The 106,938-nt window shown below is 36.1% G+C and overlaps 2 protein-coding genes and 1 non-coding gene across 7 annotated transcripts; all 3 read left to right on the top strand.

The window, feature by feature from the left end:
- Positions 1 to 11,056: 11,056 nt before the first annotated feature.
- LOC138708841 (facilitated trehalose transporter Tret1-like) lies at positions 11,057 to 57,649 on the top strand. Its single transcript, XM_069839076.1, has 9 exons — positions 11,057 to 11,181; positions 28,457 to 28,550; positions 31,089 to 31,224; positions 34,473 to 34,739; positions 41,676 to 41,794; positions 44,672 to 44,927; positions 48,983 to 49,167; positions 51,417 to 51,688; positions 57,175 to 57,649. The coding sequence occupies exons 1-9, from the start codon at positions 11,177 to 11,179 to the stop codon at positions 57,458 to 57,460; spliced, it is 1,620 nt and encodes a 539-aa protein (XP_069695177.1). The 5' UTR covers positions 11,057 to 11,176; the 3' UTR covers positions 57,461 to 57,649.
- On the top strand, positions 41,962 to 42,170 carry LOC138709669 (small nucleolar RNA U3). Its single transcript, XR_011334991.1, has one exon. It is a non-coding gene; the product is annotated as a small nucleolar RNA U3 (small nucleolar RNA).
- Positions 57,650 to 60,193: 2,544 nt separating the features above from the next.
- LOC138708839 (facilitated trehalose transporter Tret1-like) lies at positions 60,194 to 100,224 on the top strand. 5 transcript variants are annotated; one of them, XM_069839072.1, is made up of 9 exons: positions 60,197 to 60,910; positions 65,343 to 65,446; positions 69,148 to 69,283; positions 76,003 to 76,269; positions 80,773 to 80,891; positions 84,524 to 84,821; positions 90,511 to 90,707; positions 95,914 to 96,194; positions 99,043 to 100,223. In XM_069839072.1, exons 2-9 carry the CDS (start codon positions 65,387 to 65,389, stop codon positions 99,284 to 99,286), a joined length of 1,602 nt encoding a protein of 533 aa, XP_069695173.1. In that variant the 5' UTR covers positions 60,197 to 60,910; positions 65,343 to 65,386; the 3' UTR covers positions 99,287 to 100,223. The 5 variants fall into 5 exon arrangements, with proteins under 5 accessions (XP_069695176.1, XP_069695173.1, XP_069695172.1 ...); XM_069839071.1 differs by having other exon boundaries at positions 60,197 to 60,962; XM_069839073.1 differs by lacking the exon at positions 60,197 to 60,910 and adding an exon at positions 63,072 to 63,582.
- Positions 100,225 to 106,938: the final 6,714 nt, after the last annotated feature.

The raw sequence follows: 106,938 nt of genomic DNA, 5'->3' as shown, positions 1-106,938 counted from the left end.
AACGGTCTTCTTATGTTTACAAATAATAACATCAAAAGAATAAGAAATATCATACGTTTGTATATTATTTTGACATACTATGAAGCTGGAGCCCCGTCTGTTGCTATTGACACAAGCCATTGCAAATTCAACCTCTTCTGTTCTATGGTGCCTTTCAGTGCCTGGAAAAGATCTTCTCCAGTTGTATGTTGTAATTACATCTAGAAGACGTTCAGACACAGTAAAATGTTCATTAACTCTTCGGATGAAAATGGCTAGGTGAGCTTTGTCATTTCTATCTGTGCTTTCGTGCAATGCAAGTGAGTAAGCTACAAGTGACACATAAATCTGATAGTGTAATATAGGCCTAACCCTTAAGCTACGCGGTGTGCCTACTCAAGACTCAAGTTTCGGCCTTGCATAATGACGTCGGCTACAGTTTACCTACTCTATACAAAGAATCGCGCATTTGCGAGAATGGAAGCACAAACTTCCTCGATCAGTTCGTCAGTATTATGTCTGTTCACTGCAGATTCATTCAATGCATAATTAAGCAGTCGAATGTAATCTAGAGTCGTGATGGACTGTAACATTAATACAAATGAATGGTTCAGGAAAAGAACGAGCTTTGTCCACTTTTCTTTTCCTTTTTTTGTTTTTCTTTTTTAAATGAGTTACGCATGTTGTGTATAGTAGGATTCCATGTAGACTAGTTTAATCCTATGACTGAAACACTGTGATAATGTGAACAGTCTAAGTACTATGAAAGATTTTAGATTTAGCATACAAGGAAAGAATATGCTAAAGACAGACTTTAAATTGCTCTCCTAAACAATTTTCTAAAGTGGACAAAGCTAGTTCTTTCCCTGTACCTTCAAATATCTTATAGCCATATAATGCCAAATAATTTTATCTTCAATAGCAGGACCGAATACGCGATGGCTGTCCTGCTATATTTTATATAATGAAAGATAGATGGAAATAATATAAACAAAACTTGGTATTTTAATTTAAGGTTATACTATAGCAAATTTTAAAATAATAAGAGGAAAACTATGCTAAATTGGGTCCACATTTGTTTTGTGTTATAAAGAATGTTAGAGGAAAGAAGTCGAAACATCCCGACAGGTCATGGAAAAAGTTAATACACAGAGAAAAAAAATCCTGTAACTTTTCCTTGCTTGTGCGAATTTCTCAGTATTTCTCAATATATTGAGCTATCATGTTTTGTTTTTTATTTTTTTATAAAAAAATATACTTTTAAGAGCCTGCAAGATTATGCTGTCCGCAAAAAAAGGAACACTAAGTACACTTTTCCATCTGAAAACCAATGAATCAATAGTACCCAGTTCATTTACCTGGAAGACCTCAATTACTGTATCACAAAGATTTCCTTAATTTTCGTACATGCTATTTCAATTACTATTTTTGTTGAATAGTAAGTAAGTAGTATTATTACCGTAATCTGGGGCCACATCTGACACTGTCTTTTACTTTACATTCATAATTAATAGTATTACAACAAGAAAGATAATTTTAAGTTGTAATTATTGTTGTATATTGTTCCTGCATTTCTGCCATTTTTATATTTGCTATTATTCTAACACTGGTTGAGTGGAAGAGAAGGATTTATGGCCTTAACTCTGCCGGTATAAGCAAATAAGTAAATAAATAAGTAAATAAATAAGTAAATAAGTAAATAAGTAAATAATTAAATAAATAATTACATAAATAATTAAATAAATAATTACATAAATAATTAAATAAATAATTAAATAAATAATTAAATAAATAAATAAATAATAAATAAAATAAATAAAATAAATATATATATATATAAATAAATAAATAAATAAATAAATAAATAAATAAATAAATAAATAAATAAATAAATAAATAAATAAATAATGTTTTGTAGTGTTGATAATTCAACAGTGCGTAAAAAATAAAAAGACATTGTCCGAAATCACCCCTCATTCTGGTGTAACTTCACACATAATGAATCTTCAATACGTGTCCCAAACTGATTGCTCCGATTTCATAGCGTAGTTTATTTAATGCTACAGTAACGCAGTAAATACTATTAGACCAAATACCTTACTATAATAATACCGCACAGCTAGCAGTTTTGCGTAAGAACGACGCTGGTGCTGCTACCTACCTACCGGTGTGGAGATACTCGCGAAACAAGCTGTAATCAACTGCAATGTATATTGTTGCTGGGCTAGTTAATAGTTTTATGAATTAGTACTAGTGTTAAAATGTCAGGGTGTATATGTGCTGTTTATAATTGTGACAATTGCAGCATTATAAATTGCTCCAAATCGTACTTTCGATTTCCGACAGTTCATAAAACGTAAGACAACAACATTATTTAGTAGGCCTAATTCCTTCGTCTTTGTGTTGATAGAAAAATACAAATTAGTTTTTTTATTTATACCTAATAAATAAATAGAAGTTAAAATGTATTGCATTTTAAGGTTTTATCAAATTAAGTTTTATTGTTGTCCACATGCCTTTACTAATTATTACAAGCATCAGATTACTATCAATTTTATCTTTGCAGTTGTCAGCAATGCGTATATAAAACATTACTGTAAATTCATTCCTAATATCAGTTTGATTTTGTCTCGGTAAACCAAAGAAAAAATATGTAACAATTAATTACGGAAAGTAATATGAAGTATGCAATATTTCTCATAATATGCAGCTTTGATATAAGATAATAACTTTACATTAAATATTATTCAACATTTCTTAAGTGTTTCATATATAATTCCACTCACGTTTTAAACAATAGTCCGAATCTCGTTATGTTAATATTTGTATATGTGGACGTAATTCCATCCCTCTCCGCTAGATGACAGGTCCGCGATATTTCGCACTCACGCCAATGCTGCTAGTATACAGCTGTCCGGTATTATTATAGTAAGGTATTTGATTAGACTGGATTAATCTTGCACAGGATAGGGACCGCTGGCGGGCTTATGTGAGGGCGGCAATGAACCTTCGGGTTCCTTAAAAGCCATTTGTAAGTAAGTAAGTATTTGATTAGACAGACTATTTAACTTGTAAGATGAATTTGCGATACTGACCAATAACCTTTCAGAACCGCCTTAAAATCAACCAATCGCAGTAATTGTGTTTATTGATAAGATTCTTTGTAAGGAAGTGTTTTATCTGATAAGACGCCACGTGCAATACTGGACATGTAATCCCACTGCTACTCCCTCTACCTCCAGCTCAGTCCATCCACTTCAGTGACAATCACAGAAAAAAAATTGAACAAAATTTAACTTTGAAAATTGCGTTTTCAATAACTGTAGCTTCAAGTAATAAATAAATGCCTGTAAAAATCTTTCATGTTTTTGTTCTGTTATTGTAACATTTCAGCTTATCTTACTTTGAGGTTAAGTATTGTTGTCTGAGTAGTTGGCAATAGTATCTAGTATGCCGTGATAGATAGCAGTTTGTTTTTGACAACGAGATAGAAAGAGAAGACTATAGAGTGGCCATGTTGTCCTGTACAGCGCTCTTTGCGGTGCCACCGCGAAACACGGCAGATCTGAGCTAAGCGCCCACCTTTGTAAAAATTCGTCTGCTTACAATGTTGTTTAACGGAAGTAAGGAGTACAAAAAAACGAAGAAAAAACATGCCTATTGTGTGTGCTGCATATAACTGCAATGTCAAAAGGAAAAAGACAACTGATATATCATATTTCATGTAAATTTTATGAAGTTAAGTCCATAGTTTTGTTAATTAGCAGCATTTTTTTCATGCATAAATGTGTAACAACGCCAGGCATAAACAAAATAAATGGTTCACTGGTAATGTACTTAAACTAAATACGGATAAAACCAATACAATTCCGTTTCAGACCCAGTGAAAAACAAATACAATACAATATTAAAACTGTATTTCGACACCGGCATCCTTTATTTCTGCTCCTTCTGTCCTTACTGCTTATACAAGAAGACGATGAGCTGTAGCTTATAAGAAGTAGGCCTATTTCGAAGACAAACGATTAATCAAATAAATGGTTCACTAGTAATAAAGTTAAACTAAATACGGATAAAACCGCTACAATTCCGTTTCAAACCTAGTAATAGCAATCAAATATTAAAATTGTATTTCGACACTCGCATCCAAAATAACGCAAAACTCTGGGGTAGGTCGTATTGTTGTTAGTATTTTGACTGGAAGGACATGAAAGAACATAATTGAGCACCCACGTGCAATAATGGGGTAAGTATGAATATATTTCGTAACTACTTACCCCATTATTTTACGTGGGTGCTCAATTATGTTCTTGAGCACCCACGTGCAATAATGGGGTAAGTATGAATATATTTCGTAACTACTTACCCCATTATTTTACGTGGGTGCTCAATTATACACTAATAATTATCTGTGGTGCCACAGCCCTTTAAAGGCTCAGACAGACCAGCCGGCTGTTGGCCTCACGTTCACATTTCGATAATAATTATACTTTACTGTAACAAAAAAACTGAAAGGATGTTTTGTCATGTTTCGCCCACGTTACAAGCTTGGAGGTAAAGGTTGTTTACTACATATAGGGCCTACTTTCATTCTATATCTTATGGCATAGTAAATAGTTTTGCAACGTGTAGAGACTGGGAAAACAATTTAATAAAATCATCCGAATCATACTCGTTCATTTTATAGGCAATCTTGCAGGTCGCATTTAAAAGAACCTAGGAATATTAACATTTTCTTCAGTATATTTGCTAGGACTTCTTGTCATACTACATGACAATTTTGCTTAGGTTATTCTTTTAAGCATTCCTTCTAGGAATAGCTCAAGTGTTTTAAATTTAGCGTACATAAGTTTAGATTAAGTTCCTAGCACGTATTTGACGAAATACTAGGTTTTTCCACTTCAGTTTAACTGATTTATGCAAACGAAATTAAGACAGCTGACGATTCTAATGTCAGTTATCACCACGCCCACTTTGTTTTGGGCGCATAAGTTCATTACCGACGGTCGTTCAATTTTCTTCAAACATGGCGGCGCAATGACCACTCTATATCTTTCTCTTTCTAACTCGTTGGTTTTTGAACTTCATTACAAGGAAATAATATAATAATGTCTTATTGCTCTGTTTTAATTATTATCTTGCATGCAATTCGAATGACTCCTAGAAAATCGTGGCACTTAACTCAGACATTTCTATTCTTTCCCACATGCAATTTTTAAACTAAATGCAGACGTTATCACAGTCACTGTGATAACACAGTTAATTGTAACATGTGTGGATACACTGGCCCCTTCAACCTCTAAGACACCAGGACCTGCAGCAGAAAGTGCCGCTGTTAGTAAACACCATAAATATAAACATCTTGCAGATACAGCTAAACCTCTCACTTACGGACATCGAAGGGACGTAACAATCTGTCCGCATCTGGGAGGTGTCCTTTATTGGGAGGGAGACTCCCCAATGTAACAGTAAATTTATAATAACTTATAGGAGAGAGACGGGTAGTATCGGACATCGGGTAATATCGGACAGTGCGTTTCTTTCACTACCACCAGATGGTAGTACCTGAATAACATGGTTACGTTGCTGTATGCGACATCACAGAAACGTAACCATGTCATTCAGGTACTGTCATCTGGTGATAGATGAAAGAAACGCACTGTCCGATATTACCCGATGTCCGATACTACCCATCTCTCCCCTACATGATGTATTTCTTTATGCTTTAAATTAAATGTATTACTTTAGTTTAATTATAAATATAGTATACTGAGTTAATTCTTTGCAACTTTTAACTACAGTAGATAAGACTGAAAAAGGAAAATACAGTACTGTGCCATGCAATTTTATTCTAGGTCTACAGTTATGCAGTACTGTAATTTACAGTTTTCAACTCAACCTTTACGTTCAGGTGCCATGTCTCTCGAAACCGAAGGCTGATTGAAGTGAAGAGAAAAATCCTACTAACCCTTTCATGTGTAAAATACAATTTGACGATCGCGGAAACATTGGACCCATCAGACAAGTTAAATTTTAATGACTTTGTTTATCCACTCGCTTCCAGGCAACAAGGGATAGCCGGCTGGGCTATTGGTAGCCTACGAGGCTCTTATTATCTTATTTCATGGTAAGGAATATCTGTACAATTCTGAAAACTAAATTTTTCCATTTTTGTAACACATTAGGTCTTGAAATCCAAGTTCTGTCCGCAGTCAGGAGGTAAAGCAAGGTTTAGGACTGTAAAACAGCTGTACGTGTCCGTGTCTGAGAGTGTTCGTAAACGAGAGTTAAATTTATCATTATTTCTACATTATTTCAGTTGGGACATAAAAATCTGTCCGTATATGAGGAGTGTCCGTATCTTTGAGGTGTCCGTAAGGAGAGGTTTCACTGTAATTATATTTTTGTCCCTTTTGCGGTTGAAACGTTCGGATCATGGTGTAGTGAAGCCAAAGCTCTCATCTCCACCATAGGCAGAAGTTTAGTGCAGCTTTCTGGGGACCCTCGAAGCAGTCAATATCTACGTCAGCGCATTGTTATCGCCATTCAGCGCGGTAATGCTACAAGTATTCTGGCGTCCTTCCCCGAGTCCTCTTATTTAGATGAGTTTTCTTCCTTTAATTATTCGATTTATTTGTATTTTATTATAGACAACCTTAGATATTCTATTACATTTAAATTGCGGATTTGTAATGCATATTTTAAATTTTGGATTTGTAATGTATAATACTTTAAATTGTGAATTTGTAAGGTACAATTTAAATTGTGGATTTGTAATGCATATTTTACCAACAAAATATCAACATTAAAGTATTACTAACAGGATACAAAAAAAAAAAAATTAGGGACATTAAATCCATTGTAACTTGCGTAACAGATAAAATATTACTGAACTAGAACTAAATAAAAAATATTAACTTATAGAGAGAGAGAGAAATAACTCGTCCGGCCTTAATTAAGGATGACCACGAGGATCCGGAAATTAATAGCAAACAAATATAATCAATTAAATATGAATATTGTTATAAAAATAAAATGTAATAATTAAGCACCAATTATAAAATAAAATCCTAGAAGATGACTACAAAATTATACTTATAAATAAAATATTTTATTTAAAATTAGCATATCCTTAATTAAGGCCTTCTGAGTGGTATAAATGAAACTGCATAATCTGCAGGGAATCTTTAAGAATTTACGAGATGATTTTTTGAATTGATAGATTTAGGACGAATTAATAATAAAATTAACAATATTGCAATATGTTTCTTATTTTCAATATTCAACTATAATCAAATAAGTTAGATGTACATTACTTTCAACGATACGAGTGAACTTTAATAGAACTGTACTATAAGTGTCAAAAGTAAAGCAAACCGTCTTAAATCAGCGTAAAATACAGAGCAAACAAATCGCGATTCAATTGTTTGCACGATACCAGGGCGACAAACATACGAGTTGAAGGTCAAGACGTAAAGGTACGGAGAACTACGCAATGAGCCAGATATATTACTTTCATACCGTAAGTCAATTTCTGTGGTTTGTCTTAGAAACAAGAACGGTGACGATTTAACTAACGTTAATATAGATCGGGGAAGACGTGGAAAATTTAGCTTGTTTTAAAAAATTAACGTGAAGGCTCGATAAAGTTTTTCTACATCCTCAAAAAATACTATTTCGGAAATTACCTGTTTTGTTCGCAACCTGGACATATATGGAACACAATATTTGAGCTACAAGAAGACATCGGTTATACAACTGCAACGGATAATAATTAATCATAAATTCCCTTAAGGTGTTAGGTACAGCTTAAGCAGTAAAATTTTTGGAAGTATTCAACATTTATTTCCTCTAATACTGTATCTTGTACAATAAAGAAAATTGGTATGTGTAAAACACTGTCCTTCTGCTACACGAAACAAATATTTTTACGATTTAAAAAAAAATATTGTTTTTTTTTTTTTCAAAATTCAAAATGGTTCCAGTTTACTGTGCAGTGGTGAACAATTTCCCTCATAACTCATAAACTTGTTAACTTTTTCATGTTCTCTCTCTTTTATTTTGTTACTGAAACTCATATTTACAATATCATGCTCTTTCAACTACATTCCTTAATAAATAATATTTTTTTATTTTGTGTTAGAAAAAAATACTCATATTTGACCATTTTTTAAAAAGAATTTATTTTTTATCAGACAATCTATGAAAGACAGAGAAGTGAACTTGCATCAAATTGTAGATATGACATGCATAAATACACACAAAAAATTTCATCACTGAATGTTGGATAGTTTTTGAGTTATGTGGGAAACGCTTCATCACTGCACAGTGAAATGAATTTTGAAAAAAATAAATAAATAAATAAAAGTAAATAAATTTTTTAAATCGTAAAAACATTTTTTTCATATACCAGAAGGACTGTGTTTTACACATACTAATTTTCATTATTGTACAGTAGTGACAAAAAAAAACCGGATCGACCCTTGTAGGTGATTTCAGAGCCTTGTTCACTCCAGAGCACGATAGACTAGTAACTAAGACTTTCGTGGTTCGAATCCTGCCTGGGAAGGAAACTTTTTTTGTTCCTTATTCAAATTTATTTCCAATACTTTTCGATTGCAGCGATATTTTACTACTTAATTAACTTATTATTCCGAGAACATGAATTTTACCAGCAATCGAAAAATAATGGGAATAAATTTGAATAAGGGACAAAAAAACGTTTTCTTCCCAGGTAGGATTCGAACCACGAAAGTCTTATTTACCAATCTATCGTGCTCTGGAGTGAACAAGGCTCTGAAATCAGCTACGAGGGTCGGTCCGGTTTTTTTTTTGCCACTACTGTACAAGATACAGTAATGGAGGAAAAAAATATTAAATATTTCCAAACTTTACTGCTGTAATATCATAAAATAATGTTATCAATTTCAATCAAAGACACAACTATCTGCAAATATTTATTTGCTACATGAATATAAAGTATATAAACGTTTTCGCCTTATGGGGCATCATCAGATATATTAAAATTATGTGATCTGAACTTAGATTAAATTAGATTTATAAAACCAAATACGAACAGTGTGTAATACATGGTGATAAAATTTCATGAGTTATATGTATACTAATTGTAACAAGAAATGAGATAAAATGATGAATTTCAATGTAGTGTAGATTCAAATATGATTAAATTGGAATTGTCTGTACATATAACTCATGTTACATTATAATACATATTTATTAAATAATATTATGCAAATTATGATCATGTTAAAATCAAATGAATAAATAGATAAAATCTTGGGTTAAATTTATTCAATGTTTAGAAAATGACACGTCTTGGAGAACTGTGTATCATACCGAAGTTTGTAGTAATCGATGTTGTAGGTTGATTGTGATTGAATAAATTTAACCCAAGGTTTTATCTATTTATTCATTTGATTTTAACATGATCATAATTTGCATAACATTATTTAATAAATATGTATTATAATGTAACATGAGTTATATGTACACACAATTCCAATTTAATTATATTTGAATCTACACTACATTGAAATTCATCATTTTATCTCATTTCTTGTTACAATTAGTATACTGTACATATAACTCATGAAATTTTATCACCATGTATTACACACTGTTCGTATTTGCTTTTATAAATCTAATTTAATCTAAGTTCAGATCACATAATTTTAATATATCTCATGATGCCCCACAAGGCGAAAACGTTTATATACTTTATATTCATGTAGCAAATAAATTTTTGCAGATAGTTGTGTCTTTGATTGAAATTGATAACATTATTTTATGATATTACTAGACACTTCTGAAACACAAAATGAATTGCACATTTACTGCTGTAAGCTGTACCTAAAGCAGGGAGATGCACTATCACCTCTACTTTTTAACTTTGCTCTAGAGTATGCCATTAGGAAAGTCCAGGATAACAGAGAGGGTTTGGAATTGAACGGGTTACATCAGCTGCTTGTGTATGCAGATGACGTAAATATGTTAGGAGAAAATCCAAAAAACGATTAGGGAAAACACGGAAATTTTGCTTGAAGCAAGTAAAGAGATAGGTTTGGAAGTAAATCCTGAAAAGACAAAGTATATGATTATGTCTCGTGACGAGAATATTGTACGAAATAGAAATATAAAAATTGGAAATTTATCCTTTAAAGAGGTGGAAAAATTCAAATATCTTGGAGCAACAGCAACAAATATAAATGACACTCGGGAGGAAATTAAACAGAATAAATATGGGAAATGCCTGTTATTATTCGGTTGAGAAACTTTTATCATCCAATCCACTGTCAAAAAATCTGAAAGTTAGAATTTATAAAACAGACATATTACCCGTTGTTCTTTATGGTTGTGAAACTTGGACTCTCACTTTGAGAGAGGAACATAGGTTAAGGGTGTTTGAGAATAAGGTGCTTAGGAAAATATTTGGGGTGAGGAGGGATGAAGTTACAGGAGAATGGAGAAAGTTACACAACGCAGAACTGCACGCATTGTATTCTTCACCTGACATAATTAGGAACATTAAATCCAGACGTTTGAGATGGGCAGGGCATATAGCACGTATGGGCGAAACCAGAAATGCATATGGAGTGTTAGTTGGGAGGCTGGAGGGAGAAAGACCTTTGGGGAGACAGAGACGTAGATGGGAAGATAATATTAAAATGGATTTGAGGGAGGTGGGATATGATGATTGAGACTGGATTGATCTTGCTCAGCATAGGGACCGATGGCGGACTTATGTGAGGGCGGCAATGAACCTCCGGGTTCCTTAAAAGCCAGTAAGTAAGTAAGCTATATCTAACCCCTTAAAATAGCGGATACTTAGTTGGTATGCAGCCTATATAAACTTTCCTTGAATGTAATTAACATGAACTGCAAATAGTACTTAAAAGTGTCTGTGAGTAGCGAGATAGCAACGGAGCAACAGTGAGATTGAAAACAAATGAAAACCGCAGCAATTACTAAGGAAAACTTTTGCCTCTAGAAGGTAGGTAGGAGTACAACATGGCAAAGTCTGTGCAAAGTATAATGCACTACTTGTTTACATTCTTTCCGCAGTCAATTAACGCGAGACAGCGCAAATCTGAACTACGGGCACTTGATTGGAGCGAGCGGAGACTCATTCGTGTCCCAGGCAGCGATCTGCGAGTGTCAACCGGGAGCTGTCTTCACGATGGCGTGAGTATACCACTAAACCTTAGCAACGCAGTCATCCTAGTTACCACGAGCCACATTTCGTGCTTTTAGTTTAACAGATGAAACGATATTCCACGTGTTATTTAGTCTATGATAGAAGAAAACATCATGTAGACTCAATTTAAAAATACTGAAATTTTATACGGTGAAACGTAACGGGAAATAAGCAATTTTTTAGTTTGTTATTTAACGACGATGTATCAACTACTATTGCATCAAGAAGTTTTATACAATATTCTTATTGAATTTGGTATTCCCAAGAAACTAGTTCGATTAGTTAAAATGTGTCTCAGTGAAACTTACAGCAGAGTCCGTATAGGCCAGTTTCCAATTCACTTCGGGCCAAAGCAAGAAAATGCTCTATCACCTTCACATTTTAACTTTGCTCTAAAATATACCATTAGGAAAACAGAGAGGATTTGGAATTGAACGGGTTACATGAGCTGCTTGTCTATGCGGATGACGTGAATATATTAGGAGAAAATACACAAACTATTAGGGAAAACACGGGAATTTTACTTGAAGCAAGTAAGGATATAGGTTACAAGTAAGGATACAGGTTTGGAAATAAATTCTGAAAAGACAAGGTATATGATTATGTCTCGTGGCCAGAATATAGTACGAAATGGAAATATAAAAATTGGAAATTTATCCTTTGAAAAGGTGGAGAAACTAAAGTACGTTATAAATGACATTCGAGAGGAAATTAAATACAGAATAAATATGGGATATGCCTGTTATTATTCGGTTGAAAAGCTTTTGTCATCCTCTCTGTTATCGAAAAAGCTGAAAGTTAGAATTTATAAAACAGTTATACGTGTATTACCGGTTGTTCTGTATTGTGAAACTTGGACTCTCATTTTGAGAGAAGAACAGAGGTTAAGGATATTTGAGAATAAGATGCTTAGGAACATATTTGGAGCTAAGAGGGTTGAAGTTTCAGGAGAATGGAGAAAGTTACACAACGCAGAAATGGACGCATTGTATTCTTCACCTGACATAATTAGGAACATTAAATCCAGTCGTTTGAGGCTGGCAAGGCATGTAGCATATATGAGTGAATCTAGAAATGCATATAAAGTGTTAGTTTGAAGACCTGAGGGGAACACACCTTTGGGGAGGCAGAGGCGTAGATGGGAGGATAATATAAAAATGGATTTGAGGGAGGTGGGATATGATTGTAGAGACTGGATTAATCTTGCTGAGGATAGGAATCGCTGGCGGGCTTATGTGAGGGCGGCAATGAAACTCTGGATTCCTTAAAAGCCATTTGTAAGTAATTAAGTAAGTCACTAGAATTGAAACAGGGAGCACGTCTCTTACTTTAAAGCGGTGACCTTACACCATGCTAACCACATTATTAGGGAGTCCCGCTACAATGTGAATTCCCAAATAAGCGAGTACGAAATGCGTCAAAGATCCCAAGTCGTGGTGGTGGTGGTGGTGGTGGTGGTGGTGGTGGTGGTGGTGGTGGTGGTGGTGGTGGCGGTGGTCTTAATGAGAGAATGGTAGTACTTGAAGTTAGCTATTTTACGACGAAAAACATTGACGCTGACAGAGCAATAGAAAACATGCATCTTCTGCATGGACTTGTAGAATGCAATGCAGTCAGGACAAATTTACGTAAAAACTTCCTTATCATGTGACAAACAGCTAAATGCTCTTAGGGAGTACATGAACGCTTTGCAGACTATTTTTTATTCCACTCTAATTGATAACATTGAAATGCTTCCCTAACTTGTGTAACAAGACTGTCAATGAATCCAACAGATATGTGATGTCTTTAAAAGAGCAAATAGTTGTGTGATTTGCTACCAGAATACATCCATGCCCTTGGGCAGTCAGTTTGAACATTTCTTCTTGCGCGCACTCTGATTTGAAGTCAAAAATACAAAATGGTGATGAACTTTCTATATCCTTTTTTTTTTTCTTCTAGCATAAAATAAAGAGAGAAACAAGTTGTATATTATGTTCATAGACCACCTTTATGTTTCGGAGAAATTGATTATTATTCATTCATTATTAGCACTACAGCCCATGAAGGGCCTGGGCTTCCTTAATCAGTGGAACCATTCATCTCTATCTTGAGCCCGTTGTCTCCATCTCTTGCATCCAACTCTCCGCAGATCATCCTCCACATCCTGAAGCCACCTCAGCCTTGGTCTTCCTCTCTTCCTTAATCCTCCTGGGTGTCCATATAATGCCCGTTTAGGTAGTCGGCCTTCTGGCATACGTTCAAGATGTCCCAACCATCTAAGTCTGCCTTTCTTAATGAAGGAAACTATACTCGGCTCTCCATACAGTTCCATTAGTTCTTTATTTGTTCTACTTCTAAACTGACCATTTTCAAAATGGGGACCATATATCTTTCTCAGGACTTTTCTTTCCCAAACTGCTAGCATATTTTCATTATTTGTTAAAACCCAAGCTTCGCTAGCATATGTAACCACTGGTCTTAGAATAGTTTTATAAATTATTTTCTTTGCAGATCTGGATAATGAACCGAGTTTAAATAGTTTTCCAATCCCAAACAGGCACAATTGATTATTATATCCAGAATTATTTTATACCTTCCGTTGGGACTTAGTTTAAATGCTAGTAATGAATAGGTATGGAAGAACGGGAGATCTTATTGCTAAGATTAATGCCCGTTCTCTTGTAAAAGTATTTGTTAGTCGATTTTGTAAATGTAAAAATATAAAATTTCGAGAAATTGTTTAGTAAGATTCTTTTTTTGGATTCTGCAACAAAACGGAAGTATTTGTATAGGCGTCCCAACGGGAACTGTTGGAACACCGAAATGGAGCATCTAAAAACGGGACTATAACGTTTTGAACGGAACGTCTGGTCGCATTATTTCACAGGAACTATCAGAGTCGTTTTCCTAGAAGATCTTAGTTCATTTACAGTCGCTTGTAGGCACAGACAGATATAGTGCAATGAAAGGAAGTCGCTGGCAACAGACTGGACATAGGTACGTCAGACTGCAAGCATGCAGAAAACGCAGTACATGATAGCAAAGCCTCGTCTACTTTCCGTCGGTAATTCTATCTTGGCTATCCTATACCTACAGGTAATCATTATTGTCGAGAACTAAAAATGGCATGTGTTGGGGGCATTAATGTGGCGACAGCTTCATTACATAGAGTATCGCCCATCCTCGGTCGAAAATAATGAACTCGCTTATCACAGACGTAGGAACTTAAGAGTTATTGCTATTGTCCGGTGAAGGCCATTGGGTACATGCTGTCTTCTCAGGAGTATTCACTAGTGTTGTCGACTATAGAAATATATACCGTGATGTACGATTATATTTTACATTAGACCTACTAGACTATGTGTGTGATTATAGTACGAGAATTTTATTTTGTATTAGTGCCAATTTCTAAAATATGAATGCAGCATTTGGAGTTAAATTAAATAATGAAATATCTATCGAGAAAATTACAGCATGATAACGTTCAGACACGCTGAAGGTTTAAAACAAACGAGATAAGGAAAATATCACGTTGCCATGGCTATGCGCGGAAAACTTTCGACTGTCAACAAAACAAGCGCTGCCTATACAAATATCCTCACATGTTATTTGTAATAGTAAATGCTATGTAAAGATCTAGCTACAGAGATAGAAAACAATATAGGTATCGTCCTATTACTAGTAAAACCAGTTAAATCCAGTGCTGTCATGGTAATTTTTTTCTTGGTCATACGCCCCACCTCTTATTCTCTCCCTTTAAATAGATTTTACTCTCCTCTCTCTAGCTCTCCTACTGTTATTTTACGATTTTTTTTAATATTAAAGAACAAGTAAAGAAATTGTTTTGCTTTACATTTTAATTGTACAAGTTTGATTTAAAGAATACACCATGTAGCACCACCGTAGATGCACACTTGTCTCGATGAATATCTTGGAGTATTTGCAGCACTTCTTGTTTTACAACCATTATTTTATATAATTCTGGGTTCCAGTGTTACAGAGGTGGACAATTTTTGTTTATGAACATCAAAGAAAATACATTAGGAACGGTAAGAGATGATCTAAGATCTGTACAGATCTCTGCGTACAAAACTTAGGTACCCATATGCTGTATGGTTCCATATAGACAAAATTTTATTTTCCCTATACGATTAATTAAAAAAAATTGTAGGTTCCCATACGATGTATGGTCCCGTATGGCCTCCATGACAACACTGGTTAAGTCCAATATGCAAGTTTTGTAAAAACAGCAATTCAAACTTTATTAATGCACGAAGAATCATAATACATTCTTTAAATAAATAATTGGTTTGTTGCTACAACTTTTCGGACTTAATCGATTTTACTATAATACAGAGCACGGAAAAACAAGTCGAGTACTGTACTTAAATTATTTTACACAAAAAGTGGACTTAATCGGTTTTACTAGTAATAGGATGATATGCATAGACGGTGCAGAGGTAGAATCAAGTGAGGGGAGGGGAAAACTGTCGATTCTACAAGAATAATGAAATATGGAGACCTCTCAATGTCCGTTAGACAATGTAGATGAGATAGATTAGGGAAAAACACAATATTATACAAAGAAAACTTGTACCAACTTCACTTTCTGTACGTATTTATAGTACGATTACTATTTGGTGGTCAGTAGGATCGAATAGCGCCTCTCTTGAACGAATCTAGGTTCCCAAATTTATCAAGATTAGAGAAGTTCATTTCAGCTGGAAACTCGACGACGACTGACGGCGTGCATTTCCCTGATCACATATAAATCAGATTGGTCATTCCCATGTTATGAAATGGTAACATATAAAAGAGAACAAACATAAGGATAGGGTGACCAGATTCACATCGATAAAGAAAGAGGACACAAAGCTTAAAAAACGAGAACATTGTTCGAAAAAAGAGGACAAAAATATTCTTAGGCTTAGGCCTATATTATACTATAAATTACGTCAATATCTATGTTATTGCTGTACAAAATATGTGCAGTACCGAATACATTTAGGCTTATATCATATTAAAAGCGTGTTAATATATATTTTATTACAAAATAATTACGAAAAACTTAATAATAATGATTTTACACTTAGTTCAATATGAAAGTCATGGGAAATATAATAAAATTATTAAAGAGAACAGAAAATATCTATTTAGATTTACATTCGCACCTCGATCTCTCGATTTACTAGCTACCTCTGAGCAACAACCATAACAAAGAGGAGCAAAGGGAGTTATGATCGTTGGCAAAGAGTATATTCCGTCGATGCTGCTGCCACCTACAGGCAAACTACTTGAAAAAGGCATCAAATCAGATAATTTCAAAATATCAGGCATACAAGTTACGAAAAGGAGGACATTTCTTGATTTTTAAAAAATCCGCCAGGATCCCGGACAAAGGCTTAAAAAGGAGGACATGTCCGGACAAAAGAGGACGTCTGGTCACCCTACACCGGGATCTCCAGTGTCGAAAATTATTTTTCTTGGTAACGAACGCTAGATGGAAGTACTGCTGCAAGCTGTTATTTCATGCAATTCAATCAGAGCTATGACGTGACTTTTGCAGTCGCTAGACGGCAGCATAGTGAAACTGATAAAAGTTGTTTTGATCAACAGGCTGATCAATCTCTTATATGTGATGAGGGTTACTCCAGAGCAGAAAACATTGAACGTTAGGTCTTTGCAGTCGATGTTGGAACAGTGTACGGAGAAATTTTTCCGTTCCAAATCCAATCTGTAAATGTAGAAGGAAGCTTTTCAATGTATAAAGCCGTACTGGAAGACAATCAGCAATCATTTACACTTGACAACATCTGTCTGTCATTTATTTATTTATTTATTTATTCAATGATTTATTCAATTATTTATTTATCCAATTACTTATTTATTTATTCAATTATTTATTTATTTATCCAATTATTTATTCAATTATCTATCTATCTATCTATCTATCTATCTATCTATCTATCTATCTATCTATCTATCTATCTATCTATCTATCTATCTATCTATCTATCTATCTATCTATCTATCTATCTATCTATCTATCTATCTATCTATCTTTCTCTATCTATCTCTATCTATCTCTATCTATCTATCTTTCTCTATCTATCTATCTTTCTCTATCTATCTATCTTTCTCTATCTATCTATCTTTCTCTATCTATCTATCTTTCTCTATCTATCTATCTATCTATCTATCTATCTATCTATCTATCTATCTATCTATATCTATCTATCTATCTTTCTCTATCTATCTATCTTTCTCTATCTATCTATCTATCTATCTTTATCTATCTATCTCTATCTATCTATCTCTATCTATCTTTCTCTATCTATCTTTCTCTATCTATCTATCTATCTATCTATCTATCTATCTATCTATCTATCTATCTATCTATCTATCTATCTATCTGTCTATCTGTCTATCTATCTATCTATCTATCTATCTATCTGTCTATCTATCTATCTATCTATCTTTCTCTATCTATCTCTATCTATCTATCTATCTATCTCTATCTATCTATCTATCTCTATATATCTATCTATCTATCTATCTATCTATCTATCCATCTATCCATCTATCCATCTATCCATCTATCCATCCCTCCATCCATCCATCCATCCATCCATCCATCCATCCATCCATCCATCTATCTATCTATTTATTCTAGCAGAGTTAATGCCATAGGGCTTTCTCTTATACTCTACCAGGTCACAAAGTGAATTTTAACAAAAAGTGAAAGAACAAAATTGAAAATATCCATCTCGGTACTGAAGAAACAAACAGTAATTATAACAAAGAGAATTGAATCCAGCAGTCATGTTAATGAAAGCTACAGTTAGAGACAACTTGTTTATTGTACTATAAATGTATTCCAATAAACTTGATTTGAGACAATTTCTATGTTTTTAAGTGGTTATTTTACGACGCTTTACTATGATTAATTAGCATCTGAATGAGATGAAAGCAAAAATGCAGCGAAATGAATCCAGGGTCAGCGCCGAAAGTTACCCGGCATTTGCTCTTAACGGGTTGAGGGAAAAACACGGAAGAAAACTCAACCAGGTAACTTGTCGCAAACAGGATTTTAACCCGGGCCCGCTAGTTTCACGGTCAGGCATCCTAACCATTACTCCACAGCGGTGGACAATTTCTATATGTATTTAAGCTCAGGTAATTTTTTTTTTTTTTAATTTTAGGACTTTTTTTAGTTTTTGGATCACAAATTCATTGTTTTGTAAAAATGTTTAATAACTTAGGGCCGTATTCATAGACATTTTAGCGCGGGCTTCCGGTGGATGATCAGCGTTTTTAGTATTCATAAACCAGTGTTTGCAATAGGATATGATCTGAATTCTGTACAAGTAACCAGTGGATAGCCGGGGCTATCTTAGTACGCTCATAGCGCGTGCTGCGAAATGTCTATGAATAGCACCCTTATAGACCATCAAAATTCTAATTATAATAATTACATAACTCTTTAGATCAACATAAAGTCTTGCCTCTTAGCCTACCCTATTTGACTGCTGTCTATTTGCCTCAATATTATCCGTAAATATTGATGTTAGCATGGAACTTTCTATCTTCAATTTCATCATTACTTGTCATCTATCAAGCTCCGATTTTCGCGTGGCTAACGAGAAAGACAGGCTTCGGCAGGAATCGTAGTCACGTGATTATCATGGTCTAGTCATGGCCATCTTGACAATCGCCTAATATAAGTATATGTTCAAAGTTTAAATTGGGAGATTCATGAGGAAGTACATTGTGTATCATCATATGGTTCTTTTAGACGGGCAGACATTATTGCTATCAACGGACGCTTAAAACGGGCTCTTGTTCTTGACCCTACTATCCGTTTCGAAAGAAACCTAAATCAGGCCACCGAGGTTGATATTGAGAAGAAGTCCATATATGAACCACAGTCTACTATATACAGTCGCGAAGCTCAATATGTAGTAAAAATGCAAACATGGGTAGTTGCCCACCACTAGGATCGCTACTATCGCCTCATCATCGCAGATCTCTCTCCTATAGTAGACGACAAAATATGTTACACTTTCGTTGTGTTCTTTTGGAAATATTAACACGTTCCTTCCATTATTGAAATATTAAATGCATAAAGTTAATTTATTATTTTAATGAAGTATATTAAATTCCACCATAAACTCGAAGATACCTGCAAGAAATAGGTTAATATTATTTTTGTTTGTGCAAAACGAAATGAAATTTACTATAATCGCTTCACTCATTCAAGATTATAGCGATAATTAACTATGAAACCAATAAATATCAATTTGCATTTCCCTTTACAACAATAATAATGGAAATATGAATTAATGGAGTAACTTACGTGTACCTGTACTTGTAGTGTAGGCTTACGTAGTTAACAAAGTGGGATGAGGTTAAGCAATAATAATCACACCAGAATTGGAAATAAAACGTGATCAATAAATTTTATTGTAACAGACTTTTTCTACGTCTCTAGTAAGTAACAAATAAAAATAACAACAAAATTAACAGCTATAATTAAAAACATCCTTTGAAAAAAAAAAGTAGGCTTAAGCAATAATAATGCCACCAGAATTGAAAATAAAACGTGATCAGTAAATTTCATTAAAACAAACTCAATTTTTCTACGTCTCTAATAAAATATTATTATTCCAATTATTGTATTTTAGCCATTAACATTTTCATTACAACCAATAACTAACAATTCACAAGCATCAAAGTGAAATACGCAACGAGCTAGCACTCGATGGAAATACGACACAGTCCAAAGTCGACCGTGGACAGTCTATTGTTTCTAGTTGCTAACCGATTGGAGCGCTTTATCACGAGATTTGCAAAAAACCACCTCAAGCTTCGCGACTGTATATAGTAGACTGTGTATGAACCTTGTCTGCCTTATCTTTCTCAAAAGTACAACGTCCCTCTTAACAATGGTCTGTCATTGGTTTGCTGTTTGGCAGTAGAGGTTCAATCACAAAATTCAAGTGGAATTATCTTAAGGAACTTCACATTCCTTTTGATTATGTAATGTCTATTCTTATAAATATTATCAAGGATTCTCTTCAAATATTACATCATCATCTGTATTTCAATTAATCCACTTATATTTGCCTTAAACAATTAACTTTCTTTTTTCTTTAATGTATCACATCACATTATATTGTACGTGTTTATTGTATTCAGGACCCTTGTAGTCACTCAAATTCTTTGAGCTGATGTCTATAATTTAGAAATTTATTATAAACCAAAGCAATTGCTATATTAAACTCATGTTAAACGTGCATTTATAAACTTATTCAATGTTGGCCATGTTATGACAACGAATGTGACGTGATTTTCGCTTGTGACATCAGAGTGACTGTTGTAAATTACATTACATTAACATTACTCCAGTAGTATTGTTAGTCGGGTTGACAGTTAATTAAACGACAGACATTTCTTTTAAGTCGTCTACATTTAGTTTGTACAGTATCACAATACAGTCATTATGGAACGATATCGTAGCGATTCGTTGAAGTAAAACAGTCGAATGCGCATATCTCTGCTGACGTCGCGGTTGCCTTGACTCCCAATAAACAGCTGACACGAGTCCAGTGAGACACGCGAATTGCTGTACGAGTAGGTCTACATCGCCGAAACTGTATTGAAGAAGCAGACACTATACTGTACCGATTTCATGTTCAAGAAGTCCACGCCTAAGCAGCCGTGGCGAAGAAGAGTTCGTGCGCCGAGCCACTGTGTAACCTGCAACGTGCATAGCACCTGTGGAGGGAGGCGAATACCCGAAGGGGAAGTGAACTAACTGTCTGACTCAGTAACGGATTTTCATTTTCCTTACGTCCAGCATTTAAATATAATTTTATAAGTACAAGGCTACAAACTAATGTTTCGTACGTACAACGAAAAGAGAAATGTACAAGAAAGCATAGGCCACATTATCACGACCTGAAATTAACTGTCTTCAGAATGTCTCTGCGACAGAGTTTCAAAATCAGGAATTATGTCATTTACTGCCAGACGTAGATGATCACGAAGGTGTTTGTCAGTCGTGATCTACGTTTGGTTTTAACTATTTTCATTATTGAAAATAATTTTTCACAAACGTAAGTTGTAGCGAACATGGCTTCAACAGAGCAAGCGAAAGAACGAAGCTTCGGATACTTATTTTTTGACAAATATTTGAAAAGTTCAACATCTGTCAAGTCCTTACATCTAGCTTTCATTGCAACATCACATTGTAAATCTATGAGTTCAAATTGAAGATCTAACCGCATCATTCGTACATCTGCTGAAAAAGGGTCGACGTACAGAGATAATAATAATAATAATAATAATAATAATAATAATAATAATAACAACAACAATTACCTTTCAATGTTTCATAATGTGGGTGACATGTAAGTTAGTATAATGCCGTTTCATGTTATACAACCGTTTTCCTTGCAATACTTGCGAACAAATCATACATTTAATATGCTCATCATATTGGCAGCAAAAAATGCGTCCTCCCATCCTACTTGAAACTTTCGTTTTTGTAGATGTACAGTACATGTATTGGAGAGAGACATTGCGACGATACGCCACTCGCAGATCAGAGGCAAATACAAGTGGAACGGAGTTTGACTCCAGTAAGTGAGAGGGTGGGGGTTGTGGGAGGTAGAAATCCACAGCTATCACTGCGAGCCACAGTGTGCTCGCGAGTTACATTTTCGCCGTGGCTACCCTAAAGTGACATGTATAAAGAAATATTGCACAATTACTACTAAACTAATGGACATTACCATAAAAATTCAACTAAACCAGCGGTCAATAAATGTAGAATACAGTAAAACCTTTCCAGATGACGGCTTAAAGAGATTTAATCTTTATTTATAGCTTTGAAGGATATTAGTTTACAATTAACTTAAAGCCTTTAAAAGATATTAAGTCTTTAAGCCGACCACTCCTCATAAAGACCACTTTTCCAGGAAAGACTCTCTATCCTCATAAGACCAATGCATTTTACCCTCTTTAAGACGACTATCCCTTTCCCCGATCAACGACCAATCCTGGTTCACCAGTAAGATATATGGATTTTTACAAAAATAAAATTAAAGATAATTGGACGTATATTAATATTTTATTTACTATAGACATTATGGAAAGACAGGTTGAAAGTATTTTTAATACAAGTTTATGAACAACCGTGGCTCAATGTGATTGAAGTATCAATCTTGGTTAAACTAGCGCTGAATTCGTTCCCTACCTACTCCGCTTGTGCACCTTCAAATGTCTTAAATGGTTAGGTACAGCTTACAGCAGTAAAATTTTGGAAATATTCAACTTTTTTTTTCCTCCATTACTGTATCTTGTACAATAATGAAAATTAGTATGTACAAAACACTGTCCTTCTGCTATATGAAAATAAATATTTGTACGATTTAAAAAAAAAAAAAAACTTTTTTTTTTTTTTCAAATTTCTGTTCACTGTGCACTGATGAAGCGTTTCCCACTGTAACTCTAAAACTATCCAACATTCATTCATTCATTCATTCATTCTATCATTCATTTATTTTATTCCATAGATCTTACATGAGCAATGAAGCTTTAAGATGTGGAACATGTCAACATTTTACAATATTACAATTACAATTTTTACAAATTTTTATAGTTTTACAATTTAGTAATTTTCTACAATTTTTACAATGTTGTACAATTTTTTTTTTACATTTTGGCGAGATGTAGTGAGATGAACATTCTTTGATGAAATATTTTGTATATACTTATGCATGTCATCTTTAGAATATCACGCAAGATCACTTTTCTACTTTTGATAGATTGTCTGATAAAAAATAAATTCATTTTTAAAAATGGTAAAATGTCAGTATTTTCTTCTAACACAAAAAAATATTATTTATTAAGGAATGTAGATAAAAGAGCATGATATTGTAAACATGAGTTTCAGCAATAAAATGACAGAGAGAGAACATGAAAAAGTTAACAAGTTTATGAGTTATGAAGGAAACGCTTCATCACTGCACAGTGAACTGCCACCATTTTGAATTTAAAAAAATATATATATAATCAATTTTGTTTAAATAGTAAAAATATATATATATATTTTTTCATATAGCAGAAGGACACTGTTTTACACATATCAATTTTAATTATTGTACAAGATACAGTAATGGAGGAAAAAAATGTTGAATATTTCCAAAAATTGTACTACTGTAAGCTGTACCTAACTCCTTAAGTCATACCAACATAACTTTGGTGACATTACAAAAGTTTCACGCTAGTATTCACTCACACTATGCCTTGCATATACGAACCTGTGACAGGTTAGTTTCGGTTAGGTTAGTTTAGGCTTTTGTTATGCCTTACATAGGCTACACGAATTTATGCAGGATTTTCAAATCCTAGTGATTTTTATTTAGTGATGTTGTTAGTACTGGCTAGTGTAATGGAGGACGTACAAACGAAGTTACATTATGAAAACTGTTTATTTATTTCATTATTATTTGTTGTCCTGCGATATATTCCAGTGGTTTTTGAATTAATACAAGTTTTGTGTTCTTCACATCACATCATATCGTGTGTTTTATATCCCAACGTTCCTTTCATTCACTAGAAACCACAACGTTTGCACTTCCATTACGACGCACCTCTCACATCAGATGTAATTTACTACATTTCCGAACAATTTCCTTTCCTTCAAATATATCTGTATAAAATCCTTAAGTTTTCAAATCCATCTCCATAAAAAATCATTTACAAATCCAACCATGTTCGCTTCCAAAATCACCGGAACTACTCCAAGGCTAGTTTCACCACAATCTTTAACATCAGTAATCTAAGGTGAGCTACCGGCGTAGCTCAGTCGGCTGAAGCGTTTGCCTGCAGGGCCGGAGTTGAGCTCGGACGTGGGTTAGATTTCCACATGGACTGATTACCTGATTGGGGTTTTTCCGAGGTTTTCCCCAAGCGTAAGCCAAATGTCAGGTAATCTATGGTGAATCCTCGGCCTCATCTCGCTATCACCAATCCCATCGACGCTAAGTAACCTAGTAGGCCTAGTTGATATATCGTCGTTAAATAATAAACTAAAAAGATCTAAGTTTCAGGTCTCGAATGGGAGAAACTACTCGTCTCTTTAGTTCACCTTAGATTACTAGTGTAAAAGATTGATATTTCACTCTTTAGTTCACCTTAGATTACTAGTGTAAAAGATTGATATTTCAATCATTTTGGGACGGTTGTTGATGGATTATAATAAAGTTATATTTAAAAAATGACTTACAAGACCCACGCCCACCGTACTTATAGGCCTAAAGCAGCATAAAACTGTAATTATAGTTCTTAAAACAAGAGTGCTTATAAAATTAAATGCATTGCAAAAGAATTAAAGCAATGTGAAAAAACTATTGCATAGATGAGATAATATAAAATGTATTATAATAAATGATGTAATAAGAAAACTATGTTTTCCAGGTTTACTTAGAAAGTAACTAGATATGTCTATACAACACACTTCAATTGATGGAGAAAGAAAGAAACATTGTCGGTATTAAAATTACTCACATATAACCAGCAAACTCTCGTTTCTCTGTTGGTTGAGCGTTATGTTAAAACACTCGTCGGAAAGAATATCAGCTATTTCAAAACCTTCAAATCACTCACGTAACACGCACCATCTGAACCAAAACATACTTGCACCAACGCTATGTCCTTCCTCTCTATTGAAAATGAACTGAAGCATGACGAAAGAATGGATTTCATTTGTTTCGATAAAAGAATTCGAGATGATTCGATTGTGCTTCGATTGTTCATGATACTCTGAGACTTCTATACATAATCATAATACTGCTCTGAACATACTCAACTGCTATGGAAAAAGCTTTTATGTACGATCGTGTTTTTTTATTGTATTTACAGCTATTGTTGATAGGTCTTGAAAATTAGAATTCTCACAAGAAACTTGTTAGGAAAACCATTCTTCATAACATAAAACTATACTGAAAGAGACCCATTATATTGCACTTATTGTTATTTAGTTACCATCAGTATAGTTTTCCGAAGGCTTTGGAATAATATTGCTTTAAATTTTCAATGCAAAATATATTGTATTTGCAATTTTAAAAATATGATCGTGCAAAAAATGTTGTAGCCTACAGTACACGTTTGTGAAATGCATTACAAAATGTCGGAAATTGAAAAAACTCGCTCTGCTCGTTTTTCAAACTTTTCCTCTATTTTTTTTTTTAAAGTACTTCCCAACATTGTAACGTAATATACTGTTCTAATAACAATGTATTTCAATTTTTATGTCTGCGAATAATTTTATACCATTTTCATCCTCATTTCACGACATTACGATCTTTCTACCAAAAGTCCTGTACTGTCACTTTTAACCCTTTGCAGCACAAATTAATTTTTTATGTTTTTCATTTCATGGATCATAAACAAAGCTTCGATCAATTGTTTTCAACATTTTAACTCTGCACACAATTTCAAAACATAGATGGCACCGCTATGAATACTCAAGAGGTGGTTCCTTGGTGGTATATCTGTGCCATAAAATTTAGAAAGAAAGAAAATGGTGGTTCTTCTGAACAACCACTATGCTGCAAAGGGTTAAGATGTTCACATTATGGATTTTGGATTTATGAACAAGTTTTAACAAAACTAAAACATTTCGGTAGGTGTACGCAAATAGGTATTTGTTTTGATATAGAATGACAGAACTAACTTAGAGGCATGTGGGATCAGGCCTAAGCACTTCCACTCGTCGCATAGAGAATTCGCAATGTTCTCTTGTGCCCTGCTTTCTTCTTGTGTTGTTATAGGCTATTTTATTTAATGACGTTTTCAACTTCAGAGGATATTCAGCGTCTAATTTGAACATGAGCGAAACATGACCGACAGATTTTGCCTGGAGCCCTATAGGCCCTTACTTACTTACTGGCTTTTAAGGAACCCGGAGGTTCATTGCCGCCCTCACATAAGCCCGCCATTGGTCCCTATCCTGAGCAAGATTAATCCATTCTCTATCATCATATCCCACCTCCCTCAAATCCATTTTAATATTATCTTCCCATCTACGTCTCGGCCTCCCTAAAGGTCTTTTTCCCTGCGGCCTCCCAACTAATACTCTATATGCATTTCTGGATTCGCCCATACGTGCTACATGCCCTGCCCATCTCAAATGTCTGAATTTAATGTTCCTAATTATGTCAGGTGAAGAATACAATGCGTGCAGTTCTGTGTTGTGTAACTTTCTCCATTCTCCTGTAACTTCATCTCTTTTAGCCCCAAATATTTTCCTAAGCACCTTATTCTCAAACACCCTTAATCTCTGTTACTCTCTCAAAGTGAGAGTCCAAGTTTCACAACCATACAGAACAACCCGTAATATGTCTGTTTTATAAATTCTAACTTTCAGATTTTTCGACAGCAGACTGGATGATAAAAGCTTCTCAACCGAATAACAACAGGCATTTCCCATATTTATTCTGTGTTTAATTTCCTCCCGAGTATAATTTATATTTGTTACTGTTGCCCTATAGTCCCTATCAAGAATAATGTTCTTTTATATGACATAAGTTCCTGATTGACTCACTTTCTCCCCATAGGAAGCCATGCTCAGGTTTCTTTAAAATGCATCGTCCTCGACCGGGTTCGAACCGGCGAATGACGAATCCAACAACTAGCGCGGTAGCCACTAGACCACAGAGAACGGTCCTTTCTTGTGACATCTCTAAAGTAACACGTAGGCTAGGTAGGCCTACTCAAAAGAAAATGCGCGTAATTAGTCAGTTTTCTTATTCTGTGAAGTATGTTGCGTGGTAACCTACTGATAAGTGTAAAATTTAAGAAATTACAGTGTGATCCGTTTGGGTATGGATGAAATAAAAACACCGTAAAACATTTACTACTGAACTCTATTTGTTGAAACTTTGTGCATACAACACTGAAAGATGGGAGATTCCTCAGAGCTCAACATGACCCCCATTGCGCACCCTGCACAACTCATAACGGTGATGCAATTCAGCCCATGTCCGTTGTAACATAAGAGGGGTGATTTGTTGAAAAGCTTGAGTAATTTTTACTCTCAGACCATCAATGTTCCTGGATTTCTGTGAATAGACAATGTCTTTAACAAAACCCCACACGAAGAAGTATTGAATATTGTATTCCAGCAAGTTGGTACATCCCCTCACTGGTCATGGGAGGTTCGTAATTTAGGGCCGTATTCATAGACATTCTTAGCGCGGGCTTTCGGTGGATGATCAGCGAACTAACGTTTTTCGTATTCATAAACCAGTGTCAGCGATATGATATGATATGATATGATATGATATGATATGATATGATATGATATGATATGATATGATATGATATGATATGATATGATATGATATGATATGATATGATATGATATGATATGATATGATATGATATGATATGATATGATATGATATGATATGATATGATATGATATGATATGATATGATATGATATGATACGATATGATATGATATGATATGATATGATATGATATAAATCCTGTTTAGCACGCTCGTATCCCGGGCTAGCGAAATGTCTATGAATAGGACCCTTAAGCACCAAATTCGCCGGTTATACTCGCCGAAGTCAAAATTTGGCTAGCACAAGGAGTCCATATGAAAAGGCTTGTCTCACCCTTCACATTTAACCTATTGACTAAAGTAAGTAAATCCGTGGCGCTACAGCCCTGAAGGGCCAAGTCCGACCAGCCGGCTGCTGGCCTCACGTTCACATGCCGGAGCAGAGGTGGACGATCATCCAACCAGAATGGAGGTATCGTGTGGTTAGCACGACGATCCCCCCAGCCGTTATAGCTGGTTTGCTGAACCGGATTTTCGCTACCTATCGTAGCTCCCCAAGTGCATCACGATGTTGGGTGGGCACCGGTCCCATACACTGGCCGAATTTTCATGAGAAAATTTCTTCCCCCATGAGGACTCGAATCAGCGCGCATTCCGTAACGCGAGTCCTAGGCAGGATGCCTTAGACCGCGACGCCACGGCGCGGGACTAATATTGACTACCCCCCAAAAATGTCTAAATCCCCCCTGCTTATGTGTCGTTTACGTTTCTTCTCAATGCTGGCCACAAAATTTTGTAGATATGTATCTACAAAATCGTCACAACAATATAGAACGTAACCACACAGTTGTTGAAGAAAGCATAGCCCAGGATGTATAGTGTGATGGCCTGCGATTTAAGACACGTTGTTTATTTGCAGAAGCGACCCCATCGAACAGACGGAAGAGGTCACCATGACGACGCCAGCTAAACAAGAGAAAGTCGTCAGCAGCTTCAGAGAGACGCTTCCTCAGGTCAGAAAGCTGAACACACTTGCTTAGGTGACGTGTACTCTAAACTGAATTATTAACAATATTCAGACGTCTTTATGTCCACGCTATGAACTTATTCTTTTGTTACTACCTTAAGTTCATTTCCTACTTCAGACTTTAAATTCGCACTTCAAGAATATGATAATACGTTTTCACAAGAAGTCACACAAACTCTAAAAAAGGAGATCTGTTGAATTCTACGCACTAGAGTAAAGAATGAACAATGGTCAACGGTAAACTCCGTCCCCTAAGTGCCGTCTTACACACACAGTTATATAATAATTTATTCTAACAACATTTTCGCGCTCGGCATGGGTTCGAAACCCGCTTGAGCTGATTATCTTGCCGTTTCTTTTCGGCGTTTTTCTTTATTGTAAGATGAATGACATAAAATTCCGTAGCGAATCCTGGACTCATCTCGCCAAATACCATTTCGCCATCAACACTCCCATTGACGATAAACAAGCGCGTAATACTAATTCACAGAGTCATTAAAAACCCACTAAATTATACCATTAAACAACGGAATTCTTGAAAAACACATAAAATTTCTCACGAGATGAAGTGTCATATTGATGACACAGGCTTTAATTTTCTACTTATTATTTATTAACTAATAGGCCTACAATAACGAAAAGAACAGTCTAGGCAGGCAATATGTTTGCAACATATTTTTACCCAGTATATAACATTGTTGTTGTTTAATCAACTTGTCCGAAGACAGGTTTGAACCTCATAAGTGACACCAATAAGGCATCACTCATTAGGCAACTAAGCCTGGAGATAATCGGGTAGAGTGGCCAGTTCCTTTCCCCCTCCATTGCATACATCGCTGACTAGTTAAATAAGCTATTACACTAATCAGACTTCAGATGCATACAAACTATTGATCTTCCTCTGACACATATCAAGTGAGGTGTACTGCCTGATAATATAATGTATATATCAGTCAGAACCTCATCAGAGATGCAACTATATGAATGTATGATACTTCATTTACTTTTCATGCATCTCACTTTCTTCAGGTGGTAAGTATTTAATAATTCATCAGTGTGCAACAAAATAGAAAACATAAGAACAGTCAATATATTATAAATATCCGTGGTGTTTGGTATTGTCTTATTTAACGACGCTTTTTAACAATTTGGTATACGTATAGCGTCAAAATTCAATTTTGGGCGACAATTGAACATTACTGGCCTGCAAAAGAAATGCAGATACAAAATTATATCGTTTTTCGAGACTCTAGCAAACATGGCGAGGTGGAAAGCTATTTTTCTGTGATCAGTTTTAAAAAAGATGTAAATACGACTTTTATAACATTTTATTATTTAATAACAATTGATATAAATAATTGATTAAATGGCGATCTCACTCGCGTTAATTATGTAAGCATGTGCAGCTTACAGCTGTTTCGGTACTACTTGACACCATCCTCAGAGCCTACTAGATCTCGTCGCTATATCACTTCGCTGCCTGTTGTGTGGGTGCGTTCTTGTGATGAAGAGTTATGTCAAATAGTGTGTGTGTGTTCTGAAATTGATCTGTGTGGTGAGAATTTGATTAGGGTGTGTTTTAGTGTGTCTGTATTATACAGTAGCACCGAAACAGCTGAAACCGCACATGCTTACGTAATTAACACGAGTAAGATCGCCATTTAATCAATTATTTATATTCAAGTGTTAAAAGTAGTGTACAAAAGATTCAACATGGATTATTCATATACTTTTATTTTACGACAATAATAAGAACACTGCACGAAAATAGTGGCACTGCAGTTTATATGGAATTTCGCAGCCTTCCTTTTTATCCATGGATGCTGTCATTGTTACAATCGATATATACGGCCAGTTACGTTTCATATTGCATAAATTTTATTATAAATACAGATACAGAACTCAAAATTGAATCTAATTGAAACATTTAACTACACATCATTAACAGAATTAGGACTTTATTTACAGTTTATTGATGACACACACGAACAACCTGAATGATGTAATGATAACATAGCTTTATGAGCTATTTGATAATAGAGGTTATAATATGTAATGCATTCTGTGTATCTCTATTTCTATTGTTTCCTAAGCGAAGAATACGAGACAAATATATACCTAAATGTCTGCTAAATCCTAAATATTACAATAACATTTGTTCATATCTAAATATTTATAATAAAAAAACTACAGGAATTCCAAATTTCTAGTGGAAGAAATATCTATTCTCTCGTCAATAAAATTATTTTAAAACAATAATTTTCATAGTAAGTTAATTAAGAAAAAGTATTAAATTTTATTTCGTTAATATACGAAATTCCTTGACTCTTTTCATTTCAACAAGTTTCCTCCCCCCAATATTTGGAACAATGGATCTCGTCATGTTCAACCTCAAGGTGCTATCATGGATGAATATTATATATTTACCCATGGTGCTATCGTACTGCAATCAAACGCATGAATCCACTTCTGTCCATTCACGTAACAGAGGCAGGACCCTGTTCTAATTTTTATACTCTTTCAGGTCCTGGCGAGCACTGCAAACAACTTTTTCAGGATGAACGTGAGCCTGTCGCTAGGGTTCGCTACCGTCGTGATAGCGCAGCTCCATCACTCCGGCGGAGATCTCAGTCTGGACGACAACCACGCCTCCTGGCTGGGTCAGTAGAACTAGGAAAACCACGCTTTTTAGCTCGATTCGACCGACACCTATGATTTTACATAATAAGAAACAATATACGCATTTACATAACACGAATCTGTGCATAAACATTATCAACGCATTCACATAACACGAATCTGTGCATAAACATTAACGCATTCACATAACACGAATCTGTGCATAAACATTATCAACGCATTCACATAACACGAATCTGTGCATAAACATTATCAACGCATTCACATAACACGAATCTGTGCATAAACATTATCAACGCATTCACATAACACGAATCTGTGTATAAACATTAACAACGCATTCACATAACACGAATCTGTGCATAAACATTATCAACGCATTCACATAACACAAATCTATGCATAAACATTATCAACGCATTCTCATAACACGAATCTGTGCATAAACATTATCAACGCATTCACATAACACGAACCTGTGCATAAACATTATCAACGCATTCACATAACACGAATCTGTGCATAAACATTATCAACGCATTCACATAACACGAATCTGTGCATAAACATTATCAACGCATTCACATAACACAAATCTATGCATAAACATTATCAACGCATTCTCATAACACGAATCTGTGCATAAACATTATCAACGCATTCACATAACACGAACCTGTGCATAAACATTAACAACGCATTCACATAACACGAATCTGTGCATAAACATTATCAACGCATTCACATAACACGAATCTGTGCATAAACATTATCAACGCATTCACATAACACGAATCTGTGCATAAACATTATCAACGCATTCACATAACACGAATCTGTGCATAAACATTATCAACGCATTCACATAACACGAATCTGTGCATAAACATTATCAACGCATTCACATAACACGAATCTGTGCATAAACATTATCAACGCATTCACATAACACGAATCTGTGCATAAACATTATCAACGCATTCACATAACACGAATCTGTGCATAAACATTAACGCATTCACATAACACGAATCTGTGCATAAACATTATCAACGCATTCACATACCACGAATCTGTGCATAAACATTATCAACGCATTCACATAACACGAATCTGTGCATAAACATTATCAACGCATTCACATAACACGAATCTGTGCATAAACATTAACGCATTCACATAACACGAATCTGTGCATAAACATTATCAACGCATTCACATAACACGAATCTGTGCATAAACATTATCAACGCATTCACATAACACGAATCTGTGCATAAACATTATCAACGCATTCACATAACACGAATCTGTGCATAAACATTAACGCATTCACATAACACGAATCTGTGCATAAACATTATCAACGCATTCACATAACACGAATCTGTGCATAAACATTATCAACGCATTCACATAACACGAATCTGTGCATAAATATTATCAACGCATTCACATAACACGAATCTGTGCATAAACATTATCAACGCATTCACATAACACGAATCTGTGCATAAACATTATCAACGCATTCACATAACACGAATCTGTGCATAAACATTATCAACGCATTCACATAACACGAATCTGTGCATAAACATTATCAACGCATTCACATAACACGAATCTGTGCATAAACATTAACGCATTCACATAACACGAATCTGTGCATAAACATTATCAACGCATTCACATAACACGAATCTGTGCATAAACATTATCAACGCATTCACATAACACGAATCTGTGCATAAACATTATCAACGCATTCACATAACACGAATCTGTGCATAAACATTAACAACGCATTCACATAACACGAATCTGTGCATAAACATTATCAACGCATTCACATAACACGAATCTGTGCATAAACATTATCAACGCATTCACATAACACGAATCTGTGCATAAACATTAACGCATTCACATAACACGAATCTGTGCATAAACATTATCAACGCATTCACATAGCACGAATCTGTGCATAAACATTAATAACGCATTCACATAACACGAATCTGTGCATAAACATTATCAACGCATTCACATAACACGAATCTGTGCATAAACATTATCAATGCATTCACATAACACGAATCTGTGCATAAACATTATCAATGCATTCACATAACACGAATCTGTGCATAAACATTATCAATGCATTCACATAACACGAATCTGTGCATAAACATTATCAACGCAGTGTAGGGCATTATGCCACTTATTTTACTCTATTCTCTGTTGCAGAATATAATAAAAATTCTTCTGGTATTTTTCTGACAAAAATTTATACATCTATCACTGACAAAGGTATAATATGTCAAGGGGGGGATCATTATTAAAATTGTTTACAATTTACGTTATCGGTATTTTTAATTTTGTGCATTATTATTATTATTATTATTATTATTATTATTATTATTATTATTATTGTTATTTTACGGTATATTTATTAATATTATACTTTGTTCCAATAGAACATATTCATGAATATCCTTATAAAATCTTTGAAACGTAATTTTTTCACAGCTATCGAATTTTTAACAAATTTTAACTTATGTTTAATTTTTATATTAAAAAGGCTTGTTTCATTATTATACTTACACAAAAAGTTTATTATTAATTATTGTCAAATGCACTAAACGTTAAACGAACGTTTCATAATCAAGTCAGAATTCAAACTAACGGGCGGATGAATGAGTTTAAAATCGACAATGCACAATATTAAACATCTGCACTGCAGAACTGTCAAAACAACTACGCATAATAGGTTATTAATTAATCATGGATATCCTTATAAAACCTTTGAAACGTAATTTTTTCATAGCTATCTAATTTTTAACAAATTTTAACTTCTGTTTAATTTTTATATTAAAAAATGCTTGTTTCATTATTACATTTACACAAGAAGTTTATATTAAAAATATGAACTGCCAAATGCACTAAACGTTAAACGAACGTTTCATAATAGAGTCAGAACTCAAAACTAACGGACTGGTGAATGCCGCTCTTAAAGAGAGTTTAAAATCGACAATGCATAATATTAAACATCTGCACCGCAGAACTGCCAAAACAACCTACGCATAGTAGTAGGCCTATATTAATTAATTAATGTATTAATTAATTAATTAAAATACATTCCATTGCTCCTTCAATCTGCACAGTATAGGTATCACTTCCACCCTGCATGCATTACGGTACTGCCGTACAGTTGCCATAGCTACTAGCATATTGAAGGCGTCGTACTCATCAATGGATGTTGCAGGCAGTGTGGCGTACATCTGCCAGCCACTGGGCAGCGTGGCGTCGGGCGTGATCGTGGAACTCATCGGCCGCAAGAAGTTCCTCATCCTCATCAACTTCCCGTTCTTGCTGGGCCTCGTGCTGCTGTGCACCGCGCCGTCCTTCCCGGTCCTCATGCTCGCTAACGTAATAATAGGCATCACCGTGGGCCTCACCGAGGCGCCCAACAACAGCTACAACGGCGAGGTGTGCCAACCCGGGGTCCGAGGCGTCATGTCGGCCAGCTCAGGTCAGTCAAACCATGATATACAGTGACATATAATAGATTGATCAGCCTAATAGACTTTCAAGACAACTTTTATCAATTTCACTATGCTGCCATCTAGCGACTGCAAAATAAGTCACGTTATAAGACATACATAATTGCAAGGAGCAAGTGTACTTTCATTTAGCGGTCGTTGTCAAAAAATGCCTTTTCGACGGTGGAGGCTCAGGTAGTTGTTTTCTTTTTATCTTGACATTTCATAACATGGGAATGTCCAATCTGTGTTATACTCGTATGCAGGCTTCGAGACTTTGGACCCGATGCATGCACTATAGGTTGTTGACTCGCTGCAAGTAGATAGAGATGTGTTGAGGTAACAACGTTGCTATTTAGAGTAGAGTACGGTAGTATGGGGAAACACACACATATGGACATTCTGAAAGTAAATATACAGAGTGATTTATATAGAACTGAAACATTTCTTTCTTTCTTTATTTCAAAACGAATGATGCTAGCTACAATTTGTTATACCTCAAATGTAGAGTATCTTTGGGAGATTACTAACCTCTATAGCAAATGTTGAAAATTCTTTATTTATTCGGCTGGAAATTCACTTAATGGCCAGTTTTTAACGTCAAATTAAGCAAGAGTTTTGATTCCCTGTCACGAGATGCGCAGATGTTTATTCTTTATTCTTTATTGTTGGCAGCTGTTTTCGACATTTTGTTTTAGTCACTGAAAATGCAGTACACAATAAATCAACGGCTCTTCCTTGTGAAGCAATACTGGATTACGAATTCAATTACGGCTACTAAAAGGGCATACCAGAGAGATTTTGGAGTTCGCAATCCCCCCCCCCCCCGAAAAAACACAATACTGAGCTGGTAAACAAATTGAAAACAACTGAATCTCTAAAAGAATATGACAATAAATATACGGAATAAAGAATAAACATCTGCGCATCTCGTGAAAGGGAATCAAAACTCCTGCTTAATTTGACGTTAAAAACTGGTCATTAAGTGAATTTCCAGCCAAATAAATAAAGAATTTTCAACATGTGCTATAGAGGTTACTAATCTCCCAAAGATACTCTACATTTGAGGTATAAAAAATTGTAGCTAGCATCATTCGTTTTGAAATAAAGAAAGAAAGAAATGTGTCACTTCTATATAAATCACTCTGTACATTACACAATTACAATGTCAAAAGCATGTGAAAAGCATTTATTCTCCTGTCTTTTATAAGCATTTGTGTTTAATTATACACAGTGTTAATGGTGGAAATAAGCATGTAGTAATTTTAATTTTTTCATTTATCCTATTGGTCGTCTTTAGGAAGTGGAGTTATAGTACCGAATTGCAATGTACCTACTACAAGATACATTTTCAGTATCTCAAACGTAAATCTTTTTCGGTTATCTGCCAAAGTTTGTACTGTAGAAAGCTGCGCTCTACGTCGCATGACGTGATAGGAGCAAAACGAAAAAACCTAACATCATTGCAGTCTCTAAGAGACAATCTTTTATTCTCGGGTGACTCTTGTCCAATAATTTGCTGTTTATGTTACACAATGTTCCATATCCGTTATTTTTACACAAAATTGATTTCCACTTCTGTTTTACACGTTCAGTAACCGGTGTACTTGATGTCTCATTAATTCTCTGCATCATTTTATAAATTAATTTGAGGGCTTCCGTCATCTCTTGCTCTGACTTTTATAACCGTGTAATAGTTTCAGACACAGTTTGTATGAAAACCAAATTATTCGTCAGAACCTTCAAATCCAGAGCGTTTTCCTTTGCGTATTTGTTAGCATTCTTTCTACAGTACCCCCACTCACTGTACGTTTTACCACTATACTCAGTATGCCGTTATGCGGATTTCCTACTGAACTGCTCTATTGGGTCCGAAGTCTCGAAGCCTGGTTATATGTGATGAGGGATAGCCACCACGGCGAAGGAAAACAAGACGAGTGTAGTCTTCATTGCGACTTGTGCCTTCGATTATATTATGCAAAACTGTTACACCCGCATTTCATTGTCATTACCCTGGTAGTGGTGGTGGTGGTGGTGGTGGTAGTTAAAACTGGAAGTTACAATTTATAAAACAGTTATATTACCAGTTCTGTATGTAAAACGTGGACTCTTACTTTCAGAGAGGAACAGAGACTAAAGGCCCATTCACAATGAAAATTAAACATAAACATAACGTAAGCATAAAATCTTGTGTCCATGTTATTTAATGAAAGCATTCACAATGAATTACATAAGCATAAACTTAATCTTAATCATAAGACGTTAACATGAAAGTTTGCAAACTCCAAACTTTCATGGTTATGTTTATGCGATTTGGAAACAGTACACAAGCGGAAAGCGTGTTTTCATTTTTGTTTAACATCTCATTGGCTTTGGCTACAGGCAATATTTTGATCTATTGGCCGTGATGATAGCTAGGCGCGCAACATGGAATCATATGACGAACAGTTGATTATTTTACATCCCCGTTTCTTTGATTTCAAGTATTGAAAGCCATATACTGATGCCATTGTAGTTATTAGAAACATAAATTGAATAGCTACATCGTCAGTCATTGTGCAATTCTCCATTTTTATGTAATAGATTCTGTAGTTTTGTTGATTCGGTATGTTTGTTTCCACACACGTGTTATGTTTACGTTATATTTAATTTTCATTGTGAATGGGCCTTGGCTACTTAAGTTTGTGGCATATGTTTATGTGCTTATGTTAATGTTTACGTTATGTTTAATTTTCATTGTGAATGGGCCTTTAGGGTATTTGAGGCTAAGGTGCTTAGGAAAATATTTGCGGCTAAGAAGGATTAAGTTACAGGAGAATGGAGAAAGTTACACAACGCAGAACTGCACGCATTGTATTCTTCACCTGACATAATTAGAAACATTAAATCCAGATGTTTGAAATGGACAGGCAGGGCATGTAGCACGTATGGGCGAATCCAGAAATGCATATAGTGTTATAGATGGAAGGCCGGAGGAAAAAAAAAACCTTTGGAGAGGCCGAAACGTAGATGGGAGGATAATATTAAAATGGGTTTGAGGAGGTGGGATATGATGATAGAGGCTGGATTAATCTTCCTCAGGATAGGGACCGATGGCGGGCTTATGTGAGGGCGGCAATGAACCTCCAGGTTCCTTAAATGCCATTTGTAAGTAAGTAAGTGTTATCAGGCATGGCAGTTTCGGTCTCGTGGACGTAAGGTTAATGGTACATTTACTATAGCATACTAGATGTTGGTCACGTGTCATATAAACAAAGGTGTGTATGCACCGGCTGATTAACATTAGTGTGGAGCCGTGATCGCCTCAATTTAGAAGATTTACTGCCAAAATATACAGGCAGTAGACTGTATAACCACATAATTTAGTAAGCGATGTCAAGAGCCACATTCGTCGACCCGGCTATGTAAATAGTTCTTAGCGTCTCTTGTTCAACTGACGCCAAACTGTCTCAACCTTCCAGAACGAAGGACCAACTGTATTAGTGCTGCCACATGCAGCTAAATCACATACTATAACACAGCGTTTCTCAAACTTTTTTGAAGTGGGGGCCACTTTTTTAAGTCAGAACACTTCCGCGGACCACCTTACTCTTGTTTCCTTCGAAAGAAAATTTATAAATTTTGTAGCATATTTTAATACCAGTATATTTATATTTTAAATTAGAATTACTTACTTACTTACTTACTTACTTACTTACTTACTTACTTACTTACTTACTTACTTACTGGCTTTTAAGGAACCCGAAGGTTCATTGCCGCCCTCACATAAGCCCGCCATTAGTCCCTATCCTGAGCAAGATTAATCCAGTCTCTATCATCATATCCTACTCCCTCAAATCCATTTTAATATTATCTTCCCATCTACGTCTCGGCCTCCCCAAAGGTCTTTTTCCCTCCGGCCTCCCAACTAACACTCTATATGCATTTCTGGAATCGCTCATACGTGCTACATCCCCTGCCCATCTCAAACGTCTGGATTTTATGTTCCTAATTATGTCAGGTGAAGTATACAATGCGTGCAGCTCTGCGTTTTGTAACTTTCTCCATTCTCCTGTAACTTCATCCCTTTTAGCCCCAAATATTTTCCTAAGAACCTTATTCTCGAACACCCTTAATCTCTGTTCCTCTCTCAAAGTGAGAGTCCAAGTTTCACAACCATACAGAACAACCGGTAATATAACTGTTTTATAAATTCTAACTTTCAGACTTTTTGACAGAAGACTAGATAACTACAATGGCATCAGTATATGGCTTTCAATACTTGAAATCAAAGAAACGGAGATGTAAAATAATCAACTGTTCGTCATATGATTCCATGTTGCGCGCCTAGCTATCATCACGGCCAATAGATCAAAATATTGCCTGTAGCCAAAGCCAATGAGATGTTAAACAAAAATGAAAACACGCTTTCCGCTTGTGTACTGTTTCCAAATCGCATAAACATAACCATGAAAGTTTGGAGTTTGCAAACTTTCATGTTAACGTCTTATGATTAAGATTAAGTTTATGCTTATGTAATTCATTGTCAAAGCTTCTCAACCGAATAATAACACGCATTTCCCATATTTATTCTGCGTTTAATTTCCTCCCGAGTGTCATTTAGATTTGTTACTGTTGCTCCAAGATATTTGAATTTTTCCACCTCTTCGAAGGATAAATCTCCAATTTTTATAGTTCCATTTCATACAATATTCTGGTCACGAGACATAATCATATACTTAGTCTTTTCGGGATTTACTTCCAACCCTATCGCTCTACTTGCTTCAACAAGAATTTCCGCGTTTTCCCTAATTGTTTGTGGATTTTCTCCTAACATATTCACGTCATCCGCATAGACAAGAAGCTGATGTAACCCGTTCAATTCCAAACCCTCTGTGTTATCCTGAACTTTCCTAACTTTAAATTATAATTAATAATTAAAATTAATTTAATTCAATTAATGTTATATTAGTATTAGCTAATTAAGTTAATCTTACTAGAAGAAATTTATTACTAAATATATATATATATATATATATATATATATATATATATATACATGTTGGTACTCACATTAGTGAGATCACTGAGCCTGTCGATTCTTACACAGTTGTTTTAGGCCTATATTTGAATGACTATTTTCTTTAATAGCACTAGAATCACTGATATTAATATTTTCACACACAGCTTCTGAACTATTAGCAGAGCCCAATTGAAGCGTATCATCACGTTCCTTTCTTTTCAAAGATCCGGATCGAAGCCAGTTTTTCAGTATGTATAATGGGCACTATTTAACGGAGACATAGACAACTACTAGCGTGTACCACTAAGAAAGATTTAAAGTCATAAATACATGAAAAGGTTCGGTACTTTGGTTCCCTGTAATGAATTCGGATGGTCCCTGGCTGGGTTACAGGTGCAGCCCAGAAGTGCAGGGAAAATATGGAGAGAAACACCACGTTCATAGTGCTTTAAATCCCTCTTTTGTTGCTGACAGTAGAGTGGAAAGTGGATAGACGGGTAGGGTAATAAATTTCATAAAATGTCAGTATTGGGAGAAAAAGTGAAAGCGATTGCCATGTGTAATTTCCAATCTCTGAGATTTTCAGCTATAATGTAATACGCAATTCGTTTGAATTTTATTTTTTCTTCTGTATTTTTTGATGGACCACAAGGGCAGACTTCGAGGACCACAGGTGGTCCGCGGACCATAGTTTGAGAAACGCTGCTATAACACATTACACCCAACAATTAGCATGACATAAGGCCCATTCACAATGAAAATTAAACATAACCGTAACATAAACATAGAAGTTTGCGCCCAGGCTACCAAATGGGATCATTCACAATGATTCACATAAACATTATCGTAAGACGTTAACATGAAAGTTTGCAAACTTCAAACTTTCATGCTTATGCTTACGTGATTTGCAAACAGAACACAATCGTGCAGCGCTGAAGTATACGACAGAATATGAGGAAATGGCGTCGTTGTTATGTTTCCATGGTTACCAAGTATGTTTGCTGTTATGTTTATGTTCCCATCGTGAATGATGTTATGACTTCTTGATTTTACCGTAATGTTTATGTTCTTAAATTAACGCTTACGTTATGTTTAATTTTCATTGTGAATGAGCCTATACATTGAAATTCAGAAAAATGAAAAGAATAAGAACTTTACATGCTAAATTACAGATGTGAGGATAATGTATTTTACGTTATTCTGATAATAATATGATGGTTAATAATAATAATAATAATAATAATAATAATAATAATAATAATAATAATAATAATAATAATAATAATTTCGACTGATATTTCAAGTAGGACCATGCCCCACACAGTTCAATTCATGTGACACACATGCCCTCTTGTCCTATTATAGTCGGCGCCATTGATAGTCTATGTTTTGGAAATTATACGACTGCAAGGTGACAGAATAGGCTACAACGCTTCGTATCATATGCTAGTAATATTTTATCATCTATTTTTCATTATTTCCATTCTAATTTTATTGGTGTGGTACAGGAATGTCATTATAGGCCTATTTGTTCTTTTTGTAAATGTCCATAACTTATGTTCTACTATGTACCGGTACTTACAGAATATAATTTAGTTTGTATTTAATATAGCATAAGTTTCAATTTTAGATCATTCTGTAAGTGATTGGGTACCCTGCGTAATGTAGAAATCCACTCCGTTAATAAAAACTTGACCGTTGAAGTATAGCCTACTCTATGGTTTATATTCGTTACATATTTTTCATATAACGTAATGGTACTTTGAACCCGTTCTCTTTCTTAATGTCAACATTTAATACGCGTGACTGTTTATAATCTATTAATAAAATGTGTAAAACGTAATAGTGTTGCTCTAGCAAGCGCTTAGGAGGTGTGCATCATGGCCATGTATAACTATGACAAAGAGGTGATGCAATGTTTCAGGTATCTTCTATCAGCTGGGCTTCTTTATGCAGTACCTGCTTGGCACATTGACATTCTGGCGAACAGCCGCTGGCATAAGTACAGTGATTCCTATCTCCACATTCATTTGCTTGTGCATGGTAAGTGGTGCCATCTACAAGCACATTGATCTTTGTCCCTTGCGTTAGCAGTGCAAACTTCCTACCGCTAGATGTCAGTAAGAGCAATTATAGTTTGAAAGAATTATCTCCCGCAATTGAAACACAGTTGAAACCCTTTTTAAGACTTGAAGTAGGAATACAAAGTTAGAATCGTACTTCACAGGATCATTTCTGTAGTACGCATTCTCTGACTGGACTTTCAACAGTTGAGTCGGTTGCAACCACGATGAGGAGTAGAAACAACTTTCCCTGAGCGTGAGGCAGAGTTCGAAATTCCTTAGGGCGTTTTGAACTCATCGATGATCGTTCAGGTTCGGGCAACCGAATCCGAAGGGAGAGTTGTATTCTGAGTGGTTTTGCTTAAAACGTTTTGTTTTGTTGTGTTTTGTACAACAATTTTAAATTCGGTATTTTACTTCTTATTTTAATTTTCAAATGCTCTGACTTATGGACGTGTTAATTGTAGTTGTTTCATTTCATGTTGGTGTCTACTTCTTTCAACCACTAGAGCTGGATTGTATGGTTATTTGTGTTTCTGTTGATAAAGCGTCTATGAGCCAGTTTCTTTTAATTAGAGCATCATAGGTTTCTCATTTTTCCATTACATTATTTGTAATTCGGTTCTGGAAGACTTCTGCACCATACTAATCACAAAGACAAAGTGTCTACTTCGTATCATAGACCTAACAACAGTAGTCATCTCTAATTTACTGAGAGAGGTGAGCGTTGAACGGTGCTGCTGTTTAGGTTGAAAATTAGTGGAAGAAACTCTTCGGCTCCCTCCCTCCCCCCCCTCCTTACTTTGTTGCCTGGTGTAATTATATTTTTTATCTAATGGCGAGTAGGCCTACTTGACTTTCAGATAAGAGGCGTCACACAGTATGGTATTGACACAATCAGTTTATTCATTCACAAGCTAAGAAGTTCTATAACAACCTAGAAAATGTTCCAGGCGCCATCCACTACTCTCTCGGAAGGAAATCCACATTTCCCACCAGAATCAAGAGCCGACTTCCAATGGACCTCATATCATAAACAAAATTTATCATCACACCAACCTATGTAAATAATTATTTATTAACAATTATTTTTGTCCATTGAGGAGCCCAATCTAGGCTGCCCTCAATTCAGTGTCATGTATTGTATTTATATTTTATTTAGAAATGATCTGTATAGCGCTAAATGCGCTGATAGATCAATAGATTATTTAAAATAATAAAAAAAATTTAACAAAGTTAAAAAAATAAACAATCTGCTTTCAACTGTGAAAAGCACTATGCTGAAATCTTTTTGTGCCACACTTAATAGTAAATAGAAATGTGACAGAGCAAAATAAATAAAATGTGTTAACAGTTATGAAAAATAAATACACATGCACGCACCTACACACACAGATAGCTGACTAAATCAACGAAAATGTTTCAAGAGAAATTATTAAAAGTAATATATCTATAGCCACCGGCGTAGCTCAGTTCGGTTACGGCGCTTGTCTGCCTATCCGGAGTTGCACTCGGACGCGGGTTCGATTTCCGCTTGGGCTGATTACCTAGTTGGTTTTTCCGAGGTTTTCCCCAACCTTGAGGCAAATGCCAGGTAAACTATGGCGAATCCTCGGCCTCATCTCGCCAAATACCATCACTAATCCCATCAATGCTAAATAACCTAATAGTTGATACAGTGTTGTTAAATAACCAAGTGTATGTTAAGAGTACAGGGTTAAAAGAAAATCACAAGCAATCCTAGTGGGACATCAAGTCTATTATGTAACATTACTCCTGCTCTTCCAGTCAAGTTAAATGACACAATAAGCCCTTTTGCTTCCTGTGTTAAAAACCTTGGAGTTTACTTTGATATGCATTTATACTGGAATAACCAAGTAACCCATATTACAAAAAACGTGCTTTCTATACTACATTCCTTAAACATCATTCGAAAATTCTCCCGCTATCACTCAAGAAAAAACTAGTGGAAACACTAGTAATGCCCCACTTCGAGTATTGTGATTCTCTACTGACCGACCTCAATGTCAACCAGTCGCAAAGATCACAACGTGTTCATAATTCTTGTGTTCGCTTCATCTGCGATGTCCGTCGAGCTGACCACATTACCCCATCCTTCCAAACTCTAAACTGGCTACGGCTTAACGAATGTAGAAATTTTCATTCTCTTTTTCTCCTTTTCCAAGTCCTTCACACCTCTACACCTACCTACCTTGCCTCCCGTTTCAGTTACCTGTCATCATATCATAACCTCTTCACACGCACGCAAAATAGCCGCATACTAGCAATATCAACACATAAGACATCATCGTATTCATCATCATACACAATCTCGCTCTCGCGCTTGTGGAATACCCTACCCAGTGACATCAGAGACTGTCGGAATTTAGTAGCGTTCAAAAGCAAACTTATTAAGCATTTTCTTACTGCGTAGAGTAGGTTTACTTAGTTAATAAAAAAATTTTCTCTCTTCTTAACTTTTACAATAAACTGTCTAGCTTTTATTAGTCAGTTAATCTTTCAGTACTTTGATTTTTAGCGCAATTGTAAATTTAATATTAATTGTAATTATAATTGTATTCTTAATATTGTAGTTGTAATCCCCTGGTAGAGGGGAAGAGAATGCCTGATGGCCTTATCTCTACCAGGTTAAATAAATAAAATAAATAAATAAATAAATAAATAAATAAATAAATAAATAAATAAATAAATAAATAAATAAACGATCAGTCACAATTCTATAGAAACAAGGACGAAAGCTCCCATTCAAAAATGAACACATAGTTATGTATTCGTAACTGTGCAGTCAGTTCTCTTTTAAATTGAATGCATTGTATTTCACATTTTGTGTCGGCAGATTCCGGAAGTGCCGATCTGGCTCATCTCCAGGGGTCGGATAAAAGACGCGGAAAAGGCGCTGTGCTGCCTTCGGGGCTGGGTGCAACCTAGCGCCGTGCAGCAGGAACTCACGGAACTAATTCGTTACCACGAGGAAACAAAGATAAAGAAAAAAATTGAAACGCAAGTCGCGACACCAGAGATTATAGTGACCGACAGCAGCGCCAAGCCTTCCGTTCTCAGCCCCGCGTTCGTCAAAGACGAGAAAGATGCAGGTGAGCAGAATAAATAGAAACCGAACTTTGGTGGGTGTGTTCCCCTTATTCTAGAACGCTTTAAATAATAAAATAATATCATTTATTAAATTTTATATTATGACAGAACTTGTATCCGTTCGATTTTAAATATATTTTACATCCCATTTCAACTTTTGAAAAATGTATGGCACTAAAATATTATTGGTATCCAATACTGCTTGGAATTAAAAGAATGAATGTGATTGTATGCAAGTGGGGGGGGGGAGCAATTTCTCATTGAGAGAGTAGGAATTGATAAAAACGTTTACTATGAAATTTGTTTGTTTTGAAGAGCTCAATCAAATGGTACTTCTATTTGACCTCGACTCCCATTTGAAATTTTAAAGTGATACGCCACTGACCCTATTTTCTGTTAGGGCTGATTGATCAAATCAATCTGAAGTGAAAGTTCACACGTACTTTAGTTACAAATATTTCTGTTTCGAAAATTTTAATGCACTAGCTTCCGAAATAAATGATTTACAGATGGTCTGAATCACCCATTATTATATTATATTATATTATATTATATTGTATTCCAATGGATACCATTCCATTGTGGAATCCTGGGAAACGAGAATGCGGATGCTTTAGCAAAGAAGGGCAGCACTGCTACTTACAGACCTGTTACTAAATCTACGTATTATTCTGTGAAAAGATTTATTAAATATACATACTTAGACTTCAACAAACAAAATTTGATAACATAATCTCAAGGGAAAAAATGGAACTCTCTGCATCATAATCCACAGTTAATTCCCGATTTACCACGAAAATCGTCTGTAGCTGCATTTAGATTGGCAACAGGCCATGATTGTTTGGCCAAACACCTGCATAGAATTGGAATATATCAGTCCCCTAACTGTCCATTGTGCAACTCAAACCAAGAAATGGATTCGGAACACCTCAAAATCTGTGCTTCAGTGGCTGACCATGATAATATCTTTGAAAAATATTGGAGTGCAAGAGGTCAAATGACTTGTCAAACGCCTGTTATATTATATTTTATGCTCGACCATGCCGAAATGTAGTAATTATACACCTGGTAGCAGACCTTTAATGGACCTCATTAAAGTACACCTACTCATTAAAGGTCAGGTCTTTCAGCCAATGACGACTCAGGTTACAACTGTTTAGCCAATGACAGGTCAGCTTTGTACCGTTATAAAACCGCAAGTGTCGATTATTCTCGGATATGCAATCGAAAGAGAATTAGCGAAAAGTCACGGAGGCTGGAAATCCAATACTGTCGCAGAAGGTTATGTTCTGTTACCATAATAATTAGCGTTAATTGTAAATAATATTCAAATAAATTCAATTTGTCATCTCGTTTTTCAATGTCGAATTCAATAATCAAGGTTATAATATTATAATATTATCAAGTTTAACGGGACTACGTCAAGATCAATGACATTATTGTTCCTCGGAAAAAATCAATACTTTCGCGTCTGCGCACATCTCACAATTCATGACCTAGAACAAGGTCACTTCCGATCTTGTCAGTTACAAATAAAATGTATACATCTGAATACCGGTAATTTCAAGTTAGAAATATGGTCGAGCATAAAAAGTCGTATGAAACTCGCCTATAATGGTAATTAAGAAGCTAAAACAACAAGAAACTGACGAGCACCACAGAACTACAAAATGAAGCTAGCTTAAAACTTATTACTGCAATATGTTATATAATGAAATATCATTACAAATAATTTATCAGCATATCAATAACAACCTCATAAAATTACTTACAAAAACACTCCCAATAATAATATACACTGATGAAAAAAATAAATAAAAAATTATTGGATTAACAATATTTTCGTCGTTACAATTACACTAAATATAAACTTTTACATAGAGATAAAAAAAAATTACAGGAGAAAAAGTTCGTCCAAAGGGCTGGACTCTGGAAGAGTACCCAAAACGCTCATTGCATTTCCGCGTTGAATAGCAATATTTAAACGTTGACGCAAATAAGTAGTGCATCGGCGATCACCAGTAATGGAGATCAAAATTTGGCCGATTTGAGATACCAAAACTTTAGCGTCATGACTCCAAGGACCGAAGGTCTCCACAGCAAAGGGGACAAAGATATAATTGTCTAAAAGATGAGCATATTTATTGACTTTCTTCTTCACGGCTAATTCAGCAGCAGATGCTGCGCGTCTGGAGGTATTCGGCAAATGAGATGGAGCTAGAGTATCAACGCAAGTGGGGTCCCAAATTAAAGATTTTCCTCTAGATCATGGAATTAAGGTAAGACCATCGGGTCGTTTACCATCTGCGCGACTAATACCTGGTGGTTCCAAAAGAGACAGGATGCCACAAGAAGTCAGAGATCTTTTAATGATATCATTGAGTGATGTATATCTGGGAATGCTTGCGCTCGTTTCATAAATATCCATACTCGATTCTTAATTACTATCATTATAGGCTCGTTGCATAATGTACTAATATTATATTATATTATATTATATCATATTATATCAATAGAGTTTGGACCAATAAATTTATAGGCCATACTGAAACATTTTCTGAAAGATGTTCACGTCGTCTGATACATAGGTTAAAAGGAATACAGGTGCAGGTGCATATAACCTATAATCCGCTGATATTGTCAAAGCATTGCAATTCAACGTACGAGTATAGGAGTTATGAAATCCAATCCCTATTTTCTACGTTATTTTAACATAATCCGTAATTTGGAAATTCTCTAATAATGACCGTGGTATGATGAAAGAATGCAATAGGTCATAGGATAACAAAAAATGTAGGCTTATTAATAAGTTCCAAAGCATGGAGCTTACCCACTATTTTTTTAGAACTGCAACAGCACCAGTGGCGGTGATACGGAGGAGTACAATAACATAATATTCGAATTAAATGAAATTGCCAGTCCTTCAAGGTGAAATTTATTGCTAATCAGTGGCGTAGCATGAAATTTTGAGCAGGGGAAGCTAACTCAAATTGTCTTTCATACAATATGAGAAAACGTATTACAAAAATACAGTCTTAAAATAAATAGTAGTCAATGTCAAGTCAGCAGTCTAAGATTGGTTGGAACATCGTAAGTAACACCAATAAGGCATGACCTCAAATGATACGTAGTAAAATATGATTTCATGGTTTACACATATCTCTTAACATTAGCTCACTCCCTGTCATAGTTAAAGAAATCACAATATTAGTATCATTACGTAAGTATGCGTGTGTCTTTTGGTTGTGTCCTTCATTGACAGCAAGGGAGTCGGTCATTTGTTTTTTAAATCACACTTTTGTTCGTAAGTCAGTCTTGATAATACAATTGACCTAACAAAATTCAATTAAATTAGTGTCAGGAGCTGTTATTTCGCTCATTTATTATATCAGCCACAATGCACACTAACACTTCAACTGAACACAACTGACGAAAAGCGATAACTCGGAAACTACTTATTTTAAATGTTAAAGCTAGCTTCTTGCGAGCCTTGCGACCAGGATAGTTTAGTTAGAAAGGGATGGGAAATCTGCGGGGTGGATTACACAGGAGAAACCTGTCTGCTTGGAAGCTGGTGTGTGCAGGCTTCTTGTTTACTGCTGCATCACAAATCATCCTGAGCTGCGGCATCACAATATTTAACGCGTAAATATAAATTCTATTAAAATTAATAAATAATTTTCTCCATAAACTGCAGGTTTACTATGAAATTATTATTAACTGGAGAAGCTGAGCTTTTTAGCTTACATTGACGCTACGCCACTGTTGCTAATATCACACACAGATGGAGAGTTCACGCGCTGCATTTAATGGAAATACTTATCTTGAACAAAAATTAGAAATAACAATAAAATCTGAAGCTTCATATTAAAGATATCGTATCTTTTCATTAATCCTCGATTGTTTTGTAATTTTTCACCCAATATTGTAGTCAAAAACTGGTCTGAAATGCTGCGCGCGAATATTTACATAAGAAAATGTCACACTTATTAAGAACTAAACATATTACTTGAAATATATTCATTCAGTTTAATTATATAATTGCGCCTTGTGGCAGCGCCTGAGAAGTTCCAGGTGGTCAAGGTGGTGCGCGACCTGCTGCGCCCCCCCACCCTGCGCCCTCTGCTGTTGGTGGTGCCCTTCTTCTTCTTCGTGCATTTCGCCGGCCTCACGTCCATCAAGCCATTCATGGTGCACGTGTTCCGTCAGTTCCAGATGCCAGTCACAGCCGAGTGGTTCACGGTTAGTCAATTTGCGATGTATTTTAGATTTAATATTGTTTTCCCTATTTCTTCTTCTTCTTCTTCTTCTTCTTCTTCTTCTTCTTCTTCTTCTTCTTCTTCTTCATGCATTAAGCCCTACAAAGGCTTGTTGCGCGCTCCAAATTATTAGTTCATTGGTCTTTCCATCGTTTTTTTTTGGTCTTCCTATGTTTCGTTTTCCTTCTGGTATATAATTTAATATTTTCTTTGGGTATCTTCTCTCATCCATTCTGTCTACGTGATCTAGCCATTTTTGTCTATGATGGTCTATTCCTTCATTTAGGCTAAAAATCTGTAATTGATTTCTCATGTCTTCATTTCTGATTCTGTCCCTTTTAGTGACTCCCAGAACTGATCTTAAAAACCTCATTTCTGCTGCCTGTAGTCTACTTTTATCTCTACTTGTCATTGTCCAAGTTTCACTACTATATAGAGCTGCAGGAACTGCCATAGTTTTATAAAATTTTATCATCGTATCTTTTCTTACTTTATTTTTTTAAAGTTCTTTTAATTGTTCCGCATATTTTTGAAAACATTTCAACTTTATTTCCAATATCTACCTCTTTAATATATGATATTGATGATCCTAAAAATTTAAATGTATTTACTTGTTCAATTATATTATTGTCTAATACAAGTTCACATCTTAGCGGATGAGTTCCTTGAAATTGAAGCATCAGAATTTCCCTTTATTCAGTACATTAGGCCTATACATTGTCATCAGAAGAGGTAATTTTTATGTAATTTTCTAACATTATTACTATTACTTTCTTCTCCCATTCCAACACCATCACCACCATAATCACCACGATCATCGTTATCATAACTACAATTATATCAAATTTTATTATTATTTTTATTATCTTCTCCTTTCTCCGTTTTTTTTTTTTATTTTTTCCTTATCTTTCTCACTCCATTTCACACGCTCTTCAAAATGTCCCTCTCATTTGCTTTTCCTTTTTACTCTTTTCGTCTGTCCACTTGTAGGTCTACTCTTCTCCTTTACCGTTTATCCATTCTTGTCGTTGTCTTCATCTTTCTCCTATTCGTAATATGAGATAATGGATTAGATCTAACATTGTGGAAAATTAATAGGCCTACATAAAGAAATCCACACGAAAGGAAAGTGTAGTAGCAAATGCGCTTTAATGAATATGCGGAAGTCTGAGAACTTTAAAATCGCCGATCTAAAAACCCCTAAAAATTACCTACAAAATGACTAAAAAATGTTAGAAAATTACATAAAAATTACCTCTTCTGATGACAATGTATAGGCCTAATGTACTGAATAAAGGGGAATTCTGATGCTTCAATTTCAGGAGGCTTTGGCTTAAACAATTGCAGACAAAAGCTAATAGAAACAAATGACTAAAGAAAATAAAACAATTGAATGACAATGGTTAAACATTCAACAATTTCAAAGACAGATTTATGCATTGTTTGGCAATAAATGGGGGACATTTTGAGCACCTTTTGTAAAGTTAATCAACACATGATACAACACAACAACGCTAATTTTGGTTTTAACGGGTTTTCTTGCTTTAAAATCCATGTATTGCATTACTATTGCAGTTAAATTTCAATGGTGCACATCCTAAAATGAGTCTTTTTTAAATTATAAATTTAAATAATATTAATATTGTTATTCAATTGTTTTCATTAGCTTTATTCACTTGTTTCTATTAGCTTCTGTCTGCAATTGTTTAATCCAAGGCCTCCTGAAATTGATACACTGAAAATTTTCCTTTATTCAGTATACATACATTGTCATCAAGAGAGGTAATTTAAAAAAAAAACAATAGTTTATAAATGGTAAAAAAAAAGAATACGACTTTGTACGTACTGAGACCTAGAGAATCCAAAAATGAAGAAATAAGTACATGGTGCCATTAAAAAAAATAGACTCATTGGCCCACTCTCTATAAATGAAAAACATAGTATTTGAAAATATGTTCAAAATATTCCTTCTTTGATACCTTACAACTTTTGTATAAATAGCTTCTTCATAAGATTAGAAATAAGAAAATTGCATGCATTGTGCCATACTTTTACTCACTCTGTATTTCCTTGTTTCCTTCTTTTTTCATCTCTACATCCTATTTTCTTTTCCACTCTTATTTCTATTTTCATCACCCTCGTACATATTTACTTTCTTCTATTTCTGATATTTTCCCTTCCAGTCATTTCGCCTTCTTCTCCAGCGCCTTCATAATTCCTCATGTCTTGCAGGTGGCTTCAGGCGGCTGCGGGCTCGTGGGGTCGGTGCTGCTGATGCTGTCAGTGCGCATGCTCGGCAAGCGTTTCATTTCCCTGGTGGGCACAGCTATCAGCGCAGTGGCGGCCCTGTTGTTGGGGGTGTACGCCTACGTCCGCCCCCTGGGGGACGACGGGGCACTGGCCTACACGTGGGTGCCCCTCGTCCTCTTCGTGCTGCTGTCGTTCTGCAACAGCATCGTGGAGCAAATCCCCTCCATCCTCATCTCGGAGGTCTACCCCTTCAGGTAGGCTACACCGCGTTGTATTTGTAATCGACGGGTTCGTTCATGACTTTAAATTTCCTGATCGTGACTTTGACTTTCTTCAAAATTTCCGGATAAATGTCGAGATAACTTCAATAAGATAGAGATAGAAGCTATTGCAGGATTTTCTCAAACTCCTCCATATTGAAACATTAGACCAGGCATGTCAATTGATGCCCACAAGAGCAAGCGCGCGCTTTAGAGTCCAGGAGAGCCTGAGCGCTTTACAGCGGAAAGGAAAGAGACAGACGAAAGAGGTGGTATATGCCGATATGCCGCTTGGTCGAGCTATATTCAGAGATGGCCAGCACTGATTCAATAGATAAAGGGAAGAGAACTTATTAAAACTATATCCATGTTAATTTTTGGATTTGGCTGAGAAGTATAACTGCATTACAAGAATGTAAGTTTTAATTTTAATGCTCATTTTTCACAAGTTTGATTTTTTTATTCAAAAGAAATATTTTCTCAACTTTTCGTATAGAAAAGTGAAATTTTCAGGTATAGCCCTATTTATTTAGTAGCCTTACAGAATGTTTTCGTAAATCTAATATACCGTATATACGTATTACTGAAGATAGTGTATTGAAATTTTTGAAAATATTCGCATGGAAATTGTTTGTAAGGAAATGAATTAACAAAGCAACTACTGTTACATCACAAGCAAAAGATACGTGCCCATGTGTTGTAAAAATGTCAGCTCTATAGCTTCAGCAGATTTCGAGAAAATAATTTAATATTCTGATGATAGGAAGTTGCTCACAAATATCACCTTAAAAGCATAATGCGATAAGAGTTTTGTTATGTAATATTAGTTACACTTAAAACAGATACAGTACCTAGGTAACTTTGCTTTGTACTGTAATATTGTTTTGATTAGTTTATTGATTACTTTTGTAAGGCTAAAGATACCATCAATATAAATTCCAACTTATCATGTCATACTCAATCTCTTTATTTGGAATATCACTTTCTTTGTGAATGATGTGTTTCATCCACTTAATACAGTATAATATTATACTACTATGTAATTTAAGTGAATATTCCTTCTTAACTCTTTATTATGTTATTAAGATTTAAAACACAAGTGCATTATTAAGAAATCAGTGTTAGTACTTTTGTTTTAATGACAATATAGATAATATTAAACAGAAAGAAGCCATATAAAAATAACGACATAAAATTTCATGTTCCGTTTGAAGTTTGTGCACCACTGTTTTCTTAATCCAACAGGTTGCTTATTCATATACACAACTCTTCCTCTTTCCATACTTAGCGCTTGCTGCCCGCGCACGACGTCGAGGTCAGAAAAATGCGCTTGCTTTGACATCACTGCATTAGAGAGTACCGCAGTGAAGTCTTAAAACGACCGGCCGAGATTCGAACGCAGATAATGTTGCCTCGACCAGTTATTTGATCCTCAGGCGGCATCAGAGCGATCGCAAAATGTTTGGAACATGCTACCGCAACAATAAACTAACCAATTACAGTCTTACTAATAAACAGTGTATAGTTTTTATACGAGACTTATGCAGAGTTGAGACAGAAAATGTTACTAATAAACCGTGAATAAGCGATGGACGTATAAACAGGCTGTAACTATACAATGGGAATTGCTTTGCAGTAGTTATATACACGAAACCCCTTGTTTAAGCGTTGTATATAGAGAAAAAATGGCCGCCCCTCTAACAGCTGTTCGTATCGACTGTCATTTTATGATGATGGTTACCTTGTAACCACAGAAGAACAAACCAAAGAGCACAGAATAATAAGAATAATATTGCTGTAGCTTGTACTCTTTGAACAAAATGTAGTGTGGTAATCGATTAGAGCCAGTTGTACTATCAATATTTAACACGCCACACTAGAGCGCTCTACCGGATGCAATAGAGAACCTCAGATATTCTATTACCTTTCGTAACAAAGTAATGACGAAACTATGACGTAGCCGTGTAACAGTCATACTGTTATACACGACGTATGTAGTGATTATTAGTAAGGAATTTACACACGACTTATAAACGAGCTACTCATTGTATAAGTATAAGACAGTTAAACGTCTGTATATAGAGTTTTTATTAGTAAGACCGTTAATCTATACTAATAATAAATCTGTAGCCAAAATTTTTCTGGTAATTTTCGATTTCCCAAAAATAATTGGTGTTAACATGTAACGTTTTGTGCAGTTGACAGTTCATTTTTAATAATAGTAATACACAACATTTAAGATACCGATAATGTGAATTCTAAACAATTTTAATAATGACACCCCGTCACAAAATTCTGCGTACGCCACTGATTATTATTATTATTATTATTATTATTATTATTATTATTATTATTATTATTATTACTAGCCGTACCCGTGCGCTCCGCTGCACCCGTTAGAAATAAATATAAAGTAATTACATAATTAAAATAGGACATTTGATCCAGGGAACATTCGTGCTTGATAGAAGGATAAATCGTTTAATATGTTACTTAATTTAAATTGTATTAAAAATATTAAAATGCAATCATTTTGATCCAGAGACCACTCATTTGGTGCAATGACAATTCCATTAACATGTTTCTTAATTATTATTACATGCAACCATACTTAATGAAGACTGACATATTTTAGTTTCAATGTGTATACTTTATATTACTTGTTATATGTTTCCATTGAATTATGGTAATAACTTAATTTTAACCATTGTTTTCTACGTCTTCAGTAAATGCGCTTGGCCCACTATGGTTCTGAACCCTTCAAATAACTAAAATATTGATACAGCATAAACAGTGATATGTAATTACATTTCTTTCTTTCGAAAATGTAAGAATTCACGATCTCCTATGTACCATTGCCATGGAATGAATAAATGTGGTTTTTCTTCCTACTCAAAAATTTTATATTTTGCACATAGGAGTTACTGCAGGAACAACAACGCTATAATCTGAGGCGGCGGTGAAAATGTATTGTATTGTTATTTTAAAAGTCTTGTATATCCTTAAATATCAGTCCTATCAAAATTTTACATAGAACAAAACTTATCGGAAATCATTTTTAAAGAAACTTTCGTTATGTAACATTTTTCACAAAAAGCAATAATAAGCGAGATATTTCGATTTATTTAATTCAGGCCCCTTTAAATAAAGTATTTTGAGTGCCATATGGCCTAAAATCTAAGTTACAACGAACTTAATTTATATTTCAATTTTCATCGACATCCGTTCAGCCATTATCGCGTGAAAAGGTAACAAACATACATATAGACAGACAGACAGACAGACATACAAACAAAAATTTCAAAAAAGTGTTCTACGTTCTCATGATGACACGAGGCAAGTGAGTGCCGACAGTTCGTGTGAAGCAAATAAGACTGTAGTTTTTGCTGATTTTAATATATTTTAATATAAGATTTAAAAAGTGATACAATTTGCCAGAAAGTGTAGTGTCAATTAGTGGCTAAAGTGCAGTGTATTCACAATCGGCTGCTCCCACACCTTCCACCTCTACATCACAGCCGTCAACAATACAACCAGACTACGCAGAAGAGGGTGACGACGAGGAAATTATATTTTTCTCCGCATATGTCTCTTTTTCTTATTTTTATTTAGTGATATTTATTATTAACTTTTAGCGACATTTCTGGGGATATTTTACTTTGGAGAGATTTAGCTACTTTTTGTTGAAAAGTTAGCGAGATTTTAGAGCGATATGTTGGCAACAATGGTTTCAGTGCCGGCAGACCAGCGAATAGGGATTATAAAGAATGGACACTGAGCGAAATTTCCTGTGTTTTGTTTCTCTGTGCGCATGCGTATAGTTCCACTTTCAAGCGCTAGAGGTTAGTGTAATCGAGCATACGCTAAGATAATAATTGAGAATAGAGTTGAGACACAGGATGCAAACATCGGCTACCTTATTGCATGACCCAGTAACTCTTTGCTTCAAATAAATTCAAGTTAACAGCTTTTCCTTATTTCTCAGTGACGAACTAGTTGTAATAATAATATTTTATATTTCAGATATAATAAATTATATTATAAAATAATATAATATATTATAAAATTAAGTATCGAATTCGTTTAATATTTGTATATAATATAATATAAGTATATGGTTTTACTTCTCGTAAAAGATTTGTTTTTCCATTTTCAGTGCTATCACATCATTACATATTTTAATTGTTGTTGGGGTCAACGTCTCAGCTCTCATTATAAAGGAACTCTAGAGTCTAGACATTGCAGTTAATGAAGGATTTATTAATTTATGGATCCAATTTATTTTGAGTACATAATGTACCTAGATGTATTAATTATATGTGTTATATTTCCGCTGTGTCGACTGCTAGCTGGTGTGATGTCAGCGCCAACTCTAGGGAGAAAGCAGAATCTGACGCTTTAGCTGGCTTGAAGTTCATTGAAATCAGTCCGGCTACATCAAAGGTACCGACGCGAAGTGTCCATTCTTTATAATCCCTATTCGCTGGGTAGACCAGCGAATAGGGATTATAAAGAATGGACACTGAACGAATTTTCCTGTGTTTTGTTTCTCTGTGTGGCGGCGTTTAGTTCCACTTTCAAGTGCTAGAGGTTAGTGTAATCGAGCATATGCAAAGATAATAATTGAGAATAAAGTTGAAACACAGGATCCAAACATCACTTACCTTATTGCATAACCCAGTAACGCTTTGCTTCAAATAAATTCAAGTTAACAGCTTTCCCTTATTTCTCAGTGACAAACTAGTTGTAATAATAATTTTTTATATTTCAGATATAATAAATTATATTATAAAATAATATAATACATTATAAAATTATGTATAAAATTCGATTAATATTTATATATAATATAACATAGGGATATGGTTTTACTTCTCATAAGAGTTTCGTTTTTCCATTTTCAGTGCTATCAAATCATTACATATTTCAATTGTTGTTGAGGTCAACGTATCAACTCTCATTATAAAGGAACTCTAGAGTCTAGACATTACAATTAATGACGGATTTATTATTTTATGGATCCAATTTATTTTATTTGGGTACATAATGTACCTAGATGTATTAATTATATGTGTTATATTTCCGCTGTGTCGACTGCTAGCTGGTGTGATGTCAGCGCCAACTGTAGGGAGAAAGCAGAATCTCACGCTCTAGCTGGCTTGAAGGTCATTGAAATCAGTCCGGCTACATCAAAGGTACCGACGCGAAGTGTCCATTCTTTATAATCCCTATTCGCTGGGTAGACCGTGTGGCCGCTTGGCCGCAGACAGCTCCTAGCGGCGGGCGACGGGAAAATGATAAACGCGCGGCTAAACAAAACAGTGTCACTGTATAATATCATCATCATCATCATCATCATCATCATCATCATCATCATCATCATCATCATCATCATCATCTCAGAAAAGAATTCTTCACATGTCAAAACAGCAGAAACAAGGCTATGTTATAGTGAGTGTTTTTTGTGGACCGTTTTCCAGGACGCGGGGCCTGTCAGTGGGCATCTCGGTGGCGTTCTGCTACTTCTTCATCTTCCTGGCCTCCAAGACGTACCTGGACACGGAGCGGGTCTTCCAGCTGCACGGGGCCTTCTGGTTCTACGGCGTCATCAGCTGCGTGGCCTACGCCTTCTTCCACTTCTGGCTTGTGGAGACGGAAGGCAAGTCCCTCGAGGACATCGAGCGCCACTTCACTCAAGGACTCAGCGCCCGCAGCCGGGAAGGACGCAACAAGGGGCGGACAGGGCAGCAAACATCCCTCTCCTAAACGCAGCTTACCTAAAAGCGAATGGATTGAAGTCGAACTAGAAATTTCTTCCAAGAACTATATAATACTGAAGATAGATACTGTTAATAAATGCATTTTTATTAATCTCATAAAAAATGTGAATGAGTGTCGTAAGTTTCTTCGCGTGAAGGCGAAAGAATATTAAAATGACTATTTTTTCAGTGATACAATTATTTTTTGTGGCTGTTATTTATACTGGCTTTAACATCTCTGGTCATATCGCGAGTCAATTTTTTGTGTGAAATCCGAAGGCCTGTGTACTATTGTTGAGAATGGTTATATTGTTGTGAACTAGATGACGTCTGTAGATGTATTACTGATTTGTTATGAGTATGATTTTGGTGATGAATGAAGCCGGGATGTTGTGGCCAAAATTTCTTGGCATTTGCCTAAAGGTAAGCGTTCACTACATCGTATCGCACTATTGTATTGTATTGTATTTATTAACATTCCATGGTATTCATACATGCTTACAGCTAGAATATGGAACAAGTCAACTTAATACTATTATAAAATCTTAATTTATAGTCACAGTCTAGATGAAATATATACAGACGAGATTTACAATATAGTCTACTAGTACAACACAGAGTTTTAGTATCAATTTCATGAAGTGTTATTGAATGTCATGAATTCTCCTACAGAATAGAAGGCGTGAGAAATTAGGTACTTCTTTAATTTGGCCCTAAATAATTTTATGTTTTGAGTTTCAATTTTTATATCGATAGGGAGGTTATTAAAAATTTTTACTGCCATATAACGCACTCCTTTTTGATAGCACGATAGACTTGCCGATGGAGTATGAAAGTCATTTTTTGACGTGTATTTATGCTATGAACTGTTGAATTAGTTACAAAGTTTTCACGATTACATACGAGGAAGACTATTAATGAAAAGATATACTGACAAGCCATGGGCATTATTTGTAATTTTTGAAAATAGTCCTACACGATTCCCTAGATTTGGCACCTACTATTATTCTAATTACTCTTTTTTGTAATAGAAACATATTGTTACTATCTGTGGAATTTCCCCAGAATATTATTCCAAAACTCATTACCGAGTGGAAGTATGCAAAGTATATTGTTTTTAAGGTATTGATATTTACTATCTTTTGCATAGATCTAATAGCAAAACAAGCTGAATTTAGTTCGGGGGTATGAATCGCACGCAACGGATATTTTAAGTGCAGTGCGTTCACTGTAACGGCTCCACCTCATCGCCTCATCGGATTCCCCTATCAGCTGTTTAAAACATGACGTCGTACGATATTGACATTACTGAAAGCAAAGGAGTTGAGGTTAGGTCTATTAATTACGTCTGTTAGCGAATAAGAATTTGCAATTGCTTCATGCGTCTTAATTGAAGAGGAAGAAACGAAAGAAATATTGGTTACATAATATATTTGCAAGAAATGACTTGATTACTGTAATGGGAACGCCTCAAATTATATAATTCTTCGCAATTTTCTACACGCGAAATGAGTTTTCCGTCTGCCATTTTGGCGCGACACTGAACATGGCACAACATAATAGTAACAGTTGACCAATTAAAATTGATTTATTAAAGAAGGCCATGATCGCACGCATGGGAAAAGTTGCCCATCCGAGAAACGTGGACGGATTTGCCGTGAGGCGATGCGTGCGATACGATGTAGTGAACGCGGTTGCATAACAATTACAGCAAAGATAGTCTTTTTCCGATCCATGCGATTCGTCCGATGCGTGCGATACGATGTAGTGAACGCTTACCTTTTCGGTTGAGGGAAAATCCTGAAAACATCAACCAGGAAATTTAACCTCTGCGTAAGAGACCAGCATGCTGACCCCTACACCACAGAGGTGGTCACAATTAACTTGTATCGTTAAAATGGTGTCAAAATGAATATATTATTGTATTTGCGACAATGAAATTCTTTTCATGTTGGAAGTGTGCGAGCTATATTTCTTTCAAAAAGTATAAGAGCAAAGAATGTCTTACTGTAACGTTTTAAAATGTAAAAACGCCATTTTTACTGGCAAATGTGATAATATGCCATGAAAATATGGAAATTATATATTACAAGCTAACAGTAAACGAATATTTGAAATATTTGTTTTACGTTTCAATTCTATTGACGATGCCATATTTCATTGGCAGACAAATTTAGATTCACATTTTAAAATACAAGAACAAATATTAGATACATTACTTTTTGCTGACGACCAGGTTCTCATTTCTAGCTCAGAAAATGATTTACAGAAGGCCACATTTCAACTAAGTAATATTCTTAAAATTATAATCTTAATATATCAACAAAGAAAACTAAAGTTTTAGCTTTTAAAGGGCCAGATACCTTACGAGCAAAAATTATTTTGGATGGGAAACCTATTGAGCAAGTAAATAATTTTAACTGTCTAGGCTGCAATATCTCCTATTTTAAGAAGGAAGATCTTTTTAATAAACTTAGTAAATTTAATTTTATATGTGGCACAATAAAGAGATCCCTGAAATACACTAGAAGAGAAACCAAACTAAAATTATATAAAGTTATGGCTGTACCTATATTGCTGTATGGCAGTGAATTTTGGACTTTAACAAAGAAAGAAGAAAAAACTATAGAAGCAGCTGAAATGAGGTTTTTACGTAGTGTAGCCGGTTGCACACTTCTGGGTAAAAGAAAAAGTGAAGATATCAGGAATGAATTAAATAGTCTACAGTATTTTTAAACTGATGGATAAAATAGAGCAAGATAGGAACAATTGGAAGGAGCATGTTCAGAGTATGAAACCAGGCCGAATACCAAAAATTATTTTAGATTATAATCCAGAGGGTAGAAGAAGTGTTGGTAGGCCAAGGAAGAGATGGATACAACTTTTTAATTGAAATCTATGAGACCGGAACGAGCCTAAATGGCTTAAGCCGTGAAATGTTGATGATGATGACGTTTCAATTCAAGTAGTCTCCTAAGAGAAATAAGCTGAACTGCTTTTATCACTTCAGTCGTGCCAGTATTATTGCCATTATGGCGGACGTATGCATAATAAAACAGCGACGTGTGCACAGACTGTAAAAATTCTATTTCAGTGAACGAGGTGCCGTCTAATATGTCACAAGAATAGGTCATTTCACGCTCGAACAATATTGAGGTAGCCTTGAAGTTTACCTTTATATTCACAAGGTTCTACAGAAATTGTTTGTCCCATAATAGAAATCTAAAACATTTTTAGGAATTTATTAAATTTAATTAATCCTGAATGACACCACTTGTCTGACGGTTGTGTATATCGCGAATTAACCCTTCGTTAGGGATAAAATAGACGCAGGGCGAAACTAACCATTAATTTCTTCTGACAGCAATGTTATCTGGATGAAGATTTAGCGGCCTTGTGGATCGCTGGCATGCTCTACCACAGCTGATAAAGCAACCAACACTAACTTGTCAGTTCGGTGAGTGTTGTAAACACGTTGTTGCTATCGCATCAGTTGTTACCTGCATAGGGTAAGAAACCATTACTATTATTAATACTATTATTATTATTAGTGATGTGTTTTGTTGACAATGTGGTCATAATATCAGTATTTTAGACACAGTCATTAAGATTTTAATAAGGAAGCTCAAAAGTGCAATTTTATTACTTTTCTTTATCCCTTATTAAAATAATTGATTGAAAAATACAGGTTTATATGACTATAGCAACTCCGTATATAATTATGTCTCGTGACCAGAATATAGTACGAAATGGAAATATAAAAATTGGAGATTTATCCTTCGAAGAGGTGGAAAAATTCAAATATCTTGGAGCAACAGTAACAAACATAAATGACACTCGGGAGGAAATTAAACGCAGAATAAATATTGGAAATGCCTGTTATTATTCGGTTGAGAAGCTTTTGTCATCTAGTCTTCTGTCAAAAAATATGAAAGTTAGAATTTATAAAACCGTTATATTACCAGTTGTTCTGTATGGTTGTGAAACTTGGACTCTCACTTTGAGAGAGGAACAGAGATTAAGGGTGTTTGAGAATAAGGTTCCTAGGAAAATATTTGGGGCTAAGAGGGATGAAGTTACAGGAGAATGGAGAAAGTTACACAACACAGAGCTGCACGCATTGTATTCTTCACCTGACATAATTAGGAACATTAAATCCAGACGTTTGAGATGGGCAGGGCATGTAGCACGTATGGGCGAATCCAGAAATGCATATAGAGTGTTAGTTGGGAGGCCGGAGGGCAAAAGACCTTTGGGGAGGCCGAGACGTAGATGGGAGGATAATATTAAAATAGATTTGAGGGAGGTAGGATATGATGGTAGAGACTGGATTAATCTTGCACAGGATAGGGACCGATGGCGGGCTTATGTGAGGGCGGCAATGAACCTCCGGGTTCCTTAAAAGCCAGTAAGTAAGTAAGTATAGCAACTCCGCGGCTGGAAGAGTATCCTATAATCTCAATGAAGTATGAGAAAATAAGAAAAATGGAAAATCAAGTGAATTTTACTAATACATATTTCAATCTTCATGGAAAAGTGTTTCTTAGCTAGCGGTGAGTTTTATGGCGTTAAAAAACTTACTTCCTTCTACATTTTCTTTTTTATGTCTTTTTCTGATCTTCATTTCTCTTTGCCTACGTTTCCAACTTTTACTTTGCATTTCGCTTCTACTAGACTTTAATAGTCTTCTCTCTCCCTCCCTCTCTCTCTCTCTCTCTCTCCCCCTTAATCTGCATCTCGCTACAATAATACTAACTGACCACGTGATCAGGTACGATACGTAGCATATATTATTGCGATACCTGAAAACTGAGATATTGTCATGAGAACTGAAATACTCGTATGTTTAGGTGAGGGGTTTGGACTTTTTCCATTGCTGGTTGTCACAATAAAAAATTTAAGACACAACGTTTCGAAGGGTGGTTCTCCCTTCGTCTTCAGGTGGAAGGAAGGAGAGAAGGAGGGAAGAGAAAAAACCTATAAGTGAAGGAAGTGAAAAGGAGAGAAGAGAGAAAACCTATAGGTGAAGGAAGTGAAAAGGAGAGAAGAGAGAAAACCTATAGGTGAAGGAAGTGAAAAGGAGAGAAGAGAAAAAACCTATAGGTGAAGGAAGTGAAAAGGAGAGAAGAGAGAAAACCTATAGGTGAAGGAAGTGAAAAGGAGAGAAGAGAGAAACCTATAGGTGAAGGAAGTGAAAAGGAGAGAAGAGAAAAAACCTATAGGTGAAGGAAGTGAAAAGGAGAAAAGAGAGAAAACCTATAGGTGAAGGAAGTGAAAAGGAGAGAAGAGAAAAAACCTATAGGTGAAGGAAGTGAAAAGGAGAGAAGAGAGAAAACCTATAGGTGAAGGAAGTGAAAAGGAGAGAAGAGAGAAAACCTATAGGTGAAGGAAGTGAAAAGGAGAGAAGAGAGAAAACCTATAGGTGAAGGAAGTGAAAAGGAGAGAAGAGAGAAAACCTATAGGTGAAGGAAGTGAAAAGGAGAGAAGAGAAAAAACCTATAGGTTTTTTCTCTTCTCTCCTTCCTTCCTCCTGAAGACGAAGGAAGAACCACCCTTCTAAACGTTGTGTCTTAATTTTTTGATTGTGACGACCAGCAATGGTATAAGTCCAAACCCCTCACCTAAACATTAACAATCCACCACTGCTTTCCAACCCCTCCTTTAGATCAACAGAACAGAAATATATTGAGAAAACAAACCCCAAAACAAATTTCATTCCTGGAGAGCTAGAATTTTTGTATATTTATAACAATAAAATTGTTTACAATATCACTGATATTTGCATCCAGTTTTCATAAGTGTAAATTATTCGACATTAAAAATATTCCAAAATGAAAATAACTTCAAATTTTTAACGTTAAATATCTCTAATGTTAGAAGCTTTATCAGTACCGTATTCAGGGTGGAAGGAAAACTTGCGTTACAATACAATCGCGTTTTGAAGGTTACTGAAACAGGAAGATGGGCTTAAAACGCTATCTCTGCACGTAAACGATTGCGACAAACATGGTCAACGACAAGGGCGAGTGATTGAATAGCATGTAGTTATGCACAGTAGTGAGAAAAGTGACTAAAACAATATTCACGTGCATGGGTTTCATGTTTCATATTACACATCAAGTGCACGTTGTAAGTAACATCCTGGAATATGTTAAAAAGAGACATTATTTCACAATTATGCCTTAGAGTCGGTATGCTGTTACATTAATTTTTAATTTTCATATTAATGTATAGAGCGATATAAAATAATTTTGAAGGATATTTTAGTGTTCATACTCTCACTCATCTTCATCAATTAATATTCTTCAGCAACATACGAGTAGCCTATATATTTGTGGGAAAGAGTCTAAAGGTTGGTTCACAATAAAGCGGGAACGGAAACGACAACGAGAACGAGAACGGAAATATTGTTAAAATAAATATATTTAAATATGAGCATTCACAATAATATATTCCACGATGTTGTTAAAATAAATATATTTCCGTTCTCGTTCTCGTTATAGTTTCCATTCCCGGTTTATTGTGAACCAGCCTTTAGACTCTTTCTTCTATTGTTAAAATAAATATATTTAAATATGAGCATTCACAATAATATATTCCAGGACATTGTTAAAATAAATATATTTCCGTTCTCGTTCTCGTTATAGTTTCCATTCCCGGTTTATTATGAACCAGCCTTTAGACTCTTTCTTCTATTGTTAAAATAAATATATTTAAATATCAGCATTCACAATAGTTAATTGTGAATGCTCACATTTATTTCAACAATATTTCCGTTCTCGTTGTAGTTTCCACTCCCGGTTTATTGTGAGCCTTCCTTAAAGCACAGTGAATGCTTGTTATTGTGATACTGATTACAGGGTCTTGTATTCTCTTGAATAAAGATCCGAATTAGGATTCTTAACCAACTCTCTGTCTGTTTCCTGTCATAAATTTAACTTTCACTCCATTTTGTTTCCTGCCACCCAGTATAAAATACAATGTATTTTACTTCATGTACCGTTCTGTCTATTTCTACTTTTTCATGTATGGAGAAAGCATTGTAATACATCGATCGCGATTTCTTTTCATGGAAATACGAGTTTACAACTTTGACAACAAAAATGTATTTCAGTCATTAGGCCTACAGTTGTCACAGATGTTATATTTTTAGTATTTTCAAACTCTATATATTAAAAATGAAATGGCTTATGTTAACTTTTATATTAGAATCAATTTAGAAGATAATATTATTTTAATGAAAAAAAGTTATTGAATAAAATGTATTATTATTTTATGTATTTTAGCGTATTTTCGCATTCCTTCGAAAATAGTGAAAACTTACTTACTTACTTACTTACTGACTTACTTACTTACTTACTTACTGGCTTTTAAGGAACCCGGAGGTTCATTGCCGCCCTCACATAAGCCCGCCATTGGTCCCTATTCTGAGCAAGATTAATCCAATCTCTACCATCATATCCCACCTCCCTCAAATCCATTTTAATATTATCTTTGCTGTGGTCGTGCCGGAGAATCAGTCCCATTCCTAGGCTTATTGTTAGGTTTCGTAACAAGCTCTTTTTTACGGTGATGGGTTGTTAGCCCTTCGCCCAACCCCCAAGCTGGAGGACCACCCCTTATCGGCTGTCCACGACTGCTTATTCAATATATTCGCAGCTATCCTCCATATCTGGAGGCCGTCTCCTCTATCCGCAACCTGAGGACGCGCCATGCCGTGGTGATAGGGACCCACAATACATGGAATACTTAAAACTAACTCCATTATATTTGCAGAAGGTCCACATCAGATGGAACCAGTTGTAAAATATCGTTTCTCTTTTCTTCCTTACAATGGACAGTGTTTCTAGCATTCCTATTTATTCAAGGCATATTTCTCACTTCCTTAGGTACGAGTAATAATTGGAAAATGTTTTGATCGATAACTGCCAACATGACGGAGCTGCAAGAACAAGTGACGACCGTCAGTCGTTGCAGGTTATTAACGCCTCAGGTGAGTATTTGTTTTATGCTATAGACTTATTACAAAAAATCAAAATCTCACTAAATCACCAAAACTTTGTTTAAAATAATATTTACATAAAATTAAAAACAATATTTGAGAGAAAAAAATGTGAGTAGCATATTTAACGACGCTGTATCAAATACTACGTTATCAAGAGTCGATTGAATTAGTGATAGCGAGATAGTATTTGGCGAGATGAGGCCGAGGATTGACCATAGATTCCTGACATTTGCCTTACGGCTTGGATATAACTCGAAAAAAAATCTTAACCAGGTACTCGGACCAAGCGAGAATCGAACCCAGGCCCGAGTGCAACTCTGGATCAGTAGACAAACGCACTACCACCTAAGGTGCGCTTCTGGTGACTAGTAATAACAAAGTATCTTATACAGGGTGTTTCCGGGCTAGTATTACAAACTTTCAGGGATGATGGGGAAGGGCACATGTATCAATTTGAGATAAGGAACCCTGGTCCGGAAATGACAGAGTCGAAAGTTACAAACAAAAATAGTTGTGTGGAAATGAAATAATTTTATTTCTCTGTACACCTTATTTATTTGTATGTATCTACACCTTACACATACTGTATTCATCTGACGTTGTTTACGTTGTCTACTTACAGTATTCCATTCAGTGCGCTGTCTGAGGGGTGGGGACAGGAAACTACACTAAAGCAATGCAGATAGCGTAATGTGTAACGGACATGGTCGGTCCTGATATGCACGTCTGTAGACAGCAGTGTATGTGTACAAGTTGGAGTGTCCAGTCGATCAGTCCTAGTGAAATGGAGGAGTACACGAGAGCGGAATAAGCAGACATGATTTTCGAACACGGATGAGTCAATGGGAACAGTAGACAAGCCCACAGATAGTATCGGAGCAAGTACCCACGTAGGAGACATCCGCCCATACCATCTTTCCACGACTGTTCCAAAGGTTAAGGGAAGGAGGGCACGTGGTGCCAAATTACAATTCCATTTCCACACAACTATTTTTGCTTATAACTTTCGACTCAGTCATTTCCGGACCATGGTTCCTTATCTCAAACTGATACATGTGCCCTTCCCCATCATCCCTGAAAGTTTGTAACACTAGCCCGGAAACACCCTGTATATGGCAATGATTATTTATTGCAGGGATTGCTATACATTCCCAAACTACTTAACATTTTAACCTAACTGAGCAGAATTATTGCGAAACCTACTCGTAATATCAGAATTAGCACTGAAACTCCATGGAACATAGGCCTAATATAAATGAAAATTATTGCCTCGGAAATGACATAAAATCGACGGTCGAGTCAGCCAATGGGACAACACTCGAAAATTAGTGGAATTGATTTGTTTATACCAATGCATTTATACATTTCTCACTTCGAATCTCACATTTGTTTCTTGTGTCACTGTTTACGTTTAAGACTTTATTACGAATGTATTAGGCCTTCTCGAAATGTATTACATGAGCCAAATACGCGCGAAGGGGAAACCTCTTCTTTCCTTTCGCCACATGCTACAGAGCGTGGCTAACGAGAAAGACATTAAAGTTTCGTTGGATTCTGGTAAAGGTGTGGTATGGCCAATAGATAATATTTGTTGGATTGAGACTGTATTTAACACACTTTCATTAAAAACGAAAAAAAAAAAAACAAAAACAAACAAACAAACAATTGCAGCCCTCAAATTAACACTTTCAAATGATGAGTGAAATGTTGAATTCTCCGTCTTTTGAGTTCACTAACGTAATCAGAACACCTGGAGTACCATGTAATGTAGGCTACTTGGATATACACTATAACAGATTCAAGTGAAAAAAAACTCAGAGTATGAAATTCGCTATAAAACGACGCAATAGTGATAATTCTCGAATGTGTTCATATTTCGCTATTAGAACTCCATTTCGCGATTTGTCGCGATTGTTTTATCCGCATATTATTAATTAGAATCACTTAATTCGTAAAGATTAGTAAAAAATCTATTGCATATCTATTATGTCGTGATTTTCGCCATCTCCATAAATACCCGGCCCTGGTCACTGGCAATGACGTTCACATTTACTTGAACAGTAAATATTAGACTATCAATCCTAAAAACATAATATTTTGGGAATTAAAAACAAAGATAGAAGAAAATTTCGCTACACATCATGTTCAGTGGACCGATATGTACAGTCTGTATAATTTTGGAAGTTTATATCGCTTACATCCTGTATATAAAAATTAGAAGTAACTTACAAATCATTAGTTCTATAGGCCTAACTTCAAATATTTTAACATTATTTATCAAATTTGAGCATCGACAAAATAAATAAAAAATATAATAATTCCAATAGGCTTCAGCAAGAAAACTTTCTCTTACTACAATTATGGAAAAAACATCGATTTATTCAAATACGCCCATGGGCTATTCCATCTCAAATCGACCGAAATATAGAGAAAATTGACCTTGCAATTTTTAAATACAATGAAACTTTTTCTGTCCGTAGACAACTATGATACAATGCTTTGTGCAAAGTTTGAGGCATCAGAACTTCATTGTGTTTAAATTAAAAATATATTAATTTATCGTATTTTCATAAAATTAGCAACTTCAAACTGTTGTGGCTCCGAAACCCTTTCACCCAATGATCAAAATCATGGTTTATTTTGATGCTGAAAAGTTAAAGTTTATATTGACATGTAAACAGTTTTTCTTACCTTTTTAAGGAAATGGAGAAATTTAGATTTTTCTTCATTAAGACACCTTTGCCCACGGAAAAATATTTTTAAAATATATGGTTAGATTCCGCATTGAAAGTACAAATAAACACATATTTTTTACTGGTGCACTGTTGATAAGACAGTATTGAAAATATCAAATGAAGAAAATAAATAGTACGGTCGTGAGCTAACCAGCTGACTGTGAGGCGGGAGCTAGCCTAGGCCAGGAGACATAAACACGTGATGTTTCGTCTAGTAGCGCATAGCTGGGCTAGCTTTATCACAAGTTTTCATAAACATAGGTGTAAAATGACGCCCAAAGTTCGCTTATCTTCATCTCTCGGCCAGTGCTTGCTGTGTTGAGCCGTTCAAGTCTAGGCGTGTGAATATAATTTATTTAATACCCCCGAGACTTATTGCCGAGCCACTAAGCAAACAATGCCGAATCCCTCTTAATAATGCAAGGTTTTTTCTCAATATTTTTTTACATTTTTACAAATGGGCAAAAAGCCTAAAAGTAAGTAAAATCAGATTATTTGTCTCTCTGTACACAATAAAAATAAGGATTACTTCTTATCATAACCTACCAAATGTCAGCTTCAAAACGAGCTCTCGTTCAATGTTCTGCAGTAAATGGTTCCAGAGTTCTGAGCGCTGAAAGAGGCTTGTTTTTCTAAAATACGCAAAATTTGTCGCTCAACAATACGAAAACCGTTTGACTTTCGATAGTATATTTTTGCAAATGCACTCTCCTCAGCACCTTGTATAAATAAGGAAAAAATTAGAGTATAAAAAATGCGAGGTTTTTTACTGATCGATTTCTTATGGAATAGCCCATATACACTACCAACCCAACCAGACTCTTTCTGAATGACTACACAAATTTTTACATCGCGACAAGATCAAAGCGTTATTGTCTGTCACCTGGCTGTTATCAATTCTGTAACTCGTTTACGATCCATAACAAAGTTGAAACAGTACCTCTATGTCCACAGGTGTTGGCAAGCTTGGCGTGCTCCCTGCTGTTGCTAGACCTGAGTGTGTCATTCTCCTTTACTACAGTTGTCATCGGACAGCTGAAGAACTCAACAGGACCCCTCGCCTTGGATGACGGGAAAGCCTCTTGGATCGGTAAGCCTGTTCGGAATTAAAAAGAAGCTTTTTTGCATTGTCGTGGTGACATAGGCCTACATCTTCTGCAACATACGACAGGAACAAACTGGAAGCCCTTACTTAAGCGAGGGGGTGAAGGAGAGAGAAGGGACATTATTGTACAAATTACTATTTGATAAACCTGAAAAGTGCCACAGAAAACATGAAGCATTTTATTAAATTATACAAGTTGTTTGAATGAGTTTGACTGTTTCTCAGTAGTAGAATCGTAAATGAATCTTCAGATTCCGGAGAAATCAAACGAGGACGCGTCTATTATTTTCGGTTAACCCTTTACACCACAAATGTAATTTTTTATGTTTTTGTATCATATATCATAACAAAGCTTCGATCACTTTTTTTTTTTTTTTTCAAAATTTTAACTATGCACACAATTTCAAAACACAGGTGCACCTCTATGTATCCTCAAGAGGTAGTTGCATGGTGGAACATCTGTGCTATAATGGTAGAGAAAGAAAGAAAACTGAGATTCTTCTGAACAACCACTAAGCTGCAAAAGATTAAACATCTGTAGAAGTGAAACTGCAGAAATTGCTGGACCATACAGTAACACGTCTAGTAAAATTACAGGATACAATAATAGGATCATTTGGACGGAGTTAAGCAATAAGAGACCAAGCGCCAAAAACCTGTTTGGAGATATTGGCCATTGAAATAAATCTGTTTCTTATTGATTTATTAATTAATTTATTTACTTATTAATTAATTAATTTATTTATTTATGTATTTACGTATTTATTTATCTATTTATTTAGGTATTTATTTATTTATTTATTCATTTATTTATTTATGTCTATAACACGGCAAAGCCCCAATTACAATGGACAGTACAGATTAAACATCATAAAACATTTTATGCAAGAAGTATTATAACATTTATACTTACTTACTTACAAATGGCTTTTAAGGAACCCGAAGGTTCATTGCCGCCCTCACATAAGCCCGCCAGCGGTCCCTATCCTGTGCAGATTAATCCAGTCTCTATCATCATATCCCACCTCCCTCAAATCCATTTTAATATTATCTTCCCATCTACGTCTCGGCCTCCCTAAAGGTCTTTTTCCCTCCGGTCTCCCAACTAACACTCTATATGCATTTCTGGATTCGCCCATACGTGCTACATGCCCTGCCCATCTCAAACGTCTGGATTTAATGTTCCTAATTATGTCAGGTGAAGAATACAATGCATGCAGTTCTGCGTTGTGTAACTTTCTCCATTCTCCTGTAACTTCATCCCGCTTAGCCCCAAATATTTTCCTGAGCACCTTATTCTCAAACACCCTTAACCTATGTTCCTCTCTCGAAGTGAGAGTCCAAGTTTCACAACCATACAGAAGAACCGGCAATATAACTGTTTTATAAATTCTAACTTTCAGATTTTTGGACAGCAGACTGGATGATAAGAGCTTCTCAACCGAATAATAACAGGCATTTCCCATATTTATTCTGCGTTTAATTTCCTCCCGAGTGCCATTTAGATTTGTTACTGTTGCTCCAAGATATTTGAATTTTTCCACCTCTTCGAAGGATAAATCTCCAGTTTTTATATTTCCATTTCGTACAATAGTCTGGTCACGAGACATAATCATATACTTTGTCTTTTCGGGATTTACTTCCAAACCGATCGCTTTACTTGCTTCAAGTAAAATTTCCGTGTTTTCCATAATCGTTTGTGTATTTTCTCCTAACATATTCAAGTCATCCGCATAGACAAGAAGCTGATGGAACCCGTTCAATTCCAAACCCTGCCTGTTATCCTGAACTTTCCTAATGGCATATTCTAAAGCGAAGTTAAAAAGTAAAGGTGATAGTGCATCTCCCTGCTTTAGCCCACAGTGAATTGGAAAAACATCAGATAGAAACTGACCTATAGGGACTCTGCTGTATGTTTCACTGATACACATTTTAATTAATCGAACTTGTTTCTTGGGAATACCAAATTCAATAAGAATATCATATAATACTTCCCTCTTAACCAAGTCATATGCCTTTTTGAAGTCTATGAATAACTGGTGTACTGTACCCTTATACTCCCATTTTTTCTCCATTATCTGTCGAATACAAAAAATCTGATCAATAGTCGATCTATTACGCCGAAAACCGCACTGATGATCCCCAATAATTTCATCTACGTACGGAGTTAATCTTCTCAGAAGGATATTGGACAAAATTTTGTACGACGTCAACAAAAGTGATATTCCTCGAAAGTTACCACAGTTGGTTTTGTCCCCCTTTTTAAAAATAGGTACAATTATGGACTCCTTCCATTGTTCTGGTACAATTTCCTTTTCCCAAATAGCAAGTACAAGTTTATAAATTTCGCTATATAATGCACTTCCAACCTCTTGTATTAATTCTGCTGGAATTTGATCGATACCTGGAGACTTGTACTTTTTCAGATTTTCTATCGCAATTTCGACTTCTGAAAGCGTGGGTTCGGGTATAAATGGCGCAGCAGTTTGTATTTCAATTTCGTCCCGATCATTTCTATTTGGCCTATGTACATTTAGCAGTTGCGCAAAATAGTTTTTCCATCTGTTTAGGATTGATGGAGAGTCTGCAAGCAAGTCACCATTCTCATCCTTGATCACGTTTACCCTTGGCTGATATCCGTTCTATTACAAAAAAAAATAGCACAAATAATATCAAAAAAAGGCTAACCGATTTTTTAATAAGAGACCAGCAGTTGAATTAGTATTTCAAAGCAAAATAAATAAATGAATTTTATGCAATAAACGAATTTTTGCTTATAAATAGTAGCAAAATTCAGATATCGCATTCTTGATATTTTCCGAGTTAAATTAGCCTGCCATCAACAGATTTGTGCAAATATCTCTTTTCTTTTTTTTTTTTTTTTTTTTTTTTTTCAAATTGTCGGTTGGTCTATTATTGCGTAACTCAGTCCAATTGATATAATGAATTCAGATGGTTTTATGTCAGTGTCAAAGTGGGGATTCGATGGCAGTAGCGGGCAATCGTCATATAAACAAAGGTTTAGTGACCTGAATTACAGCGACAATCATGTCTTTATAACATGTGTAGTGCCAGTTCATTTATTTTACCAAGTTGATGAGTCATCTCCTAAGCCCTGAGGTAATTATATGGTAAAATCTTTGTTTTTCGTTACCTCGATACTACAGACACATCAGAATCAAGCGGATAAAAGAATCGTCTAATAGGTTACATTCTCTCCTGTTAGGCCTAATAATTTTAGAGTGAATGTTGCATCAGTGCAACAGACAATCTCGCTGCAGCTTGAACTGTGTTGGTGTCTTATGAAGACGCAGCGCCATTCCTGTCTGCAGTTGGCCCAGAGTGGTAATTTAAAACAAAGGAAAACGCACCATACGTGTGTAGGCGACAGTAGGCCTACTGCCCGGTTCCTGCAACGTCAGATATCTATTCGATACCACTTTTAGTTCGATAAGTGTTTCTGAAACATCGGATATCAGTTATCGACTATATAACCTTCCCAAAACTTATCTGAGGGTAAATGATCAACTAGCTCGTTATAAATATTCGATAAACATTGAATATGGCGACTGAACAGCTGATACTTAAAAATATCGATGTTACACAAATTGATGATGTCCAAGGGAATGCAGCTTGAAAGACTATAATTAATACATATTTTAGTTAAGCAGTAAAATCATATCTTTAGTATACAGGGTGTTTAAAAATACGGGGCATAATTTCAGGTATGTATTTCCCACATGTAGACAAACAAAATAGTCGATTACAACATGTGTCCGGAAATGTTTTATTTCCGAGTTATGGCCTTCACAACATTGAAATTCACCGGAACGTTTTTCTTTCCGCAGGTCATTGCCGTCAAAGGAGACATTAAGAGGGTACTCTGACAGTTCTTTCCGAGGCGAAGGTTACATTCAGTGTTGTGTAGGCGTTAGACTGTGCGACATGTATTCAAATCAAGAGCTGGCAGAGATACACTTCATGTACGGTAAGGCGGACGGCAATGCTGCGCTGGCTCGTCGTTTGTACCAGGAGAGTTACCCACAGCGACAATGTCCAGATCGGAAGACATTTGTACGTCTCCATTACCGTCTGTGCGAGTATGGAAAATTTAACTCTCCTGGTTTGGGAAGGGGACGACCAAGATCTACAACTCCAGAAGTACAGGAGGAGATTCTGGAGGCTGTGAACATGACTCCTTCTATCAGCAAACGAAGGGTAGCGTTGCAAGTCAATGTTCCTCATACGACTGTCTGGAGACTGTTGAAAGAGTATCAATTGTATCCTTATCATTTGCAACGTGTACAGGCCCTGTCACCAGCAGATTACCCTGCACGAGTTAGGTTCTGTCAGTGGTTCTTGCTGCAGTGTGGTGTAAATCCGAACTTATTTACAGATGAAGCACAGTTCACACGAGATGGCATAACAAATTTCCACAATCAGCATGTATGGGCGTATGAAAACACGTGCAACTGTTCCATCTCATCACCAGGTGCGGTTCTCCCTCAATATGTGGGCCGGTATCATTGGTGATCGCTTAGTTGGACCCCATGTACTTGTAAACAGACTTACGAGGCAGGCGTACACAAACTTCCTGGAAAACACCATACCTCATGTTTTAGAAGACACTCCACTGATCAATCGTCAACACATTCACTTCTTGCATGATGGCGCTCCTGCACACTTCAGTCGTACGGCTCGGCGGTACTTGGATCGAAGGTTTCCTGATCGATGGATAGGTAGATGTGGCCCAATTGCTTGGCCTCCACGCTCACCTGATCTGAACCCTCTCGATTTCTACTTGTGGGGCCATTTAAAATCATTGGTTTATTCGTCTCCGGTGCCTGATTTGGAATCCCTTCGGAATCGAATTGTGGCATGTTCTGAGGACATACGCAATACTCCTGGAGTTCGGGATCGTGTTCGCAGGTCAATGAGACATCGATGTGAGGTCTGTATTCAAGCAGGAGGTGGACATTTTGAACATCTTCTGTAATGACAACGACCTGCGGAAAGAAAAACGTTCCGGTGAATTTCAATGTTGTGAAGGCCATAACTCGGAAATGAAGCATTTCCGGACACATGTTGTAATGAACTATTTTGATTGTCTACATGTGGGAAATACATACCTGAAATTATGCCCCGTATTTTTGAAACACCCTGTATAAAGCGACGCCTTAGTGGTGTTACTTATGAGGTTCAAACCTGTGTTCGGACAGTTGACTAAACAACAACAACGTTGAACTGTGACAATAGTTACACAATGTTAAACATTTATATCCGAGAAGTTAATGGACCGAATACACGCATTTTCCATTTTTTTCTTCTAGCTCGTTTCTTTCACTCTATCACTCATTGTATTCATTTACAGTTCATACATATTTGTAAGCTCTCCTTGTTCCTATATTCATTTTATTACCGTCAAATCTGATATCCTGTACGTGCACTGGTCTGCAAAAGAAATGCCGAGTCGAAGTTGCTATCGATTTGAAATATTATCGTGTTACGAGGACTTCTCTTAGGAAGGAATAGAAATAGAGATACACAGAAGGCATCTGAACTGACCTAAATTTTCTAGAGTTTTTATTCCATAGAAAGAAGAAATGTGTAGTTAAATGTTTCAATTAGATTCAATTTCCTGTTCTGTATCTGTATTTATAATCCAATTTTACATTTAATTATTTATAATAAAGTTGATATTCTTTTTGTTAATATAATATGAAACATTGCTGGCCGTGTATATCGATTGTAACAATGACAGCATCCATGGATAAAAAGGAAGCCTGTGGAGTATCAAATAAATTGCAGTTTCACTATTTTCGTTTAGTATTCTAAAATAAAAGTCTATGAATAATTTAAAATCAATTCATATTAAACAGTAACGTGAACGTGTTATAAAAGTCGTATTTACATGTTAAAAAAAAACTAATCTCAGGAAAATAGGTTTCCACTTCGCCATGTTTGCTGAAGTCCTCGAAAAACGATATAATTTTGTATCGGCATTTCTTTTGCAGCCCAGTGTACATAAAAACGTCAGACGTATGAATAGACGACAACATTATCGTAACAAGAATTCTTGAAATTTAAGAACAGAAACGTGCAAGTTGTGCAAAAAATATTTTCGTAACTTAATTCTTTAGAAAATCATAGAAATTTCTTGCACGTTTGGTTGTCATTTTTACTGCGAGTATTAGGTCTACATAGGCCTACATCAATGTTGGCAACTCCGATTCATGGAAAGCCATAAAGAAACTGTGCTGAAGTCGTTAGATATCTGTTTCTTCGATGACGACTATTATTTTTTCTCCCGTAAGAATTTTAAAAGTCAACAAAAATTCTATATCAACAATAGTAAATGTGTAATATTTTGTAGCTAAATTCAAATTTACTATGATTGCAAGACTGCTCAAACTAAATAGGAAATACGTGCCACCATCTAACGGCCAAATTTAAAACTTGCTATCGAATACATAGCTATTGCATGGATAGATTTTCTTTCAGAAACAGTCACAGACTTATCTATTCCATGAAGTTATGGAACAGATAGCTATGGAATAAATATCTCTAGCTTTATGTAACCGGTCATTAGTGAGGATCTGTAACCGAATATTCACTATAACAGAGATCCACTGTAAGAAGTAACCACTATGTGTCTGTTACAATGAAAGTTCACCGTTTGATTTGTAGGGTTTCCGTTATTGCAGGCAGCATCGCGTACATCTGCCAGCCGCTGGGCGCGGTGAGCTCCGGTGTTCTGACGGACCTGATGGGCCGCAAGCGCGTCATGCTGCTCATAAACCTGCCCTTCCTGCTGGGCTGGGTGCTCATGGCCACGGCGTCGTCCTTCGCGATGCTCTGCATTGCCCACGTCCTCATGGGCATTACAGCGGGACTCATAGAGGCGCCACTGACCACGTACATCGGGGAGGTGTGCCAACCCAGCATACGCGGGGTCATGAGCTGCATGAGTAGTAAGTATGACTTTGATTTAGGCCGTTAGTATTTAGAAATACTGGTTTGCGAGTTCTGAAGAAATAACGCTTAGATTCATTGGTCCAAATTTTTAGCAGTAAGAATGACCAAAGTTTTCTTAATATGACACAAAACGAAGGTAATCACTAGGGCTAGGATTTTGATTACCTATAAATCATAAAAAAAGTCCTAAAACAATGCATTTATGACCTAAAAATCTTTCAAAAATGCCCTAAAAATTGATCTTATATTCTAAAATTGGCTTAGTAGGAAAATGAGTTTTGTGCTACTTAATGTTTAGACTAGTAATTAATTTAAATTCTAGTACCAACATTTAAGTTTATTTAATTTTACACATTTTTTTCTAAGTAGTACACTTTAATTAATTATTTTACCTGATGTAGTTTCCATGTAGCCCATCACAAGGCCACTCTTATGCGGAACTAGCAGGTATAGAGGAGTCTATATTGAAGGGATGGTTGGACTGATCCATTACATGGGGTGTACTACGTTAAAAGGGCAATATTTGTGTAGAAAAACGATTAAAATATTATACAAAATAACGGGTATTAGCCACCGGCGTAGCTCGGTCGGTTAAGGCGCTTTCCTGCCGATCCGGAGTCGCGTTCGGGAGCGTGTTCGATTCCCGCTTGGGTTGATTATCTGGTTGGGTTTTTTCCGAGATTTTTCCCAATCGTAAGGCAAATGTCAGGTAATCTATGGCGAATCCTCGGCCTCATCTCGCCAAATATCACATCACTATAACCAACTCCATCGACGCCAAATAACCTCGTAGTTGGTACAGCGTCGTTAAATAACCAAGTAAAAAATAAATGGTATTATGGACAAAATATGTAGACAGAATATCAAAGGAAATAAACATTATTTTATATTAATAATGGGGGTTTGTGGCCAATATTAAATGAAAATGCCTCAAAAACGTCCGAACAACACAAAAGATGCTCTTATGAGTTGAAACAGGCAAAAAATGCAAAAAAATGTCCTAACAAATATGTCTTAAAATACTCAGTTTATCACATAACATATAAATACTGAAGTGGCTATGTTTCTGGCTTACTAGAAAAAAGATGAAATTTCATCAAAATCCTAGCCCTAGTCATCACATTACGAAATTCACACTTCTCATATAAGTAACATTTTAAAATTCCTTTTCAAAACGAAAAGTTACATTTATTCCCATCAAATTTCAGCACATTTAAGCTATGGATAGGTTAAATTACGAAAAAAAAAAGCGCTAAAATTGGGAATATTGTTTTTAACTTTAAAAAATAAGATAATGTTTCAGTTTTCTAAATCTGTCCTTATTTTGGCCCTATGACAATTTAAAGCCCCTCAGGACGAATTTAAAGAGACCAGTGCGTGCGTGGAGCTGCAGCCCTTTAAACTGACACTCAGCTGTCATTCTGACAGACTTTGTTCTCCATTCTAACTAATTTTACTTTTCATTCAGTTCATATTTCGCCCTGATATGTCGGAGAAAAATGTGTATGGTAGATCTGTGTAGGAAGGAAGGATATCGATAGCATATATATACTGTACTTTGATACTCGTTTTCTCGATTTTCCAATTTTCAACATTTAACATTCAAAATGCTCTAATGAATACAGTTTTTCTCCAATCTCAGTGAAATTTTGCACAGAAATCCACAAAATTATGTGAAGTAAACTGACACATGTGTTTTCCTCTGCTATTGAAAGTATTCAAATCACCATGTGTTGAGGAGATGATAAGTTTTAAAAAATTGAAAATTTAATAACTAAAAGGGTAAATATTTTCTTTTCTCAAAAAGTAATTATAAAAATATGAAAAGCATGTGTCATATTTGACATAAATCTATCAGGAATAAATTAAATATAAATTTAAAAAAAATATATGTAAACTTTGAAAATTGGGATAATTACAATTCAGTACTTAAAAAAACAACAAAAATTAATTACAAGTAAACTATTTTGAATATAAAAGTGAAAAATTGTGTATTGGATATTCACATTGTAAGAAATATATGGTTAGTATTTCAGATTAATTGGTGTAAAGATGTAGAAGTTAGAAACTTCACAGATTCATAGCCTTAAAAATACAAAACTAAAATTCTTTCAATCATATTTTGTTATCATAATACTTATCTCTCTTAAATTGACTGAGCATATTGGGAATTAAATCAACGGCTTTCCTAAAACACGCTATGAAATGTTTCACATACAAATTTTTATCTTGAAAAGGAAACAAAAAACGGCCAAAATTGTATTAAGCTTTTTTGTTCGAAATATCTCAAAGAATAACCCCCTGAAATTAATGTCATTACTTACGGTTCATTCTGTATATATAAAGTATATGGATAAAATAAAAGTAAGAACTCTAGTCCTAAACACTAAGGGCCGTATTCATAAACATTTTTAGCGCGGGCTTTCGGTGGATGATCAGCGTTTTTCGGGAAAAACGTAATACGGCGAACGCAAAGCTCCGCCCACGTCCCCTTTCCACTTTTCCCCTACAAGCTCACCCACACCCTAGCGGGAAAGAGTGGAAATAGGGGTTTAGGGTGGGGTGACATCTAGTGTAGGAAAGTGGAACAAAAAGAGTAACGACATCTACGAAGCAAAAGAGGAACTTCGTCCTGTCAATCTCTCTCTCTCTCTCTGTCTCTCTCCAGTCTCTCCTTCTCTGTTCCTTGCTTCATGTCTCTCTCTGTTTTTTTTTTTTTTCTTACGACTTCGCAGGAGGGGAGATTCGATCCGAGAAAGTTCGTAACTAAACCTAAAAGCACGCTTTTTGTTCACGCTTTAGACCTCTCTGCTACCGAAGCGAGTTGGGGTAGAAGGGAAAATGAATCTATTTATGTTTAAGGGAACTGCCATAACGTATTGTAGAAGGGGACAATGATCGAATAGCGTGGGTAGAAACTGGCGGGCTTGTGAATGTCGCTTGGTAGGGGTTGACTGCGGGGGTGGCATAAGTGTTAACGTGCGGAGCTTCATTGTGTCCGTGTCCAACTTCGTGTACAGACGTAACCACGTGTAGTGATGAGCCGTACCGAAGACGTGTACTTCTTCCTGAAAATGTCCAGGGAGAATTTGAAGGCGGATACGGTAAGGTACTGTGAGGAGCATGGACTGCTTGCTAGTTATTACGAGTGTCCAACCCGTGGGAAAAAAAGACTATTGTGTTACTTCGAGGATGTGCAAAGTTAACAGGTGAGTGTTGTTTAATGAAAATCACATTACATTGTGTTGTGTTGTGTTGTGTCAGTACATGTTGTGGACAGTTGTCTAATGCGTATTGCATTGTGGTTGTGGACAGTTGTCTAATGCGTATTGCATTGTGGTTGTGGACAGTTGTCTAATGCGTATTGTATATTGTGGTTGTGGACATTTGTCTAATGCGTATTGCATTGTGGTTGTGGACAGTTATCTAATGCGTATTGCATTGTGGTTGTGGACAGTTGTCTAATGCGTATTGCATTGTGGTTGTGGACAGTTGTCTAATGCGTATTGTATATTGTGGTTGTGGACATTTGTCTAATGCGTATTGCATTGTGGTTGTGGATAGTTGTCTAATGCGTATTGTGTAATGCGTATTGCATTGTGGTTGTGGACAGTTGTCTAATGCGTATTGCATTGTGGTTGTGGACAGTTGTCTAATGCGTATTGTCTAATGCGTATTGCATTGTGGTTGTGGACATTTGTCTAATGCGTATTGCATTGTGGTTGTGGACAGTTGTCTAATGCGTATTGTCTAATGCGTATTGCATTGTGGTTGTGGACATTTGTCTAATGCGTATTGCATTGTGGTTGTGGACAGTTGTCTAATGCGTATTGCATTGTGGTTGTGGACATTTGTCTAATGCGTATTGTCTAATGCGTATTGCATTGTGGTTGTGGACAGTTGTCTAATGCGTATTGCATTGTGGTTGTGGACATTTGTCTAATGCGTATTGTCTAATGCGTATTGTGTAATGCGTATTGCATTGTGGTTGTGGACAGTTGTCTAATGCGTATTGCATTGTGGTTGTGGACAGTTGTCTAATGCGTATTGTCTAATGCGTATTGCATTGTGGTTGTGGACATTTGTCTAATGCGTATTGTCTAATGCGTATTGCATTGTGGTTGTGGACATTTGTCTAATGCGTATTGCATTGTGGTTGTGGACAGTTGTCTAATGCGTATTGCATTGTGGTTGTGGACATTTGTCTAATGCGTATTACAATGTGGTAGGCAGTGATCCATCGAAGCGGGACAGACAGTAGAGAAAGAGAGAGCATGCGAGCGAGGTGCCGAGCGGCGCGGGTAGGGATAAATTCTCCTACTGGCGTTCGCCGTAATACGTTTTTGCCCGTTTTTCGTATTCATAAACCAGTGTTAGCGATAGGATATGATTTGAATTACCAGTGGATAGCCGGGGCTAGCTTAGTACGCTCGTAGCGCGTGATGCGAAATGTCTATGCCTAAAAGTATAACCTAGCTACTGTGAATGCTTGTTTGCAGGTGTGATGTACCAGTTAGGGTCACTGTTAGTGCTGCTGACGGGCACTCTCACTGACTGGAGGACAACAGCTGTCATATGCACCTCCATTCCCGTCGTCACAGCCGTGTGCTTGCTGCTGGTGAGTTGTTATATGTTGTTGTCAACTTCTAGCCAATACTAAGGCAAGCATTTCGCCATTTCAACACAAATGAACAGAACGAAGGAAAAACTCGTTTACTGCCTTTTCAAAAGAAAATAATCTTCATTAACGCAGTCAGCAGATCAGATAGAGCCATCTCGAATTCTAGCAAACGCTGCAGCAGTTATCACGCTTAACGTAGGATTCAAACGCAGCCGAAGAAGATGGTTTTCGAAGACAATGACATTTAGAATGACTGTTTTTTGGAAGGAAAGCAAAGCTGGAGCGTTCATATCGTATATTTACTGCACAAAAATAACGCTGCCATGGAGGAAAGGGCTCCGGGCACAATTTATCAGTCATTTCTCGCTCAAGTCGAATTCATCTTGTAGGCACTTTGCGCCCAGCGTGGTAAAACGCTGGTTCACCCTCATGTCAAACCGTACGTAAGTCAAAGGGTTGTGGTAAGTCGCTCTCACCCTTCTCTAAGGTCCTTGAGAAGGTGGATAAGACATTGTCTTAATAAATGCTATTGTACTATCTTGGGTGCCGGCGAAAAACCCACTCTTAAGTAAAAGGAAGAAACGAGTAAGACTGCAGTGAGCCAGAAACCAACGAAAAGTGGGGAACGGTTTTTTACCTCTGCTGAGTATTGCTTTCAGCTACGGATGGGAGGTTATTCGAAAATAAAAAAAATAATATTAAAAAAAATAATTTAACCTGAAGGAAGTTACTTACAAATGGCTTTTAAGGATCCGGAGGTTCATTGCCACTCTCACATAAGCCCGCCATTGGTCCCTATCCTGAGCAAGATTAATCCAGTCTCTATCATCATATCCCACCTCCCTCAAATCCATTTTAATATTATCTTCCCATCTACGTCTCGGCCTCCTCAAAGATATTTTTCCCTCCGGCCTCCCAACTAACACTCTATATGCATTTCTGGATTCACCCAAACGTGCTACATACCCTGCCCATCTCAAACGTCTGGATTTAATGTTCCTAATTATGTCAGGTGAAGAATACAATGCGTGCAGTTCTGTGTTGTGTAACTTTCTCCATTCTCCTGTGACTTCATCCCTCTTAGCCCCAAACATTTTCCTAAGCACTTTATTCTCAAACACCCTTAACCTATGTTCCTCTCTCGAAGTGAGAGTCCAAGTTTCACAATCATATAGAACAACCGGTAATATAACCGGTTTGACAACAGACTTAATGATAAAAGCATCTCAACCGAATAATAACAGGCATTTCCCATATTTATTCTGTGTTTAATTTCCTTCCGAGTATCACTTATATTTGTTACTGTTGCTCCCAGGTATTTGAACTTTTCCACCTCTTCGAAGGATAAATTTCCAATTTTTATATTTCCATTTCGTACAATATTCTCGTCACGAGATATAATCGTATACTATGTCTTGTTGAGATTTACTTCCAACCTATTTCTTTACTTGCTTCAAGTAAAATTCCCGTGTTTTCCCTAATCGTACAGGACTCAAAATCCTGTTTGGCGCACGAGTTTACATGTTGGATTAAAATACCTGATCTTCTAAATGGAATGTTTGTGCTAGTTTCGGACGAGTTTACATGTCCTGAAATCGTGCATTCGCCTGGATATTCAATTTCCTTTTAAGTTTAACATGCATTGATTTTCTCATACTATTACCACAGTTTAGTATATACAGTCACGAAGCTCAAACGTAGTAAATATGCATCCATAGACAGTTGCTAACCACTAGGATCGCTAATATAGCCTCATTACAGACAATGCGAAATAGTACCGGCACAGTCTATTGTTCCTAGTACCCTCACAACTCAAGCTTCGTGACTGTACTGGGTGTTCATTTCAAAGTGTGTCATGACGTCACTGTTGTTGAGTCAGCGATTTGAAGCAAGTTTCAGCTTTTATGTCAGAGAAGTTGCCTATTAATCAAGGCGTTCAATCTGAACTTAAGTACGTGTACGGTATAACTTGAATGTCGTAGCAACAGATGGCGGTCTGTACGGTCTGTGTGCTACCATAACCTCTTTCGAACTGTGTTTTGCGCGGGCAAGTCGTACGCAGGGTATTTCTTATCATCGGTTGCGTACGGCAACATTCCACAACACAAATCAAATGCTCCGTGTCCATGTTGACCGTCGAAGTTAATGTCAACAAATACTGTACGTAAGTAATCGTCTTAATCCTCTCCCCATATCCCGACAATAAGAAAAAAACTCACCTCAGTACGTGTTTCCAAACAGTTCACATTCCTGCCACTACCGGCGTTACGGTACGTATCGGTAAGTACTCTTAAGGATGAACGCTGTACTTGCCAGGCAACTTCTCTTGCACATAGGTTGTACGCCTCTGCGGAAATGTAGGAAGGTTGAATTCTCTAGGCTAATCGACTAGCCACATGACGACATACAGCGAGCCATGACACACTTTGAACTGAACACGCAGTATATACTAGACTGTGCTATTACTACAGGGACATCATTTTATTTTTACTAACATTTTTAATATTAACCTGTCTACATCTTTAGAGAACCGGAAACACCGCTTGCTCCCCCCTCCAAGACTGGAGTTCGATGATACTGGCGTAAAACATAAATCACTCTACTAGGTATAGGATGGAAGAAAAGTAGTTCATCCATTTACGTAAACTAGGAAATATCGCGATTTTGAGTTTGATAATTTTCATTAGGTTTTTCTTTAATGAAAGTACAGTACTGTATTAAGAATAAGTGTTTTTACTCACGAACTGAGTTATCCATGCGAACGTATTCATTATGCAGTGTATATTATACTGTCTACAGCACATTAGCGTACAATATAGAGAAAGAAGTTAAATTGAAAAATAATCATAATATGAATATTTAAACACATTTTTTAAAATGGTGGCCGTTCATTTCGATACAGGCTTCAGTTCTTTTGTGCATATTATCGCATCTAATTCCAATTGCCAGTTTCGTCCTTCGTACTAGTAACTCATGTTGAAATAATTCTGTACCTACTCTATAAAAGAGTACCTTACGTACTATAAATTCAATCTTCACTTCTGCCCGACCCGCACAGATAAAATTACTCAGACATGCTATCTACTGTCCGTCCAAGTGGTTACGTCGCAGGATTGTAGAAAGGGAGGAAATCACGTGACAGTTAATTACTTAACGAGGCCCTTTTATTTAAGTTAAATTAAACAGCTGTATAATATTACGTAAACGCCCAATTCCTAAGAGAAATTAATGTTTTCAGAAAAGAGCTAAGACAGCCCAGCTTTTACAGAGGGACGAGCAGAAGCAGGTGGGGGAAATCGGGATGCGACGTAGGTAAACGGATAGTACCTGTGCGAAAATATGATTCAATATTGAAAGCTCTTTCGTCACTGGAAAACGCGAACATATTTCTGGAACGTACTATACTCAGTAACTCAGTACTGCTTACTATCTGCGGTCTTGTTTCTTTGTGGAGTTGGAACTTCATTAGTAGAAGGGGTGGGAGTGAAGTACATTCAAAAACTCAGGTACAACAAAAATTGAAGTAAAAATAAAATGATGTCCCTGTACACTGAAATCGATTTACAAATTGTAGTTTGATGGCACAGATAAATGAATGACAGTGACTCAGTTGGCTCACGCATGCGCAGGTGCCCGAGGCGCCGATCTGGCTCATCTCTAAGGGTCGGATCAAAGACGCCGAGAAGGCCTTGTGCTGGTTGCGGGGGTGGGAGCACGGGAGAGCCGTGCTGCAGGAACTCTCGGAAATGGTCAGCTATCATGACTCGAGGGGCATTTCCTCGATGGTGCGCTGCACGCAGCAGTACGGAGCCCAAGACAACCACCACAACCCGGAGTTCGCCAGGGTCCAGAGAACGGCTGAGCCATCAGCTTTCGTCAATCCATCTTTCGTGGACGACAACAATGAGTCAGTCACCGAGAAAATAGGTATGAGGGGTCATACGCGGCCGACTTCTTTGAAATATTGGATTGGGGGGGGGGGGCAGGACTGTGTACAAAAGTCTGAGAAAACTTTGACAGCTCTTCTCAAAAATGCCCTGACGTATTTTACAGAAAATAACATCGCCTGGTTTTTCATACAGTATCCACGGAAATTGCTTAACCCGAACTACGGCCCTTGCACAATACCTTTTCCCTTTCACTAGTTTGTTCAACCTTCATTGATCCTTGCAATGATGAACATGGGCTATTATGGTCCCTCCCAGGAATCTGTAGAGTAGAAAGACGAAATAAAACCTCTGTGCAAGTGGTATGTGGGAGGCATAGGCGGAGTTATGGGGGGAACGAGGGGGCCCTGCCCCCCCCAAACTTGTTTGAACTTTTTTTCTTCTGTTAATGTTAGAAAGGATTGAATTCAAAAGATTTTTCTTGCTTTTGTTTATGATTAAGTTTCTGTGCTCAAATTGACGAATTCATGTCTTCAGATCATGTGTCTGGACTATAATATATATTTTGTGCGAGATCGTGCGTATTTGCTTGTTTTCCGCATAGAACCAATATGCGGTAAGTGTGAAATACCACATTCAGTATTCCCAACGTAACACACATAATAATTTGCCTCTTCTTACCGCTTAAGCGCGACATTCATTTTATTGCTTTAGGCTTTTAACATATTATTTTTAGAGACGTTTAACATAGTAATAATTATAAATTGGAAACTTACCACTGCAATTTCACCTAAATCGCAATGTTAATTATTGTTTTTAAATATCTGCAAAAATTAAGTAAAGTCTACTACTCCACGAAACTTATTGCGTTCCTGATACAAGTAACATTAAGGAAGCCGTAAAAAAATCAACAAGATTCCAGATGCCGATGTTATTACTGCAATATGTTATATAAATAATATTGTTAAAATATTAAAATGAAAAATAAATCATTACATAACCTTACCGTTTGTTTTAAGTTCGCATTTATACACTGGGGGAAAAAAAGACAGACGTATATCACGGCCTGCTGGAGTATAGTAAACACAGAAAACATTTTACAGCAACAATGTTGAAGAAAGATAGTTTGGTGTTCCGAAGTTGGCGTCATTAAACAGAAACGAACATGGAGATTTCATTGTAACTAATTAGAAATTAGTCTTTCAGGTATGTAATAAACGATCTTCGCACAAAATAATGTACGATACACGAGCGGTATGTTTGTTTTCATGTTCTCGGAAATTAAAAAAGCTCAACTACGTTTCGCTTTTTCAATCTTTTCCTCGACCATGAAAACGTCAACATACCGCTCTTGTAACGTATATTACTATTAAATTTCTGAATATATAAGAATTTCTCTACCTCATTTGAGGAATGGAAGTACTGTAATGTTTCTGTACTCATGTGTTAGAAGTCTGCAGGTGTTCAGGCCGCCACTTGGAGAAATATGTATAACATACTGCACAACAATGCAGAAAAAAGAAACGTGATCCCGGTATAATGTGTAAACTTAAAGATGAGATTAAATAAAATAAATAAAGTTTATATTTCATATGATATCTTCAGGAAGGTAAGCTTCATATAAAAAAGTTTCTGTTAGCACTGACGGAACAACGTTCAAGCTGTAATGGGGGGAGGAGGTAAATGATGTCCCCCTTAACCCTGTTATATGGGAATTCTATGGTTTTGCTTCCCCTCCCCCAAGGAAACGGTTCTCTCTCCGCCTATGGTGGGAGGGCGAGGGCACTAACCGCTCCGGGGGGAGGCACTGGTTGAACGAAGCTACAGTCGCTTGCAGGGAGGGGACCATTTCTATCCGAATTCTCTACCATGAACATCTTACCCCTTAGCGGCCTCGAGCTGATGCTGCCCACAATACACTTCGGCACAGATAGACTCCTCCCCCATATGCGCCAAGTCACTCTACAGATTCCTGGGACGGACCGTAATTTCACTGCCACTACTACAACCCAATTTATCGCCGGTGTGCCGGAATTTTGTCCCGCAGGAGTTCCTTTACATGCCAGTAAATCTAATGAATGAGCCTGTCCCATTTAAGGCAATGTATCGGTGAAAAATGATGAAATATTAAGAAAAGTATTTGCATAAACTAGCAAAATAAGCTGTTAAAGTCAAAGAGAAAGCAGCAGAGAATCCCACAAGTGGTATTTGGGAGTTTTAAATCTACTGGATTGAGGTATTGTACAGATATTCTTAGTATAACTTTAAATTTCATTTTTCTCAGCTTTTATTTTTTCAGCATTTTGAACTTTTCAAAATACTCTGCGTACCACAATTTTTAAACTATATGCTTGAAATATTTAGGAAAGCTTTAGATATATATGAGTAAAAAATTCAAGTGCAATTGTTGAGAAATACTAATTTGTTGCATTGTTTTTAAATAGTGTTCTTATTTCATACGCATAAAAATTAAAAATTAAATAACAACTATAGAAAATATTATTTTTATACGAAGCAAATTTAAATTAGGCCTAAATAAAACCTGCTCATCATTTTGTTTTCATTAGTCTTTAAGTCCAAAATAAAATTTTAAATATTATGTGATAATCCATTTGTTACAAGGAGTATTTTAATAAAAAAAACAATAAAACCTTAAATAAAAAAAATTAATACCTCAAAATCTACTTGACACAGCTCAACAACATTTGGTATGTAATATCAGTATGATAATGTGTTGGTATGGTCAAAATTTGAAGTTGATCAGATGAAAATTGTAGAGTTTAAAATTTCATAGATGCATTGCCTTAAGACACTTGCCATCGACCTGGGCCGGGATCGAACCCACAACCTCGAGCACAGAAGGCCAGCGCTGTACAGACTGCGCTATTCAGGCCGACGAAAAATGTTGAAGGTTAATAATAAAATTTGTTAACTGATATGCAAAAATAGTCTAATACACTGTTAATTCCGTATTATTTTTTCAGGTTGGTAATACTTCTCACCATTACCGTTCGATCGCAATAGTTGAAACATTTGAACTGAACTGAAAAATTGTGGATCATAGACAAATAAGTGGTGTCATCGTTGAGGATTCACCGATCTCAAATGCAGGAGGAAAGAAAGGGAGAGGGCATTATGAGTTGTGCCACTAATATGTCAGCTGGCCATCTCTATGGATTTGAAATAACCATTTTCGACTTACATCCTATAAAGAAAGAGCATTCCACGTTAAGAAAAAAGCATTGGTTTTATGGGTCTTGTGTAGTACATTGTACAGTGCAAGCTATGCAATAGGTAGTCGTTTCTATGGCAACTGGTTATTTGCTGAAATAGCCCCATATGCTTAATGCTTTTTTCTTAACGTGAAATCCTCTATAGTTCATCTTTCAAATAAATTAATTATTTTTGAAACATGAATTATTTGATATAAGTTGAGGGGCAAAAAGTGCCTTGCTCCCCGGAAGTCGAACCTATGTGAGGGATCATTTATCACTGTGATGCTGTATAGTAATTAAAAGTATAACGACAGTAAGTCAATACTTACTTACTGGCTTTTAAGGAACCCGGAGGTTCATTGCCGCCCTCACATAAACCCGCCATTGGTCCCTATCCTGAGCAAGATTAATACATTCTCAATCATCATATCCCACCTCCCTCAAATCCATTTTAATATTATCTTCCCATCTACGCATCGACCTCCCTAAAGGTCTTTTTCCCTCCGGCCTCCCAACTAACACTCTATATGCATTTCTGGATTCACCCATACGTGCTACATGCCCTGCCCATCTCAAACGTCTGGATTTAATGTTCCTAATTATGTCAGGTGAAGAATACAATGCGTGCAGTTCTGTGTTGTGTAACTTTCTCCATTCTCCTGTAACTTCATACCTCTTAACCCCAGATATTTTCCTAAGCACCTTATTTTCAAACACCCTCAACCTATGTTCCTCTCTCAAAGTAAGAGTCCAAGTTTCACAACCATAAAGAACAACCGGTAATATAACTATTTTATAAATTCTAACTTTCAGATTTTTTGACAGCAGACTGGATGATAGAAGCCTCTCAACCGAATAATAACACGCATTTCCCATATTTATTCTGTGTTTAATTTCCTCCCGAGTATCATTTATATTTGTTACTGTTGCTCCAAGATATTTGAACTTCTCCACCTCTTCAAAAGATAAATTTCCAATTTTTATATTTTCATTTCGTACAATATTCTCGCCACGATCCACAATCATATACTTTATCTTTTCAGGATTTACTTTCAAACCTATTTCTTTACTTGCTTGAAGTAAATTTTCGTGTTTTCCCTAATCGTTTGTGGATTTTCTCCTAACATATTCACGTCATTCGCATAGACAAGCAGCTGACGTAACCCGTTCAATTCCAAATCCTCTCTGTTATCCTGGACTTTCCTAATGGCATACTCTAGAGCAAAGTTAAAAAGTAAAGGTGATAGTGCATCTACAGTAAGTCAAAAAATCAATAAAAAAAACTAGTGGCTTGTGCAGCAAATGCTGCTGCAAACTAAGTTCGTTAGACGTTCAAATAAAAATTTTTCAGATTTATTTTCAATGAAGAATACTTGTCTTTTTGATAGTTATTTGCTTCCATAATAATGAAATATCCTCCCTCTGAATGGATTTTTAGGCCAAATACTTTTTCTTGAACCTATCCAACTTCAGTTTTCGAGTTTCAACGCGAAAACGCAAGTATCAATGTCAGGACGATAGCAATAGCTATTTCAGGTCATTGTGGATTGTAGGCAAAAGTTAAGAAAATGTCAGGTTTGCTAAGCTTTCGAACAATAGCATTTTCGTATAGCTGCTGCATGTAGAACTTGAAATGTAGAGCGTAAAATCATTTTATCCTACTAAGAGATCTTGCTGAAATGATCTGGAGACTACAAAATTTTCTAGGCCTCTTATTTTATCAGTAAGTAATGCCTTTTGATCTTTCCTTAGGAACTGTAATTTTTGCGCTCTCTCGAGACAATACTGAAGACAATGACACATATCAATATCTACACACACCGCCATTAAGTATATGAAAAAGACCCAACCCCACTGGGTTAATAAGTATAAAAATATTTGATTTTTAATAACAATATTATTATCTTACTTAAGTTTTGTAGTTATATATAGCAGCCACTCAGTAAATTATAGAAATGAAGATCTAAATTAAGATATTCTCTACATTTACTTACTTAACCACAAAACGTTTCACTTTCATGTCATCAATATAGCATCAATATTATGTACAATTAATGAAAAATAGATGCATCATGATATTAACAATAATGACATTTAATTTCTAATGGTAATAATGTCATCAAACCACCTCAAGTTTCGTAGATTTGAATATCCAATACACAGCAGTACTCAGAAAATTATACACTGCAGAATCAGTTTTTAATAACAAATTGGCAATCCTGCAGGTCATGGCCTTCGTGTAATGGCCTATTGTTTATTGTAATGTGTGTTTTGTTCTGAAATTCAATCAAGTCGGCCGTGATTCAATAAAATTAGTTCTCAAAACTGACAACAGATGGATTTTGGAAAATAGGAAAATTATGTAGGAAAATTGACATTTCACTGAAAACTACTACTTTTCCGAAAAAACTTTGGATGCCAGGCATGAAAATGAGGGGCCACTCATTAAAATCCGTTCAGCCGTTTTCCCGTAATTTCCATTACCACTTCAAATTATTTCTGCTTGAACTGCAGTGCGAGTGGACTCTGATACAAGATCAGGCCTGATACAGCGCGCCAAGGAAATGGGTCGGCGTCCCACACGGCGTCCATTCCTGCTCATCGTGGCATTCATGTTCTTCACCGCGTGGTCCGGGTACGTGGCTGTCAGACCCTTCATGATACACGTCTTCACAGAGTTCCAGATGCCAGTGAGTGCCGACTGGGCCACGGTAAGTACCTCCATTTGGATACGGAGCCAATTGACGCTCTCAGGTGGTAATTAATTTAATGTGAGCCTTTTTGAAGATAAACTTCGGAACCATTTCATTTTCATTCACAGTCACTATGGGCTTCTCTCTATATTAGAAATGCCTATACTGTAACAATGGCTACATGTGCACGCACACAAAATCACTGGCCGAAGCATCTGTGCCGATATTCTGCACACATGTTATACAGTAGAACCTCTCTAATTCAGATTAATTGGGGAAAAATCCAGTCTGAATCAGTGACCGTCAGAATTACTCGTACATAGAACTTACCGGAAAACAAATACCTCTTATAAATTGAGGCTCTTATAAATTGAGGGAAAGAAGACAGAGGACGGACACTGGAAAGTTTTCTTTTCTCAATCGTACTATCAGGGACTGGAATGCTTTATCTGCAGACTTACTAAAGCCTTTACCAACAACCAAAAATGTATTTAAAAATAGGCTTAAGGACTTTACTAATAGACGATAATTATACACAATATTTAAAGGGTGTAATTGATATTTTGTTATTGAAGTGTTCTATCAGTGAAGAATTATGTTGTGTCAGTGAAATGTGTTGTGTCAGTGAAGTGTGTTGAGTAAGTGAAACGTGTTCCTGTCAGTGAAGCTTTATAGTTTATAGTGGCAGTGCAAAGTATTTGAACAGTGAAATGTTTTTGAAGTGTTAGTGAAATCAGGATAGAATCAGTGAAATGTGTCGTAGTTCCAGTGCAGTGAGTGAGTTGACAGCGAAATGAGTGTAGTGCTGAAAGGCACTTGTGCAAATATGAACATATCGTGGGTTTTAGTTCGAACATAGGTTTAAGGTACAAATTAGATTTACTTTAAATGTTATTTTAACTGATCGTGCATCATTTAATTTAGGATGTTCCCTGTTATTATTATTATTATTATTATTATTATTATTATTATTATTATTCATTATCGTTAGTATTAATTACTAGTATTATTATTAATTGTGTTTATTATTGTCTTTATTAAGCGTGATTTTGTCGAATATCCTTTTGAGAAGATTAACTCCACATGTAGATGAAATTATTGGGGATCATCAGTGTGGTTTTAGGCGTAATAGATTGACTATTGATCAGATTTTTTGTATTCGACAGATATTGGAGAAAAAATGGGAGTATAAGGGTACAGTACATAAGTTATTCATAGATTTCAAAAAGGCGTATGACTCGGTTAAGAGAGAAGTTTTATATGATATTCTTATTGACTTTGGTATTCCCAAGAAACTAGTTCGATTAATTAAAGTGTGTCTTAGTGAAACTTACAGCAGAGTCCGTATAGGCCAGTTTCTTTCTGATGCTTTTCCAATTCACTGCGGGCTAAAGCAGGGAGATGCATTGTCACCTCTATTTTTTAACTTTGCTCTAGAATATGCCATTAGGAAAGTTCAGGATAACACAGAGGGTTTGGAATTGAACGGGTTACATCAGCTTCTTGTCTATGCGGATGACGTGAATATGTTAGGAGAAAGTCCACAAACGATTAGGGAAAACACGGAAATTCTACTTGAAGCAAGTAAAGCGATAGGGTTGGAAGTAAATCCCGAAAAGACTAAGTATATGATTATGTCTCGTGACCAGAATATTGTACGAAATGGAAATATAAAAATTGGAGATTTATCCTTCGAAGAGGTGGAAAAATTAAAATATCTTGGAGCAACAGTAACAAATATAAATGACACTCAGGAGGAAATTAAACGCAGAATAAATATGGGAAATGCCTGTTATTATTCGGTTGAGAAGCTTTTGTCATCTAGTCTGCTGTCAAAAAATCTGAAAGTTAGAATTTATAAAACAATTATATTACCGGTTGTTCTATATGGTTATGAAACTTAGACGCTCACTTTGAGAGAGGTACAGAGATTAAGGGTGTTTGAGAATAAGGTTCTTAGGAAAATATTTGGGGCTAAGAGGGATGAAGTTACAGGAGAATGGAGAAAGTTACACAACGCAGAGTTGCACGCATTGTATTCTTCACCTGACATAATTAGGAACATAAAATCCAGACGTTTGAGATGGGCAGGGCATGTAGCACGTATGGGCGAATCCAGAAATGCATATAGAGTGTTAGTTGGAAGGCCGGCAGGAAAAAGACCTTTGGGGAGGCCGAGACGTAGATGGGAAGACAATATTAAAATGGATTTGAGGGAGGTGGGATATGATGGTAGAGACTGGATTAATCTTGCTCAGGATAGGGATCAATGGCGGGCTTATGTGAGGGCGGCAATGAACCTCCGGGTTCCTTAAAAGCCAATAAGTAAGTAATTAGTTACCACTGCCACCGGTATATACCCATTGCAGTGTGAATAAATACATACTCATATTAACAAGATTATTTCGACAATTAAACAAATAATCAGATATTTGATTAATTACTAACTTAGTATTTAATCATTCTATTTTACAAAGATATGGAACACGAAACAAATGTTATTAAAAAAAATAACGAATATGAGCCTGAAGTTCTTTAGTCCAAGTCAAGTACTTCACAGTGAGCAGCCTACATAATCTAAATAGCGTTTACAAACACGTGAAACACAAAACATTACTTAAAAAGAAAAAATAGTTTAATGTTCTTCAGTCAAAGTCATACAAAACATTAAAAAAGAAAAGAAAAAAACCGTTTAATGTTCTCCAGTTAAAGTCAGTTACTGCACAAAAAGTACTAGCTTTGAAATTTTCAGAGTCAGGCCGTGTCTCAAAGCTCAAGTCTATACTACTAGCAACTAGTATACTTGTAAACTACACACTAGAAAGCTTTGAACATGTATGCTGGAACCATGGCCTTCTTCATAGACTACTTTCTGAAAACCATGACATTACGGTGAAGCTCTGAATTAAGAAGGCAGTGTAAGCTGTAATCAACTGCAATGTATATTGTTGCTGGGCTAGTTAATAGTCTTATCAATTAGTACTGGTGTTAAAATGGCAGGGTGTATATTTTATTATTTATTTATTTATTTAACCTGGTAGAGATAAGGCCATGAGGCCTTCTCTTCCCCTCTATCAGGGGAGTATATGTGCTGTTTATGATTGTGACCACTGCCTGCTGGATCGCATCCTATAGGTGCGTAAACTGCCTGCTCAATCAAAGTTATTTTGCCGCTAGGTGGCAGGCAGTGCCCACCGCTATTAACATTATCAGTATATGCAATATCATTACCTGCCACCTAGTGATTGTTCGCGCATAACCATTGATTGGGCAGGCAGTATAAGCAGCTATAGGATGTGATCCAGCAGGCAGTGACTGTGACAATTGCAGCATTACAAATTGCTCCAAATCGTACTTTCGATTTCCGACAGTTCATAAAACGTAAGTCAACAACATTCTTTAGTAGGCCTAATTCCTTCGTCTTTGTGTTGATAGAAAAATACAAATTAGTTTTTTTATTTAGACCTAATAAATAAATAGAAGTTAAAATGTATTGGATTTTAAGGTTTTATCAAATTCAGTTTTATTGTTGTCCACATCCCTTTACTAATTATTACAAGCATCAGATTACTATCAATTTTATCTTTGCAGTTGTCAGCAATGCGTATATAAAAAATTACTGTAAATTCATTCCTAATATCAGATTGATTTTGTCTCGGTAAACCAAAGAAAAAATATGTAACAATTAATTACGGAAAGTAATATGAAGTATGCAATATTTCTCATAATACTGTATGCAGCTTTGATATTAAGATAATAATTTTACATTAAATATTATTCAACATTTCTTAAGTGTTTCATATATAATTCCACATTAGTAACTCACGTTTTAAAAAATAGTCCGAAACTCGCAATGTTAATATTTGTATATGTGGATGTAATTCCATCCCTCTGCGCTAGATGTCAGGTCCGCGATTTTTCGCACTCACGCCAATGCTGCTAGTATACAGCTGTCCGGTATTATTATAGTAAGGTATTTGGCTTCATTACGAGTTATCAGTTGCCATAGTTGGAAATTTTAATTCTGTGATTATAAACATTCCATGAATAGTTCATGACACTTGATTTTCAGGGATTCTCAGGTTAATGAAATGAATGGTATTTTCTTTAACCCTAGAAAAGAAACTTAGAAATAACTAGAAATATAAAAGATGTTCAAAAGATATCTATGAAATTTACATTTTGCTATCAACAACGAAATACGTGGAAAATATAAAGGCCTGAAATATTACAATTAAAAAAAAAAGTAAAGCAGACACTAACAATGTCAATGTTCAAAGTTAACGTGTTATTCTATATTTCACTTACATTTTATTTACAAAGCATCTTCAGATTTCATAACCCCAATTACTAATGAGGTACGGTATCCATTTTGTTTAGTGTACACTGGGCTGCAGAAGATATGCCGATACGAAATTATATCGTTTTCCGAGGACTTTAGCAAACATCGCAGACGAAGCGAACACAAGAATTATGAACACGTTGTAATCTTAAGGTATTTAATCATAAAAATGGATAATGAACTGAATTATTATTTTCATTTATGATATATATTTAATTTATCATTCCACTTAAGACTTAAAACCAGACGCATTGTTAGCAGGCACGTCTCCAGCTCAGTGTGAAATCAAATTTCGAACTGAATGGTGTGATTGTGAATGTGATTATTTCCGAAATGTCCAGTATTTTCTTGATCTACTTGATTCACTTCTGAATATGCCGTGTAAAACTACATACGTACAAAAGTTCAGAGATGTGTAAAAAAAAAACATAATATATTGAAAGATTGGGTGGAAGAAGTTACCGGTGATATTTCGAAAGCTCGGTGTAAATGGTGTAAGGTGATATTGCATGCAAAATATTTAGATTTAATTACCCATGCTGATAATTATGCACACAAAAAGAGTAGCGAGTGTTTTTCTGTTGTTCGACAATATAAAATTGCTATTCACAACTAACTTCTGGGCAGAGGTGAATGTTATTTCAATTTCCGGAGTATTATAAAATGTATATTATATATATTTTTAAATTTGAAACCTAAAATTCTCCAGTTCTTAAAACTATATAGTTTGTATTTCAAATTTGGAAATGATGTGTTAAGAAAAATCTGGAGTTTTTTTAACTACAGTTTAGAGGTTTTTTTTTTAAGCTTGTGCAGCGGTAAATGGAATTCTGAGTTGGCAACACTGCACAGTCCAATATGCGGCTTTCACTTTGTGTGCAGGTGATACAGCAAGTCGGTGGCTTGATGGGGGCTGTGGTTTTAGCAGCCGGAATCCGCCGAATAGGGAAGCGCCCCCTATCGTTGGTGGGCTCCCTCGTCACGGGACTCTGCACCCTTTTGCTGGGGGTGTACGCTCTGGTGGAGCTAGAAGCGGCCAAGAAGGAAGACAGAGCGCTATGGCTCCCCTGGGCGCCATTACTGCTGTTCGCAATCATGTCATTCTTCAACAGCTCGTTCGGCATGGTGCCATGGGCCCTTCTTTCCGAGTTGTTCCCCTTCAGGCAAGTCTCCAACACAAGAGAGAGTTTTCGGAATTCGGACCCTACTGGTTCGCTAAAGAGTTAACGCTATGTTGACGTCATTGATGAACGAGCCAATCAGAGTCATTCACCTCACGTTGTTTCAATCATAGGTTTCAATAGCGGAACTCGCTATTTCTAGGCAGATAACGTAGACGTGAACGAAGTTTACGGTAGGCCTAATTCGGTGTTAAAACATGGCATCTCGAGTGAAATTTACGATTGTGGACGATATTAATCTTCGGAATATGTATGATGAGACTTTCCTGTGTTAAACTTCAACGTACCTCGTTTACATGTTTCGACCTATTTATGGGTCATCCTCAGAACTGGTCGTTGTTGATCTTTTTTTTATTATTTTTTTTATTTTATTAAGTTATTTTACGTCGCTTTATCAACAGCTTTGGTTATTTAGCGTCTGAATGAGATGAAGGTGATAATGCCGGTGAGATGAGTCAAGGGTCCAACACCGTAAGTTACCCAGCATTTGCTCATATTGGATTGAGGGAAAACCCCGGAAAAAACCTCAACCAGGCAACTTGTCCCGACCGGGAATCGAACCTAGGCCACCTGGTTTCGCGGCTAGATGGCTAACCGTTACTCCACAGGCGTGGACTTGTTGATCTTGGCGCCTCTTGTTCTGTTTCCTGTGAGGGTGCGTTCGTGTGGTATAGTGTAGAGTCAAAGAGTTTTGAAGTTGAGTTGTGTGTTGAGAATTTCGTTGGGGTGTGTTTTCGTGTGTCTGTATATTTCATATTGTTCTAGTGTGTTTAGTTTCTGGCTTTTTGGTTGGATGTGTAGTATTTCCATGTCTGTGTTGATGTCTCTGTGGGTGTGGTTAGCATGTGTGATGTGTTCTGCATATGTGGAGGTGTTTTGTAATTTTGTTATGGCTGTGATGTGTTCTTTGTAAAGTGTTTAAAACGATCTGCCCGTCTGTCTTACGTAGAAGTTGATGCAGGTGTTACATTTGAGTTTGTATACGCCTGTGTGGTTGTATTTGTTTGTTTGTGTTGTTTGTGTGTTGAGATATTAATCTATTTAGAACACTCAAGATGGAAAAATTATCCAGGCCGAAGTACAGTAGTGGCAAAAAAAAAAACCGGACCGACCCTTGTAGCTGATTTCAGACCTTGTTCACTCCAGAGCACGATAGACTGGTAACTAAGACTTTCGTGGTTCGAATCCTGCCTGGGAAGGATACTTTTTTTTGTTCCTTATTCAAATTTACTCCCAATACTTTTTTATTGCTGGTAAAGTTCATGTTCTGGGAATATAAAGTTAATTAAGTAGTAAAATATCGCTGCAATCGAAAAGTATTGGGAATAAATTTGAATAAAGAACAAAAAAAAGTTTCCTTCCCAGGCAGGATTTGAACCATGAAAGTTTTAATTACTAGTCTATCGTGCTCTGGAGTGAACAAGGCTCTGAAATCAGCTACAAGGGGCGGTCCGTTTTATTTTTTGCCACTACTGTACAAGAAGGTTGAGAAAATAATTTTTCGTTGAGATTCCAACAGACAAAAGGTTGAGTTGTGAGACCATCACCAATCGAAAACAATCGTTTGTTTAACTCTTCGTAACTAGGAAACCAGCAATGATTTTGAGTAGTGCTAGTGACCACTTTCAGAAATAATTTCCATTCTTTCTCAACAATATGTAATGCATTTATTATTATTTATTATTATTATTATTATTATTATTATTATTATTATTATTTTTATTATCATTTATCACTATCATCATTGCTATCTCTGTTTTTCGAAGAGAGCTCTATAGGGCTTTAATTTAATTTGTATTATTTTCACCAGCGTCTGTATTTCTTTTTTTGTATTTATAATGTGCTATCTGGTGGGATGGAAGATAAGGTCTTATGACCTTAATTCTGTCAGATTAAATAAATAAATAAATGAATAAATAAATAAATAAATAAATAAATAAATAAATAAATAAATAAATAAATAAATAAATAAATAAATAAATAAATAAATAAATAAATAAACAAAATTTCTCTCGCTTTGATTCCCCCTGTAAGGTGAAAAAAAAAAACAAACAAAAATTGCCGTTTACAAACTTTTGAAGGTGTAAATGTATATTCTGAACAGATTACATCGAAATTATTATTTTTCCTCCACTTTTAAAAAATTGGAATTTTTTTCTATGCTTTCTTTAGACATTGAGTTATCAATGAAAGAAATTACAGCGCGATTGATTAATTATCATAGGAACTACGACATAATGGGCAGTATTCATAGACATTTTAGCGCGGGCCTCCGGTGGATGATATCAATGAACTAACGTTTTTCGTATTCATAAACCAGTGTTAGCGATATGATATGATATATGAATCCCGTACAAGTAACCAGTCGATAGCCGGGACTAATTTAGCACGCTCATAGCGCGAGCTAGCGAAATGTCTATGAATATCACCCAATAAATCTTTAACGGAGCGGAAAATATCGTATAATAGGACCTTACGTTAAAGGAATACGTTCACCGATTCCTTACGATTCTTTCCGAAGTTTTACGATAGTAAATACGTCACTGATGGCATCAACATAGCGTTAGCGGAAAAGCGGGCGTCGGGTGTGCGAAAACTCTCTGATAACGTCAATAAACATAAAAAAATAATGTTTATATCTCAGTCAGCCTTTCAGTTAGAAGTTTATCCTCGAAGAGACAAGTTTAGTGTCTTTCCCAGGAATATTATGTACCGGTAGCACGTTTGGAAGAATATTTTTAAGAAATTAATTTCTGTGAGCGGAGTTCCCTCCAATATTATCATGTAATTACCACCTCGACGGATGACAGAGTTCTTCTGCCCTTTGCAGGACCCGTGGCTTCTGCACAGGCGTATGTTCTGCCAGCCACTACGTGTTTGTGTTCGCTGCCTCCAAGACTTTCTTGCTCCTTGAAGGAGGTCTGCAGTTGTATGGAACGTTTTGGTTATATTGCGCTGTGAACGTCATTTGCTTCATCGTCATGTACTTCCAGCTGCCGGAGACGGAAGGACGGACGCTCCAAGACATAGAGAGACACTTCAGCAAGGCGAACACATGTTCCACTGATTGCTAGCCGTTGGGGATTAGCATGAACTATTTTCTGCGCAATAAAAACTAACTAGTGGCTTGTGCAGCAAATGCTGCAAACTAAGTTCATTAGACGTTCAAATAAACATTTTTCAGATTTATTTTCAATGAAGAATACCAGACATTCGGAAAGTTATTTGCTTCCATAACAATGAAAGATACTCTCTCTCGAGCCAATACTGAAGAGAACCACGCATATAAATATCTACACCACACCGCCATTAAATATATGAAAAAGACCCAACCCCACTTGATTAATAACTATAAAAATATTTGATGTTTAATAATATTATTATCTTACGTAAGTTTTATAGCTTTCAGTAACATATACTATATATACTATATAGCCGCCACTCAGTAAAATATAGAAATCAAAATCTAATTTAAGTTATTCTCTACATTTACTTATATAACCCCAAAACTTTTCACTTTCATATCATCAATGTAGGAGTAATATGTATAATTAATGAAAAATAGTCACATCATGGCATTAACTACAATAATATTTCATTTCTAATGGTAATAATGTCATCAAACCACCTCAAGTTTTGTAGTTTTTAATATCCAATACACAGCTGTGCCCAGAAAGTTACACACCACAGAATCGAACCTGTAAATTATTTTTAGTAAGTTAAATTTTTAATAACCAATTTAATTTGAGCTCTAAATATGTCAGCATTCTTGCAGATCATGGCCTTCCTGTAATATTGTTTACTGTAATATGTGTTTTGTTTTATTCTGAAATGCAACACGGCAGACTTGATGCTCGCTTCGCTACTCCTTTACAAAAAAGCGAAGGGAATATCAAGTCGGCCGTGAATGTTATTAGCTAGTTCTCAAAACTGACGACAGATGGATTTTGTAAAATAGGAAAATTATGTTTAAAAATTGACATTTCACTGAAAACTACTGCTTTTCCGAGAAACTTTGAGTTCCAAGCTTCAAAATGAGTGGTCATTTATTAAAATCCGTCCAGCCGTTTTCCCGTAATTTCCATTACCAGTTCAAATTATATATAGGCCTATATAGATTTTAAAGCCTTGGTTTTTCTGAACCGACGCATGCGACGTGCGTGGTGCGAGGCCCGCCTCGCACAAATCTGCACTATATGAGAGATAGTGAGTGGTTTCTATGACTGCGAGGTGCGCGATCTGCGGAGGTTCGCAGAGAGGCCTCTCAGCGTCGTCTCGCACCGAATCGCGCGGCCGGATTTGTGCGACGCGCGAACAGCGAGGCTTCAGCAAATGGCTTTGAATCTAGAGGGAAGAAACAATGGTGGGTGGTAAAGAAAAGTTGTAAATTCACATTTTTTCACTCCTTCAATTTAAAAGAATTCACAACTTTTCGATGATTGGTTCTATCTCCCTATTCAGGTGAGAAAAGGAGGAGGTGAGAAGGGTAGCCTGCTCGTCGGAGTCGTTACAAACACCTATTCTTCTTGAATAATTTCGAGGGAAAAATTGTTCCGGGGCCGGGTATCGAACCCGGGACCTTTGGTTAAACGTACCAACGCTCTCCCACTGAGCTACCCGGGAACTCTACCCGACACCAATCCAATTTTTCCCTCTATATCCACAGACCTCAAAGTGGGCTGACAACCATCAAGCAACCAACATTTGAGTGCACACTAACTCTGTGTGACTTTAAATTGTGGTTTTCTGTTACGTACAGTGACGTGTATTATGCAAATTAAGCTTTCAGGAATAACTCCCTGTAAAGTTAATTTGAATAATTTCGAGGAAAAAATTGTTCCGGGGCCGGGTATCGAACCCGGGATAAACGTACCAACGCTCTCCCACTGAGCTACCCGGGAACTCTACCCGACACCGATCCAATTTTTCCCTCTATATCCACAGACCTCAAAGTGGGCTGACAACCATCAAGCAACCAACATTTGAGTGCACACTAACTCTGTGTGACTTTAAATTGTGGTTTTCTGTTACGTACAGTGACGTGTATTATGCAAATTAATCTTTCAGGAATAACTCCCTGTAAAGTTAATTTGAATAATTTCGAGGGAAAAATTGTTCCGGGGCCGGGTATCGAACCCGGGACCTTTGGTTAAACGTACCAACGCTCTCCCACTGAGCTACCCGGGAACTCTACCCGACACCGATCCAATTTTTCCCTCTATATCTACAGACCTCAAAGTGGGCTGACAACCGTCAAGCAACCAACATTTGAGTGCACACTAACTCTGTGTGACTTTAAATTGTGGTTTTCTGTTACGTACAGTGACGTGTATTATGCAAATTAAGCTTTCAGGAATAACTCCCTGTAAAGTTAATTTGAATAATTTCGAGGGAAAAATTGTTCCGGGGCCGGGTATCGAACCCGGGACCTTTGATTAAACGTACCAACGCTCTACCACTGAGCTACCCGGGAACTCTACCCGACACCGATCCAATTTTTCCCTCTATATCCACAGACCTCAAAGTGGGCTGACAACCGTCAAGCAACCAACATTTGAGTGCACACTAACTCTGTGTGACTTTAAATTGTGGTTTTCTGTTACGTACAGTGACGTGTATTATGCAAATTAATATTTCAGGAATAACTCCCTGTAAAGTTAATTTGAATAATTTCGAGGGAAAAATTGTTCCGGGGCCGGGTATCGAACCCGGGACCTTTGGTTAAACGTACCAACGCTCTCCCACTGAGCTACCCGGGAACTCTACCCGACACCCGATACCTATTCTTCTTGATTAACCAACAATAGATTGCAAAGAGCGGAATATAAAATACGTAAGAGATGAAAAACGAATCTGAGGGTTCACAAGAACTGATATATGAAGAAAATTCTAACGTGTCTAGAAAAAAAAAATTGAAATTAGATAGCCTAGGTAGAGAAGAAAAAGACAGACTACTGATCGCAGATACTGCGCATGTAGCAGTGAAACCGTATTCATTCACTGACAGTGTTCTTCCCAACGGCAGATCTTTCACTGCAAATCTAGCATTATTCAATCTTCCATATTTTCAGCCTTCCTCTTAGTCTCCACATACGTTTCAAATATCTTATGTTGTGTATCATCTGATAATTACTTCTGCTCCGAACTTCTTTTCCCGTTCACAATTCCAGTGCATCTTTCAGTAGGTAGCTTCTTCTCAGACAGTGACCCAACCAATCTGTTATCTGTTCACAGCAGGGATGTTAAATCGTCTGCATTACGTGCTCATACTACAGGGACATCACTTTATTTTTACCAACATTTTTAACATTAACCTGGCTACACTCGGAAACACTGTTGCCGCCTTCCATTACAGGAGTTTGATGTTACTAGTGCAATATGTAAACAAATCATTTTACTAGGTATAGGAGGAGAGAAAAGTAGTATATTCATTTATGTTGTAGGGAATTACGATATTACGATTTTCAGTTTGATCATCACTTTTACGGAATTTATCAAAATACAGTGGAGTAGTAACATTTTTTTTCAAAAACTCAACTTTTCAGGCGGCTATGTTCGTTATGTAATGTCTACTTTATTTAGCATATTAATTATTGGTGTTAACATACAATATAGAGAGTGCATTTAAATTGAGGGGGTCATAAGTAAAGGGCTGTAAGTGCACTTAAGTTACTTTTGAGAAAATGGGGTTTAAATATTTAAGCTTTCGTAAAATCGGTGAAATTTTTTATTTAAATTTTAATGTGTGATGCGATTAAAATATCCCTTTGCCACTGAAATTTTAGATACTTTTGCTTACACTGGATGCACTTAACTCATGTTATTACAAATGTCACTAGCATTCCTTTGCTTCTAGCCACCTCAATTCAAAAAAAGCTAATCTGAATTTTTAAACAAGTTTCTGAAAATGGTTGCCGTTCATTACAATGCAGGCTTCAATTCAGTACGCATATTATTAAATACATTTTGAAGCATATTCTCTGAAATTGAATTTATCGTTTCTTGAATATAATTTTTTAGTACGATATTATTAATATAGGTTCTTTCTTCTATAGAAAACGCAATCATATTTCTGAAACACACTATACACTGCAGTGTTTACTTCACTGCTTGAAGACTTCGAATGCAACAGCGGCCGTAAGTTTGTGTGTCTGACGGGAGCAAGGACATTAGTGAAGGGTTGAGAGTGAAGTACATTCAGAAATGCAGGTACAATAAAAATGCAAGTAAAAATAAAATGATGTCCCTGTACAAGCAATACAAATCCAACAAGGTTCACTTTTCAGCTACATAAAGTGCAATCATCGATCTTAAGGAAAAGTTTTGCAGGTTCTTGAGAGCACGCAGTGTAGGGCTTTGACATCCCTGGTTTACAGCTTTTTAAATGAGTCCAGTACTCATTATTATTTTCAGGTGTGGTTTCTAATTTAGTGGCTTTCTCTTGAAAAATTACTTCAAATTTTCTTCTTTCTCTTCGTTCTCCAGTTTATCTATATCCAATTTCGTCACAAGAAAAATATTAGAATTAAATACAGGGACATCATTTTATTTTTACTAACATTTTTAATATTAACCTGGCTATACCTTTCTATTAACGATTGAAACAGGAAACATCGTTTGCTACCCACTTCCACGACTGGAGTTCAATGATACCGGAGTAAAATACAAATCACTTTACTAGGTATAGGAGGGAAGAAAAGTAGTTCATCCATTTATGTAAACTAGGAAATACCGCAATTCTGAGTTTGATAATTTTCATTAGGTTTTTGTTTAATCAAAATACAGTACTGTATTAACACTTAGTGTTTTTACTCACGAATTGAGCTATCCATTCGGACGTATTAATTATGAAGTGTATATTGTACTCTTACAGCACATTAGCGTACAATATAGAGAATGAAGTTAAATTGAAAAATAATCATAATATGGATATTTAAACACATTTTTGAAAATGGTGACCGTTCACTTCGATACAGGCTTCAGTTCTTTTGTGGATATTATCGCACTATAGACTATTGTACCTAATTCCAATTACCAGTTTCGTCCTTCGTACGAGTAACTCATGTTGAAATAATTCCGTATCTACTCTATAAAAGAATACCTTACGTACTGTAAATTCAATCTTCACTTCTGCTCGATCGGAAAAGATAAAATTACTCAGAAATGCTATCTACTGTCCGTCCAAGTGGTTTTGTCGCATGGTCGTAGAAAGGGGGAGGGGATCACGTGAAAGTTAATTACTTAACGAGGCCCTTTTATTTAAGTTATTTTAAACAGTTGTATAATATTACGTAGACGTCCAATTCCTAACAGAAATTAATATTTTCAGAAAAGAGCTAAGATAGCCCAGCTACTAGACTTAACAGAGGGGCGAACAGAAGCAGGTGGGGGAAACCGGGATGCGACGTAGGCAAACGGACGACAGTACCTGTGCAAAAATATGATTCAATATTGAAAGCTCTTTCGTCACTGGAAAACGCTAACATATTTCTGGAACGTACTATACTCGCTAACTCAGTACTGCTTACGCGCCCTCGGCTCTGTGTCGTGAACGATTGGAAGTTTACTAGTAGAAGGGGTGGGAGTGACGTACATTAAAAAACTCAGGTACAATAAAAATTGAAGTAAAAATAAAATGATGTCCCTGTACATATAGCGTTGACAAATAGTCTGATGAAGATATCACTGTCTTCTCCACTAACAATGCAGGATAATTTTGGCTTATTCTTTCAAAAGTGGCAAGACGGCGAAATTCATTGGACACAACAAGCGTTCAGCAACTGATTCACGCGAAATCGCAGCATGAGAAACCACACGCTTCTCAGCGTCATTGCGAAAATTATACGCAGCGCCGGCATTGGTTTTTCTGAACCGACGCATGCGAGGTGCGAGGTGCGATGCCAGCCTCGCACAAATCTGGACTACACTAGAGATAGTGAGTGGGTTTCTACAGCTGCGAGATGCGCGGTCTGCGCAGCGTCGTAGAGAGATCTCGCTGCGTCGCCTCGGACAGATTCGTCCGGCCGAATTTGTGCGAGACGCGCACTGCGAGGCTTCAGCAAATTTCTTTGCATCTAGAGGGGAGAAACAATGGTGGGTTGTATAGGAGAGATGTAGACTGGATTATTTTTACATTGTTTAATTGTAAATAAATTCACAACGTTTCGGAGAATGGTTTTGTCTTCGTCATAGGTGAAAAAAGGAGAGTGAGAAGTTGAAGATCAATATGAGAGTTCACATAAACAGATAAATGAAGAAAATAATGAAGTATATAGGAAAATGAGTTTCAATACTTAGCTTTTGCTGATGATGTAGCTGTATTTGCACGGAATGTGTCATCCTTAGATGATGTCCTCAAACAGATACATAATGAGACAAATGCTTCAAATTTAAATATTAACAGAACAAAGACAAAGTATATGAATAACATAACCACGAGAGACAATACTGTAAAAACTGTTGTCTTAAATGAGGTTACTTTTGAGAAAGTGTCAAGGTTCCGATATCTCGGCTCGATAGTCACCGAGGATAACAACATATTAACTGAGATCAAGGATAAAATAGCCATTGGCAATCGAAGCCTCAGAGCATTAGATAAAATTATAAGAAGCAGATATATCCCCAAAAAATGAAGGTGAGGATTTATAAAACAATTATTAAACCTACAGTGACTTTTGGAAGCGAAACCTGGACTCTACCTGAACGAGCAATAACCATCTTAAATACGTGGGAAAGGAAAATTTTAAGAAAAAATTATGGCCCTATTTATGAAAGGGAGAGTGGAGAATTAGGACCAATTCTGAACTACAAAAACTATATAAAGATTCAAGTATTGTCACTGATATAAAAATTAGACGGCTGGAGTGGCTGGGCCACATTATCAGAATGGACAATAATAATATTCCTAAAAGATTACTAGATGCCACGCTAAGTGGTAAAAGAAGAGCAGGAAGACCTAAACTACGATGGTTGGATGATGTTCAGGATGATCTAGTTAAAGCAGGAATTAAGAGATGGAGACGGAGAGCCCTAGAGAGGGAAGATTGGGCGGCAATTCTTAAGGAGGTCAAGGCTAAACTAAAAGGGCTGTATGACCACAGATGATGATGATAGGAAAATGAAATTATTATTATAATTTAGGTATGTTGAGTAGAGAAAACCTCCATTCACGTCCACGTCGTGGTCCCCGGGGCAGTGGTTACGCTGAACAACAAATTTTTACTTTTTATCTTGCTCCGAAACAAAAATAGGTGAATATTACTAATATGTGTACCCTAAATCTGAATTTAAAATCCAAATTGCCCCATCACGTACTATTTTCTGCGGAAAATGAATTGAATTTTTTTATGAAAAATTTCTTGTTTTTAATTTTTCACTGCTTCTGGTAAAATGGCAACACACTTTGGATTCACAACGCCTCTCATAATACTAGAAAAATGTGTACTGGATACAAACATGATGTTATATAGCTTAAAACAGAACAACAATAAAAAATATGTCATGCATATAATGAGAAAAATTTCGGAATTTGAATTTACATTAAACGAATGTTCTGGATCACTTCTGTTTATAATTAGACCCGGTACTGTCTTTTACAACGAACCAACAATAGTTTCCAAGCATCCTGGATGATGATCTTCCTTTATGTCGTCTTTCCATGTCAGATATTTCTTGATGAACTCTTTCCCCATGCTTGTCGCTTACCGCTTCAAGGTTAGGAGAAAAG

This window comes from Periplaneta americana, chromosome 11 (assembly GCF_040183065.1).
Source record: "Periplaneta americana isolate PAMFEO1 chromosome 11, P.americana_PAMFEO1_priV1, whole genome shotgun sequence".
NCBI lineage: Eukaryota > Metazoa > Arthropoda > Insecta > Blattodea > Blattidae > Periplaneta > Periplaneta americana.
The sequence above is the reverse complement of the archived record's forward strand: the minus strand, read 5'-3'. Positions and strand labels throughout refer to the sequence as shown.

What these genes read in the sequence shown, in the direction of transcription:
- LOC138708839 (XM_069839072.1), top strand. Translation starts at nt 65,387, where the DNA reads ATGACGGAGCTGCAAGAACAAGTGACGACCGTCAGTCGTTGCAGGTTA. An exon ending in CAGCCGTGTGCTTGCTGCTG is followed by an intron (nt 80,892 to 84,523) that starts GTGAGTTGTTAT and finishes ACGCATGCGCAG; the next exon opens with GTGCCCGAGGCGCCGATCTG. An exon ending in TCCGAGTTGTTCCCCTTCAG is followed by an intron (nt 96,195 to 99,042) that starts GCAAGTCTCCAA and finishes TGCCCTTTGCAG; the next exon opens with GACCCGTGGCTTCTGCACAG.
- LOC138708841 (XM_069839076.1), top strand. An exon ending in CAACCACGCCTCCTGGCTGG is followed by an intron (nt 31,225 to 34,472) that starts GTCAGTAGAACT and finishes TGGATGTTGCAG; the next exon opens with GCAGTGTGGCGTACATCTGC. An exon ending in CGTCATGTCGGCCAGCTCAG is followed by an intron (nt 34,740 to 41,675) that starts GTCAGTCAAACC and finishes GCAATGTTTCAG; the next exon opens with GTATCTTCTATCAGCTGGGC.